This window comes from Cryptomeria japonica, chromosome 10, assembly GCF_030272615.1.
Source record: "Cryptomeria japonica chromosome 10, Sugi_1.0, whole genome shotgun sequence".
Classification (NCBI taxonomy): domain Eukaryota; kingdom Viridiplantae; phylum Streptophyta; class Pinopsida; order Cupressales; family Cupressaceae; genus Cryptomeria; species Cryptomeria japonica.
The window spans coordinates 146878232-147022410 of NC_081414.1; the positions used below are offsets into that span (position 1 = coordinate 146878232).

General features: G+C 35.0%; 1 protein-coding gene across 1 annotated transcript; it reads left to right on the plus strand.

Moving 5' to 3' along the window:
* The first annotated feature begins 142016 nt into the window (after positions 1 to 142016).
* LOC131028756 (transcription factor MYB1-like) lies at positions 142017 to 143091 on the plus strand. Its single transcript, XM_057959094.1, has 3 exons — positions 142017 to 142173; positions 142249 to 142378; positions 142469 to 143091. Exons 1-3 carry the CDS (start codon positions 142017 to 142019, stop codon positions 143073 to 143075), a joined length of 894 nt encoding a protein of 297 aa, XP_057815077.1. The 3' UTR covers positions 143076 to 143091.
* The last annotated feature ends 1088 nt before the right edge of the window (positions 143092 to 144179 follow it).

Consider the following 144179-nt stretch of genomic DNA (forward strand, 5'->3'; position numbering starts at 1 on the left):
TAGGAATAACAAAAATATTCTCAACATAGTTCCAGTGTTGAGCACCCACGCTTCTAATGTAAATCTTCATTCTGTCTTTCCAAATTTTGAAGTTATCTCTATTGAACTTTGGACCTTCTCTCTTCATCATTACAATAGGATCTTTCCCTCAAGTGGTTAAGCTTACAACACAGAGGACCTGGAGGACATTCTGATACCAATTGATAACTCAATGATGAACAATAAGTACCAAACCGGTACTGAGAGGGGGGGTGAATCAGTACAGTCACAATATCTTCATTCTAACTGGTTTGACTACAACTACCACAAATGTCTGACAGATAGTAACACTGTTCTAAAATAGAGTGCAACTGGTAAAGCTAAGAAAAACTGTGACAAGCATTAACCGGTTGATCACTTAGCTTTCCACTCAACTTAATACTACACTTCCATTTCACCCTTATGCATAAATAGGTAATCTATCATCAGAAATATAATAATGGCTAGCTCAACATGATTTACCTTCAGACACAAATCACTTAAATCATCACATGAAAAATACTACACATCACACACAAATTTTTCACGTGGAAACCCAACTGGGAAAAACCACGGTGGGGATGAATACGCACAAGCTGCTTTTGAATTCTTTAGAAGTCTTCTTTGATAGGATCCTAGTCTGGTTAGAGACTGTTACAACAGGTTCTTCTAGGAATTGATCCTATTAGGGATCACCCGGTTAAGGGATGGCTAAATACCTGGTTAAGGGTTAAACCCTGTTAGAGGTTACCTTGTTAGAGGATTTCAAGAACTCAATTAGTTTGAGTCACCCTATTAAAGTATTTATAGCAAGCTGATTAAAGCTACCCAGTTAAGGGATTTTCCAACTATTGAAGTGGTTAAAGATGAACAGGTATTACAATGATCTAATAATAGCACTCAATGCCTAATGCAGATCCACTTAAGTTCCTTCCTTCTGCACACACACAATGTAGGAATCAATCCTCTTATCTCATTTGGTCTAGCAAGAATCATGTATCTCTTCACTGGGATACACACACACCATTTTCCAACAACTTCAGAAAGAAACACAATGTCAACCTTATAGGAAACAGATAGGTCGGTACCATAAACCCTAAACATTTAGGTTAAGCAATTCAGGCAGTTCAATCCTGGCCATTGAACACTTTGCATTTTAATACAAAAGTCTTGAACATATCTCAAGATATTCTCCATCGTTCATTCTTCACCGTTTTCATGGTGTCTTGTAACCCATCACATGTTCTCCATCATTTATAGGGACTTCGCACATTCCAGAGGTAGATAGGATCAATATCCTTCATGCAAGATCCTTCACGTGCTCAAGCTGACATGGAAACACGATCGAATATTCATTACAAGGCTAACTCATCACACAATGTCGTTGGTTGAGTCACATAGGCTTGGAACACTTCAACGAGAAACCCTTAAGCTAAGACTACCAACCAGTAGTCATATCATGTTAAGTCTTCATAGAGAACATTCCATATGTTAGTTCACATTTCATCATATGGGTTCTCTTGGAAAAACATTCCACTTCACCTATTGCTCAATATGCCGGTTTATACCACTATACTGGTTCACTTCGCCAACTGTTTAGCTTCAATATACTTGTTGACTGCTTTGCACATATACTGGTTCACCACATTGTACCAGTTCACATTTTAGCATATTGCCGGTTCACTCTCCAACATATTGACATCAATGACAACATAATATCATCATGTCAACATACTCAGCACAAATGCCAACACAACTGGTTAGTTGTTGAAGCTACAAGGACGATGTTGATACAAAGAGGTGTAGAAAAAAAATTATGGAGAGAAGCTGTCAACATAACTGTCTACACTCTGAACCGGAAGTTGGTAAAAAGAGGTAAGAATAAGACTACTTATGAATAATGGCATGGTAGATCATCTAATGTCTTTTATTTTAAGATATTTGGCAGTAAATGTTTTATTAAGAGAGGTGACTATGTTAGTAAATTTGAGGCTAAAAGTGATGAAGGTATATTTCTTGGTTACTCCACAAAGAGTAAGGCCTACAAATGTTATAACAAGCGGACATAGAGAATCATTGAGAGTGCTTATGTTCGAGTGGATGAGTATCCTGAAGTCTCAGGGGAAACCAGTGTGGAGGAAAAATATGAAGATCCTTGCATTTGGTTTTTGGAACCAGAACCGGTGAAGCCTGAAATTGGCAAAGAGAATGATGTTGTACTAGTTCAACCAAAATAGGTAGAGTTAGAAGAAGATGATGATAATGAAGAAGAACATGAAGATAATGAGCATGTTATTCTGAGGTATGTGAGACTCAATCAGAATCCTGACTAGATTATTGGAGATAAGGATGTTGGAGTGTTAACCAGAAGAAGAATTAGATAGAATTCTTGAATGGTCTCCACTATTGAACCTAGAACTACTAAGGAAGCATTTGGAGATGATCATTGGATTAAATCTATGGAGGAGCTTGATCAAATTGAGAAGAATAATACATGGACCCTAGTACCCAAACCATTGAATAAAAATGTGATAGGTACTAAGTGGGAATTAAGAAACAAGCTGAATGAAGATGGTATAGTAGTCCGAAACAAAGCTAGATTGGTTTGCAAAGGTTATGCATAGGAAGAAGGAGAAGATTATGGTGAGACTTTTCCACCAGTTGCTAGACTAGAACGTTTCAAAACTTTACTTGCATTTGCAGCATATAAGGGATTCAAAGTATATCAGATGTATGTGAAGTCAACTTTTTTGAATGGAACACTTAAAAAAGAAGTATACATTGAAAAGCCAGATGGTTATACTTTGACTGATGAATAAGATATGGTATGCAAATTGTACAAAGAACTATATGGGTTAAAGAAAGCAGCGAGAGCATTGTATGAAAGACTTCAATCACACCTGATGAAGATAGGTTTTCACAGAACTAGTGAAGATAGCAACATATATCTCAAATCTGAATGAGATAATATATTGGTTAGTGAAGTGTTTGTAGATGATATCATATTTGGAGGCAATGATGACATGAGCAATGACTTTGAAAATGAAATGAAAAGTGATTTTGAAATGTCTCTAGTGGGAGAGAAAAAATTTCATAGGCTTGAAAATATAGCAAATGGCGAGTGGCATTTTCATCACACAGTCTAAATATGTGAAAGAGGTATTAAAGACATTTGGTATGAGTGACTGTAAACTAATTGGGACACCAATGGTTACAGGATGTAAATTGTCTAAGGAAGATGAAGCCACATCAGTTGATGAGAAGGAGTATAGATCAATGATTAGGAAATTGCACTATGTTGTTCACAACAAACTTGATATAGCTCATGTAGTTGGTCTAGTTGCTAGATTTTAGAAGAATCCTAAGGAAACACATTAAATAGTAACGAAGAGGATATTCAAATATTTGAAAGGAACTATTGACTATGGATTATGGTATCCATATGTAGGTAACTTTGACTTGAAGGTGTATACAAATGCAGACTGGGAAGGTAATGTTGATGATAGAAAAAGCACAACTGGTGGAGCAGTCTTTCTTGGAGGAAGACTTGTTTCATGGAGTAGTAAGAAGAAGAGTTGTATATCACAGTCTACTACTGAAGCTGAGTACATGTTGCATCTTATATGAATTGTACCCAAGCTATCTAGATGAGGCACATTCTAGAAGGTTTCAAGATGAAGTTTACAAAACCTGTAAAGATCTTATGTGACAATATCTATGCCATAAATATTTCCAAGAACCCTCTTTTGCATGCACGAACCAAGCATATTGAATTGAAGTATCATTTCTTGAGGGAAAAAGTACATAATAAAGATGTGATACTGGAGCATGTTTCTACCAAGGAGCGTCTTGCAAATATCTTTACTAAACCTCTACCTAAGACTACTTTTGACTATCTTAGAAGTCAGCTAGGGGTTGTACCCCTTCATGAGGTCAAATGATGTAGAGTAGACCAGTCTCGAAGCTACTTGCAAAATTTTATAAAAGGATTGGTGTCGAGTGGAGTTATTCCACAAGGGGAGCATCAAGTTGAAAGTTGATGATGCTTAGCAGTCAAGTTTGACATTTCATGTTTTACTTTCACTTTGGTATTGTTGTCAAAGGGGGAGAAGAACTATGTGATTATAGGGAGAAGAATTGTATGATTGATAGAGCTAAAGACAAGGAGAGTACATGGTAAAATGTAAACTTCGATTCCTATTCATAATCATAGCAATCAATGGTATTGATATTTGTATTTCCATCAATGCCAAAGGGGGAGATTATTGGCATTTGTATGAAGATTACTTTAATGAAATGTTATATTGTCATTAATGTCAATTGTAACCGGTAATGATATTGTTATAATGTTGTTTTGTAACTAGTAGGAAGAGCTAGTGAAGGGAACTTTAACTGATAGGTGAGTTTGTGGAGTGAACCGGTATTTCTAAGTATTGGAGAGTTGAACCGGTAAACCCTACCTATTGATATGATAAACCCTAACCAATTAAGTTTGTTATATTGGTTTATGATCTGATGATGAGTGGCAATGATTATGACACATATGCATATTGTATGAAAAGAGTTTCAAATAGTTTTTGGCACGTTGAGATAACAATTTTTATCTTGGGAATGAGAAAGTATATTGTATGTAATTCAAAAAGCATGATGAGTTACTGAGTTGGATGAAGCGATGATCAAGGAGCGGTCGAGGCTATCTTGAATGATGTGCAGATATTGTTATGTAATATAACAGTCATACTTGAACCAACTTATTTGTAATCTCTATGAGAGAATTAGGTTTTTTTTGTGATATCGACCTATTGATTTGTTTATAAGGTCGATGAGTTGTTTTGTTTCAACATTGGCAAATTTCTAGTTGAGTGTGTGGTTGCTGAACTAGATGATGTATTTGTAGTTTGTGTAAAGGCAGATAGGAGCATGAAAAGGATCTAAACAAGCAAGTGTAGTGCTATTCAAACAGATCAGCAAACCACTATTGTTTTCTAACAATTACAACAATAAAAATGCCCTAACCGGGTAAGCTCTAACAAGCTTAGTGTTATTCAAATCTCTAACCAGGTGGTCCATTAGCTTGGATTTTGAATCCTCTACCAAGGTTACTCCTCATAGGGTATTGCTTTTAATAGGGCATTATAGTCAATCCCTTAACCGGGTGGTCCCTAACAAGACTTGTTCTTAACAGGACTTTTTGTAAAGCTTTAATAGGCTTGGCTCCTAACAAGGAAAACTTTAGAAGAGTTTAGAATACTTGTGGGTATTCATCCTCACTATGTTTTTTCCCATTTGGGTTTGCATGTCAAAAATATTGTGTCAAGTGGTGAATATTTTTGTGGTTATGTTTACTATGATCAAATTGCTTAACTGCTTAATACACTTTGATATGTTATGTTAACCGACATCAATCTGAAATGAGGTTTTACTTATGTCAGTAAAGTGTTTTGGATGTTTGTGAAGTTTCAAGTTGTTTTATTATTAATTTGTTTTAACAATCAACCGGTTAAACTTGATAGTGATATTGCATTTGTAGTTCAGAGGTTTAACTTGTCAATTTAGATTTTACTTTGAGAGGTTGATTTTGATATTGATGAAAGTTTATATCAGTTTTCTATCTACTGATTCAACCCCCACTTCTTAGTAGTTGACCAGATCCTTATTATTTCATCATACCATGAATGGAACCCTCAAGTTAATGTTAGTCATAATAGCTATGTTGATAGGAAATATATGTTTAATAATATATTGGTGGATATAAATAAAATAATAATGATAATAATATGTATTATGTCACAATCAACAATAATAATTATATTATGTAGTATGCCACAATATAAAGTAAATCGATAGTTGATAATCTCTTCATAAGCCTCTTAGGTAAAATAAAAGCATACTTTTCTAACATTAGTTTAACTATATTTTTTAAACTATAAAATATTCATATAAGTTGAATTCAATCTTTAAATAAGAAAATAAGCAACTCTTTAATAAATCAAATAGATTTTAAAGTAAATAATATAAATATGATATTTAGTTTTTATCTTTATTTCAAGGTCAACTTAATTGTATTCTACATAATTACTCTTAACGAAGACAATGTTGGTTTCTTCCAACTTTACCCTACCCTCTAATATCTAATTCAAAACGTATCTTGGTATCTGCATAACCATTATACCTCATTAAAATGTCCTGCTAATCATAAACCATTTTAAATTGATTGTATCAAGCATGTCAAAGTGTCATGTATTTACCATGAGAAAGAATTTAACAAAAGTAGGGAGTAACAGAAGTGATCATCGTACTCCTCTAAGTTTCCTCAGACGACCCATGTGTTTTCCAACTCATTTGCATTATGTAATGCTTTCCAAAATAACCTAGAGAAATACACTAAATCTAACTACATATAGAGATAATGTTTTTTTTTAAAGCACATCTACTAAACAACACATATGTAGATATAACATCCATATAATGTATATCATATAGATCATCTACTAAATAAATCATTACAAATTGCATCTTATTCTTAATTACCACATTACATAACACATCCTAACACAATTTATGCAAGAGGAATAACATATCATATCATCTTTCCCCTAGGGTATCTCAACATTACTACTAAAGAGTAACATCCTATAGTCTAGGTTCATTTTAAGCACCAATACCAAATGTTCCTAAAAATGTATAATGCATCCATTCTATCATCTTAGAACTAACTCATATCCTTCCTAACATCATGTTACTAATTCCATAAACAATTATTACTTCCATTAAGGCTACCTTAGATCTAGGAATCTTAAGCATAACATTAGGAAATTAATTTCTTATACAATAACATTAACATACATCCATGATATCTAATCAACTCTCGGGACCATGTCTCCCCCTCCAAGCAACTTCCGAGACCATCGAAGGTAGGAGGATGAGTTGTATTAGCATATGGATCCATCTCCACTCTCCTAGGTGGTGAATGTTAACGCACCCCCTCTCGATGATGAGAATGATGGGACTCCTCTCGATGATTCCCCTTCTAACCTGGTCCTAATCGATCAAGAAGATTATGCAATGTCACGATCAACTGTGGAACTACATCATCTCCAAGTTGGTCTTGTTGTTGCTTCTCATGTTGTGACTCCTCAGAAACCTCAGGGTGGGGGTTCCTATTAGGATTCTCAAAGATACTGAGAGGGGGGGTGAATCAGTATCTAACCAGTTACAGAATTTACTTGATTTAAAACATGTAAAACATATCAATACAGTATACTGGTAACCAGAAATAATGCAGCAAACAAAGATAACAACAACCACATGAAAAGCACACCATAACACAGTAGTTTAACAAGGAAACCCGGTGTGGGAAAAACCTAGGTGGGATTTGTGACCCACAATGTTCGCTTACTAGCCAATAAGTGAATATTACTCCTACAATAGGAGCCTGCACATGCAGGAAGGCCAAGTGCTTGGAGCTCACTGCTCAAATACAAAATAAGAAGTCACACTGACTTACAAAATGGATTATACAAATCCAATGTCTTGTATTGCTTCAAATTAGCATTTGCTATGCCAGATCCAGTACCGATTTTAGCTCTACTTCATACATAAACCCTTGACCTATATTTTGCATATTAGGTCTGCCTTATTTCGACTATCACACTATTACAAAATGTTCTACAATGATCTCATACATATATGAGTCATATTACAACTCACCATGTTGGCTTACAATGATTTTACAATTAATTACAAAATACATTATAAACAAAATTCTTGTCGGCTAGGGTGTCAGTATCCTTCCTTTGTCTGTCGGTGTCCTATGTGCCGGTATAGAGTGTCGTTGTCGGTGCCAGTATTTTGTCTTGCCAGTATCATATGATTGCAAGGTTTTCATCCATGACAAAACCTTCAATCACCTACAATTTCTCATTGGAGTGTGCATTTGCCAACAATCTCCCCCTTTGGCATTGATGGCAACACTCATGAGAAAAATCCAGAAAGTGTCATCCAAAAATGAGTTTACCAAAATTGTCTTAGCAAAAAATATATGAGGTGCCCTTGAGCTGATGAGCCATTTGCTAATCATTTTTCTCATAGCCTCTACTCCCCCTTTGACATCAATGACAAAGGTTGTCATTCACTGTCAGTGGAGTCCTGCCTGGTTTCTTGTAACTGGTGGGTTAAAATTTGAAAAATATCTGTCAAAATTGAAATGATGTCGTTGCTGAATGTTTTACTGTCTTTTATAGCCTCATGGGTTCTCTGCACTGTACCGGTGAATATGTGCATTTTCTCCTCCGGTGTCTTTAGTCCAGGAACCAGAGCCTTAGATATTTCTTTTCTTAAAGAAACAAGATACTCTAATCTTGGACTAAGTCGGCATTTTAAGTCCTTTGCTTTGTCCTTTAATCTTTGTTTTTCATTTTCGAGTTTCCTGATTTTCTCTTCTTGCTTTGCAATTTTCTTTTCTAATTCCAAAAATAAATCTGATGTCCCAATTAGATTGTCAGCAATATTAATAATCTTATCCTGTGTCTTTCTGATTTCTTTGTCAAGATCTTTTGTTAATACATCTGTTTTGCATGTATCCTTGTATAGTTTCTTGAAATCAAAAATGATTTCATTGAGTTCCAGTAAAAGAGTGTCCATCTCACCCTTGTTCTTCTTAACTATATCCTCAAAGAATTTTTCTTTTTCCTTTATCAGTCTCTCCTTAAATGTATCCTCATTTATTTTGTCCAGTGTTATTAGATTACCAGTTTTATACATAGACAATGTGTCTAATTGGTTCAAAGAATCTTTGTTGTCTATGTTACACTTTGGAGCTATCATCTTCAAAATTGGTATGGTGTCATTAATAGCCTTATATGCTAGAACATTACAATTTGTTATTTTCTTAATTCAATCTAGGAGTACCTCTATCACATTTTTTTGTCTGAATTCAAACATGGAGATTTCGGATGTCAATCCAACTGACTTCACAATTTGTAATCCGTCAGTGGTAATAATAGCATTGCTTTCCTCTTTTACTGGAGGATCAGTTTGTGTCTCCATTTCAACTACCAAAGGTTTAGGTTTTTCAGTTGTAGCCGGTGGCACTGTCTCTGAATGTACTTGTGAATGAACCTATTGTTCTTCCTATTTCTTTGTGCTCTCTACTGATGGTGCCTCTGATGGTGCCTCTGATGATTTTTTAGTGGTATACATTGTCGGTTTCTCTACTTGTGACTATATTTTCTACTGATTTCTCTGTGCTTGCCCCTGATATGTTTTCAATCGGTTGCTCAATACTAGTGCTATTAGTTTTTCTTGTATCTGTTGTCTATTCTGTTTGTTACTCATTCCCAATTTCTATGTCTCCAACTGTATCTTCAATATTTGTCTTAGCTATTGTGTCTTCTACCGGTGGCTCAGTTGCCACATCTCTTTTCTCACTTGTTTCCTTATCAACCACAATGTTGACTTTCTGTGTGTCGATATTCATTATGTACAATACTTCAGAATCAAGATTTGTATCCTCATGTGGTGTGTCCATACTCTTTGTTGCCGGTTGATTGTCAGTAGTGTCTACCGGTGGAGTATCTAGAGGCGGTGGGGGTAAGTTGTTTGTTATCTTTATACTAGGAGGTCCACCAACCTTGCCTTTTCCTTTGTCCCTATCCTTTTGGTATACCTTGAAGGTTTTAGGTTTTTGATACTCTTCCTGTTTTTCTTTTTCTACCAAGAATATATCCCATGCATCTATTGTTTCCTCTATTATCTGATTCACTCTCCCTGCCAATAGTGCTACATGTCGGTGAGAAGTTGAAAATACTGACCAGTTAGCTTCAGAGATCAATTGATCTATCTCATCAGGTGAGTTAACAGGATGTACAACAAGTAATTTTTCAATCTTTATTTTCTTATCAAGCTCAACAATAGCTAATCTTCTAGCTTCTATTATGTTGTATAGATCTGTCGGTATTTCATCAACAACTTGCATCAAAAATTTCTTAAAAATATCTAAGTGTAATATTACATTGTTCTCTACTTTCTCCTTGTCATTAGTGGATAGTGTGTTATGCAGTTTATTGATATTCTTCAGCTTGCCATCCTCAGTAATTTCATCCAGTAATTTATCAATAGGAGCTATAGATTGTTTTGACTTCTTCTTAGGAGTCAACTTCTTTTTCTTTGGAGTTAATTTATTTGCAGGGGGCCTTACTGCTTGTTGCTTCTGCCTCTTTGGTGTAGGAGAAGGTGCCGGTGAAGGTTTTCTCTTCCTCTCAACTCTCTTGAATACTACAGGCATGTCACTTTCTGAGGAAGTTCCTATTGGTGAAAGGTGTGTTTCCAGTTGGCTTGCTTCTAATTCACCTTCAGTTATACCGGTTTGCTTTACCACATCTTCTTTAATAGCTTTTGCCTACCGGTTTCCTTTTCTAATGATTGCCTCAACCTTTTTAACTCTTTTCTTTGATTGAATTTGACTTTCTATAGTTTCAGCATTGTTAAATACTTCTTCTTCAGGTTCCTTAGGAGCTTCTTGGAGGGCTTTTGCATAGGTTTCTATTATGTTGTCATCAGTCTCATACCCCAATTCAGTGACCCAGATGGTTCTAGGAACAACTACCTCCTTCCAAATTTCATCTTTCTTTATTACAAAACAAATTTCCTTTTGGTACTTATCTACAATAGCTTGTGATAACCTTAATGTTGTTTTAATTCGAGCTTTCAATGCCTGAAAATACTGATTTAAGTTTTTTTCCCTGTTCTCTCCCATGTTGTTTAGTAATACTGATAGTTGTTTTCCTACCAGTATATCATATCCAAAAAATTTGGTGCCAATACCGGGTACTTGTTTGGTTATATATAGAATCAAACAAACAAGTAGGTTTCCAAATCTGAATGTTCTTTTCTTGTCTTTCTTTATCTTTCCCAAATTATCAATCAGTTCATCTTTAAGCCATTCACATATGTCTATCCTTGCATTATCATTTACCATATCATAGGTACTTTTAATGCATAGGCTAGAAACTGAGTTTAACCTATTTGCATGTCTAGTCTTGTAACCTAAGATCATACTGATAAATTTGACGTTGATATCCGTTACATCGTTTACCCTTAGAGACCTTTTGTCCAATGTTGCACCGGTTAGGTTTATAACAATGTCATTTGAGACCTTCTTAGTTTTGTCAGGTCTATTGTCGGTGGAGGGTAACCTTGTCACAACCTTTACTGTTTCTTTAGTAATCTTGTGAATAGAGTCCAACCAAAAGTATTCGTCATGAACCCTGCTTAGCAGAATTCTTACGATATTCTTGGGAAAATCCGGGATACTAAGGATTTATGTAAAACCTAGGGTTTCTATTATCTTGTGTTCAAGTTTGACATTTCTCGATTCATCACAAATCACAGGTTCATACATATTCTTAATTTCCTCATCACCTAGTTCATCAATATGATAGTGTATATACATTCTAGGGTCTTTAGCATATACTACCCCTTTAGGTATTTGAGACAATGCACCTAACCTATCAACTTTCTTCGCAATTTTGGGAACTAGCTGGAATACGGGTCTAGGGAATTTAATAACTTCAACAACAGTAGGGTTTGCAATAAATTCAGGAGTAGATGAAGATGCCATAGCTATAAATACTTTAATCTACCTTAGGGATGAAAGATTTGATAGATTGCTTTGCTTCTTTGCTTGGAATGCCTTTGCTCGGGATTTTTGCACTCTCAAAGATTTGAATGCTCGGTGAAATGAAAATGGTACCAAAACACTTTTTTTATAATGTTATTTTCTTCACCTGCCACATTTAATGCTTGTCGGTTAAGGCACAGCTAAACTTATCTGTCGGTAAAGAAGTGATCTCAACTTCTCACCATCAACTGAGGGAATAATAGCATGTTTTTACATTCAGTTGCTAAACCCTCAAAAGGATTTTCCTTCAATTAGATGAAGAGTCTCCTGTCAGTGGAGTGTTACTATGTTCTGCCGGTGGAGGAGAATTCCCATCAACATTCAGTTCTGATTTTCTAATCCATTGTTTTTAGAATTCTTGTTTTACCTCTTAACCTTTTCTTTACCTTTCAAACTAGGACCTTTGTTATTTGCCAGTGAGGCCTTGCTTCTACAAAATTTAGCAATGTGTCCAATCTTGTTACAGGCATAACAAGTCACATTGTTTTTCTGAATTGCTTTCTCATATCCTATGTCGGTGTGTATTTTGCATTGATTAGATAAGTGTCCAAATCTTCCAAAAACATAACATCTTACATTCATTCTGTAATTTTTTGAATTATGACCAACTTTATTGCATTTAGAACATTGACCGGTGGGTGTATTGGTGTTCTAATAATTTCTAGATCTACATTGATCTTCTCTATGACCATACTTGTTACAGTTAAAGCATTTTCCATTAAATTTATAAGCAGTAGGTTGTCTTACCAGTTTTCTATGATCTTGTGTGTTTGCAGTACTAGAGCTTTCACCAGCTTCAAAGCCAAGGCAATTAGTGTCACCATTTGGTTTCTGATTCTTCAGCATGTCACCAAGTTCTTCTGAGCTTTTCTTGAATTTCTCCTTGTGTTGATTTGTAGTAGCTAGTTCTCTTTCCAAGATTTCTTTCTATCTCAAAAGTTCATTTGAATAATTTTGTGTGTGTATCAAATCTATCTTCAACATATCATTTTCATAACTAAGTCTTGTGTTTTCATTTGCAGCATCATTCAGTCTTCTAGTCAGATCTTCTTCATTTTTCTTCCTATCTTCAATTTCTTTGCAAAATCTCATAGTCATATCCTGCATCTCATTCTGTGTTGTACTTATCTCTTGTCTTAGTTTGTTTACTAGATCATTAAGAGTTTCCTTTTCATCTCCCTCTTTCTGCATCTTCTCACAAAGTTCTTTTCTTTTATTCCTTGCTATAGTGTAAATTTCTTGAAGTGCTTGAATGATATCCTGAGCAACTTTTACATCATCTTCAAGTTTGATATTCTTCAATTTTTCTGTATCATAGTCTAAAAGAGATGTTTCCAATTATTTCTTCAAGTTATCCATCTCTACCGGTTGCAAGATCTTCCTCAAGTTGTTAAGCTTTTGAAAATAGAGGACCAAGCTCTGATACCAATTGTTAGGATTCCGAAAGATACTGAGAGGGGGGGGGTGAATCAGTTTCTAACCGGTTGCAAAATTTACTTGATTTAAAACATGTAAAATATATCAATATAGTATACTGGTAAACCAGAAATAATTCAGCAAACAAAGATAACAACAACCACATGGAAAGCACACCATAACATAGTAGTTTAACGAGGAAACCTAGTGTGGGAAAAACCTCAGTGGGATTTGTGACCCACAATATTCACTTACTAGCCAATAAGTGAATATTACTCTTACAATAGGGGTCTGCACATGCAGGAAGGCGAAGTGATTAGAGATCACTACTAAAATACAAAATAAGAAGTCACACTGACTTACAAAATGGATTATACAAATCCAATGTCTTGTACTACTTCAAATTAGCTTCTACTATGCTAGATCCAGTACCAGTTTTATCTCCGCTTCATACATAAACCCTTAACCTATAATTCACGTATTAGGTCTACCTTTTTTCACCTATCACACTATTACAAAATATTCTACAATGATCTCATACATATATGAGTCATATTACAACTTGCCATGTCGACTTCCAATAATTTTACAATAATTACAAAATACATTATAAACAAAATTCCTATCGGCCAGGGTGTCGGTATCCTTTCTTTGTTTGTCGGTGTCTTGTGTGCCGGTATAGAGTCTATTGTTGCCGGTGCCAGTATTTTGTCTTGCCGGTATCATATGATTGCAAGGTTGCCATCAATGACAAAACCTTCAATCACCTACAATTTCTCATTGGAGTGTGTATTTGCCAATAGTTCCTATGAGTACCCATGCGTCCTCCATGACCACATCCACAACCTCTACCTCTAGCAGGAATGTCATCTAGGGAAGATGCAAAATAGCCATAAGCTAATGTTAAAGAAACTAATGCAAATATCATAACAAGCAAGTATAAACCATTGGGCTACCCCATGGTAAGTGCCAACATGCACAATGGGCTCATGTGAAACCAGAGTACCCAGTGTATCAACATGGGCTCTAATACCAGATGTAGTGCCCACCAAAATACCCTAGAGAAATGCACTAAATCAAACTACAAACAGAGGTAAATTATTTTTTAAAAGAACATCTATTAAATAACACATATGTGTATAACTTCCATCTAATACATATCATATACATCATCTACTAAATTCATCATTATAAATTGCATCTTATTCTTAATTGCCACATTACATAACACAATTTATGCAAGCAAAATAACATATCATTTCATCTTTCCCCTAGGGTATCTCAACGTCACTACTAAAGAGTAACATCCTATATTCTAGGTTCATTTTAAGCACCCATACCAACTATTCCTAAAACCATATAATACATCCATTGTATCTATATATGGTGAAAATGGATAAAACAATATTGAAAGACTAAATGAATTCAACCACAAAACCCTAGCCTAACAACAACAAAGATCCACCATAACATATGAAGATTACCTAAGACAATGCAAATCAAATGAAATCACAAAGATTATACCATCACATGTCCAATAGGGTTTGGATCTCCATTCTTCCTATCTCCATTGATCTTGCTTGATATATTTGCTCTCAGATTTTATATGTGCACAAGAGCTCAACAAAGAATGGAAATGTGGTTGCAAGTAGGCTTGATTGCATATGCAAGTTCAAAAGGCATACTGTAGTCGATTGATTATCGAGTAGTTTGAATAGAATGCATATTTAGTTAGTTAGGGTTTGATAATGAAGGAAGCATCTCCTTATATAGAAGACACTATATGAAATGGAGGGATAAGATTGAGAGGTGTAAAAGATAAATGGTCGGCTATGATTAGAGGGTACGTAAAAGAAATAATAAAATAATAAGAGGGTAGGTAGTGTAGGAATTAAGAGATGAATGACATGTGTCATGGGCAGAAAAGGCTAATGAATAAATTAAATAAATAAAGATTTATTTAATTAATAGAGGAAGTGAGATCAATTAAATAAATAAGATATTTATTTTATTTAGGAAAAGGATAATTTAAATAAATAAATGTATTTATTTAAATGAGAAATAAGGCTAGAAGAGGATAAATAAATTAATTAAATAAATAAAGATTTATTTAATTAATAGAAGATTTAGGCTAAAGTAATTAAATAAATAAAGATATTTATTTAATTAGACATGACAATTTTAGGTGTCTATAGTATCAGATCTTAAACCTAACTCATATCCTTCCTAACATCATGTTACTAATTCCATAAAGAATCATTACCTTGGTTGCGAATTGACACTCATTGGATTATTTTTGTTGTCATTGATGGCAACAAGATTAGATAGAAGGCAACAAGACTTGATGGAAGTCACAAAATGACACCAGCATCAGTACTTCAATGAAGTCGACATCAAGAAAAAAAAATTTAGTAAATCATTTTGTAATTATTGTCGAGGCCGACATTGAATATTATTTATAAATGCATTGTAAGCCAACATAAGACATATCATATGTAATAGGTATATAAGTCAGTCTGCTAGGTCAATTTAAGATATAGAGATGATATAAAGATAGACATATATCAGAACTGTGAGATGCAAAATATATGTATGGAGATAATTTTTGTATGCGAACATTGCATCATGCAATGATCTATAGATAGCTAGGAAAGCACTCTTGGAGGATAAGTAATACTGGTAATAGTTTAAGATTGTGAACCGATACAAAGCAGAACCAGAACTGGAACTCTATTTGGCATAGAAGATGCATTTTTGAGTTCATTTTCCATAATTTACTTTAGCAGAAAGCTTGTAGTCAGTGAGGCTCTTTAGTGATGAGAAATATGCTCTATGCAGTACACCTTCCTGCAAGTGTAGGCCCCTGTTTATGTAATATCTTTTCATATGTCCAGTGAACTGATATTCTAGGTCACAAATCCCACCTTGGTTTTTCCTCATTGAGGTTTTCCACCTATAAACTCTATGTGTTATGGTGTTAATCTACGTGGATGATTTATTTTCTTCTTGTTATATGATTATTTGTTTACGGGTACATACTTGCATGGTGTAGAAAGTTGAAAATTGTACATTCTGGTAGAACACTGATTCACTCCCCCCTCTGAGTGTTCTTAGATCCCAACAATTGGTATCAGAGCTTGGTACCTTTGAAGAATTTTAACAGCTCGAGGAAGACCCTGAAACAAAAATCTATGAACATGGCTATGGAGAAACAACTTGAGATAGCTCTTGAAGATTATTATACTAAAAGGATGAAGAACTTGAAATTGCAAGAAGAGCTGAATTCTGCAAATAAATTCATTTCTATTTTTCAAGAAAGGTTGTCATCTTCTCAAGCCAAAAGAAAAGAACTTTTGCAACAACCAGATGATGAGGAGAAGAATTCTCTTGAGGAACAATGATAGAAACTAAGTCAAGCAAATATTCTCATAAAGAATGAAATGAAAGATCTGACCATGAGGTTATCAAAAGATATTGAGGACAGAAAGAAGAAGGAAGATAGTCTTGTTTTATCTTTGAAGAAAAAATTTGATGAATGTGGAAGATTGACTCATGAGAACAATTTGTTGAGAACCGACTTGGCAGACTCCTGGAACAATGAACAAGAACTTGAAAGGCAAATAACTACTCAGAGAGATGATCTGACTACTATGAGCAAATATAAAGAAAATTTTAGGATCAGTGTTGCACAATTCAATGACTTATTGAAAAGACAAAGACAAATTGATGATTCTAGAGGACTTGGATTTGTACAAGGTGAAAGCTTCAGTATTGCTAATGAAGATCAAACAACTGGTATGGAGAACTCATCAAAACAAAGGAAACTGGTAAGTAAATCTAATGCTTATAAATTCAATGGTAGATGCTTTGTTTGCAATAAATTTGGGCATATGGCTAAACAATGTAGAAATAAGGCAAATCAAAACTACAATTTTGTTCCCAGTCAATGCACAAACTGGAAGAAATATGGTCATAAATCAGAAGACTATAGAATGAATGTTAAATGTCATGCATGTGGAAAGTTTGGACAATTTTATAATCATTGTAGATCAACAAATATTAATAATATCAGGTATGTCAAAGTAATTCAAAAGAACATTGTTACATGTTATGCATGCAACACAATAGGTCCTATTACTAAGTATTACAGAAGCAAGACTAAGCCGACTAATAATGATAAAGGAAAGAAGAAAATAGATGAAATACAACAAGATCATACCAAGAGATGGGCTAGAAAATTTGAAGAACAAAGTCAAGATGGATCTATACCGACAAATCTACCGGTAGAACAGAGTATTCCTCCACCGGTAGGAAATTACACCGGTAACTAAGGCAAAAGCTTTAGGGCTTGGCAAAGTCACTGCTAAATTTTGCATATTACCCCATAAGAGATCTAAGGAGATTTGGAAAGAAATCAAGAGAGTTGTGTTTATCATCAATGAAGGTTACCCCGACACTTAATTGTAAAACCGACATCCGTAGGGTTGTTGGTGAAACATTAATGACAAAAAATTAGGGTTTTATTCGCTGATAAAAGAAGCTAAGTGAATTCATTTTCACTCACTGAGAATTCAAGCAATTAGAGTGAAGTAAAGGCGAACTAAGAGTGAGCAAAGCATTGAGAGAGGATTTCGAGCTGTTATCTGAAGCACTCAAATCTATCACCGGTATTCACTCAGGTACTTTCCGAAATGGCATTTGAATCTCCCGCTCCTACTTTTACTACAAATCCGACAATTGTCGAAGTTAAGGATAGGTTAAGGTGAGTATATAAGGAGGTTCCCAAAATTGTGAAGAAGGAAAACTCTGCGGGAGCATTTTATAGGGTTCATGAAGGAGTAATGTATGTTGAAGATGTGAGGTCATACACCCATTGCACTCTTGAGGATGTGGGCACCAAAGACATAAAAAGCATGTATCAATCAATGATACTCAGAGACACTAGAAACATTAAACCAAAATTTAAGGCAATTGAGGATCTAGGGTTAACTGGTATTCTGTATTTACCGGAATTCAAGGATGAAGTTATTAGATACGTCATGAGAAAGGTTTATAACAAATTCATTTGGCTAGACAAACCCTACATGATCACAAAGGAAGCTATTGAAGTTGTTACTATCTTACCTAGGGTTGGACAAGAACCTGGTAAGAAAATTTCCAACACAGAGGTTCAAAAACTCACTGGTTCCACACCAGATAACAGATCAATGAGGATAAGTACAATAACAGAATCAGATATAAAATTTGCAAGCATGATTATAGGATATAAGGTAACTCAACCAAATCGCTTGAACTCTATTGCAAGTTCATGCATTCATGTCGCATATCAAATGTTAAGAAATAATGTGAAATATGACTTATGTGAATGGATGAGGAATGAGTTAATGTTAAACCTTAAAAAGATCAAAGGAATCAAGAAAGGCACATTTAGATATGGAAACTTAAATGGCTTTTTAATGCTTTATTTCTTGAATGAGCTACCCGGTTTAGGAAAGAAGCAATGTGCTCATGACATACCGATAGGTATGCAAATCAAAATGGCTATCACCGATCTTGGTACCGGTTGGGATGAGAAGCTCTGGGGTTACTTCAAGAAATTTCAGGAGAACATGAGGAAAAGGGAAAGAATCTCTAAGAACATTGTAGAGAAATATTCCACTGACATATGTTTCATGGTGAAAACTGATGAAACACTCATGGAAGCAATTGAACCCAGGCAAATCTGGATCACTGATCTTGGATATGAGGTAGATGATAGTATTTTTGAGCTTTATGCAAAGATGTTGTTAGATGTCTCATTAGATGATAAGACAAAGCACCTTGGTACAACAGGAGAAAAGGCTCTTGAAGTGAAAATAGGTTTCAATAGAAAAAGGAGAGAGAAGAAAATTGATAAAATGTCTGCATATGTGCAGAATGTGATTTACAAAATAGATACTCAACTAGGTTCCAAATCTAAATAGGCAGTCAAACCGGCAGACGTTGCTACTGAAGAAGTAGAGAAGCCACAAGTTCACATTTCCCCAATCACTTTTGACTCTGACCCTGAGGATAATGAGCCTCTGGATTTTAGAAGGGTGCAAAGGAAGGATGTGTTAAAACCACCGGTAGAGAAACAAAAGGCAGAACCAAGGAGGAAACTTGTCAAAAAGGAAGCTCAGCCTACTACACCTCCACCACCAGCAAGTAAGCCTATGCAGAAGAGGAAACTAGTCACACTGGCAACAACAATCAAAAAGCAGAAGGGTGATGATACCGGATTTGGTAAGACAACAATGACCTATGCTGAAATTATTGATGAAGTGACAAAAGATAGGATTTTAAAGAATACATCAAAATATTATGAAGTTTTTGAAGAGAGTGAGAAACTGAGTTAGAGGAAGATATTTTATTATATATAGATATCTATAAGAAGGAATTAGTTGAAATTTTGAAAGAAATACCTTTATCTCTATACAATAAACTTGAAGCTAGGAGACTTGATGCTATCAATAGGGATAAGGATATTGAAAGGAAGTTGCACTTTTGGAACAATGTGGCACTGTAAATAATGAAAAGATGAAAAGATGTATAGATACTGCTAATAGGACAATTTTTAGTTGTAAAAACCGATAGATAACTCTTATGATGGGTAGAGTGAATGAGGTGATAAATGAGAAAAGTAAGGGCTAGACAAAATTCTTTCAAAAAAACCTATACTTTCTCACATCTCAGGAAGAATTTGCAAAGGCAACATCCCCTACAATTCCTGACAAATCAAAAGGAAAGGGTATTTTAGGCAGTTCTACTCCAATTTTGACACAATCACAACCAGTTGCAACTAAAGGCACAAATCCACAACTGATAGTTATAGAGAGTGTACAGGACACTGGAAACACTATGGATAATACTCCACTGGTAGTAACTGACACTGCACCAAGTGGTGAAGCGACTGGTTCAAATGAGGTTGAGATGGACAAGGTTAAATCAACTAATTCCATACCACTAGTAAAAACAGATTCACTAGCAAGAGTCTTGGCAATTGATACTTCTCAGGTTGAGAAGAAATAAGTTTCTAAGTTAAGTCCAATAGAACTAATGATGATGGCCACTCAAAAATTGTTAAAGGAAGGAACTATAGACAAAGGGTTAATTGATCAATCGGTCTCTATATTACACAAAATAATGCCTGACTGTCAGATATAGGATGGAGCAAGAACTTTCGGTAAGCTCAAAGCTTTAACAGAACACGTATCAAATAACTATCAATCTTTGAGACAGATTGCAGACTAACAGGATTTGGACAGTTTCTCTACAGCTAAAAGAGGAGCTTTTGATCAGCTTATAGAACAGGGAAGAAGAAGATAGAGGAAAAACTTATCTCTATTGAAGTTCATTTGAAACAATGCATCAATATTTACCCAGTATGTTGTAATATACTAAGTCTAATAGCCAATGTAAATGAAAGATTGAAAGAAATATATGACAAAATGGCTACTATTTCTAATTCTTTTGATGGGCTAACTACACTAACTACATCTGTTGATGGACAAATTTTGTCCTTGGAGAACCAAGTTTTTTGCTTTTGAGAAAGAAAAAGATAAAATACTGGGGAGAGCAAGAAATTTAAGAGGACTGGTGAGTCCAAGACTTGACTCTTTGGGTGTTCACAAGAGAGAATGCATGGAAATGCTACCCAAACCCACACTGGTAGATACCCAAGAGAAGGAATCACTTGCCCTTTTACTCAGTTGACTTGCATTGGTATTGGACACTTTTAAATCAGGCTGGGACACATATCTTCAGTTGTTGCAAAAGGCATACCTATAAATTCTAAAGATGACTAAGCTCAAATGACTCTAACTGTATTCTTTCATTTTTCTATTCCTTCACCGGTCTTCGGCATTAATGTCAAAGGGGGAGTATGTACATATGTGAAAAATATCAGGGAATATGTTATCAGTTGAAGTGTGTTGCTTAGGGGGAGCACACCAGCAGGGAATCCATTTTTCACATGAGTGTTTCCATTAATGCCAAAGGGAGAGCTTGTTGGCAATTGAAACTCATTAGATTCTTTTTGTTGTCATTGATGCCAGCAAGATTAGATAGAAGGAAACAAGACTTGATGGAAGTCACAAACCAGCACTAGCACTGACATCGACATCGACACCAACATCGGTACTTCAAGGAAGCCGACATCAAGAAAGATTTATTTTAGTAAATCATTTTGTAATTATTGTCAAGGCTGACATTGAATATTACTTATAAATGCATTGTAATCCAATATAAGGCATATCATATGTAATAGGTATATAAGTCAGTCTGCTAGGTCAATTTAAGATATAGAGATGATATAGAGATAAACATATAGCAGAACTATGAGATGCAAAATATATGTATGTAGATAATTTTTGTATGTGAACATTGCATCATGCAATGATCTATAGATAGCAAGGAAAGCACTCGTGGAGGTGAAGTAATACTAGTAATAGTTCAAGATTGTGAACCGGTACAAAGCAGAACCAGAACCGGAACTGTATTTGGCATAGAAGATGCATTTTTTAGTTCATTTTTAGTAATTTACTTTAGCAGAAAGCTTGTAGTCAGTGAGGCTCTTTAGTGATGAGAAATATGCTCTATGCAATATGCCTTCCTGGAAGTGCAGGCCCCTATTTATGTAATATATTTTCATATGGCCAGTGAAATGATATTGTGGGTCACAAATCCCACCTTGGTTTTTCCTCATTGAGGTTTTCCATGTATAAATTCTATGTGTTATGGTGTTAATCTATGTGGATGATTTATTTGCTTCTTGTTATATGCTTATTTGTTTACGGGTACATACTTGCATGGTGTAGATAGTTAAAAACTGTATATTCTGGTACAACACTAATTCACCCCCCCCCCCCCCATCTCAGTGTTATTAGATCCCAACAACTTCCATTAAGGCTACCTTAGATCTAGGAATCAAAGTACATATTCCATTTAATAATCATACATCAACTTATTAAACATACAATACCAATTTATTACATACAATTTCTAGTCTTACAATGTCACATTACATAGATTCACTTTGACAAGGTACATAATCCTTTCCATAGTACAATTCCATCAAGAATACATGAGTAATACAATACGTACAATAAGCTGCAGGTCTTCTCACATAATGGAGAGAAATAGAATCCACATCCATGTATGCAACTCCAATGAAAAAATTCCCAATGGGAGAAGGCATCAAACCACCCCCCATGATAGGAGATGACAAGGGGTTCCAATACTCACTCATGACCTAGGAAGAAAAATAACAACCATGGGACTCAACATAGCACATAATTAACTCACCATAACAATAATCACATAACTTCACAAGGATGAATTCAACAATACTCTTCCAGAAGCATACAATAAAATGATGGCATATGGACATGCTCACAATGTAGGAATGAAGTGTCATCACATGTTGTTCTCATATAGAAGGGAATGTGGCCATCCTTACTAGTCATGCTCTTGCGTGCTAGCTTCACAAAGAAGGTAATTATGCACCCATAGTAGATGTGTATGATATTCTCACAAAGAAGAACAATCCATACTCATAATAGTCATACAAGCTGCCCTCACAAAATAAGGGTGAAAACAATCCTTTAGCAGGCATGTGGAGCCATCTCAACATATGTGAGTACAAGGGAGATTAGCTTTCCATCTCATATGGCCCAACCATATAGAAATATGTTATTAGGTGAAACCCAAACCCAATCAATTATTACAACTTATCACTAAATTACAAAGAGAAAAACTCCCATTGTTCCCTGGTGGTCTAGGTGTCAAGCAACCTAACTCACGTGACCCCGGTCATCACAAGGAAGCCCAATCCCATTAATAATATGCCAAGCCATAGGGTAACACATAAAATGACATCACCAAACATGAAATAATACTGACAAAGAGGTCTTCAATATCATACAACATCATTGAACATATACTGCAGATAAAGCATACATATGAACCATTACAAGCATACATCCTTCATAGATATCTCATAGGCATAGTACCAAAGAAATAACATGAAACATAAGCACATAATAAACTACTGAAAATCCTCAACACTAATGTATAAAACATCCCACTACAGTCATAGAAACAATCCTCAAACAACAATGCAAGAACCTCTTGCTGGAGCAAACTTTGGCATAAGGAAACTCCTCAATTGTAGGGCATGATCCTACATACCGGAGCACAATATACATCATGAAACATTATATAACATCATGAACCAATCAAAATTACTCAACACAGACTTCAAATGTCTCTGGAAACATCACACAATCCAAACTAGGGCTTTAGAGCACCAAAATTGACCTTTCTGGGCATTCTGGACAAGTTTACCTCTCTTGGTATGCACAATGGCATTCTTGGTTTGTACGATAGGATTTTTGGTACCTAGAATAGCATTTCTGGTTCATTGCATAGTATTTTTGGTCCACTGGTCAGCATTTTAGGTGCATAGGTTAGCTCTCCCAGTCTATGGGTTAGCTCTCCTAGTCAGTTTGTCACCTCTCTAGGTCTACAGAATGGAGTTTCTGGTTTGCATAGAATCATTCCTGGTAGATAGGGGGGCGTTCCTAGTTAGTTTGATGGCATTTTTGGTTGGTTTAGTGGTGTTTCTTGTAAAGTATGTAAAATCACAAGTTTGAGGCATCCTGAGGGTAAAGTAGCTGCCCAAATCGACTCAGAAGGAAAAAATGACCCCCAAGGCATGACCAAGAGGTTTAATAAGAATTGGAAGGGGTGTACACATGGATTATGCATCAAATTCAATTCTCAGGAAAGAGTTTTGGCTAAAACTGCATTTTTTATTCAAAGAGCAAAGGAGGAAGCCCAATCTCTGTATAGGCCAAAAGGACTAAACCAAAACATTTCCAAGACATTCCAAACAAGTTAGAAATGTCTAAACATGACATGGACACTCTCTATGAGATTCAGTAGCTCTTACAATGTAGTTGGCACATTCAAACCTAAGAGAAACAACTCCTATCTCAACAAGGAGTTCACAAGAGAACTTAAACAAATAGGCATTCACAACCACTATGAAACTCTCCTAAAACATACAGGAATAATAACATTCAAATGCATAGAATTCATTTTACATTTTAAGACTATAACATTTTTGAAAAGCATACTCAAAAGAATTTCATAGAGAAGATTCACAATAACGATCCACAAAAGAGAGTCAATATTTCCCTACAAATCTAACCATTCCCTTATCACACCAAAATAAACTAATCCCCAAACAATCTTTGAGTTGCAAACATGGAAAACACATTTTCACAAGGAGGCATTCATTGTAAACAAGAATTTAAAAATGCAAAATCCATCGACCTCCAAATCACAATCCAAAAGACTCGAATCAAAGAGGAAGAAATTTTGAATCGAAAACCACTCCAAAATCTTTAGTACAAATAAAAAACATGAATCCAAAATCCAAAAATAGTTCCCCACTGCTAACCCCCAAATAGCTTCATCGAAGGCAATAAAAAAGGTTTCCAGCAAAACATCTCAACCAATCAAAAAAATTCATAAAACAATATTTCCTACCTACCTTGTATAGTTCCAAGCTAGAATATTTAATATATTTCCTATCAACTGTTTCAATTTCACCCAATCAAATAAAAGGGTAGGTAAAAATAAATCAATTTTATTTTTACATTTCCCTACATAGTAAAAGCAATAATAATGATATTGTTATTATTTTAGGAGTTTAAGAAAAGAAATAGGCTTACACCTTTATTATTAATAATAATAAAATTATCTTTATAACAATATCTAAAATAAATAAAAATTAATCAATCATCAATAAACCAAAGGATAAAAATAATTAAATGAAGCAATAACTGATAAATTAATAAATAACAATCAACTAAATTCAAACAAAAACAATTAATTAATAAATCAATTATAAATAAATTCAATAATAATAAATCAAATATTTATTAATTAAGTAATTAATTATAACTTTATTACACAAAATTAACTAATTAATTTAATAAACTTTTTTAATTAAACAAGCATTATCCAACCATAGAATAATTAATCCAATCCATAATAAATCATACACACACACATGACCAACCACACATAGGTAGAATAAGATACCGACCCAAGACTGCACAACACTTATACCTGACAAGACTAGCAAGATGAACATAATAGACCATGAGTAGGTGATGGAAAACCAAGTCATCTCCAACATCTTCCATTGGGATTATGAGACGCTCAGACCTGTGAGACCAGGTGGAGTCGATGTTCGGTACCTGCAATCCTGTATCCATTGATAAACACAACAAAGCATATATATATATACAACATCATAGTTGCGGGCAAGTGAGAGAATCTCAACACCTTAAATCATGCTCGCAATGAGTGATAAGAATCTTGAATACATATAAACAATTAAGAAATATTATCAATCGAGTAATCATAACATGTCATCCATCACATAGATCATTGAAAGTCACCAATATATCATATATCCATAAAGCATCATAAATGTCTACTGTATAGGAATAAAGCCATAGTCAAAATCAGAATATCATCATAAGTTTAGATAAGTCTATCGAGTCATGAATCAAAATGTAAATCTAGGAGGGACACTACATCCTCCCCCCCTTTGCCTAAGCTTACTCGTGGAAGCCTTGGAACAAATACCTAGGGGTACAACTCTCTCATCCACACTGCATCCTCCCATATCACTGAAGAATCATCACTTGGGTCCCATTAGACTCTTACTTGCTCCACAACCTGGCCCATGAGGGTCAATGCTCAATGATGAAGAATGCACACGGCCTCCAGAGAAAGTTGCCCATCCTCGACCTACAATTCATGCCAATCCAAAACATGCGATATATCAGGATGATACAACCACAAAATAGACACATGAAATACATCATGGATACAGGACAAGATTGGCCGCAAGGAAACGTAATATGCTATAGGACCAATCCACTCCAAAATGTCAAAAGGTCCTACAAATGGAGGTGCCAATTTATAGCCTTTTCCATAATGGATTGGACTCTTTCACGGATGCACTGTCAAAAAAACGTTATCCCCAACCACAAACTGTCGGTCTACACAATGAGCACCTGCATATTTATTCTATCTAGCCCGTGATACTATCAAATGCTTTTTGATATGCATCACCTGTTGCTCCATGTGTTGCAACATCTCTAAACCAAGTAGTACTCTATCCTCCAATTTGTCCCAACTCAAGGGTGTATGACAAGGCCTACCATATAATATCTGGAAAGGAGACATATCAATCGAACTATGATACCCATTATTATAGGTAAACTCTACTAAATGAATGTACTCCTCCCATCGAGACTGCTGATCCATGACGTACATCCTCAACATATCCTCCAACACCTGATTCACTCTATTTGTCTGACCATCCGACACTAGATGATATACTGAACTAAAGCTCAGCTATGCTCCCAAATCATACTGAAGAGTCATCCACAATGTTGAGGTGAACACTAGCTCTATTCGACTACTGAAAACTATGACCTGGCTGAGAAAGAGCTAATTGTTTATCATGCTACCTACCATGGTCTCTATCCTGCTGAGATGTTGAACCGCATGCAAATTATGATTCCGAGGATACTTATTCTTAGAGAGTGGATCACTATGAAAGGAAGCGGGATGACTCTTGGAAACACTCGATGAATTTAGCTATGTGCTCCTTGCAATTGAGAATGGAGCACTAAATGACTACACACCCGACACATGTCCTGATGCTAAAGTCAAGTTCTCCTCTTGCATGCCTTCTCTAAAGCTACCTCCAATGACTTAGGCTTGTGCATCCGAACTTTACCATTGATGCGGTCATCGACACATCTAACAAAGTGTTGAATCAACATCGGCTCATCATCATCTCCCCCGACATACTACTTAAGCTCAAAGAGCCTCCACTCATATTGCTCAACTAGCAAACCTTATTGTCTCAAGTCATGAAACTCATTGGCCTTCTTCTACCTCTAGTGATCTGATAGGAAATGAGCATGAAAATGCTCCAAGAACATCTCCCTTTAAATAGTAGAAATATCAATATGCATCTTACACTCCTCTATCTGCCACCATGTTGATTAAAAATTATGAAGATGCATGATCACACATCTCACCTTAGTGTTACTTCTATATGGGTACATAGAAAAACACCTATTAAAATCCAGCAACCATGTCTCCACCTCCATGCAACCCTTGAGAACATCAAAGTTAGGAGGAGGAGCTCGCAAGAGATCTCTCATGTGGTTATATGGACTAGCATCTGGATCCATCTCCACTCTCCTAGGTGGTGAATGTTATGCTAGATTCATTGACAGTCCCAAAGAGACTGAGAGGCGAGGGGGATAAATCAGTGTCTAACCAGTTAGTGGAATCTTTAAACTTATTTATATCTTTGCAACCCAAAACAATGTACTGGTAAACAAGAAATACTACAGTAAATAGAAATAATAGAGATAGCATAAATGCACACCATAACACATAATATTTTAACGAGGAAACCCGGTGTGGGGAAAACCTCAGTGGGATTTGTGACCCACAATATTTACTCACTGGCCAATATGAATAAAAAATTACTTACAATAGGGGCCTGCACATACAGGAAGGCCAACTGCCTAGAGCACACTGCTCAAAAGAGTCCCACTGAGTACAATATGGCTAAATAAATCCAATACAATGTGTTGTGTCTATGAAGTGTGATACCTGCAACTGCAACATAAAACACTCAATAGATCATTACAAGCATGATTAGCAAATAAGAAGCAAATGAAAGATGAATCATGACAAAGCGACCTATCGCCTCCTAAGAGATGCGAGTATGGATTTGCTCTTAGATCCGGATAAGTAATCCCAGTGGCTTGACTACACCTAGATGAAGGATTTGAAATGATAATGATATGCAAAGATGAGATTGATTATGCTATATTGATCCAAGAGACTAATTAAGCTATGATGATGATGCAATTAAGCTAGAAAAGAGATTGATTAAGCTACATGATTCAACAATTATGCTAGAAAATGATCAAATTAAGCTAATGCAATTGCCTATAACAATAATGCTCAAATGATATGCCTATAGTAACAATGCCTAAATTGATAATGAGATGGGATCCTTTATGCTCCAAAATGGGAGATATTTATAGGAGACATGTGGCCAAAGTGCCATGTGTCTCAAGAAGAAAATATCAACACCATAGGAGGTTAGGATAAGGAGGTTAGAATGTGCAAGATAGGATAGGATTGGTTAAAACCCAAGGTTAGGTGGAATGGGTTAGGTTAGAGGGATGGTTAGGTTTGGTGGTTAGAAGTTAGGAGGCATGTGGACTATTGAAATGAACCTATTAAATAAATCCTTAGATTTATTAATAAGTAGATAAAAGGGAGAATTTAATCAAATTGCCTAATGAATTCAATTAAATTAGGAAGGGGGATTAATGAAATAATTGTTTATTTAATTAATTATATTCAGACCATTTTTAGGTGTATACATTTTGCTCCTCTTTGAAATGAGTTGTGATTACGTGTTGATTCAAAAAATAATCTCAGTTTGATGATGATATTGGTTCGATAGGATGCCCTATCCATTGATTGATAAATTGTGGTATGATTATTCCCCCTCAGGAGATCAATTGAGATAATTGACCTTTGGAGGTTTTTTAATATTTGTGAAATTGATGTCCCCATTAGAAATAATTTGATTTCTGCAATTGTGGTTGATGAAAATGCAAGTTCTATGATCACGGTGATGTGGTTCTTGATTATTGACAAAGATTGATTGATTATACTGATAATATCGAGATTCAGTTTAGTTTTAGGAATGACACCTCTTGTATAAGACAAAGATTATCAAAGTGTCTAGTTTTAGGAATGATATATCTTGTATCAATCATGACCAGAATGTCTAGTTTCAGGAAAGAGACATCTTGTATAAGACATGATAGGATCAATTTAGATGCGATTGATTGATAAAATTGATAAGGTTGATTGGATAAAGAACTGACAATTTGTTGATATCAAGTTGCAGGAAGATTTAGATACGCTGATGTTGGTTCTGTTGAGCGGGGAATATAATATTTTCACTGGGTTGATAATATCTGGAGAGAGATGAATCATCATTCTGATTGCATATACAATTATGATGATACCTTGATGATTCATGCGATAGATTTAACCCTGGATAGAATGAGCATGTGGTATCCCATGCAAAAATGAAACCCAAGCTAAATGCAAATGAAAAGCAAAGCTACGACCCGACCAGTCACTGGGTTATTGCGTTTTGTCATCATTGAGCTTTTTAAAATGTGGGAAGTAAGTTCAAACATTGATGGTATAATTAAACAATGATGACGTGAGCACTACTTTCTTGGATTTTGATATGGCAAGTTAGCACAAGCATCAAGGTATAATTAAACCAAGATGACTTGAGTGTTGCTTGCATAAAATAGGTAGTATTAACCATTTCTATACGCAAATCGGAAATACCTTCGATGATACTCTGATGATCATGTCCTGAGACAAATTTGCACATATTAATGATTAGTTTACAGACAATAGACAAGAAAAGTATCATGTTCCTTCCTTGTTCCTCGAGTCAAAGACATCCTGGAGTCACTCAGAAATCATGATAGCAAAAATCAAGATAGAAAAGTTGAACAATCATGTTAAAATCATTATCCAAAAGATATCATCCATTGAAAAGTGTGTGAATGCTTCGACTATCTTTCTGATAGTTTGATGGTTGATAATTTGATCTCATGTTCAATGTTGGATGTGTCTCATTTTTTGCTTGATAAGTGTTGCCTAACTATTGTTCTACCTATTTCATTAAGCTCAAAATGATTGGAAATTTTGCCCCCAGCCAGGTACAGGATTTTGCCCCAAGCCTAAAAACAAATTTATTATGATATACCCAATGATCCAAACCATGGCGAGAAGCCACTTGGGATGCCTGCGTATGTATAAAGGCTTTATTATGGATATGGATAGAGTTGATTGAATACAAGCAGAAGGATGCAATAACTAATAGATGGAAGAGCTAGCAGATAGATAACGCCTGTTTGGCCAGGTTTTCACCATCTATTTTTATTGCACTTTTTCTCATATTTGATTTTTTGGGGATTTTCTACTTTTTCACTGTTTTTGGATTTTTCTGCCTTTTCACAATTTTTTGGATTTTTCTGCTTTTTCACTGTTTTCGATTTTATTTGCTTTTTCACTTTTTTGGATTTTTTCTGCTTTTTCACTTTTTTGGGATTTTTCTGCTTCTTCACTTTTTTTGGATTTTTCTGCTTTTTCAGACATAAAACTTCTTCACATGCATGCTATTGAAGGGCTCTTCGAGTTGATCCCTATCCTATGTTGATAACTATTATGCTCCTGACCCAAATTTTGTTGTGACCACAAACAGACCTAACTAGTTTGGTTCGAACTTTCCATCGTTTTCTCAACCTGCCTGGTTGTGTAGATTTTCCTTTAGTACTAGTTCCCCAACTTGAAAGACTCGTGGTTTGACCTTATGATTATAATTGTGACACATTCTTTTCTAATATATTTTAAATGATCAAAGGCATTTTATCTTTGTTCATGGATCAATTCTAACTTCTCCAATCTAGAGACTCGTTGTTCTTCATCTAGGATAAGACCTTTTATTTATACTCATAGAGAAGGTATCTCTACTTCTATTGGCAATATTTCTTCTAATCCATAAACAAGAGAGAAAGGTGTGGCACCTATTGGTGTGGGAATACTAGTACGGTAGGCCCATAGAGTAGAGTTCAACTGAATATGCCAATCTCTTCTAGCATCATTCACTATCTTCTTGAGGATTTTCAAAATAGTTTTGTTTGAGGCTTCTGGTTCCCGTTCCCTTATAGATAGTAGGATGTGGAAAATTTGTGTTGAATCTTGAATTTCTCACATAGCTCTTGTACATCCTGATTCTTGAACGGTCACCCATTATCAGTGATAATGGTCATGGGTATTCCATAGCGACAGATGATGTAGTTCAAGATAAATGCAACAATTTGTTTTCCCATGGTATTTGCGAAAGGTACTGCCTCAATCCATTTTCTGAAATATTCTATAGAGACCAAGATGAATTTGTGACCATTAGATGAAGAAGGATTTATCTTTCCTACTAAATCAAGACCCCATTGACAAAAAGTCCAAGATGTTGCCAAAGCATGAAGTTCTTGTGCTGGTTCATGAATCAAATTTCCATGAATCTGACATTGTTTGCATGTTCTAGCTATCTAAAAAGAATTTCATTCCATAGTTGGACAATAATAGCCCAAGCGTATAAGTTTTTTCGAAAGGGTAAGACCACTTGAATGAGTGCCACAAATTTTGTTATGGACTTCATTTAAGGCCTTCTCATATTCTTCTTATTCGATACATCTTGAAAGAGTACCGTCTAGACCTCATTTAAATAGGGTATCCGCGACAAGAGTAAAATGAGAGTATTGGCGAATAAAGTTTCTCTTTTGGTTTTTTGATAAATCAGGAGGAAGGGTGTTATATTTCAAGTATGTATAAGTTTGGCCATAGCAGGAGGAATCATGCCCAACAAGGTGACAAATAGTTTGGGAATTAGGACAATTATGAGCAAGCTAAAACAACTCTTCCACCAGGAATTCATAACATTGTTGATTTTCCTGTGTCTGAAGGAGAGAAGCAAGTGTAGCCATGACATATGTTGTTTTGTTGTCATTCCTTGGAATCTACTAAAAAGTTATTTCTAAAAAGTATTTCTTGATATCATCGACCATCTTTTTATAAGGCATTAACTTTTCACCCTTTGTTTGATAATCGTCATTGATTTGATTGATGATGCACTGAGAGTCTCCAAAGACTTGAAGTTGTGTAATGTTCCATTCTATAGCCATTTTGATACCTATAACCAAAGCTTCATAATCTGTTGTGTTGTTGGTGCATGGAAAGCTTAATTTGTATGCTTTTGGAATTGTATGACCTTGTGGTGTGATGAATAGAATACCTTCTCCTGATCCATGTTGTGTATATGAAAGTGCAATAAAAAAAGATGGTGAAAACTTGGTAAACAGGCATGATCTGTCTGCTAGCTCTTCCATCTATTAGTTCATGCATCCTTCTGCTTGCATTTATTCAATGATGTTCATGTCCATAATAAATCCTTGTACATACGTAGGCATCTCGGATGGCTCCTAGCCATGGTTTGGATCATTGGGTATATCATACTGAACTTGTTTCTAGGCTTGGGGCAAAATCCTGCACCTAGATGGGGGCAAAATTTTTTAACCATTTTGAGCTTAATCAAATGGGAGGAACAACAGTTAGGCAACTCTTATCAAGAGAAAATGAAGACACATCCAACATTGAACACGAGATCAAATTGTCAACCATCAAACTATCACATGTTAGTCTAAGCACATCACACACTTTTAAATGGATGGTATCATTTGGATAATGATTTTAACATGCTTCTTCAACTTTTCTATCTTGATTTTCACTATCATGATTTCTGAGTAACTCTAGGATGTCTCTGACTAGAGGAACAAGGAAGGAACATGATATTTTTCCTTGTCTGTTGTTTGTAAATTAATTATTAATATGTGCAAATTTGTCTCGGGATATGATCATCGGAGTATCATTGAAGACATTTCTGATTTGCGTATTGAAATGATTAATATTGTCTATTTTACACAAGCAACACTCAGGTCATCTTGGTTCAATTATACCTCAATGCTTGTGCCATATCAAAATCCATTTAAGTTGTGCTGAGGTCATCATGGTTTAATTATACCATTGATGTTTGCACTTACTTCCCACATTTAAAAATAAAAACTCAATGTTGACAAAATGCAATAACCCAGTGAGTGGTCCGGCTGTAGCTTTACATTTAGCTTGCATTTCATTCTTGTATGGGATCTAGCATGCTCATTCTATCGAAGGTTAAATCTATCACAAGAATCATCAAGGTATCATCATAAGTATATACACAATCAGGATGATGACTCATCTCTCTCCAGATATTATCTATGCAGTGAAAATCTTATATTCCCCCCCTCAACAGAACTAATATCACCATATCTAGATCTTCCTACAACTTGATATCAACAAACTGTCAGTTCTTTATCCAATCAACCTTATCAATTCTATCAATCAATCGTGTCTTAATCAATTCTATCATGTCTTATATAGGATGTATCTTTCATAAAACCAGATATTCTGATCATGTCTTATATAGGATATATCGTTCATGAAACTAGACACTTTGATCATCTTTGTCTTATATGGGAGGTGTCATTCCTAAAACTAGACTGAATCTCGATCTTATCAATCTAATAAATAAAGCTTTATCAATAATCAAAACCTAGATCACCGTGATCATAGAACTCGCATTTTCATGAACCACAGTTGCAGAAATCAAATCATTTTTAATCGGGATATCAATTTTGCAAAGATCCAAACACTCTAAAGGTCAATTATCTCAATTGATCTCCTGAGGGGGCATCATCATATCGCAATTTATCAACCAATAGCTGGGGTGTCCTATCGAACTAATATCATCATCAAAATGAGATTATTCTTTGAATCAACATGTCATCACACCTCGCTTCAAAGAGGGGCAAAATGTATACACCTAAATATGGTCTGGAGATAATTAATTAAATAAGCAATTATTTAATTAATCCCCCTTCCTAATTTAATTGAATTCATTAGGCAATTTGATTAAATCTAATGATTTGTTTAATAGGTTCATTTCAATAGTCCCCTTTGATTAATTAATTCAAATTAATTAATCTTTCCCCCCACTTCAATCAATTCTTATAATCTCCTAATTTTTTGTATTAAGCATCATATAAACAGCTGTTACAAAATTTGAGAGTTTGGGTTGGAAACCTTACAGCCAACTAAAGAGTTAAAACCTAAGATCCAGGAGCTATATCAGGCAAAGAATCGATACATGACATACGATCATTTACATAGGAGATGAATTTACAAAATTACACAAAATGATAGACATGATCAAGCATCTCGGGGAATACAACTAATTGAACACAAAAGAGGAAATAGGGTCATTGTAATCGCTCACAGGGGGGAGCCAAGCAGTCCAGCCTAGCTCTCCATTGCACCAAACTAGCACATTCCCATCAACAAACTAATCTCTATAGGGGTGGGAGGGTAGTCCTTCTAGCTCCAACTCAATGAAGTCTTCTCTCTGTTGTCGTGCCTCCATCTCTTGCATGAACCTCAACAGCCCTTGCTCAAAGTGAGTCTTATTGCTTCCCATGCAATCCCAAGTGAATCCATGTGAGAGTTCTCTTATGAAAACTAGAGTAGAGCCATTCTTTAACCACCTGTCAAATTTGTCTTCCTCCAGGCTTAGTACCACTGTGACCTACATAGCAAAAAGGTATCGGATGAGTCTCCTAAGAGACTCAGTGAGGTTGCTACTCTTTCCATTAAACACATCATCAATCCTATATTTCCAAATGATCTACATAACTTCCAAAGAGAGAGCATACCAGAATAGATTAGCATGTTTCTTGCCACCTCTAATATAACCAAATATCATCTCTTCAATAGTAAATCAATTGATATTAAGTGAGATACCAAATAGATTCTAGACTTCTCTAGAAAAATGACAACCAAAAAATATGTGGTAAACAGATTCAGGGACACGACAGAGTTTACATACAAGGGGGTCTCCTTTGTTGTCTTTTAGTGCCAGTTTATGAAGAATGAGTCTCCATGAAAAGAATTTCTTCTTAGGTTCAGTCAGATAAGACCCGAATCTTGAGAGGGTAGAATGCCATTGTTTGGGGTCCCATGAAAGGTTCCAGGTGTGGTTAAGATGATCAAGGATCTCCCCAGAATCAGTAAGGGTAGAGTAGATCATTTTGGCTTTCTTTAGTAAAAGGGGAGATCCATCTATCTAGCAGAGGGAGGCTAAGGGAGGGGGGGAGGAGGGGGTTGGAGTGGGAAGGATGGGAGCAAGTGCAAACTTAAGAATGGTATAGGTTCTGGCCTGGGAGAGGGGGAGGTTGAATTTAAAGCTAAGAGATTCCAGGAGATTAGAGTGCAATTTTCCAAAATGTGTTCAAATGTGACCAATCCTTGGCTGTTCCATTTCAGGGCAGAGCATCCTTGAAGATAGGCTAGTTGTTTCCCATTGTGCAGAACATTCCACCATATAGAACTTTTCAGATTGAGAGAACCTTTCTTATCAATTATGTCATTATTGGTAATGTATTGTCTAACATGGTTCCAGGCTTTCCATATAGACTTGAAGACTTCTGATCCCAAAGGGGAGACCTCAAAATTTCCTACAAGCAAATCACACATGGGTAGGTTCTTCCATTTTTTTGTTGTTTTTGGGGTGGAGCATTGAATATTATTCCTAACAAGGACTTTCTAGGGTTCGTTGCCATCAATGGCTTTACAAATCCATTTGGTAACTAGGGTAATTCCTTGAAGTTTGAGGTCCTTGAGGCCCATGCCTCCCTGAATCTTAGATATAGTACACCAATCCCATTTAATAGCATGTTGCTTCTTTTTTCATTTTCCATTTGACTAGAGGAAGTTCCTGATTTTCTTTTGAATTTAATTAAACTGATAGTTGGTGAATAACCATGCTGAGGAGCAGTATATGTTATATGAAGATAGTAGCTTGTGACAAACTTGAAATCAACCTTCTAAGGATAGGAAGTTTTGGTTCCATTTAGTGAGTTTCTTATCCACCTTGTTTCTGAACCATTCCCACATTTCTTTCAAATTCAGTGAGAGACAAAGAAGGGGATTCCTAGGTACCTAATGATGGTATCTGGGTCTCCCCACCTTAGATCAAACTTAGACAGCCAGATAGGAGGTGCATCAATCCAACCTAGTAGGGTAGATTTATGGAGGGCAATTCTACTACCTGATGCTTTGCAGAATATCCCAATATTGTGAAGAAGATGAGTTAAATTATCCTCCTCTAGGGAGAAGAGGATAGTTGCGTCATCTGCAAACTGTATATTACCGACTTATTCTTTGTTAGGGAATGTAATTTTTTTAACCTTAGGGGATAAGCTGCAGTCCTTTAGTATGCAGTGTATAGCATCCACATCTAGGACAAATAGGACCAAGGCAAGAGGAAACCCTTGTCTAATTAATCTAGAAAGAGTGATGTTGTCAGATTTTAGTCTATTCACTTCCACAATTGCATTGGCATCACTAAATAGTGTCTGGACAATCTTGCAGAAGAAGTTTGGGAAGCCTAGGCTAGATAGCATCTGCAATATGAATCCCCATTCTATCCTATGATATGCCTTCTTGAAATCTATTAGTATCATAGCCCCATTCTATCGAGAGACCTTGGCCCAATCTAGAGATTCCTAGCAGGTCACCAAGTTCTCCAAGATGAACTTGCCTTTAACAAATCCTGTTTGAGTAGGACTAATAATCTTTGGCAATATTCTGATTAGCCTGTTTGCTACTACTTTAGCCAAAATTTTATAAGATACATTTAGTAGCATGATGGGCCTCTAGTTCTTGACCAAGGTCCTGTCTCCTTCCTTGGGAGTGAGTTTGATAAGCCCTTGGTTGATCTCTTTGCCAAGGGTTCCCTTGGAAATAGCCTCCAGATATAGGGCATGGAGGTCATCTATAATCCACTTGATGTTTTTCTTATAGATTTCCACTGGGAATCCATGAGGTCCAGGGGATTTGTCATTGCCCATAGAGGAGATAGACATGGCTATTTCCTCTCTTGAGATAGAGCGCTCCAAAACCTCATAATCCTTCTCATTAAGCTTTGGAGGAGTCAATTCCTTAACAAGCTCTCTAGCATGTCTATGCTCATCATTTACTTCTTCTGAGGTAAAAAGCTTCAGATAATAGAGGGAGAAACATTGTAGGATCTCCTGGGAATCTATGATGTGAGTGTTGTTATCCCATATAGCACTAATATTCTCCTTATGTTCCTTAACTTTGAGCATGTGAAAAAAGAATTTGGATCCCTTGTCCCCCGAGTCCAACCAGTTTAGCTTGGCTCTGGTTTTAAGTCCTTCAATTTTCTAGTTTTGGATCACCTTGAGGTGATCTTTTATTGTCATCAGAGTGCAAGTGAGGTTTTCATCATTTAGAAAGTTTTGAAGATTCATTTCTGCATTACATAGATCCTCCTAGAGTAGTCTTTCTACCCTCCTGGCATCTTTAGCCATTTTTTTGCCCATTATTTGACAAAGGGTGGTCCAAGTTTTAATGTTTGCATTCCATGCATCTGTAGTGGAGAACTAGCTCCTATCCTTTTTGTTCAACAGTTTGATGAAGGCCATGGCAAAGTAAAGGTCTTCATCTTCTAGGAGTCTAGTATTTAGGATGAATGAAGAAGCCTTTGAGGGGGAGGGGGACCCACTAGGGATAGATCTATTCCCATTATTATTGGATGCTGGTCTGAGAGGGTATATGGGGATACAGAATAGTGGTCACCATTAAGGCCTTTGTGTATCATAAAGTTGGATTTATTAAGGTAGAGTCTGTCCAGCCTGCAGTATATCCTTTTATTCAGCTATTGATAGTTGCACCAGGTGTACCAAATAGTGTTCAATTTGTCTTTCCTCCCAGCATTAGCATCAAAAAGATGTAGTTTATTAATCATTCTATCCTATTATAGCCTTTCCATTCCCTTCCATTCAAATTTATTGCCCCCTTTTTATCATTGGGAGAATCCACCATATTGAAGTCTCCCCCAATAATCCAGGGGATACCTCTAGCATTGTTAGCCAGTTTCATAGTTCACATCTTTCTCTGTAGTCATTTGGGGCATAAATAGAGAAGATTCCAAACTTCTCATTCTCCATTTGAATACAGACCCATATAGCTTTAGCACAGGGGATTTGACCCCAGTTAACTACTTTGTTGGCCCATTTAGGGCTAAGGAGTATGGTTGAGCCACCTTTTCCTTTGGTATGGCTAGTGTAAAAGGAAGTGGCCTCCCTCCAGATACATTTGAGTCCAATTTGCAGTGTGAAGCCCACTGCCTTTAGTTCCTCCAAGAGGAGGTAGTCCATGTTCTTATGAGCACTAAGAAATCTCTTTATGATGTATTTCCGATCAGGGGACTCCAGGCCTCTGATATTCCAAGATATGGTTTTCAACATGAGGCACTTGGCTGGGGAGGGTCATTTTTTTGGATTTTAATCCCTTAAAACACATGGGTCGGTCCTCTTTGTTTGCTATATTGATATAATCCCCTAATTAATTAAAACAAATCAATTTATGAGTTGTTGAAAATTAATTAGTGTTTTCCTATTATTTGAATTTTTAAATTCAAATTACCCACATGCCTCCTAACCTAATCATCCCTCTAACCTAACCCATTCCACCTAACCTTAGGTTTTAACCAACCCTATCCTATCTTGCACATTCTAACCTCCTTATCCTAACCTCGTATGGTGTGGATATTTTCTTCTTAAGACACATGGCACTTTGGCCACATGTCTTCTCTCTTGGACACTTGCCCTTTTATGAGAAAAGATCCTTGACATTTGTCACCACAGAGATAACAAGTATCTCTTCCTCCAACCTCTTCACCAACCTCCTCCAATTTCACCCTTGATATCTTCAAACTCAATCTTGATCGTTGATTCCTACTACCTCACCCCTGGCCTTGGAAATCCTATAAATATCACCCATTTTGGAGCACAAAGGATACCATCTCATTATCAATTTCGGCATTGTTACTATAGGCATATCATTTGAGAATTATTGTTATAGACAATTGCATTACCTTAATTTGATCATTTTCTAGCATAATTGTTGAATCATGTAGCTTAATCAATCTCTTTTCTAGCTTAATTTCAACATAATCATATCTTAATCATGCATATGATTATCTTAATTAGTCTCTTGGATCAATTTAGCATAATCAATCTCATCTTTTCATATCATTATCATTTCAAATGCTGCATCTAGGTGTAGTCAAGTCATTGGGATTACTTATCTAGATCTGAGGGCAAATCCATTCTCACATCTCTTAAAAGGCTATAGGTCACTTTGTCATGCTTCATCTTTGTTTTCTTATTATTTTCTAGCCATGCTTGTAATGATCTATTGAGTGTTTGTGTTGCAGCTGTAGGTATCACACTTCACAGGTACAACATTTTACCTGCAGCTGCAACACAAAACACTCAATAGATCATTACATGCATAATTAGCAAATAAGAAGAAAATGAAAGATGAACTATGACAAAGCGACCTATCACCTCCTAAAAGATGCGAGTATGGATTTTCTCTTAGATCTGGATAAGCAATCCCAGTGACTTGACTACACCTAGATGGAGGATTTGAAATGATAATGATATGCAAAGATGAGATTTATTATGCTAGATTGATCCAAGAGACTAATTAAGCTAATGATATGCATGATTAAGCTAGAAAAGAGATTGATTAATCTACATGATTCAAAAATTATGCTAAAAAATTATCAAGTTAAGCTAATGCAATTGCCTATAACAATAATGCTCAAATGATATGCCTATAGTAACAATGCCTAAATTGATAATGAGATGGGATCCTTTGTGCTAAAAAAATGGGGATATTTATACTATTTCCAAGGCCAAGGGTGAGGTGACATGAATCAACGGTCAAGATTGAGTCTCAAGATATCAAGGGTGAAATTGGAGGAGGTTAGAGAAGAGGCTGGAGGAAGAGACACTTCCCATCTCTGTGGTGACAAATGTCAAGGAAATTTTCTCATAAAAGGGCAAGTGTCCAAGAGAGGAAACATGTGGCGAAAGTGCCATGTGTCTCAAGAATAAAATATCCACACCATAGGAGGTTAGGATAAGGAGGTTAGAATATGAAAGATAGGATAGGGTTAGTCAAACCCAAGGTTAGGTGGAATGTGATAGGTTAGAGGGATGGTTAGGTTAGGTGGTTAGAAGTTAGGAGGCATGTGGGTAATTTGAATTTAAAAATTCAAATAATAGGAAAAGACATTAATTCTCAACAACTCATAAATTGATTTATTTTTATTAATTAGGAGATTAGAATAATTGAATTTTAAAAATGGGGGTGATATTAATTAATTTGAATTAATCAATGAAAGGGGACTATTGAAATGAACCTATTAAATATATCCTTAGATTTATTAATAAGTAGATGAAAGGGAGAATTTAATCAAATTGCCTAATGAATTCAATTAAATTAGGAATGGAGATTAATTAAATAATTGCTTATTTAATTAATTATCTTCAGACCATTTTTAGGTGTATACACAATGTAGTGCTCAACATAGCATCTCTAATACTTGGTTCAGTATAGGTTTAAGCTCAGTCATATACCTTAACCAAAAACATTTCATTGTCCAACAATAATATTATGTCCTTCCCTACAATTCCATTTCTATTCATTCCTATCCATTACATTTTTCTTCTACAAAATGATCTATAAGATCTCATACATATATGAGTCTATTATAATATACCAAGTTGACTTAGAAATAATTAATTACATTTACAATATAATTCATACAAGCAAAACTTTATCTTATGTTAGCCTAAGTGTTGGTATACTTCATATCCCATGTCGGCCTGAGTGTTGGTATACTTCATATCTTGTGTAATCTGCATACCGGTGAATATGCATGTCAGTGCCGGTGTCTGCCGATGTATGATGTCTACGATGTCGGTGCATGTGTAGAAACCTGTTGCCGGTTGGTTGCTAGTCGGTCGCCATCAATGAAAACATCAACTATTCTCATTAGAGTGTAGAATTCCAACAATCTCCCCCTTTGGCATTGATGGCAACACTGATGAGAAAAATCCAAAATTGCTATCCAAAAATGAAATCCAAAAGGAAGTGTGGTCCCCCTGAGGAAGTGATCTCCTTTGTGCATTTACTTTCTCCATACTACTCCTTATTTTTCTCCATAATACTTCGCCTTTGACAGCAATGGCAAAGGATGTCGAAAAGAATCAAAGAATACAAAAATGCTACCTCATCACCTGTAATCGGTTGGTTACAATTTGAAAAATGTCTGCCAAAATTAGATTTAGGCTCTGCATGAATTTGTTGTTCTTAAAGAGAATGGTCTCAGTCTGCTGGATCATGTCAGTTAGATAGTGAATTTGTTGCTCTGGTGATCATTCTCCTTGAACTGTTGCCTTTGATAGCTCAACCTGCTGAGTAATGAAAATGTCCAATCTTGGACCAAGCTTACTTTTGAGTTCCCAGGCCTTTAACCTTATCCTTTCTTTCTCTTTCTCAATTTTCTCTAACTTCTCAAAAACTGCCATTTCCTACTCAAAAATTGAGATAAGTCCCAAAGAACCTATTATATTATCCACAATATCATCGATTTCTTTTTGTGTCTTCTTGATTTCCTCATCTATATTCTTAGTCAGATGGTGAAGCTTGCAAGCTTCTCTATATAGCTACTTATATTCCAAAATTGTTGAGTTGAGTACCAGTAATAATGAATCCATATGCTCATTACAGTTTTTTATGGTTATCTCAAATAATTATCCTTTCTCTTTATATACTCTTTCCTTTATAGTATCCTCATTCACCTTATCTATAGTTGTGACATTTTCAGCAATGAATTTGGACAATGTGTCCAATTTACCTAAATAATAATTAATGTGATCTATCTTACAAGTAGGTGCAATCATCTTCAAGATAGGTAATGTGTTATCAATAGGGTTAAATGCTAAGGCATTGCAATCTATTATCCTCTTGATAGAATCCAGTAGAACATTTGTTATGTTAGTGGGTCTGAATTCATCAGTGGATGTGCTTGGTTCTGCTATGGATTTCCTCTCAAAAGATACTTGCCCAATTACCTTCACTATTTCCTCCTTATTTCCATCAGTTCCTTCCTATTTACTTACATTTTCTTTTGGTTTCTCTGTCTATGTTTGTACCTCTTCTTTTGATGGTTTCATAGTGTTAGTGTCTTTATCCTCTGCCAGTTTCTCTGTCTCTGGTTCCTTATCTTGTGCCGATATCTCAGTCTTCTGAAATTCAATAGTGTGTGCTGGTATCTCAAAGATCTTACTATCCTTAACATCATCTATCTTAACCTCTGCAGTCTCTTTATCCACAATAATGTTAATATCCTGTGTATCCACATTCATGGTGAAAAGTATTTCAGACTCTAGGTTAGTATCATCATGAGTTACTTCATCAGATGCCTTATCTGGTTGATTTTTGTATGTACAGGTGATGCTAAAGTTAATGGAGGGGTGTCCTAAGCTGGTGGAGGGATGTTATCTGTTACCTTTATAGAAGGTACACCACCAATCTTGCCTTTCTCTTTGTCCTTTCGGTACACCTTAGCAAAAGATTTATCTATTTTATGTCTTTCCTTTTCCTCTTTCTTTTCCTTTTCAACAAAAAAGATATCCCAACTGTTTATAGTTTCATCAGCAATCTCTTTCACTCTACTGGCCATTAGGCTAACCGATCGGTGTCCACTGATAAAAACTGATCATTTTGATTCAGAAATTAGCTCATCAATTTCCTCTCTAGAGTTTACAGGGTGTATTGCCAATAATGCTTCAAATTTTAGCTTTTTATCTAGTTCCATCACTGACATTCTTTTAGCTTCTAACCTTAAATATAAGTCATTTGGCAAATCATCTATAACTTCAATCAAAAATTTCTTGTAGATATCTAAATGCAAAATTATACTAGCCTCTATTGTTTCCTTGTCAAAATCTTTGTAAGAATGATAGTATTTATTTACATTGCAAAGATTGCCATCCTGTTTTATCTCATTTACATGTTCCTCCGGTGTCAGGGTATCTCGTGTCTTAGTCTATTTCTTCTTTGTTGTTAGTTTCTTTTTAGATTCCCTTACAGCCTGCTACTTCTTCCTCAAATTTCTAGTCCTTTTGGGAGAAGGAGAGGGTACCACTGAGGGTTTCCTCTTCTTTCTTTCAACTCTTTTGAACTCTATTGCTTTCCCACTATCTGTATCTGAAGAAGTAACAACCAGTGAAACATGAGCTTCTGGTTTCAATCCTTCCAATTCACTAGTAGATATACCACTTATGTTCATTACATTTTCTTTAACCTCCTTGGCCATCTTGGATGCATCTCTGATAAACTTTTCTCTCCTTTTTCTTTGCTTTTGCATCAAAACAACACTCTCAACATGGTCTCAGCATTACCAAAAATTTCTTCAGATGGTTCTTTAGGTGCATCAAGTAGTTTTTTAGCATATGTTTCAAGATTGGGTAAATCAAATTCATAACCCATTTCAGTAACCCAAATAGTTCTAGGGCTAACTGCTTCCATCCATGTCTTATCATGTTTGATTACAAAGCAGATTTGCTTGTCATACTTGTCTACTATACTCTGGGATAAGCTTTCTCTAGCTCTCATCTTAGTTTGAAAGTTTTTGAAGTAATTTGTTATAATGTTGTCACTATTAGAGTCCATACTGGTGATATCTTCCTTGATTTGTTTGCCTATCGGGATGTCATATCCAAAGTCCTTATGACCAATGTTGGGTATCTCTTTGGTGAAGTAAAGCATCAGACACACAAGTAAGTTGCCAAAATGAAATATCCCTTTCTTGTCACCCTTAATCTTTTTCTGGTTGTCTATTAATTCATCTTTAAGGCATTCACAAATATCAATCTTAGTATTGTTCTTTACCATATCATATGCATTATGAATACATAAGCTAGAAACTAAATTCAATCTGTTTGCATGAGTTACTCTATATCCAAGTACCATACTCACATATCTCACATTAGCATCAGTAATGTCATTAACCCTAAGAGATATATTGTCAGATGTAGCTCCGGTTAACTCCATAACTCCCTTGTTAGGAATCTTCTTAGTTTTGTCGGGCCTACTACCGGTTGAGGCTAAACCAGTAACTGCCTTGATTGATTCTTCTGAGATTTTAAAACCAGAGTCAAGCCACATGAACTCTCCATGAACTCTACTCAGAACTAGACGGACTACCTCCTTAGGAAATTCAGCTATGTTTAGTATCTCAATGAATCCTATGTCTTCAACTATCTTATGCTCTAGTTTAATTAAACCTTGTTCATCAGTAATGGCACCACTGTACATGTTCTCCAAATCATCAGTTCCTAGATTTTCTATGTTGCAGTGAATGTAGATTCTAGGGTCTTCGGCAAAAGCGACTCCCTTCGTAATTTTCATAAAAGCTCCAATAGAATCATCTTGCTTGGCAATTTCAGGGATGATTTTAAACACAGGCCTAGGGCACTTAACATTTTCTACCACAATAGGGTTTGTAATAAACTCAAGTACAAAAGATGAAGATTCCATTTTGAAAGATAAATACCTCTTGCTTGAAATCTTGAATGCCTGAAAATACCTTGCTGCTTCACCTTTAGAATGTCCTTGCTCAATTTCGCTCTCTTTGAATGCTTGAATGCTTTCTAAATGAAATCTTAACACATCTGCCAGTAAAAAAGAAATGTATCTTCTTCCCATCAACCGATGGTAGAATGCATGATTTTCAACTTGTTGCCATACCCCCTAAGGATTTTTCCTTAGTTAGATGAAGAATCTCCTAGTGGTGAAGGGTTACTCTATTCAACTGGTGCAGAGACAAATTCATCAACTTTCTGATCTCCCTTCTTAATCCATTGTTTTGAAAATTCTTGCTTTATTTATTTACCTTTTCTTTTCCCTTCACACTAGATCCTTTATTGTTTGCTGGTATAGTCTCGCTTCTACAAAATTTTGCAATATGACCAATCTTCTTACATGCATAACAAGTTACATTATTCCTTTTAATAGCTTTTCCATATCCTTGACAGGTTTGTGTTCTACATTGATTAGATAAATGTCTAAATCTACCACAAACATAGAATTTCACATTCATTTTGTAATTTTCTGAATTGTGACCAACTTTATTGCATTTGGAACATTGACCAGTGGGTAAATTTGTATTATGATTATTTCTAAATCTGCACTTATTTTCTCTATGACCAAATTTGTTGCAATTGAAACATTTCCCATTAAATTTATAAGCACTAGGTTGTCTTACCGGTTTACTATGATCTTGATTGTTTGCAGTCACAAAACTTTTTCTATGTTCAAATCGAAGTCCAATTGTATCTCCATTAGGTTTTTGTCTTTTCAGCATGTCATCAAGTCTTTCTGAACTTTTCTTGAATTTGTCTTTGTGCACATTTGTAGTGATCAACTCATTTTCTAGAATTCCAACTTGTCTCACAAGCTCTTCTTTATCATGTTACATGTGAATCAGATTTGTCTTTAGCATATCAATTTAATGACAAAGTCTCCTATTTTCATTACCTCCATCAATAAGTCTTCTAGTCAAATCTTCTTCATTCTTCTTTCTGTCTTCAATGTCCTTATATAGCCTCATGTTAGTGTTCTGTAGCCTCAACTTATCTGCAATATCACTACTTTAAGAGTTTCTTTCTCATCATCATGTTTTTACATTTGTTCATGAAGTTCTTTCCTCGTGTTTTGTGCAAAAACCAAGTTTTCTTGAAGTCCATTAATGAATTCCTTAGCAGTCCTCAGATCATCTTCAAGTTTGATATTCTTCAATTTTTCTACATCAAAATCTTCAAGAGCTCCTTCCAACTATTTTCTTAAATTCTCCATCAGTACCAGTTTCAGAATCTTTCTCAAGTTGTTAGGCTTTTGAAAATAGAGGACTAGGCTCTGATACCAATTGTTAGATTCAATGGTAGTCCCAAAGACATTGAGAGGGGGGGGGGTGAATCAGTGTCTAACTGGTTAGTGAAATATTTAAACTTATTTATATCTTTGCAACCAAAAACAATGTACCAGTAAACAAGAAATAGTGTAGTAAAGAGAAATAATAGAGACAACATAAATGCACACCATAACATAGAATATTTTAACGAGGAAACCTAGTGTGGGAAAAACCTCAGTGGGATTTATGACCCACAATATTTACTCACTCGCCAATATGAATAAATATTACTTACAATAGGGGCCTGCACATGCAGGAAGGCCAACTGCCTGGAGCGCACTACTCAAAAGAGTCTCACTAACTACAATATGGATAATAAATCCAATACAATGTACTGCTCAAAATAGCATCGCTAATGCCTGGTTCAGTGCCGGTTTAATCTCAGTCATATACCTTAACCAAAAACCTTTTGCTGTCCAACAATAATATTTTGTCCTTCTTCCTTACAATCCCATTTCTATTCATTCCTATCCATTACAGTTTTCTTCTACAAAATAATCTATAAGATCTCATACATATATGAGTCTATTCCAATACACCAAGTCATCTTACAAATAATTAATTACATTTACAATATAATTCATATAACCAAAACTTTATCCCATGTCGGCCTGAGTGCCAGTATACTTCATTTTTGGTGTAATTTGGATGTCGGTGAATATGCCTGTCGGTGCTAGTGCCTTCTAGTGTATGATGTCTATGATGTCAGTGCATGTGTAGAAACTTGTTGTCAGTTGGTTGCCAGTTGGTTGCCATCAATGACAACATCAACTATTCTCATTAGAGTGTAAAATGCCAGCATGTTAATGCTCCCTTCTCTTGATGATGAGAATGATAGGACTCCTCCTGATGATTCCCCTCCTGACCTAGTCCTAATCGATCAGAAAGATTCTGCAATGTCGTGACCAATTGTGGAACCGCATCACCTCCAGGTTACTCCTGTTGTTGTTCCTTGTGGTGTGACTCCTCCAAAACCTTAGGGAAAGGGTTCCTATGAGTACCCGTTCATCCTCCATGACCACATCCATGACCTCTACCTCTAGCTAATGTCCATTGGCATCTCGTCTAAGAAAGATACAAAAGAGCCATAAGCTAATTCTAAAGCAACTAATGAAAATATCATAACAAGCAGGGATAAACCACTAGGCTACTCCATGCTAAGTGCCAACATGCACAATGGGCTCATGTGAAACTAGAGTACCTAGTGTATCAACATGGGCTCTGATGCCAGATGTAATGCCCACCAAAATAACTTGAGAAATACACTAAATCTAAGTACAAATAGAGATTTTTTGTTTTAAAAGGACATCTACTAAACAACACATATGTCGATAACATCCATCTAATACATACCATATACATCATCTACTAAATTCATCATTAAATATTGAATCTTATTCTTAATTACCACATTACATAACACATCATAACATAATTTATGCAAGCAAAATAACATATCATATCATCTTTCCCCTAGGCTATCTCAACATCACTACTAAAGAGTAAAATCCTATAGTCTAGGTTCATTTTAAGCACCAATACCAAATGTTCCTAAAGCCATATAATGCATCCATTCCATCATATTAAAGATAACTCATATCCTTCCTAACATCATGTTACGGATTCCATAAACAATCATTACTTCCATTAAGGCTACCTTAGATCTAGGAATCTTAAGCATAGCACTAGGATTACTTTCTTATACAATAACATTAACATACATCCATGATATCTAATAAAAGTACATATTCCATCTAAGAATCATACATCAACTTATTTAAACATATAATAGGACAACTCGTATCACATTCAAAAATACCAATTTATTACATACAATTTCTAGTCTTACAATGTCACATTACATAGATTCACTTTTACAAGGTACACGATCCTTTCCATAGGACAATGCCACCAAGAATACATGAGTAATAAAATACATAGAATCAGCTGCAAGTCTTCTCACATAATAAAGAGCAATAGAATCCACATCTACCCACACAGCTCCAATGAAGAAAATCCCAATGGGAGAAGGCATCAAACCACCCGACCATGTGGAACCAAATAGGAACCATCCCCCATGCTAGGAGATGATAAGGGGTTCCAACACTCACTCATGACCTAGGATGACATATAACAACCATGGGACTCAACATATCACATAATGAACTCAAAAATAACAATAATCACATAACTTCAGAAGGCTGAAATCAACAATGGGCTCTTCCAGAGGCATACAATAAAATCATGGCATATGGACATGGTCACATGTAAGAATGAAGTGTCATCACATGTTGTCCTCATATAGAAGGTTATACGGCTATCCTTACTAGTCCCACTTCTACGTGCTAGCCTCACAAAGAAGAGAAATCCATACTCCTAATAGTCATACAAGCTACCCTCACAAAAGAAGGGTGAAAACAATCCCTTAACAGACATGTGGAGCCATCTCAACCTATGTGAGTACAAAGGATATTAGCTTGCCATCTTGTATTGCCCAAACATATAGAATTATCTAATTAGGTGAAACCCAAACCCAATAAATTATTACAAGTTATCATTGAATTACAAAGAGGAAACCTCCCATTGTGCCCTGGCGATCTAGGTGTTAAGCAACCAAATTTAGGTGACCCCGGTCATCACAAGGAAGCCCACTCCCCATTATAGTATTCCAAGACATACATTATCACATAAAATGACATCACAAAACATGAAAGAATAGTAACAAAGAGGTCTTCAAGATCATATAACATCACTGAACACATACTACACATAAAGCATAAATATGAACCATTACAAGCATACGACTTTCAAAAATACCTCATAGGCATAGTACCAAAGAAATAACATGCAACATAAGCACATGATAAATAACTACAAATCCTGAACAATGAGGTACAAAAACTAGGGCATTATCGTCAACCTCTTGCTAGAGAAAACTTTTGCATAAGGAAACTCCTCAATGATAGGGCATTATCCCATATACTGGAGCACAAATTACATCATGAAACATCATATAACATCATGAACCAATAAAAAATACTCAACACAAATTTCAGATGCCTCTGGAAACATCACACAATCCAAACTAGGGCTTTACAACACCCAAATTGACCTTTCTAGGCATTTTGGACTGGTTTAGCTCTCTTGGTATGCACAATGGAATTCTTGGTTTATAGGATAGAATTTATGGTACCTAGAATAACATTTATGGTTCATGTATAGTGTATCTAGTCCATTGTTCAATGTTATGTGTCCATAGGTTAGCTCTCTCAGTTTGTCAGCTCTCTAGGTCTGAACAATGGAGTTTCAGGTATGCATAGCAACATTCCTGGTAGATAGGGGGGAGTTCATGGTTATTTTTATGGCATTTCTTGTTGGTTTAGTGGCATTTCTAGTAAATTAGGCAAAATAACAAGTTTCAGGGATCTTGAGGGTATAGTAGTTGCCCAGATTGATTAAGAAGGCAAAACCAACCCCTAGGGCATGACCAAGAGGTTTGATAAGCATTGGAAGGGCTATACACATGGATTATGCATCAAATGCAATTCTCAGGAAATATTTTGCAACTTAGTGGGTAAGCGTTTTGGCTGAAACTGCATTTTTTTATTGAAAGAGCAAAGGAGGAAGCCTAATCTCTGCATAGGCCAAAAGGACTAAACCAAAACATTTCCAAGAAATTCCAAACAAGTTACAAATGTCTAAACATGACATGAACACTCTCTATGAGCTTCAGTAGCTCTTACAATACAGCTGAATCATTCAAACCTAAGAGAAACAACTCTTATCTCAAAACGAAGTTCACAAGAGAACTTACACAAACAGGTATTCACAACCACCATGAAACTCTCATAAAACATACAGGAAATATAACATTCCAATGCACGGAATCCATTTTACATTTTAACAGTATAACATTTCCGGAAAACATACATAGAAGAATTTCACAGAGAAGATTCACAATAACGATTCACAAAAGAGAATCAATCTTTCTCTACAAATCTAACCATTCCCTTATCAAACCAAAATAAACTAATCCCCAAAAAATATTTGAGTTGTAGACACAATAAACACATTTTCACAGGAGGGAAGCATTCATTGTAAACAAGAATGTAAAAGTTAAAAATCCACCGGCCTCCAAATCACAATCCAAAAGAGTCGAATCAAAGAGGAATAAATGTTGAATCCAAAACCACTCAAAAATCTTTAGTCCAAATCAAAAACATGAATCCAAAATCCAAAATAGTTTCTCGTTGTTAACCCCCAAACAAATTTAGGAAGCCAAATAATAAGGTTTCCGACAAAAACTCTCGATCAATAAGAAAAAATCATAAAACAATATTTCCTACCTACCTTGTATAGCTCCAAGGTAGAATATTTAGTATATTTCCTACCAATAATTTCAATTTCACCCAATCAAATAAGAGGGTAGGTAAAAACAAATCTATTTTATTCTTACATTTCCCTACATAGTAAAAGCAATAATAATGATATTTTTATTATTTTAGGAGTGTAAGAAAAGAAATAGGCTTATACCTTTATTATTATTAATAATAAAATCAACTTTATAACAATATCTAAAATAAATAAAAATTAATAAATCATCAATAAACCAAAGGATAACAATAAATAAATGAAGTAATAATTGATAAATGAATAAATAACAATCAATTAGATTCAAACAAAAACAATTAATTAATCAATCAAATATAAATAAATTCAATAATAATAAATCAAATATCTATTAATTAATTAATTAATTATAACTTTAGTACACAACATTAATTTGATAATTAAACAAATATTATCCAACCATAGGATAATTAATCCAATCCTTAATAAATCATACGCACACACATGACCAACCACACATAGGTAGAACTAGATACCGACCCAAGACTGACAAGTTGAACATAAAAGACCATAAGTAGGTGAGGGAAAACCAAGTCATCTCCAACAACTGTCATTGGGATTAGGACACGCTCAGACCTATGAGACCAGGTGGAGTTGATGTCCGATACCTACAATCTTGCATCCATTGATAAACATAATAGAGCATATATATATACAATATCATAGTAGCAGGCAAGTGAAAGAGAATCGCAACAGCTTATCATGCTTGAAATGAGTGATAAGGCATCGTCCCTTTCACGAAGATAGTCACCCAATACAAACACATCTCATAAAATCATCATCATGAAATAGGGGTAGTATCATCATCATATATCATAAAATCCTATAAATCGCATAAGATTATCGAATACATATAAGCCATCAAGAAATATCATCCATCGAGTAATCATAACATGTCATTTATCACATACATCATCAAAAGTCATCAATATATCATATATCCATAAAGCATCATAAATGTCTACTGCATAGGAATAAAGTCATAGTCACCATCAAAATATCATCATAAGTCTAGATAAGTCTATCAAATCATGAATCAAAATGTAAATCTAGGAGGGACACTACATCCTCCCCCCTTTTTCCTAGGCTTACCACTAAAAGCCTGAGAACAAATAGGGGTACAACTCTCTCATCCACACAGCATCCTCTCATGCCGTTTAAGAATCATCACTTGGGTCCCATTGGACCCTTACTTGCTCCACGACCCGACCTCTGAGGGTCAGCCCTCAATGCTAAAGAATGCGCACGAGCTCCAGACAAAGTTTCTCATCCTCGATCTGCAATTCATGCAAATCCATAACATGTGATATATCAAGATGATAGAGCCTAAAAATATGAAATATATCATGGATACGTGACAAGCTAGGTGGCAAGGCAAGGTGATATGCTACATGACCAATCTACTGCAAAATTTCAAAAGGTCCTACAAATCAAGGTGCCAACTTAGAGCCTTTTCCATAACAGATCAGACTCTTTCACGGACGCACTCTCAAAAACACCTTATCCCCAACCGCAAACTATCGGTCCACACGGTGAGCATGTGCATATTTCTTCTATCTAGCCTATGCCGGTGTCAAATGCTCTTTGATATGCATCACCTGCTACTCCATGTCCTGCAATATCCTAGCATATTTAATTAAATAAATCAATTTGCCATTAAATCATGAAAAAAAAGGAATTAATTTGGAAAAAGGACTTAAAATTGAGAAAAGAGATCAAATTGAACTAGGATGGAGAAAGACCGAGATACTGATCTTAAACTTGATGGATCAAGAAATGAGTATCGATCTAGAACTTGATTGAACTAGATTGAGCGAAGAGATGAAACCGATTCCAAACTTGATTGAACTAGAACCGATTGAGCAAAGAGAATGTCCATCTTGATTTGATGCAATGAAACTGAACACTGACTTGAATTAAGCGTGATTTGATCGTGATAGTAAAACAACTTCCTTAGCATACATTGAATTCTAAGCATTAACATGTGGATGTTGTGTGATTGTGTAACAATGTAAACCTGTTCCACACCCATATATGTATATTAAACAGAAAATTTCTATATTTCTAATTATTGCAAACAATTAGAAAAACACAGATTGGACAAATGATGCCTTGACTTATTGCCACATGTTTCCATAGTTGATGTAATAGTACAATTACCATGATTCGTCAATCTAAGAGAGATAGAGAGAAAGTAGAGGTATAGATAAAGATAAAATAGAGAGATACAGATAAGGAAATTGACAAATAGAAATGAAGTGAGAGGGGGGTAAATATAGATAGAGATAGATAAAGGGATAGATAAGTATATATGATTAGAGAGAGAAAGAGATAAAGATGGACAGATATAATTATTGAGGGAGAGGGAGAAATAGAAATACATGAAGCACTATGATAGAGAGATAGAGAAAGTATATATGCTCTTTTCTTTTATTTTAACAATAATGTGTGGAGGAAGTTCATTCTGTAAAAACATTTTTATATGATCTACAATTTTTTAATAAGTAGAATTTTTATTTTATACTAAGTATTTGAAAGGTGATTAAATATCATGAGTTGTGTAGTCTGTTAGAGAAGTTATATTTAAGTTTTAACATTTTTAAAAAAAATTCAATTTTCTAATTGTAAAAATATTTTATTAATATAGATAGGTGTAGAATCGCTGATCAATAGATGGCATAGGTGATGATTGGAATATTTTGTCGTGGTTGAAAAATTAATTATTTTAGTTTGATGAATCCTTCAAACTCTAAATTGATAAAAATAATGTTGTAGATGGAGTTCAATTTCTTTGAGTTTGATCTCAATTATCATGAACTTCATCTAATGCACAAAATTGATCTACGTTGTGTGCAAATGGTGTTTTTGATTAAGATAAATGGGTTTTACAAGGACTTGAAACCCAAATCGAATTTTTTTTTTAAAAAATAGTAGCGAACTAGTCCTAAACCAACAACCAAATGGCTACCAAAACAAGGGAATCACCCCACAACACCAAACCTAATAAGGACATGAGCAACACAAACAACAAAAAACTAACCAAGAGATTGAATGAATTCAAAGTTCTTTTGTATGATATTCTTATTGATTTCCTCGAGCTCTTCCATTATGAATCTCATGGCACTCCTCTCCTGATTTTTGCTTCTCATTCTAGTAGAGGGTCTAGATGTAAGCTACATGTCCACCCCTTGAGAACCTGGATCTAGATTCTTCTTTTTTGGCTTGACAACTGAATGCAGAACCTTGTTAATTGGTTTGGCTTTTTGGTCCACAATCATCTCGTTAACCTTTTTCAGACCTTTAGTGCTACTTCTCATGGCTTCTTTTCTTATTTCCATGAGGTTCCTTAGGTTGCCCTTAATTTCCTCCATAATTTTCTCTAGATGAGAAATCCTTGACTCATGTTTAGTTTTCATAACTTTGACATCCTCTGTTCTTTTTTGGGTCATTTCGAGGAGATTATCTATCTTGTCCAGCATAGGATTCTAAGTGAAAATGTTGATAATGTCATTAATGCCCTGTTTTAAGAAAATATTTTTATTAGTAATCCAATGGAAGCATTTTTCTTGGTAATTAGTGGAATTTGCCAAGAGCATCTCAAAGTCCATGTCTTTTTTGTTTTCTCTTAGGTCCACTTGGCCCACATTTAGAGGGATGTCCAGTTTGATCTCTTCATCTCCTTTATCCATTGAATCTCTTGTTTTCCCTACTTTAATCTTTTTCATGCTTGGTGGGCCCAACTATTGAGACTTATAAGCGAGGGTTTAAAACTTGTTGGCTGCAAGTCTAGGATGTTTGTTCCTTCGACTACTACTGGTACTGGGGGTAACTTTTTGTGGGGGGTCCTCTTACTCAGAAGGGAAATAATCAAGGTCCTTCAAAACTTTAACATCACACCAGTTCATAGAGAAAACTCCTCTACCCTCCTCATGAATCTCAGCGTTAGAGACCACTTGCACATCGGTGCAAATGGTGTTAAGATCAATGATTTATGTGTTTTTTAACATATATATTTTCTATTGACTTTAGGAAGTTGTGAAATGGATATTTAAACATTTGATCTCTCAATTGGATGATACTTGTTTGTTTGAATATTTAGGAATTGAAACTAAGTTTGGAGCACTTTTTGTCAATATTACCCAACAAACATTAAAAATATACTATATTAAATATAAACATATAGTTAAAATGTCATGAAAAGTGAACATTGGCCCACCAACATTAAAAATATAACATAATAGTAAATATAAATATATAGTTTATAATATAAATAATACTTTTAAAACATATTGAATAATTTATATTATGTTAACTTAAAATATCATGTACCCCCCAACTCTGGTTGGTTGAAGTTAGACTTTAATGACCTGTCTAAAGGGAACCGAGGTGAGGTAGGTGGGGGTGGTGTCATTCGCGACCATAGAGGCAATGCCATGCTAGCTTATGTAGCCAACTTGGGAATACAAACCTCGAGTTTTGCAGAGGTGGATGCCATTTATTATGGTTTGACCATCATTAATAAAAGAAAGTGGAATCAAATTAGAATAGAATGTGACTTGAGAAAAACAATCCTTTTCCTAAAAAATGAAGATACTTAGGATTGGAAATGTGAAGACTTGGCGGACAAGTGTGAGTCCCTCTTTTCAGACATTAGCCAAGTCAGCCTTAATCAGATGAGGAGAGAGGGCAATAAAGTTGTGGATAGGTTGGCATCTTTGGGTCTTTTTTGAAAGAATTTAAAATATGGAATAATGCCTATGATCTTTTGAATTTGGTTTGTGTGGGGATCTATGATGACATAAAGTTTAATGGTGGGGTATAATTCAAAAAATCTTTTTTATCCTAGCTATCTTTTTGGCTTGTCATTTTCTGCTAGATTGGCAGATGCTCTTTTTGAAAAGTAGTGCCATTTCTCCTCGTAAATGTTGTGGTGCCCAAATTGCTAGTTTTTGTTTTAGCCACTTGGTTTCTTTCACAAACCTCATCATGGTGGAAATGAGGGGGACTTAATCCAAGTTGAACTAGATAATTGTGAGGAATTCAAGTGCAAGCCAAAGCTGTGGTAGAAAGTGATGAAGGGAAATTTAGATAGTTATGTGGAGGGCATGCAAGGCTTCAACCTAAAGCTCTCTAAAAACTTTGTAGAGTTCTGGCTTAATGAGGAGGTGTATATTGGCAAGGCAACCTTCAAATTCACGCTGGAGTTGATTGTGGTCATTACTGGTCTCCCACATGATGGTTTTACATTTCATAAGAAGCCAAAGAGATCATATAAGGAAGAATATAAGAAATTCTTGAAGAAGCACAAAGGACTATCAAAGTTCAAAAGTGGACACAAAAGAGAAGATATCCCCCGAAAATGGAAGGATGTGGCCCTTCTACTGATGAAATTATTCACCCTTGATAGCCATTTAAAACAAATTCATACACATATCTTCCCCATATTAAATCACCTAAGGTATGATATCTACATGAACTTTGACTTTTGGGTCTGTTCATCTTTATCTGAATTCGTTGCTAGAGCCAAATCAAAAAACTATCTACCCCTCCATCAGGGTTTGATCCTTAGGTTCTACAATTTTCATCTTTCTTTAACCCTTTCATGTAGGTCCCTTTCTAATCCCTTTGTTCCCCTTCTAAACACAAATCTGCTGATTGATATCTCTGGGGGCCCTATGGCTAAAATTACCTCAGCTATTGGTTCTTCCTCTAAGCCTAAATTTGTCTCCACCCATTTTAACCCTAGAAAAGAAGTGAAGAAAAAGTCCTCTTTGATCCCACTCCCCCAAAAGCGGAGGTACTAGACTATAGTGAAGAGGAGGAGGTTGAGGAGTATGAATCTTCTTCTAATTTAGAATCTAAGTGTTCTCTCATCATGTCTAAGGAGGTCGCCTCCTTTTCCCCTAATCAAGAGACCTCTAACCCTAGGAAGATCCCCACAGATGCTAAGGAAATGATTTAAAAACTAGAAGAGAATTTGGAAAGACACGAAATAATTATCTAATGGCTCATTTTGCAATTTGATGTGCCAATTAGGAAAATCAATAGACTCAATGTAGTGGCTGAGGTGGGGGCAAGAGTGGAAAAATAGGTTTTGGATATCAAGGATGAATGTGTTTGGGAAGCGGCAAGTAATATGGTTAAGAAGCTAGAGAACTACGAGAAAGTTAAGGGGAGATTAAATGATCTCTTAGAGAATGTGACATGGAAATATGGAAACAAAATTATTCTAGAACTGAAAGACAAATAGGATCTTCTAATGGCAAAAATTGAGGAAATGGATAAACAAAGGTAGGAAATGGTGGTGTAAAACTTGGTCCCTCTCAGAGCTATTCGGGATGAAATTAATCAAAGGAAAGTAAAAAATAAGTGGCATTTTCTATCTCCTTCTACATTGGTAGAGCCCCCCTCTTCCATGATTAAAGACACTTTGGATTCTGGTACCCCTAATTCTTCTAAAGATACAAACAAAAAAAATGCCTTCTTTAACAAAGTCCTTAGTTTATGTAAGGATTGGTCGAAAGGTAATGACTCCGCCCAATAGGCCATCTCTTTGTGCCATTTGTAATTGGTTGATTTCACTGGTTTTGATGTGTTTTATGTTCCTGGCTCTATCTTTGGTTCGGTTAGTGTTAGTTTTTTTTTGTCAATTTTTTGTTTGTTGGGTCTATTGTTTTTTCTAGGCATGCACTTTGCATGTGCCCTAGGTGGCACCTTTTTGCAGTTATGTAGTAAAATATCAAATATAATAATGAAGTATATGAAAGGTCAAATTAAAAAAATCTTTGGAGATGTTTTAACTTCACAAATATATAGTTTTTTCCTACATACTACTCTATAATCAAATATTAAAAATTAAATATATGAGAATTTTTTCAACCATTGATAAATGTCTTCTAGTGTAGCCAATACTCCAAATTTGTGGCACTCATCATACCTTGATCAAAGAAAAATATTCTCCCATTAATTCGCACAACTATTGTTGGCAATCATTCTCATTGATGATCTAGTCTTATCATTGGCACTAACCCTCAGTGTAGTGTTGTCATTAATGTCACATGTTGTAGTTGAGTGCAAATATATCGTGATATATATTGTTGGAGATGTTATCATTAATGACTAGATGTTGTTATTACTATTATGTTGATGTTTTTAGCTTATATTGTTGTTGATGTTTGGTTTGTTGTTGATTATGAGCTCCATGTTGGAAATGATGATTATATGGTTGTTAGTTTATGTGTTTAGTGTAGATTGATGTGTTAGGTACTAATCTAGGTGGATTCAAATGAGTGTGTAGATGGTCGATGTTCTTGTTATATATTGTGCAGATGATTGTTGTAGATTGTGTTGAGTACATGTTTCATGTTTGATGTCTGCACTTTTGGTGTTGATATCAAACATGTTGTGGTGTCATTATTTACAATATTGGAGCTAATGATGATCAGTTGAGTCAAATGGTAGTGATGTAATTATTGAAGTCATTAATTGAATTGTCTAATGATTAATAGTTATGTTAGTCTTAGTTATATTTCTATACTCATTATGATGAAATGGTTATAGTATACTATGGTGAAAGGATATTCCCAGTTAGATGTATATGCATAAGGATTTGTGGTATCATCTTGATGGTGTGGAGTATTAATTAAGATGATAATGATGCATTGAAGAATAATATAATAAATGTGTTTATATGATGCTTGTCCTTGTATGCTAATACTTGTGGTAGTGTTGGTACTAATGCTCTTGATTGGTTACAAAGAGGTTATAGTGATGATATCATATCAAGATAAGGAATTGATGCATTGAGATGAGTATTGGAAGTATTAAGATGAGGATTAGAATCATTTAGATGAGGATTAGAGGCATTATGATGTTGTTATATTCAAATGAAGAAATGAAGTATTAAGATGAGGATTAGAAGAATGCATGTAAAGTGGATATGATTGTATGATCTTGTGTATACTACAAGATGATGGTTTATGATGTTTTTCAGGACATTTTGGTCCTTTGAAGATTGATAGAGTAAGTAGTTGTAGGAGTGTATGTTGAAGATAGTTTCAAACTGTAAATGTTATTCAAATTTATGTTCAAGTCTCAAGTTGTATAAATTTTTATATTCTTTTACTGATATTTACTGTTGCTTCTTATGTTACAGGTTGTTGTAGATAACATTATTTTATTTCTACATGTTTACAACATTTCATACGACATATACTTATAAGCAATGCCCACTGATTAAGGCATGCCTTGACCAGACATGTCCCTTGACATGCCTGATCAAGACATGTCTTTATCGGTTCATAAGCACCACTTTATTAGAGTGTTTTACCGATAATTGTCGGGTCACGTCAAATGATATTTAATATAATCAACCGATAACAAATCGGGTCACATCAAATGCTATTTAATATAACAACCGATAACAGATCAACAGGTTTACCTAGGGTTACACCGACAAATAGGTCCAGGGTTACCTAGGGTTACACCGACAGGTTTATCTTTTCCAGATCAGCATGGCACGCTATGGAGATGATTAATTATTGTTGTAAATGCTTTAAGATAACATGTTTAATTGGTTATTGCATCGGATATTATATTGTCTGTAAAATGTTTTATTTTAATATCTTGTAGAGCCGACCTACTAAAATTGGTCTTAGGTTATGGTATAAATGTAAGATCTTATTTGTAAGATCGAATGTGGAATGTGAAAAAGAATTGTGAGAAGGTATATGCGAGATTAAGCAAAACTATACACAAAGACATCATTTGAAAGTGAAGCTAGGTTTTTGTGGAAGCATATCAACATTATAGTGATACTGAATCCAGCATATGAAGATGTTATTTTGTGCAGTACATTCTTATTGGATTTAACCATCCAACTGTAGTCAGTGTGACTCCCTTTTTGTGATTGAGCAGTGAGCTCTAGGATGTTGGCCATTCTGCATGTGCAGACCCCATATATGAACACTTACTATCTGCAGTAGTATCATCTGATTGTGGGTAAGGTTTCCACCATGGTTTTTCCCCTTATAGGGCTTCCACGTACAAATATTGGTGTTATATGTTGTGGATGACTTTGTGTTTATGTTTCATGCATTAATCTTTATCGGTATAGCAATTAACTGTTAACACTGTTTACCGACATACTTAACTGGTTTACCAGTATTAAGAATTAAGTTGGGTAAGTTGTTTTTAGTTTGAATTTATTTGACAAAAATTCACCTTCCGCCTCTCAGTTGTCTCCGGGACCTAACAATTGGTATCAAAGCTTAGTCCTCTTTTTTGCAGAAGTTTAACAACTTGAGGAGATCCAATGTCTACTAATTATTTCAAGAAGGATAGTCCTAAACTTGATGGAACCAACTATGGGATATGGAAGATCAAAATGGAGACACATCTGAATTGCATTGGTAAAGACATCTGGGAAGTTACAAAGAAAGGTTATACTGCTGCTGTAGCTGGTCAGCCTAGTCCAACTACCTTAGCTAAAGATGAAGAGAATGATTGCAAAGCAAGAGAAGCACTTTTGAGCACATTATCAGATCAACAAATCATGGGATTTTCAGATAGGTCTACTGCTAAAGCTATTTGGGATCATTTGGAAACACTGAATGAAGGAGATTCCACAGTTAAGATTGCAAAACTTGAAAGCTTTTGAGTTAGGTATGAACATCTGAAAATGGAAGAAGATGAATGGATTTCTGCTTTTATGGAAAGAGTAAATGAAATTGTTTTGGGTATTAAATGTCGTGGAGGAACCTTGAGTGAGGATGAAATTGTTTCAAAAATTTTAAGAGGATTGCCACCAGCATATAAAATGAAGGTTACTACTATAAATGAGTTGAGAACAATGCCTAATACATCAGTAACTAGGGATACATTGATTGGAAAACTTTTGTCTCTTGAAATTGAGGAACTTGGTCCTGTTGCTACTATAAAGATAGATTTGGCCTTTAAAGAATCAACATCATCTACTCCATCATTTGATAAATCAGATTGGAAAGCCTTTTATGTAGGAAAACTTGAAGAAACTAGGAAGGAGAATGAAGAACTTGAAGAATTTGAAGCACTATTTGCAACGAAAATGCCTAAAGGTCCAGTTGGAAGTAAGTATGAAGGTAAGCCCCCTTAAAATGTTTTAACTGCAATAAGATTGGTCATATGGCTTCAAGATGCCCCGATAGACATGCTAGACTAAGAGAAGAAGCTAGAAGAACATACAAGCCTAATCCTGAATATCAGAGATACAGATTTAAGAAGAACAAAGACAAATCTTATTGCATTGCTGATGAAGGTGTGACTGATGATTCTGATGAGGATTCAACAGACAATGGATGGGTTTTCATTGCTATAACAGAAGATCAATCGGCACCTACTGCTCAACTGGTAGAACAAGCCCTAGCAGCTAAAGTTGAAGTAAATGATGAATGGATCATTGACTCGGGATGCTCACATCATATGACAGGAGACAAAGATAAATTCTTAAACTTTCAAGAATACAATGGAGGTTTAGTAATATTTGGAGATGAAAAAGCCTGTTTAATCAAAGGTAAGGATACAATATGTCTTGATGGTAAGCATGAAACTGAAAATGTCTACTATGTTGAAGGATTAAAGCATAATCTTTTAAGTGTTGGTCAACTGGTTGAGAAAGGATTTCAGTTACAATTTAAGAATGGAAAATGCAAAATCATGAATAGAACTAGTTTAGAAATTGCAATTGGTAATCAGAATAGAGGTAATATCTTTCATTTGAATAACAGTGAAAAGGCATGCTTGATTGCACATATAGATGAAAGTTGGTATTGGCATAAGAGACTCTATCATGTAAACTTTGATTGCATGGTAAAAATCAGTACTTCTAAGACAGTTAGAGATCTACCTAAAATTGTCAAACCTCATAATACAATTGTAAGGAATGTCAATTTGGAAAACAAGTTAGAGCTAGTTTCAAAAATATTCAAGAAAAATCCAATAATGCTCTTGATATGATTCACACTGATTTATGTGGTCTAGCTAGAACTAAAAGCTTACAAGGTGATAGATATTTCATGCTAATTATTGATGATTATTCTAGAATGTGTTGGGTTACTTTTCTCAGAGAAAAATCAAAAGCACTTGGAAAGTTCAAACTATTCAAAGCAATGGTTGAAAATGATACCAGTAAGAAAATCAAATGTTTAAGATCAGATCAAGGAGGAGAAATCACATCTAAAGACTTTAATACATTCTATGAAGTGAATGGAATCAGAAGACAACTATCAGCACCTTGGACACCACAGCAAAATGGAGTTGTTGAAAGGAAAAACATAACTATCTTGGATGCAGAAAATTGTATGTTATCTGAAGCAAATTTACCACATGTGTATTGGAGGGAAGCAGTCAGCACAACGGTCTATACATTCAACAAATTTCACATCAAAGGTGAAACCAGTAAGACCCCTCATGAACTATGGTCTGGTAATACTCCTACTCTTAAGTATTTCAGAATTTTTGGAAGTAAATGTTATATTAGAAGAGATGAGTATATTGGAAAATTTGATCCTAGAAGTGATGAAGGAATATTTCTTGGTTATTCATCTAAAAGCAACGCATATAGATGTTTTAACAAGAGATTGCAGAAAATTGTTGAGAGTAGAAATGTATAAATTGATGAACAATTCAGAGGAACTTCAAGGTATATAGACTCTGAACCGGAAACATAAATTGTGACAAATGAACCTACTCTAAATCCACTGGTACAGAATGAAGATCCAGTTACCTCGGTACCATCTGAGGATTCCACAATAATTGAAGAACAACAACAAAGTAAGACATCCCGGTATGTAAGATTGAATCATTCTGAAGATCAGATAATTGGAAACAAATTTAAAGGAGTTATGACAAGAGGAAGATTGGCAAATGAAGAGGTATGTCTTATTTCTCAAATTGAACCATCATCTATTAATGAGGCATGTGAAGATAAATTTTGGATTAAAGCTATGGAAGAAGAATTAGAACAAATTGAGAAAAATAATACTTGGACATTAGTTCCCCGACCTAAAGATAAAAATGTAATTGGAAAAAAATGCGTATTCAGAAACAAACTTAATGAAGATGGTAAGTTTGTCAAAAATAAAGAAAGAGTAGTGTGTAAGGGATATTCTCAGAAAGAAGGAGTTGATTACAATGAAACCTTTGCACTGGTAGCTAGAATTGAGGCAGTTAGATTATTCTTGGCTTTTGCAGCACACAAGAACTACAAAGTTTATCAAATGAATATTAAATGTGCATTTTTGAATGGAGATCTTGAAGAGGAAGTATACATTGAACAACCTGATGGATTTTCTTTGGCAGATGACAATGATATGGTTTGCAAGTTAAGAAAAGCTCTGTATGGACTGAAACAAGCCCCAAGAGCTTGGTATGCAAGATTGGATAAGTATCTTTTAAAGATTGGTTTTACTAAAGGAAATGCAGACAACAATTTATATTACAAAATAACTAATGAAGATATCTTGGTTATAGAAGTGTTCGTTGATGATATAATCTTTGGAGGAGAAGATGGATTATGTAAAGAGTTTTCTATTAAAATGCAGCAAGAATTTGAAATGTCTATGATTGGAGAAATAAAATTCTTTTTAGCATTGCAGATTTCACAGACTGACAAAGGTATATTCTTGAGTCAATCCAGGTACTTAAAAGAGTTACTAAAGAAATTTGGGATGGAAAACTCTAAACCAGTAAGCACACCTATGACTACAAATGACAAATTATCTCAAAGGGATGAATCTACACATGTTAATCAAACTAGATACAAATCAATGATAGGAGGTTTATTGTATTAGACACAAACCAGACCTGATATTATGAATGTAGTATGTATTGTTTCTAGATTTCAAAGTAATCCTAGAGAAAATCATAAATCAGCAGTAAAAAGGATTTTCTGGTACTTATAAGGCACTACAAATCTTGGATTATGGTATCCTAGAGATGAAAATTTTGATCTATGTGCATGCACATATGCAAATTGGGCAGGAGATGTGGATGATAGGAAAAGCACCACCGGTGGAGCATTCTTTCTTGGAAAGAGATTAGTTTCTTGGTTGAGTAAGAAACAAAGTTGTACATCTTTATCAATAGCTGAATTAGAATATGTTGCAGCAACAACTAACTGTACACAGGTACTATGGCTTAAGCAAATGTTGAAAGACATAAAGGTAAAATGCAAGGAACCTATTACTATATATTGTGATAACATTGCAGCAATTGATATATCTAAGAATCTGGTATTACATTCTAAAACAAAACATGTTTCTCTCAAACTGAATTTTCTAAGGGAAAAAGTTGAAGAAAAAGAGATAAAACTAGTTTATGTGAATACTAAAGAACAACTTGCAGATATTTTCACAAAACCTTTGCCTAAGGAGACTTTTGAATATCTTAGAGATCAGCTTGGAGTCATACCACCACCGGTAGAGACTTAGATAGTTGATGATTGTCATCAACTGATAGAATTTATAGATAAATCTTTTACTCTGGTCTTTGATGAGGAAGCTACCTCTCAAGGGGAGTAGTTGGTATATTGAATTGATTGGTATTTTGTCTATGAACTTAATTTTATTATTGTAAATTTGGCATTTGATGTCAAAGGGGGAGAGATATCAATGGAAAAACACATTATCCTTTTAAGGAGAGATTGGCATTGAAAAAATTTGGATAACACATGTTGCTCTTAGGGGGAGAGATTGTTGGTTTTTGGTATTTGGCATTTCTATTTTGGCACTTTCATGGTTTTTCCATCTTGTGTTGCCATCAATGCCAAAGGGGGAGATTGTTGGTATTTTGGTATGGTTTTATCATTGATGTCAACACCTACTAAAACACTAGCACTTTGGAGATCTAGCAGCATTCACCGGCAAGCAAGTAACTACTACACAATTACTAATGATCACCGGCACTTGGAATGATATGGAGGACACCTGGTAATGTCAAAGACATCGTGTGGACACTTTGTTTTGAAGAATTAATCATTGGTATATTCATATTTGCATATTTGCTTTTACCGGCAAATAGGTCCAGGGTTACCTAGGGTTACACCGACAGGATTATCTTTTCTAGATCAACATGGCACGCTATGGAGATGATTAATTATTGTTGTAAATTCTTTAAGCTAACATGTTTAATCAGCTATTGCATTGGATATTATATTGTTTGTAAAATGTTTTATTGTAATATGTTGTAGAGCCGACCTACTAAAATTGGTCTTAGGTTATGGTATAAATGTAAGATGTTATTTGTAAGATCGAATGTGGAATGCGAAAAAGAATTGTGAGAAGGTATATGTGAGAATAAGAAGAGCTATACATGAAGACATCATTTGAAAGTGAAGCTAGGTTTTTGTGGAAGCATATCAGCATTACACTGGTACTGAATCCAGCATATGAAGATGCTATTTTGTGTAGTACATTCTTATTGGATTTAACCATCCAATTGTAGTCAGTGTGACTCCCTTTTTGTGATTCAGTAGTGAGCTCTAGGTTGTTGGCCTTTCTGCATGTGCAAACCCCATTTATGTACACTTACTATTTGCAGTAGTATCATCTAATTGTGGGTAAGGTTTCCCACCGTGGTTTTTCCTCTTACAAGGTTTCCACGTACAAATATTGGTGTTATGTATTATGGATGACTTTGTGTTTATTTTTCATGCATTAATCTTTACCGATATAGCAATTAACTATTAACACTGTCTACCAGCATACTTAACTGGTTTACCAGTATTAAGCATTAAGCTAGGTAAGTTGTTTTTGGTTTGAATTTATTTGACAACCGATTCGCCCTCCCCCCCCCTCTCGGTTGTCTTCAGGACCTAACAATATGGTCATAGCATGATCGATTATGTTTGAGAATGATGTCCAAATGTCAAACTATGCCATCCGATGTTTTGGATAGTGAATGCGTATAAAGATGATTATAACAAGTTATGTATTCAATCATGAAGTCTACCATTAGCTTGTAGTTATATCAATAAGGTACATGATTGAATGAGAGATAAATGAAGTATATCATTCAATCATTTATCTTACTGAAGCTACTAAGTTTCAACAGAAACAACTCTCTACATCCATTTGCATTTCATGACAACTTCTTGCATATTTGAACATAATATGTATTCTCTAAGGACCTTGCACTCCTATCTTTTTAGGTCCCTCATGTTTAAGCTGACATGGTTGATAATTGCAATTTGTCTGTAGTGTAGTTGTCTATTAGTATTGGTCTCAAAAAATCTATGGATTTCTCCACATTGGTATTTTTGTTGTTGTAGATAAGAGGATATCCTTGTAATGTTTTTGTTAGGTCTTTGGTGCAAGAGCACCTAGGTCCTAGTTTTCTTGTTTTTAAAATTTTTGGCTTGTACTGACCTTAGCCAAGTCAGTAGGGAATAAGGACTCCAGGAGGGTCCAAGAGTGATTATTTTGTCAATGTAGGTCTAGTTGGAGTTCATTTTACCTAGGTTTGTATTTTTGTGAAAATGGTGAGTTTCAGTAGGTGTTTGGCCTTTTGTTGATCAAAAGTGCTAAAAATTGGAAAAAGAATTAGAGAGGGTTAAATAGGCCTTAGAAATGTTTGAAATGTCATATGTGATTAATGGATATAGGTATCTTAGGTGGGAGAGATCAAAAGTACAAATATCATAAAGTTGCAAAAAGTTGTCATGACATTTTTTGTCCTGAAATTGGTTAGTGGTGGATTGAGGGATTTCCCAATGCCATGGAAGGACTCCACACATGGAAAATATATATAAACCCCCTCTTGCATGTTTATCAAGGTTGGTGTACTTGGATTTTGAAAGCAATAATCAAAATACAAGATTTTGGACTGCACTTTTCATTGTTTTTGTCAATGTTTTTGCATTATTTGAAGGTTTAATGGATTGAATCCATAAATCCAATGATGGATTGAGGTTTATTAGTGTGTTGCAGGGTATAATTTTTATTTTCAAACTTTGTATTTAGCATTTACTACTATTTAAGTGATTTGATTCACAAGTAGCTAGTTTTGGCTTGTAAATAGCAATTTCCTTGTAAATATGGTTGCCCCATGAGTCTCACACGTGCTCCCATCACGGCTAGTTGGGGTATGTTTGGAAACCTCTGATACATTGTAAATATGTAGGCTCAAGTGAAAGAAAAGTGTTTGGATATGACTATAACCTCATTCTAAGCGAGTCCAGGAGCAACCCAACTAGAGAAGAAGAGGTGAAAAAGTGGTGAAGAGTGCAGGGGTGAATGCAAGATCACCATTTCTAAATTTGGAGGAGTCGATGGGGTTGGGGAAGACTTGTTTGTACAAGGAGGACTCTTGAAAAACCCATTTAATAGAAAAACCCCAATTTGCCTACTCACTACTGGTTAAAGGCCTTTAAAACCCTCCAAACCCTCATTTTTGGGGTTCATACCTTGTACGGTCAGACCGGGGCCTAAAACCACAAAAAGTATTAGGCATGGGTGTATCATTAAAGAAAATTTAAACTTGTTTGGGGGATCTTTGAGTCATTTTCGTCCTAGCCCTAGAAAACTGGTCTTGGAGACCTAATTAGGCCTAATTCCTTGTAGCCCTTTTACAAGAAAGATTGTGAAACCGGTAGGAAATATTAAGGTTGCAACCCACCAATGAACTCCATATGCACTAAAAACATGTTAGAAGACCTTATTAAACCTCTACAAAATCCCATATCAATTGGGGGTCATCATGACAAGTTGAGGCTAAGAGGCCATAATTGAGCACCTCAGAAGCACAGTGAATTGACAAGGTTCCTAACCAAAACACCTAAAGCAAACACCCTAGTAAGGACAAGAGTCAAGCCCTAGAAGAGAGTGAGAGGGACTTGGAGGCCTAGAAAGCAACTCGGCTTGGTGAGTTGGTGGAATTGAGCAACATCAATTTAGGGAAGGTTGAGTAGGGTAGGTTAATCCTATCAAATTGGTATCAGAGCCTACAAGATTTGGGCTAGTAAGGTTGATGTCCTTGTTGTTAGGAGAGTCAGTTGGAGACAACATGGTGACCAATGCAGAGTTGGCCAGGAAAGTGGATGATCACGAGGAAGAGAATAGACTCTTGAAAGAGAAATTGATTGAGTTGGAGAGTAAGCTTGGTGCAATTGAAACCAAGGCTGATGAAGTGTTGGTAAGTGGGGAAGGAGCAGAAGGAATGGGTAAAGAAGTGACAGAGATAGACAAGATACCTGAACTTGATCCTATCTTAGAGAAAGAACCTTTCTTGAAGGCATTGAAGGCATTGAGTGGCAAGTCACTGGAAGAGTTGCCATTGTTCACTGGCAAGATGGTTGCAGAAGTGGTCACAGAATGGATAGAAGGTATGGAGAACCACTTTGAGTGTGAATGCATAACTGAAGCCCAGAAAGTTAGGGTAGCCAAGTCTAGGATGAGAGGAGTTGCTCTCACATGGTGACAGTTTGTACAATATGAGAGGAAGAAAATGGGCAAAGCACCCATCTCTTCTTGAAAAGGGATGTTAGTTAAAATCAAAGAAGTCTATCTCCCTGATGACTATGAAGTACAAATTCATAAGAAGAGGCAAAACTTAAGGCAGAAGGATCTTGATGTTAGTAGCTACATAGAAGAGTTTCGCAAACTTAGCCTTAGATCTCATGTGGTAGAAGAGGAGAGTCTCAAGGTTGCTAGGTACCTAAATGGCCTATGGTGGAACATCCAAGAAGAAATCAGTTTGATGACCCCAAAAATAGTGCATCAAACTTTTCAACTTGCCCTTAAGGTGGAGGAAAAACTGAAAAGAAGACATGACTCAAGCAACGATAGGGGCAGACGTAAAGGAAAAGACAATAGAGGCCATAGAGGAGGCTTTGGTGGAAGAAGTTCTGAACAAAGAACACAAGGAGAGTCTAAACTCACTGAGAAGTAAGATAGTGGCAGCATTAGAGGAGGATTCAATAGAGGAAGGGGATCAAATAGTGGTTCCAGAGGAAGATCTAGTAGCCAAGGTAGAGGTTCCTTATACTTTGCAACAATGAAATGTTACCATTGTAACCAACTTGGTCATCCAACATATAGGTGTCCTGAGAAGGGTTTATCATAATATGGTGGTGAAAGAAGAGTGGGCTATCTTCAAGAAGAGACTTCAAGCAGCAAGACTTCAGAAGTTGCCTTAGAGTCAGAAGTAGGTGACAACTTGATGATAAGGAGAACTTTGATCAAAGAACCAGTCAGAGAAGAGCCTAGCCAAAGAAGGTGCTTGTTTAGGATCAAATGCAAGATTTTGGATAAAGTGTGCAAAGTGATCATTGATTTAGGGTCCACAGACAATATTGTATTAGAAGAGGCAGTGAGCAAACTCAATTTGTAGAGGATACCTCACAACAACCCTTATAGAATCACTTGGTTGAATAAAGGACAACATGTTCTTGTTAATGAGCAAGCATGGGTGGATTTTACCATTGGAAGGTATAAGGACAAGGTGTTATGTGATGTCCTACCCATGGATGCATGTCATCTTCTATTAGGAAGACCATGGAAATTTGATAGACAAGCTATCTATGATAGAGCCAAGAATGCATATTCATTCAAGAAGGATGGAGTCACATTCAAGATTCAGTCTATCCTTGAGGAAGGTCAAAAAAGGGCAGCAGGTCCTAATGTTCTTTTGGTGAGTGAAAAGAAGTTCTTAAAGACACTTGAGGAAGGTGAAGGTATAGGGTTTGCACTTGTGATGAAGCCCAAAGAAGAAGACAAGAAAGAGAAGCAAGATCTACAATTAGATGTGCAAGAATTGTTGAAGAAATTCAAAGGTATAGTATGGGAAGGATAGCCAACCACCTTACCTCCTAAAAGAACCATAAGCCATCAAATATAATTCATTCCCAGAGCATCCTTTCCTAATAAGGAAGCCTATAAAATGTCTCCTCAATAAAATGTTGAAATTGCCAAACAAATCCAAGAGCTCTTAGACCAAGGCCTAATTAGGAAGAGTATTAGCCCTTGTGTTGTCCCTACCATGTTGGCACCAAAAAAAGGTGGTACTTGAAGATTATGTATTGATTCTAGAGCCATAAATAGGATCACCATCAGATATAGGCTCCTTATTCCTAGAATAGAAAACCTAATGGATTGTTTAGGGGAAGCCAAGTACTTTACCAAGATTGACATTAAGAGTGGCTATCATCAAATTAAAATTAAGGAGGGTGATGAAAGGAAGACTACATTTAAGACTACTAAAGGTCTTTATGAGTGGCTTGTAAAGCCATTTGGCTTGTCCAATGCTCCAAGCACCTTCACGAGACTCATGAATGAGGTGATGAAGGACTTCATAGGTAAATTTGTGGTAGTATATCTTGATGATATTCTCATTTTCAGTAAGGATAGAGAAACACATATTAGTCATTTGCAAGATGTATTACAAAGACTGTATGATAAAAAGGTAACCATGAATTTGGATAAGTGTGAGTTTGTCAAGAAGGAGTTGGTTTATCTTGGGTTTGTGTTGTCATAGGGAAACCTCAAGATGGACCCCAGCAAAGTTGAAGCCATTGTGCATTGGCCCACTCTTAGATTAGCAACAAAGGTGAGAAGCTTCCATGGATTAGCCCAGTACTACCAGAAGTTTATAAGGCAATTCGGTGCTATATGCGCCCCAATTTTAGACACCAATAGAGGTGATATGAAGGCCAAGTTTCAGTGGGGTGAAGCAGAAAACAAAGGCTTTGAAAGCTTGAAGGAGAAGATAGCTACCCAACCGGTACTAGTGTTGCCTAGTTTTGAAAAACTTTTTATTGTAGAGTGTGATGCAAGCAGTGTTGCAGTAGGTGTTGTATTAATATGCATACAATGACACCATAAATAGGACTACTAGTAAAAGCCCTTTTGAAGTAGTCTATGGTGTGCACCTAAGAGGCATTTTTGAGTTAAGGGATTTAGGAAGTGCAAAAATCAAAAGTGGATATGCAGAGGACTTTTCTCAGTCCATGAAGGAGGTCCATGAATCAGTTAGGCAAGATTTGAAGGAGAACACAAGCAAAATCAAACAAAAAGTTGATGAAAAGAGGAGAAATCTACAATTTCAAGTGGCGGATCTTGTTATAGTGCACTTGAACAAAGAAAGACTACAACAAGGAGTGCCAAACAAGTTGCAGATGAGAAGGGTAGGTCCATGTGTCGTTCTAGCTAAGTATGGTGAAAATGCATACAAAGTGGATCTTCCTAGTGACACAGGCTTGTCACCAGTTTTTAACATAGCTGACTTGGTTGCATACAAGGGGACAATCCAAGGTGTAGAATGCAGTCCCATAGAGGATTTAGATGATGTTCATAACCTTTAGTTACCAGCAAGGCCTAATCCTAAGGCCAAGAAGGTATTAAGTTCAAGAATTGCCAAGAAGACTAGGCATCAAGCCTATTTGGAGCACCTTATTAAATGGCAGGGAATGGATGATGTTGAGGCTATATGGTTGATGGAGTCAGCATTCTAGAAGATTGGCATTGATCCAACACTGATTCCTTAAGAGGTGACATGATCTCTTTTTGTTAGGGAGAATGGTGCAGGAGAACCTAGGTCCTTTTTTTTTCTTGCTTTTTTATAAATTTTGGTTTGTAATATCCTTAGACAAGTCAGTAGGGAATAAGGACTCTAGGAGGGTCCAAGAGTGAGTATTTTGTCAATGTAGGTCTAGTTGGAGTTCATTTTACCTAGGTTTTCATTTTTGTGAAAATAGTCACTTTGAGTAGGTGTTTGGCCTTTTGTTGGTCAAAAGTGCTAAAATTTGGAAAAAGCATTAGAGAGGGTTAAATAGGCCTTAGACATGTTTGAAATGTCATATGTGATGACTGGATATAGGTCTCTTAGGTGGGAGAGATCAAAAGTGCAAAAATAATAAATTTGCAAAAAGTTGTCATGACAACTTTTGAAAGTTGTCATGACAATTTTTGTCCTGAAATCGGTTAGTGGTGGATTTAGGGATTTCCCAATGCCATGGAAGGACTCCACAAGTGGAAAATCTATATAAACCCCCTCTTGCATGTTTATCAAGGCTGGTGTACTTGGATTTTGAAAGCAATAATTAAAATAAAAGATTTTGGACTACACTTTTCATTGTTTTTGTCAAATTTTTTGCATTCTTTGAAGTTTTAATGGATTGAATCCATCCATCCAATGATGGATTGAGGTTTAGTAGTGTGTTGCAGGGTAGGATTTTCATTTTCAATATTTTTATTTAGCATTTACTACTGTTTAAGTGATTTAATTCACAAGTAGCCAGTTTTGGCTTGTAAATAGCAATGTCCTTGTAAATATGGTTGCCCCATGAGTCCCACACGTGCTGCCATCACGGCTAGTTGGGGTATGGTTGACACCCTCCTGTACATTGTAAATATGTAGGCTCAAGTATTGCAGAAGTGTTTGGATATGACTGTCACCTCATTCTAGGCGAGTTCAGGAGCAACCTGGTTAGAGAAGAAGAGGTGAAAAAGTGGTGAAGAGTGCAGGGGTGAATGCAAGATTACCATTTCTGAATTTGGAGGAGTCAATGGGGTTGGGGCAGACTTGTGTGTACAAGGAGGAGTCTTGAAAACCTCATTTAATAGAAAAACCCCAATTTGCCTACTCACTGCTGGTTAAAGGCCTTTAAAACCCTAGAAACCCTCATTTTTGGGGTTCATACCTTGTATGATCAGACCAGGGCCTAAAACTACAAAAATCTATTAGGCATGGGTGTATCATTGAAGAAAAGTTAAACTTGTTTGGGGGTTCTTTGATTTTTTTTCCTCCAAGCCCTAGAAAACCAGTCTTTTAGGTCTAATTAGGCCTAATTCCTTGTAGCCGTTTTCTGGGCAAGATTGTGAAACTGGTAGGAAATCTTAAGGTTGCAACCCACCAATGCACTCCGTATGCACTAAAAGCATGTTATAAGACCTTATTACACCTCTGCAACATCCCATATCTATTGGGGGTCATTATGACAAGTTGAGGCTAAGAGGCCAGAATTGAGCACCTGAGAAGCACGGTGAATTGATAAGGTTCCTAACCAAAACACCTGAAGCAAACACCCTAGTAAGGACAAGAGTCAAGCCCTAGAAGAGAGTGAGAGGGACTTGGAGGCCTAGAAAGCAACTAGGCTTGGTGAGTTGGTGGAATTGAACAACATCAACTTAGGGAAGGTTGAGTAGGCTAGGTTAATCCGATCAGTCTTAATTCAAGTTTTAGGTGCTGAAGTTTCCTATAGGTATTTCTTATGAGGTTTTATTCATGACTAGGTCTTCTAGCCTTCTAGAATAAATTATTTTGAATTTGTTTGTGTTGCACCAACATGTTTTTGACATGATAGTGAAAAAGAAGTAGTTGGAAATGTTGTTGGATGTTCAAATAATGTATTTATGTAGTTTACATTATTTTTTTGGTGTCTCATTGTGTCTAATGGTAGATATTTAAGGTAATTGGGTAAAAGCACAAACCTATGTCACACTTTTATAGAGGAATCATCCAACACAACTAAAATTGTTTAACTTCAACCGCATAAAAGTGCAATTTCTAAATTGAATTTTGAAATGATGTAAACTAATCAATTGTAGAAATATTAATGAAATTTAGGTCTATTATTTTTTTAAAGTTTTTTCACAAAAAATTGATATTTTTTTTATAAATTCAAAGACAGATTTTTCATTGCTAAAAAATGCTGAAAATCAGAGGTTCTAGTCGGCGTCACCAAAAAAAATGAAAACGGAGTTTATTTTTTGTAATTTTTTTTCCAAAAAGAGAACATATAAATGTAGTGTTAAAAAAAACAAATTATTTTTTATGTATATTTTCTCGTTATAATATTTTGGAATCCAACATAGCTAAATTTGGCAGTTTTCATTCGGTGTCACCTTTTGACTACTAAATTTATCACTAACCAAAAAAAAAGTACCCTTTTCGAGAACATTCTCTCATCTAGTGAAAAATCTTTTTTAAAATTCTTTCTAATATCATTTAATATTTTTTTAAATTTCTAATTAACCTCTTTTTAACTTTAAAAAGCTACTCGCAATGTTTAAATAATAAAAAATATAAAAAATAATCAAAATAATAGAAAAAATATATGTCTATATTTGTGAATTCGAGCTCTACAAAAGGGTATTTTTTGATTTTTGTAAAAAAAATTCTACTTGAAGAAAAATTGAGGAGAAGTGAAAAGCTTTAGAAATAGAGAGTTTTTAACCTTTTTTGTGCCACATCACATGACACATTGACTAGTCTGACCGGGCTAACCTTATTTTTAACAATAATAAAAATTTATTTTATCTAAAGGAGTCTAGATGAACTAAGTCTAACCGAACTCAGTTCGGTTGAACTTCCAGTGCCATTTCAGTACCACGTGGCACCACACTAGGCCCGACAACCCTCAATTGGCCCAAAGTGTGACACAATTCCATTCTTGTGCCCAGAGACAAGAAAATAATGAATATTTAAATAAAAAGGGCCAAGATTCAAATAGATCATGTAATGAAGAAGGGAGAGGAGACAACCAACCCAATTCACCATAAAGCCAGGACCAGTAACTAGAAGAAAAATCATAGTTTACCAATAAATGATCCTTAGATTCAACCATCTTACCACATAAGATACAAATAAAGGGCAGACTAATCCCCAAGGAAGAAAATATATCACTTCTGAGAATTCTTTCTTTGAGAGCTAAATTAGAAAATGATCCAGCCTTTGGAAGAACCATGTCTAACCAACAAAAAAGATAACATCTCTACATGAAAGTATAGTGCTCTGTTGCACTTTAGGATAAGTGCGAGGGGAAAAAAAATCATACTCGACTAAGTAGGGCTCAGCCGAATCCACTGCACTTAGCCCCCCATAGTGTTGTGTTGCATACAAATATGAGGGAAACGGTGCTTGCAGGTGGTCTCACCACTTGGGGGACTCGACTAAGTATGACTCGGTTAAGTCCCACTTGGCTGAGCCTACCTATGTGGCATCCCACATGGCAACCTACTTATCAAAACCCCCCCAATTTGCAAAACTTTCAAGTTCTGCTAAGAATTAGACCATCAATTTTTATTTTTTTTCTAAAACTAAAAATAGCCCTTCTGAGAGCTTGGAGTGAGGAACATTGACATATAATTTTTATACAATTTCAATTAGAATTAGTATTACAAAATACTACAAGTAGGTATATTAGCATTCGAGAAGACTCTAATTTGGAAAAACAAAAAAAATAGTAAATCATATCAAAAATATTTAAAAATTATATATAACACTAGAGGAGAGAGTCCTCTTCAATAATATGTAAATTTTTTGGGGATTTCTATAGTTTTGATAGGGGAAATTTGGTGGGAGACGAAAAACTGTCAATTTCGGGAAACATCAACTTTGAATTGTTATAATGGTGAAAATATATCAAAATCATTTTTATTTTTTTCTGCACTGGCTATGGATGTCATCTAAAACATATTTCAAAATCAGAGGAAAAAAATATTATTTACATATAGTTTTGTGGTGGGAGGTGAAACCCTATATTTGCAGTATTTTTCAATAATTGAAAAAATGACTTTAATAATTAAAAAAACATGTCAATTCTTGTTCAAATTTTTTTTTAAAATAAAAGGCATAAACTTAATCGTGTTTTACACATTTCATCAATTTACATCATCTTCAAATACCAAATAGAAATATCATTTTTGTGCCATTGAAGTTGAACGGTTTTGCTATTATTAGCCTATTCCTTTATAAAAGTGAGACACAAGTTTGTACTTTTACCCCTCTGGGAAGTAGCCCTTGTTATTTTGATTTGAAATATTTGGTGGGTGAGAAAAAATATTATTTTTAGGTAGGAAAATATTACTCTTGTAGAAACCTTTCTCAGTATTCAAAAGTCTATTTGTCAGTTACTCTGTGCATACATAATTCAAGAATTAAGAAATTAGATGCTTGTTTTACGTCATGGGATGATTATTTTCTTAAGGAGTAGTAGGGAATATCTCTTCCTTTCAAAGAAATCTTCTTTGGAGTAAGCTTTCAAAAGTAGATAGAAGAGATGTTAAATAAGAACCTTTGAATATTTGTTATTGATAAATTGAATTTTGATGGAGTGGCAAAGGGAAATCTTGGTGTGTTAGGTATCAGTTGGGTCTTGAGAGAATATAAAGGTGATGTTTTGATTGCAGGAATTGCTTGTATTCTTGATCCAGTTCAAATAATGTGTCTGAAGCTTCTACTTTAATCAATGGGTTATGTAGAGTGGTCAGTTTAGGCTTTAAGAACTTAATTTTGGAAGGAGACTCTCTCAACATTATTTCGGCTTTGAATAAGATGGATTTGTCAAATTGAAAAATTGGTTATTTCTTCAAGAGGCAAGATTGTTACTTGAGTACTTGGATAAATTCAAAAGAAAACATTGTTATAGAGAGGCCAACATGTTGGTAGGCACATTGGCTAATAGGGGTTGTTTGATGGTTATGTGTGAATTTGTGTTTGAGAAGAAACATTTCCTGTCCAATTATGAGTTGGTGAATGTGTTGTCACACGACCATACATAAGTATATTGGCATGTGTCTTGTGTTTTTGTAGCTTGTGCCTAGACTTCTTGCATAAGATGGAGATTTCAATTTACATGTGACACTTTGTTTTCAACATTTAAATTGGGCGATTTATTTTGAATGGTATTTATTATGCAATTTTTTTTTAATGCCATGACTTATCTTTTGGTTTTGGGAATTTACCACCTCTAGGACTTTCTCAATAAATCATCTGAAATTAGTGTTTAAATGGGATTGCCTGAGGGAGTTGAGCACCATCATCACTATTTTTGGAGAGGATATATTATATACAAGGGCTATGTGTATCCTTTATCCTTCTCAAGTTCTATCTATCTTTCTTTTGAATAGTTTTAACATGTTACATGTATATAGTGAAAATGGATGATGATAACAATAATATTGAAAGACTAACAAAGATCCAACCATGAAATCCTAGCCTAACAATAAAAAGTATCGACCATACACAAATGAAGATACCTAAGATCATGCAAATCAACAAAATCAAAACAAGATATACCATTGACATGTCTAGTATGGTTTTAATCTCCATTTCTTCCTATTTCCATTGATCTTGTTTGGAATATTTGCTCTCGGATTTTATGTGTGCACAAGAGATCAACAAAGAACGAAAATGTGGTTGATAGCTTTGACACAAGAAGACTTTATTGCATAAGATTGATTGTTTCCTTATGTGATTAGGGTTGAAAAGGAAGAGGTATCCTCTTATATAGAGAACACTGTAAGAAATGGAGGGATAATATTAAGAAGTCTAAAGATAAATGGTCTGCTAGGATTAAAGAGTAGGTAGAAGAAAATTAAAAGATAAATGGCATGTGTCATGGATAGAAAAGGCTAATGAATTAATAAAAAAAAAAAGATTTATTTAATTAATAGAGGAAGTGGGATCAATTAAATAAATAAAATATTTATTTAATTTAGAAAAGGACAATTTAAATAAATAAAAGTATTTATTTAAATGAGGAAGGGATTAGAAGAGGATTAATGAATTAATTAAATACATAGGAATTTATTTAATTAAAAAAAGACTTAGGATAAAATAATTAAATAAATAAAATATTTACTTAATTAGATAGGACAATTTTTGGTGTCTACATTTCAAAATTATGGGCTTTTGTTGTAAATTGTGTTGAATTTTGTGAAGCAAGATTTAATTTATCTTGGGGATCTGGAAAATGCATTGAGGAAATTTAAGTTGTTTGAGGGAAAGGGCTAGTTTGGTGGGATTTTTCCAAGAAAAATATTGAAGAATCACCTAGGGTATGTTAAGATCTATGAGGCTATGAAACTTGGGTTGGAAACCACTAATTGCAAAGTCTTTGACAAAGAATTAATTGTTTTTATGGAGACTGTTTCTACCTCTGAGGTTTCCCCCTTCTCAAGTTTGTTTCATGCCCCTCTTTGTTTGGTCTCCTACATATATCATGTCCATAAATCTAGTCATCTTTATGTAAGAGGTGAGGATAGGGAAAAGTCTATAGCAAGGTAACGTGTAGAAAGACCATGTAGCACATAACCAATCAACCCAAAAATATATCTTCCAAATGAATTCTCCCAATTTTAATCCTCACAACCCAAAGAAGGACCCAAGTACAACTTATCACAATCTACATTGCTAGTGGAGACACTCATGGATACATCATATGCAAGAGAACAAATTATGTCTGCCAAACTAGAGAAGAGATTTTTTCGCTTAGTATCTTGATTATTTAAGACTTGATACCCAAGTTTCTCTATCTAGTGACTTGAAGGAGATGGTGTCCATATAAGTCTATCCAACAAATCTCTGAAATGAATAGATCATACAGTTAATTCTTGTTGAAGTCTATTCTTTTGATCCTCAGGAACATCCACCTTTGACATATTTTTCCAAGAAACCTGAGGAACACCATTATAAGAAGACACTAAAATGTAATCACTGACCTTAACCCCCCATAAATATTACAAAGAAGCTTTCAAATCATCCATACCCTACAACTTTAAAAATGGAGGGAAACCATTCCAAGTATCCTCCCAAAATTGAGCCTTTTTACAATCATGAATAATTTAAGAGAGATAAGGAATCAAGACCTTCCTACACTTAGCCATTAAATTCCACATTTGACACCCACTGGGAAGCTCAAGAACAATAAAAATTCTTTCAGGGTCATCTGAGTCCAAATAATTTTCTCTTAATAAAGAATCTCATTTGGAATTATAGTTAGAGTATACTTTCCAAACAAGTTTGGCTCCAAGAGCCAAATTACAAATATGAAGTCTTTCAATCCTTACTCCATCAATCTAGTTATCACTACAAACATGAACCCAACTCAACAAATGAATCTATTTTTTGGCGTCTTTATTGTCATTCCAAAAAAAAAAATTCAGTCTAGATTCCAGTTTTGATAAGACCATTGTAGAAAAAGGAAGAATTGACATGATATAATTAGAAATTGAAGCCAATATTGATTTTATCATTAATATACTACCAACTAAAGACAACCAAGCATTCTTCAACACTGAAATCCTATTTTGGATAGAAATAGAGATATTTTCTCAAAAACTACTTTTATTTCTACCACAAAACAAGTGAATGCCAAGATACTTACACATAAGGGAAGCTAGTTAAATAACCCAAAAAATTTGACAATCTAACTGTGAGAGAAGATGAACAATTGATTGAGCTTGACCAAATATTTCATAATATTATTCAATCACTTTTTTTATTATCCTAACTTCCCTCTTAGAAGGTTCTCCAAAAAAAAATAGCATCATCAACAAACAAAGTATGAGTCATGGATATTTGAGTTTGTGGTAACAAAACACCTTTCCATAAATTCAAGGCATGATGGGCTAAGATAGACCTACTGAGGGCCTTTGTCATAATTATAAATAAAAAAAGGGGACAAAGGATAACCTTGCTTCACATTTTTAGTTGCAGAAAAGAAACCACATGGATTTCCATTGACAAGGAAAAAAAACTTAGCCCCTGAGAGACGAGAAATAATCCAAATGCACCCCTTTCTATTAAAACAAAACTTCAATAGAACCTAGTCTAAAAATTTCCAACTAACCCTATCATATGCTTTCATCATATCTAGTTTAATAATCATAGCTTCAGATTTGGATTGACTAACCAAGTGTAACACTTCATGATCAATTAGAGCCCTTTTAGCTATCTCCTTACCTAGAATAAAACCTCCTTGCTCCATAGAAATAATCTTAAGAATAATCTTGTCAAGCCTTAGAGAAATGGCTTTAGTGATGATTTTATATACCAAATTACAAAGAGAAATGGACCTAAAATTTCCAAATATGGATGGAGAAACAAATTTTTGGATGAGATTAATGAGAGTTGTATTAGATTGTTTAAGAATATTACCATTTCTCCTTGATTCTTAAATTTCTCTCCAAACATAAAAACCAATGAAATCTCAACTATTGATTTAATTTTGTCAAGGGAAAATGGTTTAGACAGTTCCATGTTCTTCTTATTTGAAACCAAAAGTGGAATCTTATCCAAGAGATGAAGAGAATCAAGATCATCCCTACATGAGGAATCCTCAAAAAGCTTTGGAACTGCTTCATCCTCAATCTCTTTTACATCATTGACCAACTGACCAAAACTCATTTTAATCTTAAAAATAGTTTTAGATATAGATTTCATCTTAGCCAAATGATGAAAGAATTTAGTATTCCTATCCCCTTCCCTGAGCCATAACTCCCTATATTTCTACCTCCAAAAGATCACCTCCTTAAAAAACACTTCTTCAAGTTGACTTTGCAAATACTTTTGCAAGGATTAATACCATTCCGAATGATTATTATATATTTAAAATAATGAATAATTATTTGTTTTTTTTTAGATATCTTTATTAAGAATATCAATTTACTAATTCTATAATAAATGTAATATAAAACTAAAAAATAAAAAATAAAATTATTTTTCACGCATTTAAGTGTTTTAATACCTATATAATTCTAAATTTGAGAGGATCTATTTTATATTAAAAATAGTTTTCTCTAACATGAAACATAATATACCTTTATTTAATTTGTTTAAAATATAGAAACATCTTCAATCTCATAAATTACTTATATTTTATATAACCTATTCAATATGTTCATAAAAGATTATATATAATAGAAAGAAAGAAATTTTATATAGATTTTTTAACATATTGAATGATTCTCTCTCTCTTTCTCATCATCTATATATCTATCTCCCTCTCCCTCTTCCTATATATCTCTCTATCTCTCCTTCTTTATCTCCCTACCTATGTCTACTTTTATCTCTCCCTCTACCTATTTATATCTCTCTATCTATTTGTCTCTCTATTCTTCTCTCAATCTATCTCCATCTTTACTTCTACTTCCTCTCTTTCCTACTATCTCTAGACATGTATGCCATTCTCTCCCTCTCCCTCTTCCTAGTCATCTATATCTATATATCTTTTAATCTATCACTATGTCTCCATATTTATTTAATTCTACCTCTATCTCTATCTACTTATCTCTCAATCTCTCTACCTCTCTCTCTATTTATATATATCACTTGTTGCCTCTATCTTTATCTTTATCTCTATCTTTATATTTACCTTTCATCTATATATATATCTCCTCTCCTCTCTCTCCTCTCAATATCCCTCTCCTCCTCCTCCATCTCTATCTTCCTCTCTATCTCTATCTCCTTACCCCTTTGTTTTGCTTCCCTCCTCAACCCCCCCTCTATATCTCCCTCTTTCTATCCCTCTCTCTCACCCCTCTCTCCCAATCTCCATAATACAAACATAAATTGACTATATTGAAAATGAATCTTGATTATCTTCTTGATTTACTAGTTTTGTTTTAGTTGTGTTTAGATCCCTATAAGTAGATACATAGTTTATTTGAAACTACAACTTCTTAATTCAAACTTTTTTTGTATAAAAAATAACATTTTCCAAATGTCTTAACAACTGACCTCATGTACTACACAAATATATTGAAAAAATGGACTAAATTTTGTCCTAATTGAATTTTATAGAAATATAATAATATCTTAATAATAATTTAATATTAATTATAAAATAATAATATAATAAATTTTTAAGTGGAATAATGAACAATTATGATATCTTTGAGCATAGTAATCAATATTGTCAATAAAACAACCATTATTACAACTTAAATGAAAATGGAGAATGGTATTCCCTACCCTCGTAGAGACGCGTACAAAGCATTCTCTTTGTAATACTAAAATTCATGAAGAATGGCAATTAATTGTCAAAAATACTATTATGAATACTCTTTCTATTATAAATAATATTTCATCATTGCTATTTTCTATTTTTTCAATAAACCATCTCAACAAATCAAAGCTTCACCCATTAGTGACTCCTTTCTCACTAGCTTTGATAGATTTGTAAAATAATTGTCAGTGGCATTTGTAAAAGTAGTGAGATTCATAGAGAACTCAAGAAAGTCTTGTTGAGACTTTTCATAACAAATAAAACCTTTCACTTCCCACTCAACATACTCATGAAGCCATTCCAAGGATGATTCTGCACAAGCCTACAAGTGTTCATAGAGATTCATGTTATTTATGCAAGATAATACCCATAAGTATATGTCCATGTCAACACCCTTCTACAATAAACATTATTTAAAAAAATTAAAATAAATAACATATATACTTATCTATATCTCTCTATCCCTCTATCATAGCCCCACATATATCTCTATTTCTCCCTCTCCCTTGAGTCTATCTATCTTTATCTCTTTCTCTCTCTCTCTCCCTATCCCTATATATTTATCTATCTCTTTCTCTCTTTCCCTCTATCTTTCTCTACCTTTATCTCTCTCTCTACATCTTCCTCTCTATTTGTTAATATCATTATCTCTATCTCTCTATTTTTATCTCTTCCTCTACCCCTCTCTATCTTTCTATCTCTTTCTCTCCCTCTTCCTCTCCCACTCTATCATCAACTTTACTCTTATCTACTTTAAACTAACCACATTAATAATAGAAACTTGATTCTTTGTGTGCCTTTTCAGTTTATCAAAGAGTAAATGTAATTATTATCTTACATTAAGAAGAATCCTTTTCTTAATTATGTTTAGCTAGGTTGAGACAGTCCAAAACCCTAAAGTAGTTTGAGCCCTATTTTTTTTACTGTTTCTAGATTGATTGGCTCTAGCCTACTCCTAGTCATTTAAGTTATGTGTTAATCCCTTTATGTTCATACAATTATTGGCCACACTTTCCTAGTATTGCCTTTTATCCCGATCACTTGAATTATTACATCGAAGGTGTTTTTTATACGACATGAACCAGCTAACTTTGAAAATCAATGGTATAGATTGTTTAAGATGAAATACAAGACAATTGAAATCATCACCGTCATTAGATTATTTAGTTACCGCTTTTTCTTCTTGTTCATTGTGTTTTCCTTATTTTGTTCCCCGTATTTTTGTTCGGGCTTCCTCTTGTCTTCCACGCTTTCGATTTTGGGGTTGATGCTTTTGTTGTCAAGAATAATAAAGACATTAGCCTGAATGTAAAGATTAATTATCCAATCACAATGTGGACGAGATTAATTTACTTGCATAAATAGTCATACCACTGTTTATCTACCATTCAATATTTAGGAAAGTGTGGATTCTTTTTTGTCACCACTAAAATTGTTACACCATTTGTTCCAATCATACCCTTATATTTAATTACGCCGAGAGGCGTAACCTACAATGACATCAATAGGAAGTCATCAGGATGGAATATTCAGTGGAAGAAAAAAGAATTGATTCACATTCTAACAGTTACAAACACATGATTACACAAAAATGAAAAACACATAATTTGAAACTGAAAAAATAGTTGGCATTCCTCACTGTTACATTCCATAAATTAATCAGAGTTACATTAAAAAAAGAAGAGTTGCAACTGTTACATGCAACAATGATATAAACAACAACTCATAAACAGATTATTACACCAAACAAAACGTTAAATAACTGACCTTTTCATGCAATGCGAATGCTAGCAGTGGCTTTTAAGAAACAGAAGAAAGTGGAAGAGGAAATGTATGGAGTGTTGCAGCAACTTTTTTTCATCACTCTTGGCAGTCTTTATAGCAGGACCAGTTACTTCTGTGTTACACACCAGGTTTCAATAGAATACCCAAATCACTTGTGAAATTCTAAATTGTTCAATATTTTTAAATTGAATAATGATAATAGCAAATATTTCTTTATATCTTATTCTTAATAAAACATTTGATTTTCCCTGATTTGGTCTGTGTTTTCAGAATTTGTTCTAGCAAAGATATGATCATTATAATGTCTGCTCTAAATTTTTTGTGGCATACAATCACTCTTACAGGCTCAAAGGAAATTATGAGAGAGGATTTTTAACTACGATGTAACATCTTCTTTTGAGAGAAAGATATCATACAAAAAGTAAGTGAAAAGTTTAAACGTTGCATTTATTTTTTTGGCTTAGATCCCCAATTATCTCACACACTATTTGGGTTTTATGTTTCTTGCAAGATTGGAGTGCCTGTGCCATCTCCACATTCTCCAACTCAAGAAGGTTTGCTCCAAAGATGTGTTGTGTGTTCTCACAAATTATCATCACATCAAGAAGGTTTGATAATTACATTAAACCCCATGAATTTATGAAGATGATAGACTATTTTTTGTGCTTAATCGTATCTTCAATATTGAAGACTGTATTCCTGCTATAAAGAGGATTTAGGATTTCTGATTTTCTCACTTCTTGTTATTTGTCGATACAATTCAAATTTAACATTGACATAGACATGGTTATCTGATGATTCTTTATTCAAATCACAAAATCAATACAAAATCAAATAATTATAATTCTATAATAAGTGTTGACGTTTCCTTTCACTTTCTTTATGGTTGCACAATAATGGGTCATATAAATCTTCACAGATCATTCTTAGACGATAAATAACAAAATTTTTAGTCCTTACCTATCTGTTCAGATTATAGAGGATTTATACTATTTGAAAGTTATTATCTTACCTGGTTTACGAGCAATACCAGGTTATCTCCTAGACTAGCTTATGAAATTTTTAGATCAATCAATAACATTAATAAAAATTCATGTAAAGTTTCGATTTAACCATAATGATTTAAATTAAACCCTTATTGTGATCTCACATAAGATATATTTCTCTTTTGTAGGTCTTAATGTCACAGTTGTTTTGTTGCTTGCAACAAAGAAGGCTTGAAGATTCACACCAACAACTTGGGATTGTCACTTGTATATTTTCAAATGATATATGTAATTTAGTGTATAGTTTTAATAAGAGTACAATTTGTCTTGTTGATATAGGAAGGTTTTAAATAAACTGTATTGGTGATCTTTAAAATGTTCTTTATTGTAAAATTTCATGAATTTTTTAAAAATGCATTGAAATATGTAAATAAGCCAACATTTTTAGAATTTTTTTGTGTCTGGCTATCAAATACATAAAAGAAACTATTAAATTTGCGTCCTATTGAAGACTTCAAAATATTTATCAATAGAAAACATTTAAAGATACAATACATTCAAATAGATGTTAGTAATTATAATGAGTTCAAGTTCTATTTTATAAGAAACATTTAAAGCTATAATTAAAAATGCAACTTTCTATTTTCTATGAGTTGTTTCCCTCTACAAACATAAACATGCTTATGTTTGGGAATATTTATCAATATTTTCAAATAGGATTGTTATTTTGGGAATATTTATCAATAGAAAACATTTAAAGCTACAATACATTGAAATAGATGTTAGCAATTATAAAGAGTTGAAGTAATATTTTATAGGAAACATTTAAAGCTACAATTAAAAATACAACTTTCTATTTTTTGTGAGTTGTTTCCTTCTACAAACATAAACATTCTTTTCAAGAACTGTTTTCATCTTCCAATGGTGTCTTATAGGAAAGTTTCTATATCTATTGTGCCTCTTACTAATGGATATGGGTAACAACTATAAATTATTTTTAGAATAGATATGTATAGTTGAATTGTTTAACACCATTGCTTTAATAAAAAATAAATAAAGAATCTTAATTTTCAATGTAGAAAAATCAAAAAATCAATTCTATGTCTGAAAATTTTAAACAAAAAATATAATGTTTCTAAATTCAAAAAATGAAATTTACATGCATACATGTAGATATATAATGTTTCTAAATTCAAAAAATCAAAATTACATGCATACATGTAGATATATGATGTTTCTAAATTCAAAAAATCAAAATTACATACATACACAAATATTTCAAAAATGACATATATTTTTTAATTTCCAATTTAGTGGAATAAAAAATTATTTATATGTTTCTATTAAAAATAAAAATATAATATTTCTAAATTAAAAAAAATCAAAATTGCATACACAAATATTTCAAAACAATTTAGTATTTTATATCATATTTTCTCTCTTTATAGATTATATAATTTTTCATATAAATGTGATTTTTCTATTGATATTTTATTTATCTCTTAGTTAGTTTTATGTTATTTTATTATATATTAATAAACTTTAAAATTTATTTATATTTGAATTCCAAAAATTAAAAAAATTAAGCTTTTTAACTTACATTTTATAATTACCCTTTTTTATGCCATAAGACATTTAGCACTTGGTTGCACACACACACATACACACACACACACACACACACACACACACACACACACACACACACACACTTAAATGAAATCTTACCCTCAAACTAAACCAAATTGAACTTTAATATTAACTATAAATTAAAATAATATACCTAATTGACTATGAATCCAACTCAAACTACCATACTAATGCTAAATCATAAGAAAAACTAATACAATTCATTGCCATTTATAATCTTAAGGCCATCAATTTCATTAATTAAGCTAGAACCATGGTTTCCTTTTGTAGGGTTGAATTAAAACCTCAATGATGTGCCACAAATTAAATTCCATATAAAATAAACACTGTAAATTTCTATGATATTCATCACAAAAAACTATTTTAAAATATGTTCAAAAGAAGAATGTCTTCCAAAGTTCTATCTATAGAAAACCAAGATATTTAAATCTTTATTTACCTAATTTGAACTGTAACCCTAACACAAATTTAACCCTATAATTAATCTCTAGCTACAAGTTAAACTATAATATAACAATAATTCAACCCTATCACTAGATTTAACCTTAACCCTAATTAAACTCTAATCCTAATTAAACTCTATCCCTAAACATGACCTTAACCCTAATTGAAACTAATACTTATCCAGCCTTAACATTAATCTATCCCCAACCTTGATCCTAATTAAATGCTTACCATAATCAAACCCTAATTGTAATTGAACCTTAACTCTAATTAACTATAATCTTAACTTGAAACCCTAAACCCTAAACCCTAAACCTAAGTCTAATTTAACCATAACCCTAAACCATAACCCTACAACCTAACACTAACTCTAAGCATGATATAAACATAACCCTAACCATATTGTTGATAATAATCCTAAACCCCAATGCTAACCCTAACCATGATGAATACCCTAACCATAATCCATAATCCTAGACCCTAAACCTAGCCCTAGCCCTAGGCATGGTGTAAATCCTAACCCTGAACCTAATGATAATCATTACTTAAACCCTCATGTAATTAAACTAAACCATAATTCTAACCCTAAACTTGATCATAACCCAAACCATAATCATAATTGAACCCTAACCCTAATTATCTATAACATTAACCCTTAACCCTAAACCTAACTCTAATTTAACCATAACACATAACCATAACCCTATTAATAATCCTTAGTCCTAACCCTAACCATAACCCAAAACATGTCTCTAACTTTAACCCTAACCGTAATACTAACCTTGACCTTAACCATGATGTAAACCCTATCCCTAACTATAATCCTAATACTAACTCTACACCCTAATGCTAATCATAATAATGATGTAAACCTAACCCTAACCATATCACTAACAATAATCTTAAACCCTGATGCTAATCCTAACCATGATGTAAACCCTAACCATAATTTTATCCATAATCCTAGACCCTAAACCTAGCCCTTACCATTAAATGTAAACGTTAATCCTAACCATAAACCTAACCATAATCATAAGCCCTTACCCTAAACATAATCCCAATCCAAACTCTTATCACGAGGTAAAAAGAACCCTAACCTTAACACTAACCCTAAACCTAACCCTTACTATAACACTAAACCCTAAACCTAGCCCTAATCCTAACATTTTCCCTAAACCAAAGCTATAACCCTAATCATAATAGTAAACCCTAACCCTAACCATAATCCTAACCCTAAACATAACCATGATGTAAACCCTAACCATAATCCTAAACCTAACCCTACCCATTATATAAACCCTAAAGAAAATCCTGACTCTAGCCCTAACAACAATCCTAACCATAGCTCTAAACCATAATCCTCAGCACAATCAAAATCTTAATCCTAACCTCAATCATGACATAAACCATAATCCTAACCATAACCTTAAACCCTAACCCTAATCATAATCCTAGCCCTAACCTTGACCCTAACTTACTCATAACCCTAAATCCTAACCCTAAAAATGATCCTTAGTCCTCACCCCAAAACCTAACCCTAACAATAAAACTTAACCCTCATATTTAATTTAGTATGTTAGTACTATGATTATTGGTTTAATTAATAGGATTATTTAACCCTAACCCTAATTAAACTCTATCCCTAAACCTTACCTTCACCCTGGTTGAAACTAATCCTTATCCAACCTAACCTTAATCTACCCCAAACCTTGATCCTAATTAAACCCTTACCATAATCAAACCCTAATTGTATAATTGAACCTTAACTCTAACTAACTATAACCTTAACCTGAAACCCTAAACCCTTAATGTTAAACCTAACTCTAACTTAACCATAACCCTAAACCTAATCATGATATAAACCCTAATCCTAGCCATAATATTAACCATAACTTTAAACCCTAAGCCTAACCATAATCCTAACCCTAACCCCAAATAAGATGTAAATTTCAACCTTAACCATAACCATATCCCTAACCATATCATATAAATCGTAACCCTAATCAGAACCCTAACCCTATCCCTAGACTTCAACCATAACACTAACCCTAAGCTTTAACCCTAACCCTAATCTTATCCCTAAACCCCAACCATAATCCTAACCCCTAATCATACCCCTAACCCTATCCCTAAACTTCAACCATAACGCTAACCCTCAGCTTTAACCCTTACCCTAATCTTATCCTAAACCTCAGCCATAATCCTAACCCTAATATTTAACCCTAATCCTAACGCTATGCCTAACCATGGTATAAACCCTAACCCTATCGACAATCTAAACCATAGTCCTAAATCGTTAGCCTACTAGCCATAATCCTAACCATAACCCTAAAGCCTAACCCTAATCATAATCCTAACCCTAACCCTAGCAATAATACTTAGTCCTAACCCTAAAACCTAAACTATAACCCTACATCTAACTCTAAATTTAAACCCTAAGACTAAGTATGATATAAACCTAACCCTAATCATATCCCTAACCATAATCCTAAAGTACGTGTCTTGGTTCGAGCCTTAAATTTTCTCTCACCTACTTTCTCAATTTTTCTTACCACATAGGGAAATAATACAATTACATACAATTATACATTATGCATTACAACCCTAATCTAAACCATGGCTTAAACCCTTACCCTAACCATAATCATAGCCTTAATTGTAACCCTAAATCATAACCCTAACACTAACCATAATCCTAACTCTAACCATAACCATATTAACGATGTAAATACTAACCTTAACCATAACCCTAAACCCTAATCCTAAGCGTAATCATAATCTTAACCATAATCCTAAACCCTATCCCTAACCATTAGTCTTACCACATAGAGAAATAATACAATTACAATTATACATTATGCATTACAACCCCAATCCAAACCATGGAGTAAACCCTTACCCTAACCATAATCATAACCCTAATCCTAACCCTAAATAATAACCTTAACACTAACCATAATCCTAACCCTAACCATATTAATGATGTAAATACTAACCTTAACCATAAACCTAAACCCTAATCCTAAGCAAAATCATAATCCTAACCATAAGCCTAAACTCTAACCATAACCATTATCATAACCCTAAACTTGACCATAATCAAAACCCTAAACCTAAACTTCTCTAAACATAAGCATTAACCTAAAGCTGACTATGATAACAACTAGGTAAAAATAATCCTAAATCCTAACCCTAACCATAATTCTAAACCTAAACCAACTCCTAACCTTGGTGTGAACCTTATCGTATCCCTAACAATGAACCCTAACTCTAACCATAATACTAATCTTAACCCTATCCATAACCATAATACTGACCATTAAATAATATTTTATTTTATCATTAAATAAATTCCTATATATATATCTTACATTTTAGTATATGTTTTAATGTTGTAAAACATATATATTTATTAAAAATAGTCTAAATGGATATATTTCATATACCTAGATATATAATAATATAATAATATAATAATATTAAAATACTATTATATAATTCAACTCAAGAAAAAGATACTATATAATTATATATTTTCATTTATCTGATCATTTCCATGTCACGTCGCATGACTGCCACTAGCATATATGTCTTAAATTTTAATTTAATCTACATAAAATACACTGAGAGATATCCTTCTTGAGGCGCCTATTTCTAATCAATTTTATACCCTAAATTGAAATAGGCGCCTCGAGAAGGATATCTCTCGGCGTATTTTATATAGATTAAATTGAAATTTAAGACATATATGCTAGTTTTATTTAAATTGAAAAGACATGAAATCTTGAAACATGTCTCTATCTACCACACCATAATTGGTATCATAATAATTACTATTAATTAAAATTTAAATCTAAAAGACCGTGCTAGATAAAAACAGATTGAATACACTACAATAATAATACAAAATTGATCGTGCCTTGCATCGCATGTTCCAACACAACAAGATTCTGAAACTTTTATTTTATGATTTTATTTTCTTTCAATTATTTATTGACAAAAGGGTAATTATTCATTTTTAATTATGTTAAGATATTTAATAGTAGGAATAAAATATGGAGTTTCAAATATAGTTTATCTATATTTAAATAATAAAATATTTTTAATAAATAAAATATTATAAAACTAATTACAATGAAAGTTATTTTGAAACTCTAATTTATTAACAAAAGTTACTTAAAAAAAATCTATATAAAAATAAACTACCATACTTATATCTAGGAAAATATATGTAGAAGACATGTAAGACATAACTTTAGAGGTATTTATTTTCTTGAAACAAGAAATATAATATGTTGGGAAAATGGTGTCTCAACCTTGCATTTACATGAGGTTACTATTTATAGTAAGTTTTTATTTTGGCACGAAATGGTGCAAAATTCTCCCCAGAGCTTTTGGTTGGCTAGATAAGCATTGTGGTAAAGTTACATCGGAAGATCATAGCTAGTTTTGAAGATATTAAATTCTTCATTTTCGAGTGGTGGAATGAAAGGTTTAAATTTAATTTGAAGACTTTAGTCGGCCCGAAATGCCCTGAAAAGTGGGCATAAGCAGCATAGTGGCTTACAAAGCAATAGAGAACTTAGCAAGCTTTATGGTGCTTCAAACATGATGTAACACAGGGTGGAACTACCTTTCTCTCACCATTAACCATTCACCTATCCTTCTCATAGGGTCTTCTAACTTAATAGAGAATAGTAAATATCCTAACCGAGCACATGAGGATGCTAGGTCCAACTTTGAAGGGAGGAAACCCCCTCTCCACCCTTTGCTACAGAACACAAAACTACCATTATAATGTCCCTAAAATTACTCGTTCCACCTAGTTATATATTATAGCAAAGTGGAACGGTAATCATTTACATTTTGGATTATTCAACCTCATAGACCACTTGGGTTTAGATGCTTCCTATCATAGAAATGACAGAAACTCTTATCTTCCTTACCACCTAAACTCCAAACAAATGCAAAAGAAAATTAATTCATAACGCCATTAACAAAATATAAAATACTACTTCTAAAAGAGACCCTACAGGCTGAGAAAACAAAAACAAAAAAGAAGTTCAGAAAAAACCTCATTTGAGTAGCAAAAAATAAAAAGTCTTTATTATTTCTTCCTTCAATCTTCCTTCAACAACATAACATTCATCAACCACACCTTCCTCATATCTTATGAGGCATACAAAAAGTACAACCTCTGGACACCAACAATCATACCATGATCGTTGGTGTTCCAGTTACAATTGATTGAGCATCTTTATTTTATTTATTAACATTGACACCAAAACAGACCCTACAAGAAAACATAATTGAGAAAATACAAAAGTCTCACCAGGGGCCTTTATTCAAACCAAAAATAAAACAAGACCCTTAAAAATCCTAGGCCACATTTAGACCAAAATAATTTCAAGTTGGTGCTCCTGCACCATACACCCATAGAGGAAAAGCTTTCATCCTCCTAATGAAATGAGATCTTCAACTTTGAATGCATGCTAGTTAGTGTCTTCTTCAGACATCAAGATTGCATCCTCATTTGGTAAACCAATCCATTTGACCAAGTACTCTTTATACTCCTTCCTTCTTGTTCTCTTCGCCACTTTGGAATCTAGGATAGATTCAAGATGCATAGGTTGATTAGGTGGAAGACCTTTAATCCAATCCACATCAGCATCCTTAGGTTCACCTACTTCCTAACTTGCAACAACATATCCCCTAAAAGCGTATAGATCAGCCACATTATGTTAGGATTCCCAAAGATACTGAGAGGGGGGCGTGAATCAGTATCTAACCAGTTTATTAATTTACTTGAATTAAAACATGTAAAGCATGTCAATAGAGTGTACCAGTAAATCAAAAGTAATGCAGTAAACAAGAAAAATAATAACCACATGAAGAGCACACCATAACACAGTAGTTTAATGAGGAAACCCGGTGTGGGAAAAACCTCGGTGGGATTTGTGACCCACAATATTCACTTACTAGCCAATAAGGGAATATTACTGCTACAATAGGGGCCTACACATGCAGGAAGGCCAAGTGCCTAGAGCTCACTGCTCAATTACAAAAGGAAGTCACACTGACTTACAAAAATGGATTATAATAATCCAATGTCTTGTACTGCTTCAAAATAGTATCTACTATGCCAGATCCAATACCGGTTTTAGCTCTGCTGCATACATAAACCCTTAGCCTAAAATTCGCATATTAGGTCTGCAGTAGAGCTAAAACCGATACTGGATCTGGCATGGTAGATGCTATTTTGAAGTAGTACAAGACATTGGATTATTATAATCCATTTTTGTAAGTCAGTGTGACTTCCTTCTATAATTGAGCAGTGAGCTCTAGGCACTTGGCCTTCCTGCATGTGCAGGCCCCTATTGTAGCAGTAATATTCCCTTATTGGCCACTAAGTGAATATTGTGGGTCACAAATCCCACTGAGGTTTTCCCACACTGGGTTTCCTTGTTAAACTATTGTGTTATGGTGTGCTCTTCATGTGGTTATTGCTTTTCTTGTTTACTGAATTACTTTTAATTTACCGGTACACTGTATTGACATGCTTTACATGTTTTAATTCAAGTAAATTAATAAACCAGTTAGTTACTGATTCACCCCCCCTCTTAGTATCTTTGGGAATCCTAACAATTGGTATCGGAGCTTGGTCCTCTATTTTCAGAAGTTTAACAGCTTGAGGAAGATCTTGACATCAGTAGAGATGGAAAACTTAAGAGAACAATTGAAAATAGCTCTTTTAGACTATGATGCAGAAAAGGTGAAGAATATAAAACTTGAAGATGATCTGAAGGATGCTCAGGATATCATTCAAGCACTTCAAGAGAATTACACTATATCAAGGAATAAAAGAAGAGAATTTTGTGAGAAGATGTAGAAAGAGGGAGAAAGGGAGATGAAAAGGAAACTCTTAATGATCTGGTAAACAAGCTAAGACAAGAGATCAGGACAACACAAAATGAGATGCAGGATATTACTATGAGATTTTGTAAAGAAATTGAAGATAGGAAGAAGAATGAAGAAGACTTGGCTAGAAGACTAAATGATGCTAGAAATGAGAACACAAGACTTAGTCATGAAAATGATATGTTGAAGATAGATTTAATGCACACACAAAATGACAGAACTGAACTCATAAGACAGAAAGGAATGTTGGAAAGTGAACTAACTATTGCAAATCATCACAAAAAAAAATTCAAGAAAATTTCAGAAGAACTTGGTGACATGTTGAAGAATCAGAAACCTAATGGCGACACAAATGGGCTTGGCTTTGAAGTTGGTGAAAGCTCCAGTACTGCAAACAATCATGATCATAGCAAACTGGTAAGACAACCTACTGCTTACAAACTTATTGGAAAATGCTTTAACTGTAACAAGTATGGTCATAGAGCAAATCAATGTAGATCTAGAAATTATCAGAACACCAATACACCCACCGGTCAATGCTCTAAATGCAACAAAGTTGGTCATAATTCAGAAAATTGCAGAATGAATGTAAGATGTTATGTTTGTGGAAGATTTGGACATTTATCTAATCAATGCAGAATACATACCGGCATAGGATATGGGAAAGCTATTCAGAAAAACAATGTGACTTGTTATGCCTCACCGGCAAATAACAAAGGTCCTAGTTTGAAAGGTAAAGAAAAGGTTGAAGAGGTAAAGCAAGAATTCTCAAAACAATGGATTAGAAAGTCTAATCAGAATGTTGATGTGAATACTCGTCCACTGGCAGAACAGAGTAACACTCCACCGGCAGGACTCTTCATCTAACTGAAGGAAAATCCTTTGAGGGTTTAGCAACTAAATGAGAAACATGCTATTATTCCCTAAGTTGATGGTAAGAAGTTGAAATTACTTCTATATTGGCAGATAAGTTAAGTCATTACTTAACCGACAAGAATTAAATGTGGTAGTTGGGGATAATGACATTATAAAGCAAGTGTTTCGGCTCCATTTTTCATACACCGAGCATTCAAACATTCGAGAGCGTGAAAATTTCCGAGCGAAGACACCCTTAGCGAAGCAATTCATCAAGCAATCATTCCTTAAGGTAGATAAAGGTATTTATATCCATGGCCTCTTCATCTACTCCTGAATTCATTGCAAACCCTACTATTGTTGAGGTAGTTAAGTGCCCTAGACCTGTCTTCAAATTGGTTCATGAAATTGCTAAGAAAAATGATGACATAGGTGCATTCTCCCAAATCCCTAAAGGAGTGGTTTATGTTGAAGACCCTAGAATGTATATACATTGTCATACAAAGGAATTGGGTGATGATGAAATCAAAAACCTGTATAAATTCGTAATTTGTGATGAATCCAGAAATGTCAAAATTGAACACAAGATAATAGAAACCCTAGGTTTTATAGAAATTTTCAGTATCCCAGATTTTCCCAAGGATATCATAAGAATTGTGCTAAGCAGGGTTCATGGTGAATTCTTTTGGTTGGACTTTATTCACAAGATTACTAAGGAAGTTGTCAAAGCAGTAACAGGGTTAATTTCCACCGATAATAGACCTGACAAAACCAAGAGAGTCTCAGATGACACAGTGATAGACCTAACCAGTGCATCATTTGACAAGAGATCACTAAGGGTAAATGATGTAATGAATATCAATTTCAAATTTATCAGTATGATCTTAGGCTACAAAACTACACATGCAAATAGGTTAAACTCAGTTTGTAGCCTATGCATTAAAAGTGCCTATGATTGGTAAATGATAATGCAAGGATAGACATATGTCAATGGCTTAAAGATGAACTAATTTATAATTTGGGAAAGATAAAGAAAGAAAAAAAGGGAACATTCAGATTTGGAAACCTACTTGTTTGTCTGATGTTGTACATAACCAAACAAGTACTCGGTAATGGTATTAGAAATTTTGGTTTTGATATACCAGTAGGAAAACAATTGTTAGATTTACTGAACAACATGGGAGAGAACAGGGAAAAGAACATAAATGAGTATTTTCAAGCATTGAAGGCTCGAATGAAAACTAGAGTTAGATTGTCACAAACAATTGGACAAATATAAGGATGAAATTTGTTTTGTGATAAAGAAGGATGAAATTTGGATGGAGGCAATTATTCCTAGAACCATCTGGGTAACTGAAATGGGGTATAAAACTGATGACAACATAATAGAAACTTATGCAAAAGCCCTCCTAGAAGCTCAAAAGGAACCTAAAGAAAAAGTTTTTGGCATTGTTGAAACAATAGAAAGCCAAATTCAATCAAGGAAAAGGGTTAAGAAGGTTGAGGCAACTATTAGAAAAGGAACCCGACAGGCACAAACTATCAAGGAAGATGTATTAAGACAAACCAGTATTAAGGAGAGTGAACTGGAAGAACTTCAACCGGAAATTCATCTATCACTGGTTGCAACTTCCTCTAAGAGTGACATACCAGCTAAATTCAAAAGAGTTGAAAGGAAGAGAAAAACTTCACCGATACCCTCACCTTCTCGTAGGATAACAAGACAGAAGCAACAAGCAGTGAGGCCCCCAGCAAAGAAACTGACTCCAAAGAAAAAGAAGATGACCCCTAAGAAGAAGACTCAACAAACTATTCCTCCCATTGATAAACTTCTCAATGAAATAACAGAGTATGGAAAGCTGATAAACATTAACAAATTATATGACACACTATCGACTAATGACAAGGAGAAAGTAGAGAACAGTGTAATCTTACACTTCGATATTTACAAGAAATTTTTGATGCAAGTTGTTGATGAAATATCGGCAGATTTGTATAATAGACTAGAAGCTAGAAGGCTAGCTATTGTTGAGCTTGATAAGAAAATAAAGATTGAAAAACTACTTGTTGTACATCTTGTCAACTCACTTGATGCGATAGATCAATTGATCTCTGAGGCTAACCGGATAGTATTTTCAACTGCTCACTGACATGTAGCACTAATGGTAGGTAGAGTGAATGAGGTAATAGAAGAAACAACTAATGCATGGGCTATATTCCTTGTAGAGAAGGAGAAACAGGAAGAGTATCGAAGCCCTTAACCCATCAAGGTATATCAAAAGGATAAGGGAAAAGGTAAGGTCAGTGGACCACCCAGTATAAAAATAACAGACAACTTATCCCCACCGCCTTTAGATACTCCACCGATAGTTACTACTGACAATCAACCGGCTACTAAGATTATGGACACACCACATCAGGATACAAATCCTAATTCTGAGGTGTTATATACAATGAACATTGACACTCGGAAAGTCAATATTATGGTGGATAAAGAATCAACTAGGAAAACAAATGTGGCAATAGAGCCACCGACAAAAAACATTACAATGACCCCGGACACTAGAAAGGCAAAGACCACATATGTACATAATGATTCATCTACTGAGCCACCGACAACAAGCAGCATAGAAGAAAAACTAGCAATGGACAACACTGAGAAATAGGTAGAGCAACAGACTCCCTCACAGGAACAAGTTCATGCAGAGACAGTGCCACCGGTAACAGCTAGAAAACCCAAACCTTTGCTTAGAGAAATGCAAACACAAACTGACCTACCAGAGATCACTACAAGCAAAGAAGTTACTCAAACCGGCAAAATACAGATTGTTGGCTCTTCCATGGCAGAATTCAGACCAACAAATGTGACAGAAGTTCTATTGGATTCAATCAAGAAAATAACAGAGTGCAGTGCACAAGCATTCAAAGCTATTGATGATGCAATCCCAATTTTGAAAATGATAGTACCCAAGTGTAATGTGGATAATAAAGATTCTTTAAATGAACTTGACATATTGTCCAAGTACATTACTAACAACATTGTGACAGTTGAACAAACAAATGAGGAAGGATTCAAAGAGAAAATTGAGAAAGAAAAACATAAATTCTTTGAAGAGGAAATAAAGAAGTACATGAGACAATTTGACACTCTTTTACTAGGACTATATAAAACAATAAAGAATTTAAAAATTTGTACAGAGATACATGAAAAACAAACTTTTTGACTGTAGATATAGACAAGAAGATTGTTAGGGTTTCAAGCAGATCCAAAGCAAATATGAACTAACAATTATATGCAAATTTAAATACAAAAGATAAAGAAATAAAATAGGACACAAATAACATAGAGATTTAATGTGGTTCACCCAGACTGGGTTACGTCCACCATACACAACCATCCAATCTTTCTTATTATCCAGCAAAAATAGTACATCAACCTTACAATGCCTTAAGCATCCCAACCGCTTATAACATGCATTTTTAGGGCAAAAACAAAGTCGGCCTTTTTAGAGTTTTATTACAATGTCAGTTTTCATCAACAAAAAAAAAATACCCAACCCTCGAACCCCCACTCCCGCCCTCGAACCCTCACTTTTCTTGGGGGCTGCCACCCCTGAACCCCTGCTCGGGGCCCGGCTCAGCCCCGGACCCCGGCAAGGATATGTGCTGAGTGTACAGTACTTTGTTGATCAGTTGTCACATTTCAACAATCTCCCACTTGGAGACTGATCAGGCTCCACATCGAACAATCTACCACTTGGAGATTGATACTACACAACACCACTGTACATGCAACATCTACTGGATAAAACACTAGGACTCAACTGGTATAAATTCCACAATTATCAATCAAGAAGACCAAAAGAAACTGATGAAGAAATCAGCTTCCCCTGTGGAACTTCCTTCGTGAACATATCGGTAGGATTCTCACTTGTGTGAATCTTCTCAAGCCGTAACTGACCCTCCTCCAAAACAGTCCAGATGAAGTGGTACCTGAGCTGATTGTGCTTTGTCCTTGAATGAAAAGAAGAGTTCTTCGCAAGATGAATGGCACTCTAGCTATTAGTATACAATGGGCGATCCTCCTATGTCTGACCCAATTCCTCCAGAAAACATTGTAACCAAATCATCTCGTTGCTGGCTTCTGTAGCAGCAACATACTCAGCTTTAGTGGTTGAAAGTGCAACAACCTTTTGCGGCCTAGAAATCCAACTGACAGCAATTCCCCCTATAGTAAAAACATACCCTGTAGTACTCCTTTGTGAATCAATATCACCTACCAGATCAGAGTCAACAAATCCACTCAAAGTAGCATTAGATCCTTTGAAACATAATGCCTTCGTAGTGGTTCCTTTCAAATACTGAAAGATCCATTTCACAACATTCCAATGTTCCATACCTGGATTACTCATAAACCTACTCACAACTCCCACTGCATGTGCAATATCTGGCCTTGTGCATACCATTGCATACATCAGACTACCAACAGCTAATGAATACGGGATGTTAGACATTTTATTAACCTCTTCCTATGCCTTTGGGCACATCTCCTTAGTCAATTTGAAATGACTAGCCAAAGGTGTGCTAACTGCTTTTGCATCTTGCATGTTAAATCTTTTCAACACCTTCTTTATATACTCACTTTGGGACAAATTCAAGGTTCTATTTTTCCTGTCCTGTGTAATCCTCATATCGAGAATTTGCTTAGCTGCACCCAAATCCTTCATAGCAAATGACCTGGCTAATTTCTATTTAAGATCATTTATATGTTGCATGTTAGACTCAGGAACAAGCATGTCATCAACATAAAGCAACATGATAATAAAACTGCCATTATCCAATCTCTTAAAATATACACAATGATCAGAATGACATCTATGATAACCGTGTTCAGCCATGAAACTTTCAAATTTTAAATACCATTGTCGGGGTGCTTGCTTTAGGCCATACAAATTTTTCTTCAACATGTAAATTTCCTCCTCCAAATCTCCATGGAGAAAAGTTGTTTTGACATCTAATTGTTCAAGATGTAAATCATCTACAGCCACAAGACTAAGTACAGGTCTAATTGAAGTCATTTTTACAACTAGAGAAAATATTTCATCATAATCTATACCCTTTTTCTATGCAAAACCTTTTACCACGTCTAGCCTTATATCTTGTTTGACCTCCTTCCTCCTCCTTCAGCCTATAAACCCATTTGTTAGGCAAAGCTCTTTTTTCTGCAGGTAAAGGGACTAAGTCCCAAGTCTTATTTTTCATCAAGAAGTCCATCTCCTCTTTCATGCCTAGCTCCCACTATTGTTTGGCATCCACCTGCATTGCTTCTTCATATTCTTCAGGTTCACCAGAATCAGTTAATAAAATATAATACAAAGAAAGAGAAAATCTTTCAGGGGGTCTACTTGACCTCGTAGAACATCTAACACTTGCAGGAGTTTCTGGGACAATCTGTTGTTGCTGAGCATCAGGTACCTGTGGCATTTCATTTTTCTGGAATCTCATCCAACACCACATATTCTTGTTTGTCCTGTTCATGCTTCTTTTCCTGCATATGTTCTTTATACATAACCTTCTAATTGAATATAACATCTCTACTTCTAATTATTTTCTTATTTTCAAAATCCCATAACCGATAGCCATATTCATCTATCTCATATCCAATGAAGGTACATTTCTGAGATTTAGCATCAAGCTTGGTTCTATTTTCTTTATCAATATGGACAAAAGCTTCACAACCAAAGGTTTTCAGAAAAGAATAATTTACCTTTTTACCAGTCCATGCCTCCTCTGGAATACCACCATCCAAAGGGCTTGAAGGTCCTCTATTTATCAAATAGACAGTAGTATGTACAACATCTGCCCAAAAATGTAAGGGCAATCCAACATGCAATCTCATGCTCCTCGCGTGTTCTATAATAGTCCTATTCATTCTCTCTGACACACCATTTTCCTGTGGAGTTCCTGGAACTGTCTTCTTCTTTTGAATCCCATTTAAGGAGCAGTAATCTTCAAATTCTTTGCTACAATACTCACCTCCATTATCTGATCTGAGACAGTTCAACTTTTTTTCCTGTCTCATTCTCAACCAAAGCTTTCCATTTCTTAAAAGTTTCAAAAACATCTGATTTTTGTTTTAGGAAATATACCCATGTTTTTCTGGTTGAGTCATCAATAAAAATAACATAATAACAAGAGCCACCAAGAGATGATACCTGAGCCGGTCTCCATACATTTGAATGTACAAGCTCTAACTTCTCACTCTTCTTCTCTTTCCCAACCTTGAGAAATCTGACTCTTTTTTGTTTACCATAAACACAGTTTTCATAGAACTCTAAATCAATCTTCTTTAGTCTTGGCAATAGATTTTTGGAGTGAAGGATTTTCATCCCTTTCTCACTCATGTGCCCAAGCCTATGGTGCCACATTATCAAATCTGTTCTTGCAATATCTATTATTGTTGTCCCTATAGTAACTTTATCTATAGCAGCTAGGGTAGAGTAAGTGTTACCAGTACACACATATAATCTGCCTACCTTCGCACCTTTAGCTACTACTAATGATCCTTTAGTGACCTTCCACATACTGTTTGAGAAGCTAACTATGAAACCTTCACTACCTAGTTGCCCTGCAGAAATTAAATTTCTTCTTAAATTAGGAACATGTCTTACCTCCTGCGAAAACCAGTCATTTCCATTCTGCAACTTGATCTTTATCTTTCCTTTTCCAACAATTTGATAGGGCTCATCATCACCCAAATATACCTGTCCAAAATCACCTTGAGCATAATCTAGAAAATATTTTCTATGGGGTGTAGCATGAAATGAAGCCCCAGACTCTGTTACCCAGGAATCATTAACATTATCCAAACATAAGATTAAAGCATCTTGTAAAGTATTACTTGCAATATTAGCTTCCTTACTGTCATTTTGATTTTTGTCCCCTTCTTTTTTTTTTCCAAGACCAACAGTCTTTCTTTAGATGACGAGGATTTCCGCAGTACCAGTAATCTTTCTTTCCTCTAGATTGAGAGAGTCATTTCTTTGACTTCCCTTATGACTTCTCAATCCCAGGACCTTTTCCTTTTTCCTTTGATCTTCCTCTATTCTCCACATTCAAAACAATACCCAATGATGTTGGAGTCTCACCTGTCCTTTTCCTTCGCATTTCCTCGCTTAGGATAACACTGACAATATCATCAAATACCAAAGTATTTTTACCAGAGACAGAGTTACTTATAGCCATAACCAAGCTATTCTAGCTTTCTAGCAAAGAACATAAAATCAAGAGAGCCCTAACCTCTTCTGCAAAGGTAATTTTTACCAAAAATAGTTGACTGGTAATTGAATTAAATTCATTTAAGTGCTCTACTACAGATCCTCCCTCACTCATTTTTAAATTAAACAAACGCTTCATAAGAAATACCTTATTCGAAGCTGAGGGTTTCTCATACAACTTTGCCAATGTCACCATCAAATCTACAATCATTTTTGCTTCTGTTATATTGAATTCTATAGATGGTGCAAGGCACAATCGAATGGATCCCAGTGCCTTTCTATCTAAAATGTCCCACTCTTCATCTGACATTATGGTCGCTTTCTTTGCCTTTCCTTCCAATGGCCGCCACAAATCCTTTTGATACAGGTAATCCTCCATCTTCATTTTCCATAACTGATAGTTTTGGTTGTTAAACTTTCCAACTTTGAATTTGGAATCCTCCATTGCTCCCACTCAAATCTGAGAGTCTTGCCAATTTACAGAAAACCTCGCTCTGATACCAATTGTTAGGGTTTCAAGCAGATTTGAAGAAAATATGAACTAACAATTATATGCAGATTTAAATACAAAAGATAAAGAAATAAAACAGGACACAGATAACACAGAGATTTAACATGGTTCACCCAGAATGGGTTACGTCCACCATACACAGCCGTCCAATCTTTCTTATTATCTAGCAAAAATAGTACATCAACCTTACAATGCCTTAAGCATCCCAGTCGCCACATTTCAACAAAGATCAGTATGGTACAGGAAGAAATAAATAAATTAGCTGACAATTTCATTAATTCATCTGAACCATTATCAGTTTTTAAGCAGAAAATAGAAAGTTTTGAGGAGGAACTTCAGAAAATTGAAAAAGAAAAGGAAAGAATAAAAGGAAAGGCAAAAGATTTGAAATGGAGACTTAGTCCAAAATTGGACTACATCGCCTCCTTGAGAAAAGAGATATCTAGGGCATTTGTTCAAGGACAGAAGACACTGGAACAACAAATGCAACACCTCACTGGTACAATTCAGAAGACAAAGGCCGCAATAAAAGACAATGAATGGTTCACTAAGAGCCTGAATCTGGTATTAGCAGACCTTTTTCAGATTGTAACCAACCGGTTACAGGGATGATGCTGGAAACCACACTCGATTGACACCTTGACAACCTTTGTCATTGATGCCAAAGGCGGAGTAGTGGTAATGAGAAAAATGATTAGTAGAAGACACCATCAGCTCAGGGGGAGCACATATGATTTGCCACACAATTTTTGGTAAGACAATTTTCGGCAGATTCTTTTTGGATGACACTTTTTGGATTTTTCTCATGAGTGTTTCCATCAATGCCAAAGGGGGAGATTGTTGGAAAATGCATACTCCAATGAGAAATTGTAGGTGATTGAAGGTTTTGTCATTGATGGCAACCCTGCAATCATATGATACCGAGAAGACAATTATACTAGCACCGGCAATGACAAACTCTACACCGGCACACAAAACACCGGTGGTGAAAGGAAGCATACCTGCACCTAGGCCGACAGAAATTTTGTTAATAATATATTTTGTATTTAATTGTAAAATCATTGTAAGCCGACATGGCGAGTTGTAATATGACTCATATATGTATGAGATCATTGTAGAACATTTTGTAATAAGGTGATAGGCAAAATAATGTAGACCTAATATGCAAATTTGAGGTTAAGGGTTTATGTATGCAACAGAGCTAAAACCGGTACTGGATCTGGCATAGTAGATGCTATTTTGAAGCAGTACAAGACATTGGATTATTATAATCTATTTTTGTAAGTCAGTGTAACTTCCTTTTTTAATTGAGCAGTGAGCTCTAGGCACTTGGCCTTCCTGCATGTGTAGTCCCCTATTGTAGCAGTAATATTCCCTTATTGGCCACTAAGTGAATATTGTGGGTCACAAATCCTACCAAGGTTTTTCCCACACCAGGTTTCCTCATTAAACTACTATGTTATGGTGTGCTCTTCATGTGGTTATTTTTTTTCTTGTTTACTGCATTACTTTTAATTTACCTATACACTGTATTGACATGCTTTACATGTTTTAATTCAAGTAAATTAATAAACTGGTTAGATACTGATTCACCCCCCCCTCTCAATATCTTTGCAAATCCTAACACATTAAATATTGGTGAGATGGAAACTCTTTGTGGGAGTTCATTCTCATATGCATTATGACCAAACTTGTGTACTATTCTACAAGGACCAATCTTTTTCATCATTAACTTGGTGTATTTGCCTTTGGGAAGCCTCTCCTTTCAAAGATAAGAAAACACCATATCCCCAACCTTGTATTGGACATCTTTCTTTCTCAAATTTGCACTCTTCTTATACTTTCCCACACTCTTCTTTAAATTCTCTCTGACCTTCTCATGGATATCTTTCATGGTTACAGAAAAATCTTCAACATGTGCACTTCTTTTGTTCAATCCACTTATGTATCTTAGTTCATAGACTCCCCTTGGATGCATTCCATAAACAACTTGAAATGGACTTTTACCAATACTATGGTTGACTGATTCATTATAGGTATATTCATCCTGTGAAAAGATCAAATCCCAAGCTTCATTATGTTCCTTTGTCAAACATCTCAATAAATTGCCCAAAGATATGTTCACAACCTTAGTTTTCCCAATGGCAAACCATTAATTCTAACAATCTCTCTAAAGATCAAATGTGCAATATGAGAGGCATCATTAGTTGTCTTACATGCAATGAAATGTGCCATCTTACTAAATCTATCCACTACTACATAAACACTATCAAACCGCCTTGGAGTCCTTGGAAGACACAACACAAAATCCATACTTATTGACTCCCATGGTCTACTTGGTATGGGTAAAGGTTGATACAAATTGGCATTGGAACTTGAGTCCTTAGCCCTTTGACATATCATACAACTATCAACAAACTTTTTCATGTCCAAGTGCATCTTTGGCCAATAGTAAAACCTCTTGACCTGTTCTAAAGTTTTATCACAACTAAAATATCCCCCTAAAGTACCACAGTGCTTTTCCTTCACCAAATTCTCCCTCATTAAGCATTTGGGCACACACAACTAGGCCCCCTTGAAGAGTAACCCATCTTGTATCATAAAATTCGCATATTCCTTATGAAATAAACCTTGAAATTGTTAGCATACATTAAAAGCATCACTGGAATCTACATCAACAACATACTTACTTCTAAAGTTGTCTATTCCCACACTTTGGAGCTGCACTTCTTGTACTAGTCTTTCTCTTCTACTTAATGCATCAGATACTTTGTTGCCTTTACCCTTCTTATGTTTGATGGTATATGTATAAGCCTAAAGGTATTCTACACATTTTATGTGTCTATGACTTAATTTCTCTTGGCTCTTAAGAAAACTCAAAGCATGATTATCAGTGAATACTACAAACTCCTTAGGAAGAAGATAATGTCTCCATTTTTTAAGTGTTTTGACCATGGGATAAAGCTCCAAATCATATGATGAATATTTTTTTTTATCCTCATTAATTTTTTCACTAAATAATGCAATTGGTTTTCCTTCATGACTTAATATTGCCCCTATTGCAAACCCAGTAGCATCACACTCAATAGTAAATACTTTACCAAAATCAGGAAGTGTAAGGATTCGCTCTTGTGATACCTTTTTCTTCAAGAATTCAAAACTCTTCTTCCTTTATCCATTGAAACCTAATCTTTTTCTCCCCCTTTATGGTGTCAATCATTTTTGCAACAATATGACTAAAATTTCTAATAAATTTCCAATAAAAACTTGCCAAACCATGGAAACTCCTAACTTCTCAAACTCTTCTAGGTGTAGGCCAACTCATTATTGTTTCCACTTTGGTGGGATCCATCTTGAAATTTACTTGAGAGATCACAAATCCTGAATAGATAAGTCCCTTTTTCATCCACTCACACTTATTGAGGTTTATTATTAGTCTTTCCTCATTCAATCTCCTCAACACCCTATCCAAGTGTTCTTTTGTCTTGTTGTAGACTAAAATGTCATCCAGGTATACTACTACAAACTTATTGATAAAATCCCTCAGGACCTCATTCATGAGTCTCATGAATGTAGTAGGGGCATTAGATAACCCAAAGGGAATCACTAACCATTCATAGAGGCCTTAATTGGTTTTGAATGTTGTTTTATACTCATCACCTTCTCTTACCCTTATCTGACAATAACCACTCCTTAAATCTATCTTTGAAAAGTACTTTGCACCTGCTAGGTTGTCCATGAGGTCTTCTATCTGAGGTATAGGAAATATGAACCTAATTATGATTTTGTTTATAGCCCTGGAGTCCATGCAAAGTCTCAAATTCCTATCCTTTCGGGGTGCCAAAACAGTTGGCACGACACATGGACTTAGGCTCTTTCTTACTAAACCTTTACCAGCAACTCCTACACCTGATTTTTGATCTCCTCATTTTTTTGAGGTGTCATCTTATAATTTACCTTATTGGACAAACTCTCACCTGATATTAATTCAATGTGATGACTTACATCCCATACTAGAGATAAAGCATTTGGCAAATCCTCCACTACTATATTCTCATACTTGTCAATTAGACCCTGCACTTCACTTGGGACTTCTTCCTTGTCACTAATTGTAGTATTGATGATTGTCTTAGCTACAATGGTTGTTAGATGAAATGAAAGTCCCAAAGACACTAAGAGGGGGGGTGAATCAGTGTCTAACTAATTAATGAAGTATTTGAACTTATTTATAACTTTGCAAATTACATCAATATACTGGTAAACAAGCAATAGCGCAGTAAAGAGAAATAAGAGAGACAACATAAATGCACACCATAACACAAGATATTTTGGCGAGAAAACGTGGTGTGGGAAAAACCTCGGTGGGATTTGTGACCCACAATATTTACTCACTCGCCAATATGATTAAATATTACTTACAACAGAGGCTTGCACATGCAGGAAGGCCAACAACCTAGAGCTCACTGCTCAAATGAAGAGTCTCAATGACTACAAAATGGATAATTAAATCCAATACAATGTACTACTCAAAATAGCATCTCTAATGCTTGGTTCAGTACTGGTTTAAGCTCAGTTAGATACCTTCACAAAAACCTTTCGCTGTCTTACATATACCAATAATAATAATCACCTATCCTTATACAAAATGATCTATCAGATCTCATACATATATGAGTCCTTACAATACATCATGTTGGCTTACAACTAATTAATTACAATTACAATATAAATCATATAAACACAACTTTGTCTCATGTCGGCCTAAGTGTCGGTATACTTCATTGCCAGTGTAATCTGGATACTGGTGAATGTACCTTTGTTGTGCCTTCCGATGTCGATAGATGATGTTTGTGTTGCCAGTGAATCTGTTCAACCTGTTACCGATTGGTTACCATCAATGACAACATCAACCATTCTCATAGAGTGTATAATGCCAACAATCTCCCCCTTTGGCATTGATGGCAACACTCATGAGAAAAATTCAAAACTGTTATCCAAAAATGAAATCCAAAATCTGATCCCAAAAATAGTGTGCTCCCCCTGAGCAAGTGATCTCCTTTATACATTTATTTTTCTCCATACTACTCCCCCTTTGACATCAATGGCAAAGGGTTTAAAAAGGAATCAAAGAATACAAAAATGCTACCTCATAGCCTATAACCAGTTGCTTACAAGTTGAAAAATGTCTGCCAAAGTTAGATCTAGGCTCTGCATGAATTTGTTACTGTCAGAAAGAATGGTTTCTGTTTGCTTGCTCATGTCAGTTAGATAGTGCATCTGTTTCTCTAGTGACCGTTCTCCTTGAATTGTTGTCTTTGAAAGCTCAACCCACTGAGTAATAAGACTATCCAATCTTGGACCAAGTTTTCTTTTCAGTTCCCTGGTCTTTAACCTTATCCTTGCTTTCTCTTTTTCAAGTTTCTCAATCTTTTCCTCATAAGCTGCCATTTCCTATTCAAAAACAAAGATAAGTCCCAAAGAACCTATCATATTATCTGCAGTGTCATCTATCTCCTTCTGTGTCTTTTTAATTTTCTCATCAATATCTTCAGTTAGGTGGTGAGGCTTGCTAGCTTCTCTATACAGGTCCTTATATTCCAAAATTGTGGAGTTAAGTACTGGTAATAGTGAATCCATGTGCTCAGTACAGTCTTTGATGGTTTCCTCAAATAATTCACCTTTCTCTTTATCTACTCTTTCCTTTACAATTTCATCATTCACATTATCTATGGTTAGAACATTCTCAGCAATAAATTTGGACAATGTGTCCAATTTACCTAATGAATCCTCAATGTGATCTATCTTATAGGTTGGTGCAATCATCTTCAAAATAGGTAATGTGTCATCAATAGCCTGAAACGATAAGGCATTGCAATCTGTTATCCTCTTAATTGAATCCAATAGAATATCTGTTACATTTGTGGGTCTGAATTCTCTAGTAGATGTGCTTGATTTTGCAATAGATTTCCTTTCAACAGATACTTGTCCAATACCCTTAATTATTTCTTCCTTGTTTCCATCAATTGCTTCCTCTTTATTTACATTTTCTGCCAGTTTCTTTGTCTGCGTTATTACTTCTACTTCTTTTGGTTTTTCAGTCTATGCAAGTACCTCTGCAACTGTCGATTTCTTTGTGTCCAGTTTCTCAGTGTTAGTTTCCTTAGCCTCTGTCGGTATCTTAGTGTTCTGAGATTCAACAGTGTGTGTTGGTGACTTAGAGATCTCACTATTCTTAACATCGGTTGTCTTAACCTCTGCAGTCTCTTTATCCACAACAATGTTTAAATTTTGTGTATCAACATTCATAGTGAAAATAATTTTAGAGTCTGGGTTAGTGTCATCATGCGTTACTTATTCAATTGCCTTATCCGATTGATTATCTGTATGTACCGGTATATCTGAAGTTATTGGTGGAGTATCCATGTTGGTGGAGGAATGTTATATGTAACCTTTATAAAAGGTATACTACCAATTTTGCTTTTACCTTTGTCCTTTTAGTATACCTTAGCAAAATATTTATCCAATTTTTGTCTTTTCCTTTCCTCTTTCTTTTATTTTTCAACAAAAATATGTCCCATTTGTCTGCAATTTCATCAACTATCTCTTTTACTCTCCCAACCATTAGACTAACCTATCGGTGTCCACTCACAAAAACTGACCGGTTTACTTCAGAAATCAGTTCATCAATTTCCTCTTTAAAATTTATAGGGTGCATTTCCAATAATGCTTCAACTTTTAAATTTTTATCTAATTCCATCACTAACATTCTTTTAGCTTATAATCTTAGATATAAGTCATTCGACAGATCATCTACAACTTCAATCAAAACCTTCTTATAGATGTCTAAATGCAAAATGATACTAGCCTCTATAGTGTCCTTGTCAGAATATTCGAATGAATGATACAATTTGTTCACATTGCAAAGATTACCATCTTGAGTTATCCCATTTACTAGTTCCTCTGGTGTAAGGGTATCCAGTGTCTTAGTTTGTTGTTTCTTCTTTGGCGTCATCTTTTTCTTAGGCTCCCTTACAGCCTGTTGCTTCTTCCTTAAATTATTTTCCTTTTTAGGAGAAGGAGAAGGTATCGATGAGGGTTTTCTCTTCTTCCTCTCAACTCTCTTGAACTCGGCTTCTTTTCCACTTTCTATATCCGAAGATGTGACAACCGGTGAAACATGAGCTACCGATTCTAATCCTTCTAGTTCACTAGCAGATATACCACTCAGGTTCATTACATTTTCCTTAACCTCCTTAGCCATCTTGGATGAATCTCAGATAAATTTCTCTCTTCTTTTTCTCTTCTTCTACATCGAAATAACACTCTCAATAGTCTTAGCATTACCAAATATTTCTTCAGATGGTTCCTTAGGTGCATCAAGAAGTGTTTTAGCATATGCTTCAATAATATTTAGGTCAACTTCATAGCCCATTTCTGTTATCAAAATAGTTCTAGGAGTAATAGCTTCCATCCATGTTTCATCTCATTTGATTACAAAACAAATTTGCTTATCATACTTGTCTATAATGCTCTATGGTATCCTTTCTCTAGCTTTCATCTTAGTTTGGAAGTTTTTGAAGTAGCCTACTATAATGTTATCACTCTTAGAGCCCATACCAGTGATAGCTTCCACAATTTGTTTTCCTACTGGGATGTCACATCCAAAGTCCTTATGACCAATGTTAGGTATCTCTTTGGTGAAGTAAGGAATCAAACACACAAGTAGGTTGCCAAAATAGAATGTCCCCTTCTTGTCACCCTTAATCTTTTTTAGGTTATTAATTAGTTCATCCTTAAGCCATTCACAAATATCAATCCTAGCATTGTTCTTGACCATAACATATGCACTATGAATACATAAGATGGAAACAAAATTTAATCTATTTGCATGAGTTACTCTATAGCCAAGTACCATGCTCACATATCTTACATTTGTATCAATAATGTCATTAACTCTAAGAGATCTGTTGTCAGATGTAGCTCTGGTTAGGTCCATAACACCCTTTTTAGGTATCTTCTTTGTTTTTTTAGGCCTAGTACCGGTTGAGGGTAAACCAGTAACTACCTTGATTGCTTCCTTTGAGAATTTAAAAAGAGAGTCTAGCCACATAAAATATCCATGAACTCTTCTTAGTGCAAGACGAACTAGCTCCTTTGAAAATTCAGGTATGTTTAGTATTCCAACAAATCCTAGGTCTCGTACAGTCTTATGCTCCAGTTTAACCAAACCTCATTCATCAGTAATAACATCATTGTACATGTTCTTCAAGTCATGAGTCCCTAAATTTTCTATGTTGCAGTGAATATAAATTCTTAGGTCTTCGGCAAAAGTGACTCCCTTCGGAATTTTTGAAAAAGCTCTGATAGAATCATCTTGCTTGGCAATTTTAGGGATGATCTTAAACATGGGCCTAGGGTGCTTAATGTTTTCTACCACAGTAGGGTTTGCAATAAACTCAGGTGCAGAAGATGAAGATGCCATTTCAAAAGATAAATACCTCTTGCTTGAAATCTTGAATGCCTGAAAAACACTTTGTTGCTTTGCCTTAGGATGCCTTTGGTCAATTTCATGCTCTCTAAATTCTTGGATGCTTGGTGGTTTGAAATGAGCATTTTTCGGTGCTTTATAACTAAAAAATTCTTCAAAAACTGCATTAAATGCTTGCCAATTAAGTGAAATCTTAACACATCTGCCGATAAAGAAGAAATGTATCTTCTTACCATCAACCGAGGGTAGAATGCATGATTTTCAACTTCCTGCCATACCCCCTAAGGATTATTCCTTAGTTAGATGAAAATCTCCTACCGGTGGAGGATTACTCTATTCAATCAGTGGAGAGACAGATTCATCAACTCTCTGATCTCTCCTCTTAATCCATTATTTTGAAAATTATTGCTTTATTTCATTTACCTTTTCTTTTCCCTTCTCATTAGATCCTTTATTGTTTGCTGGTATAGTCTTGCTTCTACAAAATTTTACAATATGCCCAATCTTGTTACATGCATAACAAGTTACATTATTCCTCTGAATAGATTTTCCATATCCTTGACCAGTTTGTGTTCTACATTGATTAGATAAATTTTCAAATCTACCACAAACATAGCATTTCACATTCATTCTGCAATTTTCTGAATTGTGACCAACTTTATTGCATTTGGAACATTGACCGGTGGGTATGTTTGTATTCTGATTATTTCTAAATCTTCACTGATTTTCTCTATGACCAAATTTGTTTCAATTAAAACATTTCCCATTAAATTTATAAGCATTAGGTTGTCTTACCAGTTTACTATGACCTTGATTATTTGCATTCCCGAAACTTTCTCCATGTTCAAATCCAAGTCCAATTGTATCTCCATCATATTTTTGTCTTTTCAGCATGTCATCAAGTCTTTCTGAACTTTTCTTGAATTTTTCTTTGTGTTCATTTGCAATGATCAACTCATTTTCTAGAATGTCAATTTGTCTCCTAAGCTCTTCTTTATCATGTTGCATGTGAATCAGATCTATCTTTAGCATATCATTCTCATGAAAAAGTCTTAGATTTTCATTTGCTCCATCATTAAGTATCCTAGTCAAGTCTTCTTCATTCTTCTTTCTATCTTCAATATCCTTACATAGCCTCATGGTTAAATCTTGCATTTCATTCCTCATGTTAGTGTTCTCTTGTCTAAACTTTTATACAATATCACTAAGAGTTTCCTTTTCATCATCATGTTTCTGCATTTGCTCATGAATTTCCTTCCTCTTGTTTTGTGCTATAACCAAGTTCTCTTGAAGTCCTTTAATTAATTCCTTAGCAGTCCTCAAATCATCTTCAAATTTGATATTCTTCAATTTTTCTGCATCAAAATCTTCAAGAGCTCCTTCCAACTGTTTTCTCAAACTCTCCATCAATACCAGTTTCAAAATCTTCCTCAAGCTGTTAGGCTTTTGCAAATAGAGGACCAATCTCTAATACCAATTGTTAGATACAATGACAGTCCCAAAGACACTGAGAGGGAGGGTTGAATCAGTGTCTAATAGTTTAATGGAATATTTGAACTTATTTATAACTTTGCAACTTAAATCAATGTACTGGTAAACAAGCAATAGTGCACTTAAAAAAAATAATAGAGATAACATAAATGCACACCATAACACAAGATATTTTGGCGAGGAAACCCGGTGTAGGAAAAACCTCGATAGGATTTGTGACCCACAATATTTACTCACTAGCCAATATGAATAAATATTACTTACAACAGGGGCCTACACATGAAGGAAGACCAATAGCCTAGAGTTCACTGCTCAAATGAAGAGTCTCACAGACTACAAAATGGATAATTAAATCCAAAACAATGTACTACTCAAAATAGCATCTCTAATGCTTGGTTCAGTATTGGTTTAAGCTCAGTTAGATACCTTAACAAAAACCTTTCGCTATCTTATATATACTAATAATAATAATCACCTATCCTTATACAAAATGATCTATCAGATCTCATACATATATGAGTCTTTACAATACATCATGTCAGCTTACAACTAATTAATTACATTTATAATATAAATCATATAAACAAAACTTTGTCTGATGTGGGACTGAGTGCCGATAGATGATGTCTGTGTTATTGGTGAATCTATTCAACCTATTACCGGTTGGTTGCCATCAATGACAACATCAACCATTCTCATAGAGTGTAGAATGCCAACAATGGCATATCCACATTCTTCCTCCTCAAGGTCCTTCAAAAACTCCTTTTCCTTCACCACCATGACACTAGGCCCTTCATGAGCTACACCCATATCTTCTTTCAATGGTTCAAGGGTATAAGACACTCCATCCTTCGCAATAACATAAATGTTTTTATGCCCATCATGTTGGGCTCTCCTACCAAATTTCCAAGGGCTTCCAAGAAGAAGGTGGCACACATCTATTGGAACAATATCACATAGAAATTTATCCTTATAAGGACCTATATTAAACTCTACCCATGCCTACTCAATCACAAGTACTTGTTGTCCCTTATTAAGCCATGATATCTTATAAGGATTTTGATGAGGGATTCTCTTCAACTTAATTTTTTATACCATTTCTAAATACCTTACTATATTATCTTCAACTTACTATATTATCTATTGAACCTGAATCAACTATAACTTTGCATACCTTGTCTTGGGATTTCCAAGTTGTTTGGAACAAAGATTTCCTTTGAGGAGGCTCCTTGATGGTTGGCACATTTATTAGAATCTTTTTAATCATCAAAGATACTTCTATCTCCAAAGTGACATGAATGGAAGGAGATTTCACACTCCCTTCATCCTCCTCCCACATCAATTGATTCCTATTTTCTCCATTATAAGAACTTGTTCCCACTTTATCAGGACACTTCCATGCTAGATGTCCAATTTGGTTGCAATTCTAGCCCTTTCCTAAGAAAGTATAATTAGAACCCCTTCCTAGTCCATTAAATCTTCATCTACCTCTCGGTATCCTTCCTCTAAAACTTCCTCTTGAATCACTATTAAACTCTTGGTTTGTATTCTACTCACCTGGGTCCTTTTGTGGTCCTCTTCCACTATAATTTCCTCTGCCTCTAAAATTTCTTCCCTTACCTCTTCCTTTTTTTTCTTTCTTTCTCTTAATATTTTCTTCAGCCTTACAAGTGATTTGCTAGCCTTCTTCCATAGTTCTTGGGGGTGGCCAAGCTCAATTCATCCTATATGTTGAATCTCGGCCCATTGTACCTTATAATCTTCTCTACCTCATCTTCATGGTGTCTAGATCTCAAAAGTCAGTTTGTGGAATTCTTCAGTATAGGACATAACATCCATATCCTTTTGCTTCAAATTTTGAAGTTTCCTAAATGCTTGCACAACATAATCAACTGGTAGGAATGGGCCCTTGAGGTTTTAGACCATTGTGTCCCATGGCATTATCTTTTCTTTACCTTCTTTCACCCTCTCTTCTTGAAAAAAATTCCACCAAGTGAGTGTTGGACCTTTCAACTTTGTTTTGGCATACCTTACGGTCTTAGAATCCTCTACCTTCTCAAATTGAAAGAAATTATAAAGTGCATCTATCCATGATAGGAGCTCTTCACTATCTCTTTTTCCTCCATATGTGGGCACTTCAACCTTCACCATGGGAACACTATCCCCTTTAATAGCCTTGAGCATCCTTATCATTCTTAACTCTTCAAGGTCCATTGGTGGCTCTGGCACCTGCTGACCCACATCTAGAGGGTTGTTACCATAACTGCCTTTCTCCTCCTCATCACTTTGGTCACAATTGACCATTCCTTTTCTTTTATTATTGTCCAAATCTTCTAACTGGGCTAAGGTTGCTTCTTGAGATTCTTTGAAAAGTCTTTCCTTCAAGAACAACTGATCTTTCAACTCCTGAATCTCCCTAACTAGAGAATAACCTTTCAGAGGCATCTTGGTCTTCAACTTACTTGCACCTAGTTTCATTCACTTCTCCCTTTTGATCTACATTTGTTCTCTGATACCACTTGATGTAACAGAGGGTGGAACTATCTTTCTCTCACCATTCACCTATCCTTCTCATACAGTCTTTTGACTTAACAGAAAACAATAAATATCTTAACCTCGCACATGAGGATGCTAGGTCCAACTTTGAAGAGCGGCAATCCCCTCACCAACCTCTATTGCAGAACACAAAACTACCATTATAATGTCCCTTACATTACCCATTCCACATGGTTATATCTTAAAACAAGGTGGAATAGTAATCATTTACATTTTGGATTCTTCAACCTCATAGACCAATCGGGTTCAGATACTTCCTGTCGCAAAAATAACAGAAACTCCAATCTTCCTTACCACTTGAACTCCATAAAAAAGGCAAAATAAAATTAATTCATAACACCATTAACAAAATATGAAATACTACTTTTGAAAGAGACCCTATAGGCCAAGAAAACAAAACTAGAAAAGAAGTTCCAAAAACCCCCAATTGAGCAATAGAAAACAAAAAGTCTTTATTCATTCTACCTTCAGTGTTCTTTGAGAAATGTAACATTCATCAACCACACCTACCTCATATCTTACAAGGCATAAAAAATCTAAATCTTCGGGACACCAACATTCATACCATGACTGTTGGTGTTCTAGTTACAACTGATAGATCATGATCACCAAGAACCTTTATTCAAATGAAAAAATAAAACAAGACCCCTAAAACTCCTAGGCAACATTTAGACCAAAAAAATGTCAAGTTGGTCCTCCTACACCAAAACGGCTTGTCAATAGGACACACAGTTCTCAAGTTATGGCCTCTGGAAGTTTGTACTCCTGAAATAGGAAATATAAAATACATCAGAGACATAAATGAGCTATAAAAGGCAGCGACACATGTTGATATGTGTTTCAACACCTCGTAGGTCATCTAGAAATGAGATAAGATCGGCTCTACTTTATTGGGTGGTTTTAACCCATGGTTTTGTAATATCGTTTGATGGTTTCTTGTGTTGTATCTCCTATTTATGAGGTGTGTGAGATAGAGGTTGTGTGAAAGAGTCTTATGGCATTTGAGTTACCTTTGAGTCTCTGATTAGTGGTACTCCTATGAAGACCTTGCTCTGCAAGTGTATTGTAACCTATTATTGATTGTTGAATAATATATTGAGCTTCTTTTGGAGTATGGATTTTTTCTCCCGAAAGGATTTTCCCCACGTAAATCATTGTGTTGTTGTCTTGTGGTAAGCATGATATTTTGAATATTTATGTTAAGTTTTTGTAACTAGTGTAATGATCTATAAATATTTTTGCATTACCTTCCTCTCAAGGTTAGTGTAGGAAGTTGTTCCAATACTTAACTTCTTTACAAGTGGTATCAGAGCCTGATCACCTTTGGTTTTAGTTGTGGGTTGTTGGGTTTTTTGAACTAATCCAGATTTGAGTGGGAGCTTGTGTAGAAGACACTTTTTGATCTTGTTGCAGGAATTTTTAGATGGAAAGTTCATTGGGGAGAATAGAGGTGGAGAAATTTAATGGTAGTAATTTTGAGATGTGGAAGCTAAAGTGGAAGATCTGCTAATAGATTGAGATCTATGGGATTATATTCATCTGAATATCTCAAGACCTATAGATCCTCTTGTGGATTCTTAGTATGATGTTATGGACAAAAAATCTAAGGCTCTAATCAGATTGTGCCTCACAAACTCTATTTTGATCAATATCCATGAAGAAAACACTGCAAAGAAATTATGGACTAAGCTTGGTGAGATGTATGAAGCCAAATCTTTATTAAATTATATTTTCTTGACAAAGAAATTATATTCCTTGAAGATGGAAGAGGGTGGATGAATTGTAGACCACTTGGAAGCATTTAATATGTTGGTGGCTCAAATAGTATCTGTTGGTGTTAAGATGGATGAAGAGGAGAAATGCCAGATCTTGCTTTGTTCTTTTCTTAATTCATGAGATTCTCTTGTTATGGCTATCGGTAGTACTTTTGTTGTTTTGAAGTCTAAAGATGTGATGGGTGCCCTACTTGGTGAAGAGATGTGAGGGAAGGTATCCATAAATTCAAAGGAATCCCTAACTGTTCGTGGAATACCTAAGCAAAAAGGCAAGAAGAATGAGAAGCGCAATAAGTCCAAATCCAAAGGGAGATCCAAATCTCCTAGAAAGTCCAAAGTCATATGCTAGAATTGCGATAAACCAAGTCACATCTGTAAGGATTGGAAAGAAGAAAAGAAGAAGAAAAAGAAGAAGTTTAATTTTTCTCTTATAAATTATTAAATAGTAAATTAAATAAATGCTTTATATTTTGATTACAAATATTTTAATTTATATTTAATATATTCATGATAAATAAATTTATTTATACATATGAAAGATAAAATAAATTTAAAACAATAAATTAATAAATTTATTTTTTCTATTTTCATTAATTGTTTTTATATATTTTAATTAAGTAACATTGTCATTAATTTGTAAAGAAGTAATAACATAATGATATATTCATACATTGAAGTTTTACGAATTCATTAAAATATATATAAATTTATTTACTTTAAATTATAACATTTCTATTCTTAATATTAATTTTTTTATTTTAAATGATTATAAATTTTCAATTTCAAAAGAAATATTAATTTTGATTGATTTTTTATTTTAAATGATTATAAAAGTCACATCCATAAGGATTGGAAAGAAGAAAAGAAGAAGTTTGATTCTGATTCCAAGTCTGAGAAGGAAGATGGTGATGCATTCATTGTAGGTTTGGCTACTCATGCAAGTAATGACGCATGGTTAATTGACTCAGGTGCATCTTTTCATTTGATTTCCAATAAAGATTGGTTTTCTAAATATGAAGAATTTAATGGAGTTAAGGTGTACTTGGGTGATGATTCACATTTAGATATTTTTGGTTGAAGTAAAGTTAGGATAAGGTTTTCCAATGGTAGAATAAAAGGGATTAGTGGTGTGCTAGATATCCCTAGCTTAAAACGAAATTTATTATCTATGAGAAAACTGATAGATGCGGGTGTGTAGGTAGTTTTTTCTGATACATGATGTAAGATGACTAAGGGTGATATGGTTATTGCTAGAGCTGTTAGGTTTGAAACTTCTTATAAGCTAGGAGCATACACTGTTGAGTTTAATAACACTTCTATAAAAAGTAAATTTGTGGATACTCTATCAGAAGATTTGAGGGTTTCAGCTTCAATGGATGGACATGGCCTTTGGGTACCTAAGGGTGATTTTTCTTCTAAAGAAAAATTACCTGTATATAAGACTATGTTATGGCACTAGAGACTTGGCCACATTGGAGAAAAGGGTCTAAGGACCATGAAAAATAAAAACCTTGTTCGATTATTTCTATTAAGTTTTTGTAACTGTTGTAACGATCTGTAAAAGTTTTTTCATTACCCTCCTCTCAATGTTAGTGTAGGAAGTTGTTCCTATAGTTAACTTCCTTATATAATAAAATTAAATAGATGATGTTATAATTTAGATAAAATTTGAATGCAAAAAAAATTGAACTACAAAATTTAGATATCCTTGCATACTTCAGTCACTCTTTTAGACTGATGAAATCACATATAGAAAGTTCAAAACACCTTTCCAAACATCGAAAAGTAAATAATTTATAAATTTTTTAAAAATATTGAAACAGGAGAAACAAAACATTTCAACTTTATAAATAAAATCAAAGAATCATAATACATCATGAGTTAAGGAAATTTTGGTCATCAACATTGTTTTCCATACATCTTGATATAAATGCATGTGCATATCTAAAGATGACCTCTCTACAATTAGTTGTACACTAGTATAGACTTGATAAAAAATTGATTCAAAGTTTAGAAACTATGTTCAAATATAGTTTCATGTTATGGGGTAAAGTACAAACTTGTGTCTCACTTTTATAAAGGAAAAGGCTAACAACAACAAAATAGTTCAACTTCAATGGCACAAAAGTGATATTTCTATTTGGTATTTGAAGATGATGTAAACTGATGAAATGTGTAAAACTAGATGAAGTTTATGCCTATTATTTATTTTTTTAAATATGGAACCATAATTGATATTTTTTTTAATTATTAAAGTCATTTTTTAATTATTGAAAAATACTTCAAATCAGGGGTTTCACCTCCCACCACAAAACTATATGTAAATAATCTTGTTTTCCTTTGATTTTGAAATATGTTTTAGATGAAATCCATAGCCAATGCAGAAAAAATAAAATCTGATTTCGATTTATATTTTCACTGTTATAACAATTCGAAGTCGAAGTTTCCTGAAATCGACAGTTTTTGTCTCCCACCAAATTTCCACTATCAAAACTATAGAAATCCCAAAAAAACTTATATATTCTTGAAGAGGACTCTCTCCTCTAGTGTTATATATAATTTTTATTTTTTTCTGATATGATTTACTATTATTTTGTTTTTCCAAATCAGAGTCTTCTCGAATGTTAATATACCTACCTATAGTATTTTTTAATTTTAATATACAAATCCTAATTGAAATTATATAAAAAATTATATGTTAACGTTCCTCACTCTGAGCTCTCAGAAAGGGTATTTTTAGTTTGTTTTTTTAAATAAAAGTTGATGGTCAAATTCTTAGTAGAACTTGAAACTTTTGCAAATTGGGGGGGTTTTGTTGAGTAGGCTGCCATGTGGATTGCCACATAGGCTGACTCAGTTGAGTCCCCCAAGCAGCAGGACCCTCCTCGAGCAGTCGTGTGGGGTTTTTTTCGAGGAAGTTGATTGTTTTCAAGGAAGGAGATGATTTTTTCAAAGGAGGTGATTTTTTATCGAGGAGGTGATTTTTTGTAAAGGAGTTGATTTTTTTCTTAAGGAGTATTCACTTGTGATTTTAGGAAAGCAAATTTCAATACTTTGTGTAATGGGGAATAAAAGAAATAGAGAAAAATAATATGATCGTATAAGGGGTGATTCAAAGAAAGGTCATACAAAACGTAATCAAGAGCAACCTATTGATGTTAAGGAAGATCATGTTGATGTTGAAGATGATGCAACTGAAGTAGAGGAAGAAATTAGTACTAGTCAAGGTACAATTTTTTCTTCTATCACGAGAAATTTGATGGAGATGAATGAGGATTCTCTTTTTAGTCAAATTTTATCTGAACACATAGTACCTAAGAGCACAATTAAATTGCATTGCAAAAACATGTGGGAGGAATATTTTGAAAAAAAAATTATGGTCGGGAGAGCACAATTATTTGTAAAGTTATTCAGGAAAAGAGAAATGACTCCTGTTTTGGAGCTGTTGGGTGTCGATAATAGCAAACACTTAGGAGGTCATTTAAAAGAAACAATAGTTGAAAATTTGTAAGACGCATTGAACCTTATTGATACCACAAGTCGAGGAGATGATTCAAGTGCTTCACGTAGAGCGTTGATGACTACGATTTCTAGTAAGAGGTTGTCACATAAAAGACAAGTTACAACAATTTTTTAATTACTGCATATATCTAGAAAAACTGTTCAAAGATATATTAGGAGGAGAAATATGTTAGATGAAAACATTGAAAAGAATTGGGTAAATATTTGTAGACTTCCTCGAAAAGACAAAATTTCTGAAGATGTAGGAAGACGGGTCATCAAATATTGGACCAGCCACTCCCGTGTTTCTTCCAATAGAAGGGACACTATACAGATGAAAGATGAAGAGACTGGTATGAAGATTTCACATCCTAAACATTTTGTAGATACAAGACAGTGAACTATTTGAAGCATTCAAGGAAGAATTTTTAGATGTGAGAATATGTTAGAGAATGTTTGAGAGGTTGAGCCCTTGCTTTGTATGCATAAATAAGGTACGTGAAACTTCTTGTTGTCGAAATCATGTTGAGTTTCATCTATACTTAGAGTCATATAAAAAAGATATGGCAGTACTTAATCCAGATATGGTCATCCCTCGAAGTATGACACAATTTGTGAAATCAATTTTATGTGATAAATCAGAAGATTTAGATGACTTCAATGTACTTTGTATAAAAAGTACATGCATTGATTTTGGAGATTTGCAAAAATTTCCATTTCAAATTGAGAATATTGATGTTTCAATGCTAGTTTTTTGGAACAGATTTCAATATGAGACATATCAAACTAAGTCAAGAGATGAATCAAAAAGAATTGCATTGAAGGAGAGTGAATTTCCCTACCTTGAATTTATGAACAAATTTTGTACTATGATTTATCCACATATCCAACATTGTCATTATGCATGATGGTAAGCTAAAAAATTTCGTGATTCCAAAAATTGTTTTCCACTTGGTTGTATTCTTTCAATTGTAGATTTCTCTGAGAAGTAAACAATTGCCCCTCAATCACAGATTCAAGCTCAATACTATCATTCTGATCAAGTTGCAATATTTATGCACGTGACCTATAGACATGCACAATTTGATGTGGATGGGGTAGAAAACTATACTGATCCAAATGAATGCATTATCATCAAGGAGGTTCATTTCTATATCAGTAATGATAAGGTTCATGATAGGAGCTATGTAGCTCATTGTTTTGCAATCTTTTCTGAAGATCTTACAAATCACGAGATAAATGTTTCACAACACTAGATTTGGTCGGATGGTTGTGCAGGTGAGTAATAGGAAAAAAATAAGAAACATCAATTTAAATTTAAATATAAATTTACAAGTGTATCCTGATGAATAGGATCACCAGGTGCCTGCAAACCTCCATATCTCGCATCCATCATAATCTCCTGTAATATATATTTAAAATTAAAAAAATATGTCAATGGTAGTGAATACATAGAAACTTTATATATACAACAAAGTTAAAATCAAAATTTCTACTTTCTTACCTTATTCCTCTCCTCGAATGCAAGCTTGATACCAGATATCTCCAAAGAGTGTAATGACACAGCATCAGGATCAATAAAGTCATCCATAAGAGGAGATGAAAAACCTCATCGTTTAACTCTTGGAGTCTATGGTGTAGGATGCACTGTAGTCTTGGGAGTTGTAGGAGGTATCAAAATATCCTCTTGCCTGGAACTACTAGGCTTTGAATCTCCTCCACCATGGCTGGTACTAGTCGAGGATTTCTGAAGTACTCGTCCATTGAACTCAAGCAGGTGCTGAGGAGTAATCCCATGTAATTTAGAGAGAGCTTGATAAGAATCCACAATATCACTCACTAAATAGGAGCTCATCTAGAGCAGATGATCCTCTGATAAACGTGCAATCTTTGCAGGCAATAGTAGCTCATAACAAATATATGGGTCATAAAATGGATCCGTCTTATGAAAAATAGGGGTAGTATGAGAATGCAAAATATATCTCCCCATGCAATTAGAGGTCATCTCATCAACTTGAGTGCAATGTTGACAATTCTAGAATACATGTCAAGGCGTGCCTCCTCAGTTGCCCTATCACTAGCACCACCTGTGACCAAATCCAAACCTTTCGGAAAAACCAAAAGGTTCTGACACATCATTACCCTCTTACTAGGGGGTTGTGTATCATGGTGTCTAAATCTGTCTGCAAATCTTCCCCTACCCTGCCCAGCATGTTGTGAAAAGTATGTGTAATCAACATCATATCCTAGATGAAATTTTGCATACAATTGTTTGCAAAAATATTGTGGTAGCTCATCCTTCTACGACCACCTATGATTTGTCACCAACCATCTAGGATATATTAATGGTGTGACAATAGGATTGTCACATCTAGTGACCCGATATCCTCTAACCACAACCATTTTCATTTAAAATGGAAACATGGATTTCATATTCACAACACAAACATCTCTATCTATTGTTTTCCATTTAACTGTACCATAGATAGTGTGAGATAAAGTCCTATGAAAATTCTCAATGTAAGGGTCATCATAAGGGTTGTATGATTGAGCAAGCTCAATTATATGCATCAGATTATCTCTAATACATTCTAATTTATCTCTATTGGTCAACACATAAGTGTTATTTAAAGTTTGTTCTAACTGTGCTAGAGTGGACTACATTCTCAAAATAGTCTCAGTACGAGCAGTCTCTGAATTCTCAGGAGTACTCTCAGGAGTCTTAGACCTACGTGAGGTCTGCTAAGAATCAGGATGCACACTTTGCATAGAATAAAAATATTGTGAACCACTAGAAGCCATATATAGATGTGATGTGAAATGTATGAATGTGTGTGTGCGTGTGTGTGTGTGTGTGTTTATATATATATATATATATATATATATATATATATATATGTATATATATATATATGTATATATATATATATGTATATATATGTATATATATATATATGTATATATATGTATATATATGTATATATATATATATATATATATATATATATATATATCTGTGTGTGTGTGTGTGTAAATATATGTGCATACATTAAATTGAATTAAACACAAGTTCATATACAATGTATGCCACAAACAAGATGAAACATTGTACAAATATGCACTTGAGTTAAATATTTTAAACAAAACACATCAAGTGAACTGTGACCTATAGACATTGCAACTTAAAGATTACATTGCAAAACAAATTACATGAACATACACATGAACTTATTTAACATAAAAATTATAATATGCATATGTGACTACACCATTATAGATAATGATTATGAGATCATTTTATTAAACTAGAGAGTTTCAGCAAATATCAATAATAATAATCATTCTATCATAATTGTACTTCAAATGTTAAATTTCGTAATAGGTATATAATATTGGAGTAAAATAGACAATCACCTAATTTATTAATAAATCATTAATTACATTCCTTTTACTTTATCTATGGTTTTCATTTTTCTTTTATAAGCAAATTCATTAGTGTAAAATTTAATCTAGTTAATCTAGTTTAACCAAAGATCACACAAAAGGATTGAACCAAAGATCAAAGGACCAAAAATATTTAGGAATTGTCAATAAAGAAATTAAAATGTTCTAAGAATTCTAATCAAAATAATAATTAATGGGAGGGAACCAACATTTAGAATCATGATTTGGGGGTAGAACTTGAGAGAAGTAGGGGATATGGAGCCAAGACTTAAATAACTAAAGTTATAATTAGAAGTTGAAATGATGAAGCTCACTATATAGTATTTATTGCACCAAAGGGTTCTAGGATCTCAAAAGGTTCCACAAAGTGATATGCAAGTTTGGAAGACAAAAATTAATCAAGCTTGTCAGTGGCTAATTTATTAGAAACACTCTCTCCGATACATGACTATTTTGATGTATATATTTTTGTCATTTATAAATTTTCTAAAAATACACTACATTTCCCAATTGCTAATCAATCTAAGTTTGGTCTTTCATCTTTTCTAGTTCATTTGGATCCACAACTACCATGTTCGAGCCTATTTGTTAAGCATACAATACTTGAGCTTACGAACCTCCAATGAAGAAATGAGAAGTGTTTTTATGGTTAGTGTTATCATATGCAAACTCAATTAATGCTAGGTAACTTCCCATCTTTTTGTTCACAATTCCTCAATAATTTGGTTCACTCTCTTTTTGTTGATCAATCTTAAGGTGATGGGTTGATCTATAGTCCAATTTACCTCCCAATTATGTGTATGTTTTTCCATAACCTTGACATTATCCATGTTTATCAAATATGATCTTATCAAACTTACCTTTATTAAATATGATATTGTTTGGTACTCCATGAAACTAAAAGATCTCCCAAACTCTTGGAAGGTATACATGGATGCATGAATGTAGTTAGAGAGATTTTTGTAAATAATATTCTCTTATTTTGTTTGTAGTTATATAGTTTTTTGGTTGTATATGTTTTTTTGGTTCTATATGTTTTGGTTGTATATGTTTTTTGGTTGTATATGTTTTTGTTGTATATGTTTTGGTTGTATATTTTTTTAATTATATGTAATTAAAATAATATATATACATATATTATTATTAAAACAATTATTAAATAAAAGAAAAGTAAAAATGAAAATAAGCCTTTCGGACCTACCTTGCTCGACCAAAAGCCTTCTTAGCCCCCCTCCTGCTTCAGCTATTTTGGACTGTGTAAATGGGCGGTAGAGTGCAGTTAGGTATATGTAGGGCCCGGTAGTACTTGACTGAGTAGGACTCAGATGAGTCCTACTCGACCGAGTATACCTGACCACCCATCCTCCACGTAGGCACCATGTGGTGCCACGCAGACTCAGTCGAGTCCTACTCAGCCGAGTAGGATTTCTTTTTCGCTTGCACTAAGCTGAAAGTGCGACACAACACTATGCTTTCACCCTATGCCTATCATTAAACCTTTGACACTTGCAACTATGAAATACATTAGTTTTACCACCCAAAAGGTAAGCATAAAATGATTCAAAATTTCCCAAAGTATTTGTGTTTACATATATAGTATAGGCCTTAGGCTACTCGGCTTTGTCTATAATGGGAATGCCTTTACATATTTTGAAATAGATTAAAAAGGAATTGCATCAACTAAATAAGTCAATTATGTGAAATTATAGAGATACCTGAATCAATGATAATCTTTACCTAGATCATAAAGTAATCCATTGTCAGAAAAAAAAAAATAGAAATATAAAATGAGATTTATATCTATCTTGGATATGGAAGGGCAATTGTCAACAAATGTAGCATGTGAATGATACCATTAGCCACAAGTACAAGCATATGTCAATAATGATAAGGCCATATTTTATCTTTCTAAGAAGCCTTTGTGAGTTAAGTACACACTCTAGTCACAATTATCTTAAACACACCACATGAATCGGTCACTTCTAGTCATTACAATTTTACGTTTCAATTAATCACATCTAATCATCTTCCACTATTGAAAATATTCGAATCTTTCACTAATCTATCAATGTAATTCTAACACCTTCTAATGCCTTCAAATGTGAAATAATAAAATGAAAGCCAAAATAAAAGTCATGTAGTGTGTTTATATACATGAACTAATGTTGTTACTATAGATGCCTCTTAATGTAATAAAAAATTAAATTAAATGTATAATCCAAAAGTTTGATAACTTTATGAAACAAGAGATCACACTTTTATATGCAATGGCTATGTTGAAATGGGTGGAAGGTCAATTAGGGAAAATTTAGGTCCATATTATGCATACATTTGTACAATTGGTTCTAGGCCATTTAATATCTCTCTTTCTCTTCTCATATATCTCTATCTCTTGCTCTCCCTCTCCCTCTCTCTCTCTATCTATAACATTCTCTACCTCTCTTTGTTTATCTCCATTGTCATCTCCAATTCTATCTTCATCTCTACATCTTTCTTCCTCTCCCCCCCTATATCTCTAAACATGTCGACCTGTACCTCTATACATCCATCTATATCCCTCTCTCCCCCTCTTCTTATACTTTTAGGTCTATATATCTTTGCCCCTCTAGCTATATCTTCATGTCTCTTCTACTATCTCTTGCACTATCTTTATCTCATTATCTCTTCATCTCTCTGTATCCCTACATCTCTCCCTATCTCTACTTCTCTCCACATCACTTCCTATCTCTATCTTTCTATATCTCCCCATCAGTCTCTCCCCCTCTCTATATATTCATCTCTTCCATTTATATATATCCTTCCACCCTCTCTCTCTTTATTTTTCCCTCTCCTCCTCCATCTCCATCTATATATTCCCCTATATCTCCATATCCTTTCTCCCTTCTCTCTTCTACTCTTCCTCCTCTATCTTTCCTATCTCCCCCTCTTTCTACCTCTCTTCCTATTGTAAACATAGTATGAGTCTATTGGTAATGGATGAAGCCTTATTATCATTCCCTGGCCCTATATATGTCTCTCTCTACCTTATATATCTCTCTCTATCAATTGACCTCATCTACATCAAAAATGCATGCAAAAATAGACCAAAATCTTCCCTAATTAACCTTCGCAACTCTTCATAGTACACATCGCACACCAAGTGAAATTACTAGTTTTAATAATGCCTAAGTCTTATTTTAATATTCCCCAAGTGGCTTTTGTTGTGGTCCCCACCCATAGTCCGAGCCAGTGCAAGATGTCACATTCTTACTTGCTCCGTGCAGGAGCAAACTGTGAAACGTCAGCCCAAGACCTAGAAAAAAATCATAGAAAAAAGGATACATCCAACATATCAAGTGTCATGTGCTTTCCATGAGAAACCATTCAACAAAAGTAGTAAGATAAGTGATCCAACTTTTATACGTTCCATGTGTGATTGCTTTTAATTCCAAATACTACTTTTAATTCCCAACCCAGAAATTTGGATGATGCGTGACATAAAATCCATTCTCAACTAACACGTGCGGTGATATGTTCCCTCTTAACCTGCTCTTCTCTGCGCCTCCCATTAAAATACTTAAAAATAGCTCAGAATGGTTGTTGGTGCCTCTTTTGAACTTGAAAATTGCAGTAATGTCTGATTCCCAATAGTCTTCCATGCTATCTTTTATTTATTGGGATATTGAGAATTCACAGTGATATGTCTGGGTAATGATTTCTACAGTTTATATTTTTAATAGTCGAGAAATTGTTAGTGATTATTGTGAGATTTTGCCAAGATCAAGGGCACAATGAAAAGTATAAAAATAGAGACAAAAAAATGACAATAACAAACTGTATTCTCATCAATATGAAAATGATCAACTGGATTTACCAATACAATGAATATAGGCCTTCTTATATAAGCAAGGCCATATGGATGTACAAGCACACAATCATGACATGTGGCTCAATGAGAAACAAGGGTAGGTAAGAAATACTAGGGGTAGGTAGGAGAAATAATATAATATTCCACAAGAGGTGGATGACCCACCGAATGTGGAGTGTAACAACAAAACAAGACCACAAAAGGTGGAATTTCTCCTACAAGCTCTATCCCTATGTGCACACTTCCCTAAGTGTCTCAAATCCAAACTACGAAGAAATGCATTATCCTAAGTTAACTTAAGTAAAGTGTAATAATATCCATAATGAATATTTATTTACACCAACACCCACCCTTAAGTGCAACTTAGGGGAATGAAGACTCAAGTCAACAATGCAAGATGGGTCCCGGCTACTAGGCCATGATAGGTACCCATGTACAATATGCAAATGCAAGTAAAACCATGCAATGCAATCTCTCACAAACAAAGAAAAGGAGAAAACCCAGTGGGAAAAAACATCCCCCCAAAAGAGAGATGAAAGTACACAAGACTCTCAAAGAAGAAGGACAAAACCTCAAAGAGAAAAAAGTCCCCCCCATAAGAGAGGAAGGAGAAGTCAACTGACCCCCCCTAATGACACATCCTTCACGCCCAAGAGAGCTTGTAACTGCTGGAACTTACTCTTGGTGAAAGGTTTGGTGAATATGTCTGCAACCTACTTTGTTGTAGGACAATATTGCAAATCAATGACCTACTCCTGAATCAACTCTCAGATATAGTGCATATGGATCTCGATGTGTTTGGTCCACTAATGCTAAACTAGGTTCTTCGAGATAGCAATAGCACTCTGATTATCGAAATGTAGAACTATCGGTCATGGAGTGGTGAACCCAACCTCTGTGAGAATCTGTTGAAGCCAAATGGTCTCAGTCACTACATTAATAGCACCTCGATACTCAGCCTCAGTCGAAGAAAGAGCAATAACATGCTGCTTCTTGCTCTGCCAACAAATGGGGCCTGAACCAAGGTGAAAACTGTAACTGAAAGTAGACTTACGATCATCAAGATCGCCAGCCCAATCAGAGTCTTTGTAACCAACCAAGCGAAGTCCTGTTCCTGCTACATAGTGAATCCCATAGTGATGTGTACCCTAGATGTAATGAAGGATGCATTTGGTGGCTTTCCAATGAAGCTCATGTGGTTCCTGCATGAAGTGGGAAACCATGCCAACTACAAATGAAATATCAGGGCATGTATGGGTCAAGTAGATGAGACTACCCACAAGTTCACGATACAAAGTGGCATCAATTGGTGGAGAAGAACATTGAGCCTCAAGCTTGACTCTGGAAAGAAAGGGAGTTGGTGTAGGCTTACAATTAGCCATATGAAAGCATGCAAGTAGATCAAGAGCATACTTGGGCTGTGATAGTGTAATCCCAAAAGGTGACTGTGAAATCTCTATCCCGAGAAAGTAGTGCAAAAGACCCAAGTTAGTCATAGCAAATCTGTCATGCAAAGCAGATTTGACCCTGCTAATGATGGATGTCGTACTCCCTATAATGATCAAGTCATCAACATAGAGCACAAGTATCAAGTGAGAGTCATCCTGTCGCAAAATATAGACATTTGGATCAGAATGACACCTGGTGAACCCTGCTGAGAGAACAAAGGAATCCATCTTGGCATACTAAGCCCTAGGGGCTTGCTTAAGGCCATAGAGAGATTTCCTTAGTTTGCAAACCAAGGAAGTGTCCTGGATGAAACCCTGTGGCTGCTCCATATAAATCTCCTCATAAAGGTCACCATTAAGAAAAGCACTCTTCACATCCATCTGATGTACAACCCAGCCATGAGCTGTAGCAATAGCAAGTGTCAAGCGAATGGAGTTCATCTTGGCTACGGGCACAAAGGTCTCAATATAGTAAACACCTGCAACCTAAGAGAAACCTTTTGCAACAAGCCAAGCCTTATACTTATCCACACTACCATCCGCAACATACTTGGTCCGATAGATCCACTTACATCGAACCATCTTTCTCCCCTTAGGGAGATGGACTAAATCCCATGTGTTGTTCCTCATCAAGGAACTATACTCTTCCTCCATAGCTTGGTCCCACTCAGGAACCCTTAATGCTTCCCTAAATGTTTGTGGATTAGAAGCAGTAGCAATGAATGCATGTGGAAGATCCTGATATTGTGATCAAGTTCGCCGTGTATCTCAAGGATCCCCAACAAGAGAACCCATGGACTCAAGTGCCTATCGAGCCCAACGAGGTCTAGGGAGAGGTGGAGAACGAGGCTCCTCAACAACAAGTGGACCCTGCAGAGGTGTAACCCTATGAGTTGGAGTTGAAGGAGTCTCATCATCTGGATCACTAGCATCACTATCCACAATGGAGGAAGGTGGAGGAGGTAGAGAGGCTAAGCTAGGAGAGCTTTCCTCAAAGTGAACACTCCTCTCAATGAACACCTCATGTTTCTCAGGATCCATCAATCTATATACCTTAACACCCTCAGGATATCCAACAAATATGCAAGGCCGACTCTGAGGTTCCAATGCCTTGCGTTTCTATGGAGGTATGCGAGCCTATGCTGGACACCCAAACACTCTAAAATGTCTCACAATCGGTTTCCTACCAGCCCAAACCTCGAAAGGAGTAACACCTTGCAAAGCTTTGTGAGGAACCTGATTCTGGATGTGTGTGGCACAACTGATAGCCTCTTCCCAAAAGGCAGGATCAAGAGAACGTGCATGTATCATACAGCTAGCCATTTCTTTGAGAGTTCTATTCTTGTGTTCTGCAACTCTATTCTGATGTGGAGTGTATGCGATAGAATGCTGAAGATCAATCCCCTCAAATGTACAAAATCCTCAAGTCTTTTATTCACATATTCCCTTCCATTATCTGTGCGAAGAATCTTCACCGCTTTCCCGGATTGCTTCTCCACACGAGTCTTGAAGTCTTGAAATCTGTCAAATACTTCAACTTATGAATAAGAAAGTAGACCCAAGTGAAGCGAGAGTAGTCATCAATGAAGGTGAGGACATAGCGGGCCTTACTAAATGAAGGTGTTGGAAATGGACCTACTACATCGCTATGAACAAGTTGAAGAACTTCCAAAGCTCTCCAAGCTTTCCCTTTATCAAACTTTTCCTCGGGATGCTTGCCCATGGAAAACCTGAACATACACCCTCTGAAAAATTGGTTCGAGGTAGACCTATGACCATGTCTTTAGTGCTGAGCTACTAAAGATAGCAGTAGTTGAGGTGACCAAACCGCTCATGCCATAGCTTACTTTCTGAATTTATATGAGTAAGAAAGGCCCTAGAAGGTGAACTTGGCACAAAGTGGGAGAATGAATAAAGCCTTGAGTTGTCATTGACTTGTCCCACTACTACCAAGGCATCATCATCAAGTTCCTTTACCACAACTGAATCTAGTGTAAACTCAATCTTTTTCCCATTCCCATTGTGAGTGATTTGGTAGATAGAGAGAAGGTTGGTAGACAAGTTAGGAACATAGAGAACATTCTCAAATGTTCCATCATCCATGTCAACTAAACCTTTCCCTTCAACCTCTACTTGTGTATCATCACCTATGTAAATGTGAGGTACCTTAGATGGCTCCAATGAAGAAAACTGCTCCTTTGTAGAACCCATGTGATATGAGGCACCTGAGTCAAGTATCCATTGTTGTGAAGAAGCTGTTGTAGCCACAAATGCTTGCCCTTTTCCCTTAGAATGTGTGGAAGAGGAAGGAGATGAATCCTTCTTTGTGTAGGCGGATGGCAAGTTGATGTTGTTTTTCTTAAGAAGATTAGTTAACTCATCAACTTGCTTTGTGTGGCATCGATTCTCATCATGACCATACTTCTTGCAATATGCACAAGTTGGTTTATCCTTCTTAGGTGGTGTCCCCTTCTTGGAAGAGGATGAAAAATCACCTTGTGATGGAGAGGATGATTGTCCTTTTTCCTACTGTGGCTTTGACATAGAGTGCTTCTTCTTCTTGTTGGAATCTTTGCCTTAACCTCCTTGATTCCCTTGATTAGCCACCAAAGCCTTGGACTTTGAAGACTTGAGAAGCCCCATGTTCAACAACTTAGATTGTTCCAATATCAACATTTCCGTGAAAGCATCAAATGAAGGCATAACATAGGAACTCCCCATTGTCAAACGATGAGTTTGGAAGCTAGACACAAATGCTGCATATTTTGGTGCAAGCTTGTCCAACAAGTTAAATATCATCTGAGAATCCTTTTTGTCAATTCCACAATCCTTAAGCTTTGCTCTTAGCTCATTTTCTTTGGTGAGATAATCTTGGATTGTATCAAAACTCTTGGGATCCAAGTTGGTGAGCTCATTGTCAATCTTATAGCCTCTTATTTCATCAACTTGACCATATAATTTCTGAAACATATCCCAAGCATCTTTGATTGCAGTACACTTTTCAATATAAAAGATGAGGTCATCTGATACATACTTGCCCAAAGTTCCAAGAGCCATGCAATTCTTAGTGAGCCATTCTAACTGAGCATTAGGATCAGCCTTAGGATCAGGTGGTGCTGCTATTGTTCCATCTATGTAATGCGTGAGACCTTTTTCCATTAATTTGCTCCATACTTTAATTTTCCATGATGCATAATTATGTGGAGTTAAAGGTGGAAATTTATGAGGACTCATTGCAACAAAAATGAAAGAGAATAAGGAAAGAGAGGCAGAATCACATAAGACACCCCCCCAAATTCACTCAATCAAAAAACCCCCCCAAAAGTGATGATTTGGCACTTTATACTTAGTGCATGTACAATGGGCCACTTGCAAAAAATGGCAAAGTGGACTTTTGATTTCAATTTTACAACTGCCTCAATAAGGCCAAAAGAGGCTCAAACTAATAATGCAAGAGATCTAAACTAAGATCCAAGCAATTTACAAGTACCAAATAGGCCAAATAAGACCAATATCTGAAAGTACAATTTCTACTTAAAATCTCTAAAATCTGATCATAGATTATGAAAGTAGATGAAAAAACATGCACTTAAAAACAAAAGGCACTTGAAAAGGAGGTCGTATGAACTCAAACAAGGCCTTTGAAGTTGCAGAAGTGACGATTGGATAGGTACAGCTAAGAGAATCTAAAAGTTTTGAAAACCCTGTGCATCAAAACCATAAATTTAACCACACCACTGCGAAGAGAACAAAAATTTAGCCCAAATCAAAAAACATTGCACCCAAAAAGGAGCAAAATTGAGCAAGTTATGGGCCTCCAAAGTTGACCCAAAAAATCCAAACTGCTCAACAGAGAGGGGTCTAAAAATTTCCAAAGAAAATGCTGACTGGACGCTGACTGGGTGTTGACTGGGTGCTGACTGGGCAGAAGGTACGGATCCCAAAAATAATTTTCAAATTTTTTTTTTTTTTTCAAAAAAAGTTTTCAAACTGGAAAATAATTTTCAAATTTTCTTTTTTTTTTGAAAAAAATCTGAAAATTTCGTACCGTACCTCCTGAATTGGGCAGAAAATTTCCTCCACACCCAAAAATCAATTTTTGCCAAAATAGGTCAAATTTATACTCGATTTTTATGGAAATGGCCTCCTGGACGCAATGGTGAGGTTGAAAACACTCTAATATGCCTCCAAAAAATGCAGTCCCTCATATCCGAAAATAGAAGCCTTCCATGATGTCTCCAAAAAACCAATCAATGAAGCCCCAATGGCTCTGATACCATGTGAGATTTTTCCAAGATCAAGGGCACAATGAAAAATATAAAAATAGAGACAAAAGAATGACAAGAACAAACTATATTCTCATCAATATGAAAATGATCAACTAGATTCACCAATACAATGAATATAGGCCTTCTTATATAGGCAAGGCCATATGGGTGTACGAGCACACAATCATGACATGTGGCTCAATGAGAAACAAAGGTAGGTAAGAAATACTAGGGGTAGGTAGGAGAAATAATATAATATTCCACAAGAGGTGGATGACCCACCGAATGTGGAGTGTAACAACAAAACAAGACCACAAAAGGTGGAATTTCTCCTACAAGCCCTATCCCTATGTGCACACTTCCCTAAGTGTCTCAAATCCAAACTATGAAGAAATGCATTATCCTAAGTTAACTTAAGTAAAGTGTAATAATATCCATAATAAATATTTATTTACACCAACAATTATTTTATTTTTCTCTTAAAGAAATTGAGTGGGATTTTGTTTTTATTTTTTTATTTTTATGTTTGTGTTTGTAAATATTTATGTTTTTTATGATTTATGTAAAGTTTATTGATATTTTTGATATGTTTGTTATATTTGTACATGTTTTAAGGTGGAGATTTATTATTGTGTTTGAGAATGATTGAGTTTTATATAAGAGTAAGGAATTTTGTAGTGTTAAGTCTTTTTATTTAGAAAGGTTTTCAGAAAAAACATAATGCATAAATTTTTTACTTGTTATGTATTATATTATTGTTCATTATTTCTATTATACAAATTGATAAGTGAGCTTTTTTTCTACAATATATATTTATTTAAATATTAAATCTTCAATTAATTTATCAATTTTAAAGCTTAATCATAATTTTAGTTTTGTTTTTAATGTCAAATTATATAAAGATGCTATCAGTAATAATAATATTTCACTAAATGAAAAGTTTAAGTGAAAAAAATAGTCATTTAGAAAAAATAATTTATTATCATGTAAATTTATAATATATTTTTTCAATTCAAATTTAATTATTATTTAAATTTATTATGTAAATTGTTTGTTTATTATTTAATTATTTTTTATTTTATAAAATATTAAAGCATTGACTAATTTAATATTTAATATTTTGATTACAAATATTTTATTATTTTTATATATACGGAAGATAAAATAAATTTAAAACAATAAATTAATACACCGATTATTTTCTATTTCCATTAACTATTTTAGATATTTTAACTATTTTTTTATGAATTGATTAAAATATATGTAAATAAAAGCAAGATCAAACTCAGAGCCTCAAAACATGCTAGAAATAAAAGCCTAAGCTCCTACACTCCACCTCAAAAAATCTCATCCTTCCCTATGTTCAAGGCTACCAAAAATAAATGAAACAAGACTCGTACTGATCCCACACCACCAAGTCCAATATCAAATCATTAACATCCAAATCACCCTACTAACTCAACAACCAAGTTAGACAGTGAGTCGACCAAAGCATTGCCTTCTCTGTACACACGTGAAAGTGTAAAAGATTTGAAACCTTCTAATTTCCATCGAATAATTTTGACCCACTTGTCAATTTTCCAATCATGAGAGCCCCCATTTGCAATTGCGTTTATAACTATTTAAGAATTCCCTTCGAGATGCAATTGATCAAATTTGATCCTTTTCACTAAATCAATTGCCAATGTTGCCACTTGCACTTTTGCTGCATTGTTTGTCCCATTCTCCAATTTCTTTGAATCTATGGTGAGGATATTTCCATCAAAGTCCCGAGCAACACACCCTACCCCCGAAGGTCAAGGATTTCCTTTCAAAGCACCATCAAAATTAACCTTCACCCAGCCTTATTCTAGTTTGATCCACTCCACATCTTCCCTATTCCTCCTAGGATTATGTTAGAATCTCTGATACCGAGAGAAAACTGAGAGGGGGGGTGAATCGGTTTTCCACAAGTATATGAAATTAATGCAGATTATAAACCATATACTAGAGCACAATATAAACATCATAGTGAAAGATAAAGCATGAAAGCACACAACACACAACACAAATATTTTGACATGGAAAACCTGATAAAGGGAAAAATCATGGTGGGAAACCCTACCCACAATCAGATAATACTTCTGCAATAGTATGTGAAATACTTACAATGGGGATTGCACTTGCAATCAAGCCAACCGCTTAGAGCTCACTACTCATCACAAAAAGAGGTCTCACTGACTTACATAAACATCGGACTACAATCCAGAGAAAATGAACTATGAAAATAGCATCTCGTAATGCTTCATACAGTTTCAGTTAAGGACAAATGTCTGGGCTGCAATACCAAATCCTTCACAACCTTTGCTGAATGATCTAACCTTGTTGGCACATAAACCTCTCTCTAATAATGCAAACATAACCATCGATATATCCAAATTACATGAATAAGTCACCTATAAATATAGATCATCAACCATGATAACAAGGTCGGACAAACCGTAAACCCATAAACCATAATAACAAAAGTTACATCACACAATACCACTAGACCAATATTATTATTTACATTACATAGCATGGACCTAATTCAAATTCCCAATCAATTATATCCACCGGAGATTTTGCTAAGACCTATATCAACACGTTTCACCAACCGGTAGAAACCATCAATGCAATAACACAGAATAACCAACCGGATCCAAATAGGACCACCAAATCATCATGCCAACCAATGCGAAGCCACCAAACAATTAGGACATGATCAAGAACACCTTCAACATGTTAGGAACCATTTCTATTAGCCGGACCAAAATCAGTTAACCAGATAATTGAATATCACCAACTGATAAAGCCAACTAGTACCAGGAAATACCAACCGGTAAATCAAAACATAAGTGATAGCTTCTAGAGCACAAAATCATGAACCAACTGAATGTGAAAAGCATATAACCAACTTTAATAACCATCCAAAACCAAAACAACTAATTTGATCACACCAGATCAAAATCAGCCAAAACCAAGTCCAACCGGGACTAGGAACCAACCGGGATAGCAGTAACCAACCGAGAAAGAACCATATCCAACCAGAGCACAATGTTGACATCAATGACAACACATAATTAATTATAGCATATTGCCAACAGATTAACCCTACATTGCACATTAGCAGGCAAAATCTTCAGACTGGGCCATTTTCTTTGCATTAGACTATCTAAGGAGCTAAACCTCCTTTTCTCTAGGTTTTGGCACGCAACTGTAGAACTGACCAACTCAGCAATAGAATTTTCAATTCTCACACACAGTCTAGCCTTAGACTCCTCTCTACCCTAGAAGATCCTTCAATTTTGCTCCTTCCAGATTTCCCACACTATCTATGTAGGACACACTTGCCAAATACAATCAAAGGCTAAGTTGATAGTGGGAACTCTCCACCCTTGAAACATCTCTTTAATAGTCTTGGGAAAAACACAAGAATAATTCAATTTTCCCCAAACCATCTCCTAGCAATGATGAGAAAACTTGCACTATAATAGTAAATGATCCACTATTTCTTCATGCTACCTGCACAAGTAAATGGGCCATGAAAACCATACCTCATCAATCTTTCTCTTGTTAGAATCCTGCTTTGGTGGCTAACCAAGAGAAACTCCGAACCTTAGGGAGACAAAAATGATTCCAACACAACTGACCCAAACCTTGCCTATCTTTCACTGCACCTTCAACTAGCTTATATCCAATTCTAACATCATATTCTGCTCGTTTTGACCCACACCAAACTAACTCATCTTTGGAGCCAGTCAAAACAAAATTTTGGCTTTCCAGAATAGTCTTCAAACTCTGCCTATCTTCCTGAGACAATCCAAGCTCCTTGTCGTCTTTCCATATCCATTTAATTTCCCCTTATACATTGCCCTTTATGATATAATCTGAGGCTTTCCCCATCTAGCTTCAATAATCCTCTAGAGGTCATCTCTATTATTACTATCAAACAATGGCAACTACCCTTCCAAGGAATCATGCCATAAATGTTCTTTCATACCATCCCCCAATTTCCACGTAATGTGGTCAACAATAATATGTCTACATTCAAGAAGAAAATTCCAGATTGAAGAGCCCCTGGGTGGGTTGTGAGTAATAGGGATCCTATTCTCCTCAAGTGAATAAAAGGACTTGTGTTTGAGTATCTTTGCCCATTTTTTATTTGGTTTGTGATAAAGGTTCCAAACCATATTTTCTCCCATAGCCTCATTCATAATGTTCCATTTCCTCAAACCTACTCCTCCCAAATGCTTTGGTTGGCACACCTTATCCCACACAAGCAAGGGAATTTTTCTTTGTTCCTGCCCACCATTCCAAAAAAAATTCCTCATTTTCTGCTCAACCAACTTGATAATCTTAGTAGGTAATTTCACACACATCATTGAATAAATCGACATAGCAGAAATTACAGACTTGATCATGATTAGTTTGTCCATAGATGAGAGCCATTTTCTTTTCCATCCTTCTAGTTTCTGACAACATGAATCAACAAGATTGTTCCACAAAGCCCCTCTATTTTCCTAAAGAGCGGTAGCCACAAAAACCTACCAAGAAGCCTACCTGGTTTAATCCTCAAGATTTTATAAATGCCTCTCTATTTGTTTTGGTCAGTGTGAAAGAAGGCCTCCAACTTATCACAATTGACCATTTGACGAGAAAGTTTACAATATTTTTCCAAAGTTTCCCTCATACATCTCGCTTCACTAAAAGTTTCTTCCCCCATAAGCATAGTATCATCAGCAAATTGTTGATGGGTGACCACCCCAGTACCCTAGGCAATATAGACACCTTTCCATCTTCCATCTTATCTGCATTTCACAATCATCCTTCCCAAAAAAAGTTCCATAATAATGAGAAAAGATGGTGACAAAAGGTCACCTTGTCTAATTCCCCTTGAAGAATTGAAAAAGACTTGAGGGCTACCAAAATAAAAAACCAAGTAGTGGATAGGCAACTAAAGATCCAATCAATCCAAACCTCTGCAAAACCAAATTTCTTCAACACCAATCTTAGGAACTCCCAATCAACATGATCATATGCCTTCCTTATGTCCAGTTTGACCAACATCCTATCTGTTTTAGCTCGTCTAATTGTGTAAATCACGTCATGTGCAATGACGATCCCCTCCATGATCAACCTACCCAACACAAAACTACTTTTCTCCTCTGAAATAAACCCGGAAGTAGCAATTTCAACCTATTTTCAATAACCTTTGAGATGATTTTGAAGGATACATTGCATAGAGATATAGGCCAAAAATCATCAAAAGATGAAACCACTTCATTCTTCAGAATCAAAGCAATGAAGGTGTTATCGAAATCTCTACACATGTAGGCATTCTCTCTCGATTCCTCCAAAACTTCCAACTGATCCTTTTGAATGATATTCCAATCCTTTTGATAGAAACCATCGGGAAAGTCATCAGGCCTTGGAGCCTTCTCATTGCCCAAACTAAAAACTGCTTTCTTCAACTCCTCCATAGAAACTGATTTCATCAAAAGATCATTCTCTTCTCGAGACTGAGGGATTACCTCATCAATACCATCAAATCTCCTAATAGTGTTCTCATCTAAATTTAAAAGTGCAAAGAAAAGATGAACCACCTCATTATTGATATCCTCTCTTTTGGACAAGAAATTCCCATGCTGATCTTTAATCTCTAAAAGTTTGTTCCTAAATATTATTGCTTTCACCAAAGCATGGAAGATTTTTTTATTTTTGTATCCAACCTTGAGCCAACCTTCCCTTGACTTTTGTTTCCAATATTGTTCTTCTTTGGCCAAGATTTGATAATACTCCTTCAAAAGTCTTTTCTCTTCTAAAAACTCAACATCATGCATCCCTTTCTGAATAATAGATTCATGTAAACTATCCAACTCCTTCTCAATACACTCTTTCTTAGAAAAAATATTCTTGAAATGAATCTTATTCCACTTCTTCAGATTTTCTTTCAAAAATTGAAGTTTCTTGAAAAAATAGAAAGCCTGCGTACTCACCACAACGGGAACATTATTCCACCAGGATTCAATCAGGTTTTACAAGTCTAGGTCTCTAGACCACATCATCTCAAATTTTAAGAGGGGTTGAATTAGAACATTATCAGTTTTAATGTGGAGGGAGATGGGATAATGATCTGAACCAGAGTAAGGCAAAATGAAAGACTCAAAGATAACGCGGTAATGCTCACAAAAACCAGCCATGATAAAGAGATCTAATCACTCAACTATATTGGAGAAGCCAGCCTTCTATTACTCCAAGTAAAACATCCTTTTCTAGGGACTATTTCCTCCATTTTGTTTCCAAAAATGAAATTTTGAAAGTCTATGTGAATCTGTTTGATGCCCCCAATTCCCCCAACTTTGTTAGATGCACATCTTGCTGCATTGAAATTCCCCACACGATAATGAGAGATGACCCAAACCTCTAGATTTCATTGGAAAGGGTACACCATAATTCTTTCTTGTGGATAGCACTTACTGGTCCATACACATTGATATAGTGAAACACCAACTCTTGATCGACCCCTAGGAATTTTAGGAGTTGGCAATTGGAGTCACTACCAATAGCGGATACCAAAATCTTGTGAGGATTTCATAAGACAACCGAACCCCCCGAAGCCCCACATAATCAATATAGAAAGCATTCCATTTCTTCCACTGTCTAATCAACAACTAAAACTCTGTCACTTGCATTTTTGTTTCTTGTAAAAAAACTAATTTTGGTCACTCATGATCAAGACATTGCCTGGTCAAGTGGTGTTTGTGAAAGGCATTTCAGCCTCTAATGTTCTAAGATGGGATCTTCATTGCTCCCCATGAAGGGTAATGCCCTTCCTGGATCATAGCTTCCTTTCTCCTTTGGCGCTACCATCCATTTCTAGTGTAATCCCGTTTGACATCCGCCCCCTTCTTTACTTCTCACCAATCAACAGTTTTTGAATCTTGGAACAGGTGTGGCTGATAGTTCTTTTTTCCAAGATATCCTCTTCATCAAAATATACACCAGTCTCTCCATCTGAAAATGAAAAGTCCTTCAGTGTATCTTCCCCAATGTCTTCGTCATTTCTTATGCTCTCTTTCTTTTCGTGAAGAGAGTGACCCCTAGATTTGCCTTGTTCCTGGGTTGCCTTATATTCGAACAGTAGATCACATCCCCCAAGCATGAGAGCAACCTCACAACTCCTCTCTTTAGTATCTAACTTCTAGAAAAGGGTTCTGCACACATCCTCCTCTTCCAACATAATCAAAGAATTCAAAATATTATTCCTAATTCCCTCAATGGGATTTTCTTTCGCCTATGGTGGCAAGGAGTCATCAACAGGAGTATATATTGGGGTTTCTGGTACTGATGATTTTTTTGCAGGGGTATACATAACATCCATAGTAGTAGTTTAATCTTGTATCCTTTCGTTTGATTTGAACTACATAGGCTCATTTGAAGGGGTCACCTCTAATTCATAAACTGACTTCCTCCCACTAACTGGATCCACAAAGGTATGTACCATCTTCTCTACATTATTAGGTGTACTTAGGTGTACTCTATACTTGTTGTCTAGCAATAGATGTCTAAACAAAGTGGCCTCTCTAAAATTCATCATTCTGATGAACAACCCCCATAGGGTTACACTCCTCATGATTTTCAAAATGTTTTCCCATGGAATCCTCCTGAGTCCCCACAAAAATCCTCTCCAAATCTTCCCTATCCTCAAACACTACCTCCCTGCACGAACCCATCTCGATGACCTTGTTCAGATAAGCATCAAAGACTCTTAGCTTACTTTCCCATCTCTATAACACTCTAGGTTAGTATGGCCAAAGGATTTACAAATGTTGCACCTTTCAACCATTTCTTCAACCTTAATCAATAGCTTCCATACCCCCGCATTTTTGCACAACTCAATCTCTTTGGGAGGTGGGTTTCCAGTAGTCCTACTCACATAAATTCTTGAATGCATACTCAATATTTACTCTCAACCCCTTCACCAGCCAAAATAAATTAACCCAACTTATTGCCAGTGGCCTATAGAACTTATCCATATCCCAAAATTCAAAGGGGAGGTTATATAATCTTATCCACATAGGGACTTCTCCAATCGTCTCTTCAAGTGGGTTGAAATTGGGTCTGCATCCCTTGAGGTAAAAACCCATCCCTCCCATCAAATACGGGCCATTCTGGAAAATCCATGTTTTATCCACCCTCATTTCACAGATTGCTAGATAACAAGCATTTGGTAAAGTTTTGATCTCTACCTTACAATTCCAATTTTGATCACATCACTACTTCACTCTCCCCAAGTTCCACCATTCCCCAACCCATTTAAAGAAAAACCTTTCTCCTTAAGCCAGTTGACAACATCATTCCACCCCGAATGGTCAATATTAATAGCTAAAGAGCTATTCAGAGACGGTTGAGAACATACCTTGGACATGGTTCCCATATGTCTTTTCCTTGGGAACCCATATCTTCTTTTCTACCTTCTTCCAGTCCCCATCATGAAAAGCCCACATTTTGGCATAACCAAAATCCTTTGACACTCGCCTACCCTCTTGTCGTACAGATCAGTACCCCTCAAAAGGATCAACCTCATCGTATCTTCGAGAAGGGTTTTCCATATTCCGACCCTCCCAAGTCCAACGTGGGGGACACCGAGCATTAGGTTGGTCGTGGTGAGGTCTTGTCCCATCGTTTGAAAAGCATCCAAAATCTCTATGACCCCTATAAACCCCAGGCCTCTCACTATTACATTCCATTCCGATCAGTCTCAAAGGGATATTGTTCAACCAATTAGAAGAGGTAGTTGTTAGATCTGACCTAGTTAGGAACGGTTTTTGTCTCCCATCGAGCCTCTACCATCTTCGCTAAGAGCCTTACCAAACCTGGTGAGGTTTGTTGCCATGAAATTTGAAAAAAATTCCCTCTCAAAGCCACCCTCCTTGTGCAGAGCTCATCATGAGACGAAACTTCAGTCTTAGTTTATTATTTCAAATAATTATATATCTTAAATTTTGAAATAATATTAATAAAAAAATTAGCTATATTAATGTTTGATGATTTTTATAAAACTATATTTAAATTAATTATAATGAATAGGTCTTATATAATGATAATAAGGAGGAGTCTTATGTTGTAATTGTGAACATGACAATTAAGAAATAAAAACAAAAAGTCTAATATAATAATCTTGTATATGAAAAACAAAGAAGTAAGAGTCAAATATCTATGCAAGGATAGTATACATAAAAAACGAAAAACTATAAATTTAAAATTATAACTAAACTAAATATAATGTAAAAGTAAACATATAAATATAAAGTAAACAAAGTAAATAAACAATTTGAAATAAATAAATAAAAATATATATACAATAAATAAATAATATATAAAAATTATAAACTAGTTTTCAACTGCATGAAATAAATTTTTAAATTAAAAATAACTAAAATCTTATATTTGGAAATCGCTATTATAATACTTTCATATTAAAGCACATGTCCCCACATATTATAAATAACAAGCTATTCCTTGGAACATCCAGCCATCGATGTAAGGCTGTAAACAAGTCACAGTATTCACGTGGAAGTGATTTTTACAATATAATATAATAATGTTCATGTCTGTCAAGCACTCATCACTCCTGGTTAACGGCTCTGGTACAACCCCACACTTTTATGTATATATCGATGCTCATTTCACCCTAATTCAGCGCAAGCATTGAACCATGTCGTTCCCCATCACAATGACCAAAAGAGTTTCCTCCTCTTCCAAAGACGAGGACCTTCATCGTGGTGCCTGGACTGCAATGGAGGACCAACTTTTGTCTGAATATGTCAAAATTAATGGCGAGACTGGTTGGAACTCAATGCCCAGAAAAATAGGTAAAGGAATGCATCAATACTCTGCCTTTGCTGACTCTTGAAATTCCTACATTCTAAAGAGGATTTGATTTTCAGGTTTGAAGCGCTGTGGGAAGAGCTGTAGATTGCGGTGGTTGAACTATCTTCGTCCTGGTATAAAGCGTGGAAACATTTCATCTGAGGAAGAGGAGCTCATAATTAGACTCCATGGCCTCCTTGGGAATAGGTTTGGGTTTGGTTCAATTAGGTCTGGATAATAGATCATTGTTTCTGCAAAACACGTTACAGTCTAATCTAGAAACAACATGATTTGCAGGTGGTCCCTGATTGCAGGTCGACTGCCAGGACGAACGGACAACGAAATAAAAAACTACTGGAACACTCAACTCAGCAAGAAGAGGCCGTCAAGCCAAAACTCTCTTGAGGAATCCAACAAAAGGAGAAAATCTTCTCCTCCTGCAACTGACCCGTTATTGAAAGTCACCCCGGTAAAAGTAACGGCGGTGAGAATAAGAAAGGGCTGCAACAAATCTGTGCACAGTATTGATTCAAATCATCAAAGCAGTGATATTTGTGCACAAACAGTAAAGGCCTCCAGAAGTTGTTCTGGGTTATTGGTACAGCAGTGGATAACAGACCGCGATTCCGATTCTGACGTAATCGACTTTACAATGGCGGGCGAACTGGAATCTCCGTCTGTTGAAGTCAGTGGTCAATATTCACCAGAAGATTTTGGAATCGAAGAGTTACAGGAAAGTCCCTGTGATTCCTTCGAAATCTCTTTTCTTTCTAGTTACATTCAACAAATTGAGAATTCTACAGATGTTGGGTATAATGGAATGGAGGGACCGTACACCGGTACGCAGTATGGAGATTTCATGGATGAATTGCCATATTTCCATATGTCAAGCCTGTTACCCTAAGAATTCGAGGAAGAAAGTTTTGCGCAATTTTAATAAAAAAATGTAAAGCTGAAATGCTATTGCATATTGATTAATCTCCAGGTGTTTAATGTTCAGAAGTTTGTATTAAACTGACCGCATTCACCTTTGATTAGGATAGAGAAGAGGCTCTACAACCAACATAGCAAGTGACGTGTAAACTGACCCCATTCACTTGTAATTTTTAATGCTACATCCAACATAGCAAGTGACATGTGATTGCCATGAGAAACCATTTACCAAAAGTAGTAATAGATGTGATCATCATACTTTCCTCATTTGCCCGATCCGTTTGCATTACATTCCAAATGCTGCTCCGACAAACTTGGACTTCTCTGCGTTAAATAATAGGAAACGTGAGCAATGCGTAGCATAAAATCCATTCTCAACTAACACATGAGTGGACAGTTTTCCCTCTGAACCTGCTCTTCTCTGCGCGGACCTTTAAAATACATAAAAACACTTCAGAATGGTTGTTGGTGCCTTTTTTGACCTGGGAAATTGCAGTAATGTAAGTTATAATTAGATTCCCAATAGTCTTGTAATGTAAGTTATAATAATGATTTGTATATTTTATATCTGGAAAATTGTTAAAAAATGTTAGGGAAGTCTATTATTGTTCGTTATAACTAATTTTATGTATTTATATATCTTAAATAGTACTTGAGATTTCAACGATTTTTTTTAGTTGTCTCATATCTATTGTTTTGGCTTTTTGAGTAGTAAGGACACATGCTGTGGGATCCACTATTCATATAAAGATAAAAATGTACACATTTCAAAGTGTTGCTCTATATCTACTTAAAGAACCAAACAATACACACTCAAAATTGTCAATACTTATGTGCAATGGCCGAGTAGTTGTACACAAATGACAGAGTGGTCATGCACAAATGACCCAATTATGGTCTAGAAAAGATAAAAGTGAGTGGCTATTGGTACATGTGAAATTTATCAATGATCATTGTTTTCGTTTCTTTAAAGTTAGTAATTGGAGGGTTGGGTTCAAAAGGACTGAACGGTTATTGGAACCATAATGATTATTGGTGCTCTTCCCCTAATGACTATTTAAAAAAAACATGAGTG

Excerpts from the sequence above, each read along its gene's own strand:
- LOC131028756 (XM_057959094.1), top strand. The coding sequence starts at position 142,017 with ATGTCGTTCCCCATCACAATGACCAAAAGAGTTTCCTCCTCTTCCAAA. Across the intron at positions 142,174-142,248 it reads CTCAATGCCCAGAAAAATAG|GTTTGAAGCGCTGTGGGAAG; the intron begins GTAAAGGAATGC and ends TTTGATTTTCAG. Across the intron at positions 142,379-142,468 it reads CATGGCCTCCTTGGGAATAG|GTGGTCCCTGATTGCAGGTC; the intron begins GTTTGGGTTTGG and ends CATGATTTGCAG.